Below are 132,692 nucleotides of genomic sequence, written 5' to 3' on the forward strand. Positions count from 1 at the left end.
GTCCTGAGGTAATCCAATCAGACAGGCTCACAAAGGATGAAATTAGGTGGATGCTGCCTCTGCTGGCAATCAATGTAGGAGATGAAGCACTAGTCTGGGTGTTCCAGTGCCTGCTCACCAGCACCATAGGTGTCAGTTCTGGTGCCTGTAGCATTCTGATCCTAGCCATGTGTCCTTGTGCAATGGCCTCTGCACATTCCTCCCCCTCCAGTCCTTGAAACAATTATGTAAGCACTTAATACCTTATATTGAATCCCTTTCTGCTTAAAGTTCTCAGAGAACTTAGTTTCTTGCACTAGCCCTAGAGGTTCCCTGAATTCTCAATACATCAGCCTGTTCAGTGCCTGTTCAGTCCACAGTGGGTTCCTGCTGAGGACGTCAAATGCAGAAAAGTCAACTGGGCATGCTCAGTTCTCATCATAAAACTCCCTGAAGACCCTGTGACCCCAAGCTTTGTGAAAGCAGGGCCAACCCTCCTCTGCTCCCCTAAGGCCTCTGCAGGCCTACTCCACCCCTCTCTGTGCAGTAACTCCCTAACTTGTGCTCATTCTCCTATTCATCTGAAACTTGTCCTCTCTCTGCTTTGATACAATGCTTCATTTCCTCCATCCTTCCTTAACTTGGCTCCTGTGTAGACTCCCTAAACACACTGGGACAGTATATTACACAGAAGGGGAACTAGTGAGCCAGAGACTTATTTCCTCATCCTCAGTGCTCCAGCGAACGTTCAGCTCCAGCTGCTAGAGCTGACTCCATTACACTTGACTCCGATGTTACGGTTGCCATGGAAGCCAGAAATAACATTTCGGGAATCTCCCAAAGCCCTGGTGACTCTGGTTTCTAGGCTGTTCAACAAAAAGCCTTTCTTGCAGCTGATCATTCAATGAAGATTAGTTAATAAAACAGCAAGTTAATGAGCTAAAGTGGTATTTAAAATTCAGTAATTGTAAAGCTCTTAGGACTTGCAAGTTTTTTTGTACTAGAGATTGAACCCAGGGGCATTCTACCTCCAAGCTACACCCCCAGCCTTTTTTGTTTATTTGCAAACAGGGTCTCTCTCTAGGTTGCTGAGTCTCACTAAATTGCCAAGACTGTCCTCAAACCTGTGGTCCCCCTGTGTCAGCCTCCCAAGTCCTGGAATTACAAGCGCGTGCTACCATGTCCGGCTAATAAAAGTATTTTAAAAAGAGCAACTTACAGAAATATATATATATATATATATATATATATATATACATATATATATATACACACACACACATATATACACACACACTATATATATATATATATATATATATATATATATATATATATATATATAATTGTTCCCTAGCTATAACTATAGAGTACTCTACAGGCTGTATCCATAAATTTCTAGCAAGCTGGTACTGCACACGAAGGCTTTGGAGAATGTTCTCCATTACACTCCAGAGATTGCTGGACACCACAGTCAGCCTTTGCTTCCTAAGCAGGGTCTGCCTTTGCTCTCTGCAGACTGACCTCAACCAACAGCTAGGGTGATTTTTTAAAAAACCAAGTGAAATCATGTCTTTTCTTTGCTTAACCCCTCCCAGGGCCCTTGTCTCTCAGGAAACTCCAGCCTACAAGATCCCCTTGTCAATGCCCTTGCTGCATCTCCTACGGTGGCCTTTCCTGCACTCTGTGAGAGTCACACGGGCTCCCTGTGGGACTAAACACAGGAGGCCTGCTCCTGCCTGCATGGCCGCTGCCTGGAACCTTCTCCCAGTGACTTGATCCCTTGCTACCAACAGTTGTGCAGAGAGAGTTATCTTTTCAGTGAACCCCCCCAACACTCTTGATTAAAAGCCCCCAGCCCATAACATGCTAAGTGAAAGAAGCCCGCCCAGGAAGACCAGTGTGGATGAACTTACTTACATGTGGCTCTAAAACAGCCAGTGCAGAGAGCAGAGCTCAATGGCTCGTGTAATCAATTCTACAAAGAACTGATTCTAGCCAGGCGTGGTGTGCACACCTGTAATCCCAGGACGTGGGAGCCGACACAGGAGGATCACAGGTATGAGGACAGCCATAGCACTTTAGCAAGACTCTCAGCAGCCTAGCAAGACACTGATTCAAAACAAAAAAATTTAAAAATGGGTCGGAATGTAGCACAAAGGTAGAATGGCTCTGGATTCAATCTGTAGTAACACACACACGCACATGCGCGCGCACACACACACGCACACACACACACACAAAACCAAGAACTGACTCTAAGACTGATATTTTATTTAAGACTGGTAGAGAAAAACTGCTATTTTATATTTAGGTCAGCACATGCTCAAAAAGATATTTAAATATGAAAGATGTGCACCGTATTAATATATGCCATTCCTTTTTTCTTCCAATTATCGCACACACTGATAGACAGGTTACTATGCCAGATACTTTTTCTTTTTTTCTTTTTTTCTTTCTTTTTTTTTTGGTGGTACCAGGGGTGGAACCCAGGGGCTTTCTACCTCCGGGCTATACTCCCAGACCTATGTTTATATTTTATTTGGAAACAGGGTCTCACTAAGTTGCTGAGAGCCTCACTCAGTAGCCAAGGCTGGCTTCAAACCTACACCATCCTCCTGTTTCAGCCTCCCAAGTGCGGGGATTACAAGCGTGCGCCACCACGCCCAGCTATGCCAGATGCTTTGAACCAGTGATGAAATAGCCTACTTACTACTTTTGAAGACCTCACAAAAGAGCAAGATCGGTTAACTTTGCTTTGTAATTTACAAAGTGTTTTTAGTAGTACACTTACACACCAACGGTAATCGCCACAGCATTCAGTGAGCACCTCCTCACCACTGCAAGAGAGAGGAACCACCATCACCCCCACTTTTCAAATGAGATGAGGGGGGTTCAGAGCGATAAACTGCTCATTCACGGTCAAACGGTGGAGAGCCAGAATGCCTAGCTGTCTAAAGTGAGCCATGGTCTTTTGTTTTTTATACCTGGGATTGAACCCAGGGACATTCTATCCCTGAGCTACATCTCCAGGCCTATTTTTTATTCTTTATTTTGAAACAGGGTCTCACTAAGTTGCAGAGGGCCTCACTAAGTAGCTGAGGCTGTCCTCAAACTAAGTAGCCAAGGCTGTCCTCAAACTGTGATCCTCCTGTCTCAGCCTCCCAAGTACTGGGTTTATGTATTTATTTATTTATTGTGGTACTGGGGGTAGAACCCAGGGGCTTTTCTACCACTGGGCTATACTCCCAGACCTATTTTATATTTTATTTGGACACAGGGTCTCACTAAGTTGCTGAGAACCTCACTAAGTAGCTGAGGCTGGCTTCAAATCTGTGCGATCCTCCTGTCTCAGCCTCCCAAGTGCGGGGATTACAAGCGTGCGCCACCACGCCTGGCAAGTACTGAGTTTACAGCATGCACCACCACACCCAGCTCAATGGTCATTTTTTAAACCAAGCTGACAAGTGTGGTAGCCAGGAATGGAAAGGTTCAAGAGCCACAGCCAACTGGAAGCTCCGTGAGAAAATAGGGAATGAGACTTTCAGAAAAGAGGAGGCCATCGGAGGCTGCCTTTGTGGAACAAAAGAACCCACAAAGATAACTCAGGACACCATTCTGTATTTAGAGGAAATGAACATGGAGTATGTCTTCCTCCTAAACTGTGTGTGTGTGTGTGTGACTGCGGATTGAACCTGGGGGCATTTTACCTCTGAGTTATACCTCCAGCCCGATTTTATTTTGAAACAGGGTCTTGCAAAGTTGATGAAAGTCTCACTACTTGCTGAGGCTGTCCTCAAATCTGTGTTCCTTCTGTCTCAGCCTCTCAAGTGCTGGGATTACAGGCATGGGCCACCATGCCTGGCTCCTCTTAAACTTTTTTTTTTTTGGTGATACTGGAGGTGAAACCCAGAGACTTTCTACCTCCGGGCTATCCTCCCAGACCCATTTTATATTTTTTTGGAAACAGGGTCTCACTAAGTTGCTGAGAGCCTCACTAAGCAGCTGAGGCTGGCTTCGAACCAGCGCGATCCTCCTGTCTCAGCCTCCCAAGCGCAGGGATTACAAGCGTGCGCCACCATGCCTGGCTCCTCTTAAACTTTAAACCTGCAAACAAAATTGCCAGTCGAGCATGTCTCTATGCCTGCCCCCAAGTGCTGCAGCTGAACTCGGAGTCTGATCTGCATACAAGGCACTCTGTGAAAGCTAGTTGAACGAATCAAGACATAGCTACTGTGGTTGTGTGTGGTGTTCTATGTTGATAAGATGCAAATGTGGCTGAGGTCTGTCTCATCCACGGTCTGATGCCGGCCTCGGCCCTGTTCCAGGCATGTGTGGGGTCTGACACTACCTGGGATGTGGGATGGACCCTGTGGTAAGAGGGAAAGGGCTCCTCTGTGATCAAGGAGACTGCGTTCAAAGCCCTGGGCTGCTGCTAGGCCATCACTTCATCTTGGATAGGTAACAACACTTCTGAGCTCTGGCTCCTTCAACCAAACTTCCTAACCTATCTGGGTACCAGGGACCCCCGTGGCAGGTGGCAGGGCCCACAATCCCTTATCAGAATAAAGTTTTGAAATACTTAAAATAATACACACCATTATTAGGATGGCCAATATTTAAAAAAAAAAAAAAGAATGCAAAATAACAAGTGTTGGCGAGGATGTGGAGAAATCACAGCCTTGGTTCATTGCTGACAAGAATGTAAATGGTAAAGCCACTAAGAAAAACAGCTTGGTAGTTCCTCAAAAAGTTAAATAAAATTACCGTATTTCCCAGCTACTCCCCTGCTGGGTACGTATTCAAAGCAATTGAAATCAGGGCTTCAAACAGATACTTGTATGTCAGCGTTCACAGCAGCATTATTCCCAAGAGCTGAGAGGTGGGAGCAACCCATGTGTCCCTGGATAAATGAACTGATAAACAAAATGTGGTTGTACGTGCAATGCAGTATTATTAAGCCATAAAAAACAAAGTTGTGGTATGTATTACAGCATGGGTGAACCCTGAAAACATTACGCTAAATGAAAAAAGCTAGACACCATGAGGTATTTAGAATAGGCAAATTCAGAGACAGAAAGTAGAATAGAAGTTACTAGGGGAAGGGGATGGGGAAATGGGGAGTTATTGCTTAATAAGTATAGAATTCCTGCTGGGACAATGAAAAAGTTCTGAAAATAGACAGTGCTGTTAGTTGCACAAGACTATGTATGTATTTAATGTTACTGAATATACACTTAGAAATGGTTAAAATGATCAATTTTATTATATATATTATCACAGTAACCAAGCAAATAAGTAAACAAATGCAAAAGATTAGAAAGAAGGTCAATTACTTAAGCTACAGTAACCAAGCTATTGGGGGAAAAAAATTCAGTGGAGTGGCTCATGCCTGTAATCCTAGTACTTGGGAGGCTAAGATAGAAGGATCAGATTTGCAGCCAGCTTCAACAACTTAAGCCCTCTGCAACTTAGTAGGACCCTGTTTAAAAATAAAGAATAAAAAAAATAGGGCTACAGGTATAGCTTGGAGGTAAAAGTCCCCTGGGTTCAATCCCTGGTACTGCAAAATATATTTTATACATTATTTTATACATATAATTATATATATATATATATATATATATATATATATATATATATATTAGGGATAGAGGCTCAAAGATAGAACACCCTTGGGTTAAATTCTCAATACCACACACACACATACACAAAAAAAAAGGATATTGAAAAAAATTGAAGGGATATAGTAATATATGTACTTTTAAAATACTTTTAGGAGAAAAGCAGGGCTTAAGAGCCCCGTTAACAACCAATCTCCATTACCACAAAATCAGCGCCTTTCATAGCCAGAAAACACCATCACCAGAGAAACAAAAAAATCACCAGGCTCCAGAGAGAAAGCGGACTAAGAACAGAGCTCATAGCCACAGAGGAGATACACCGGCCTCACGCCCGAGGACGCGGCAGCAGCGCCATACTACTGGCGGCAGCGGCGAGTTCACTGGATGGCTACAGCAAGCCGAGGTGAGCCGCTGCGAAACAGACAGGTGGGATTTTTCAGCGCAGGGAGCATCTAAAGTTCCCAGTGGCTGAGCTCAGCACACGCTGCAGGGACTCAGAGTGAAACTCAAAACCAAGAAGAAATAAGCCAGCCTCAAGGCCGAGGGCGTGGCAGCGGCGCCATATTGCCACCGGCGGCAGCAGCAGTGAATTCACCGAGTCCAGTACAGCTACATCTGCGTACTCAAGAACAGTGAGTCAAATTGCGGGCCCCAGAGGAGAAATCCCAGTACTGTACTCCCTGGGACTTGACCCAGTGGGGGAGTGGCGGTGGCAGAGATATCACACCATAGGAGAACGTGCAACCTGGCACCCCCCACAGTCTAAAGCAGCCTCTATCGACTCCCTGGGTCGGAGACTCTGTGATACAACCCAGTAAAGGAGTAGTGGGGTCTGAGATACTACAGACTCGAGATCCAGAGCACCTTAAGTGAAGTCATAGTGACCCAAGGGAAGAACCCAGAGAAGGCACAAACTTCCGAAATCATGGGAAAGAGGAATAACAATGGAAAAATGAATGCCCACAACCTCACAACATCAGAACCCGATAAAACAGAAAATCAGAGATTTCTAGAAGATCAAATCAGGAAAAAAACTGTAGAAATAATAGAGGTGCTTCGAAAAGAAATCAGAGAGAGCCAAAAAGAGATAAAGGATGCAATTAATGAAGTAAAGGCCTCAATTCAAAGCACAAACAACTGATTAGACCACATGGAGAACAGAATCTCGCTCTTAGAAGATGATCATTCCAAAAATGAACGCATAGTTTCTAATCTAGAAAAAAATATCCGACAGCAGGAATCTGATATTGAAGAAATATGGGCCCATTTTAAGAGAGCTAACCTAAGAATAATTGGAATAGAGGAGGGAAAAGAAAGTGAAACCAAAGGGATCAACAATCTCTTCAAGGAAGTAATAGCAGAAAATTTTCCAAACATAGAGCAAGAGGTTGATACACAGGTCCAGGAAACTTATAGAACTCCCTTTAGACAGGATCGGAGAAGAGGATCCCCACGCCACATAATTGTCAAAATGACCAATGTGGAAGCCAAGCAGAGAATCTTAAAGGCAACAAAAACAAAGGGCCAAGTGACATTCAGAGGCAAACCAATTAGAATCACTCCAGACTTCCCAAACCAAGTCATGAGAGCCAGAAGGGCATGAAGTAACATATTCCAAACTCTGAAAGAAAACAACTTCCAGCCAAAAATTTTCTACCCAGCAAAACTTTCTATCAAATTAGATGGAAAAATAAGAAGCATCCATGACAAACAGAAACTGAAGGAATTTATGTCTTCAAAACCAGCGCTAGAGAAAATACTCAAAGAGATTAACTACAAAGAAATAGGTAACACACACCAGAACCAGAGAAACAATATTTTCCATCCAACAGACAACTAAGATTGGTTATCTGTGGAGATTCATTATTTATGTTAGTCTTTTACCTATCTCCAAATTGTATTGTTTGCCTTTATTGTTGTTAATTTTTAGAATTTCTAGTTGGAATATTAATATACCTTCAGATATAGCATTTGGAAATTTTTTATCCAATTCTATTAGTAACTTTTAACTCTGTTTACACTGTCTTTGGATATACAATATATATATATTTTTTTTAGGGAGTTTGTATACTCTTCTGTTGCCTGTGCTATTGAAATCATATCCAAGAAATCACTGCCAATTTCAATGTTGTGAGGTTTTATGACCCAGATTTTCTTCTAAAAGTTTATAGTCTTAAGATTTATATTTAGGTCTTTTATCTATTTTGAGTTAATACTTGTATGTGGGATTAGGTAAGGGTCCAATTTTATTCTTTTCCATGTAATTATTATTTTTCAACAATATTTAGTTAAAAGATTATTATTTCTACCACCAAATGTTCGTGGAAACCTTGTCAAAAATAACTTGACAATATAGGGAAGAATTTAGCTCTAGGCTTGTATTTAACTCCAATGGTCTATATAGCTGCCTTTAGAACAGTACTACACTGTTTCAATTATTGTAGCTTTATATGGTTTGAAATCAGAAAATATATATCTGCTAGCTTTGTTCTTTTTCAAGATCGTTTTAGTATCTAGAATTCATATTCCATATTAGGATAGATTTTTTGTCTGAAAAATAAATAAATAAATATATGATAGTTTCACCTAAAAAAAAACAAAAAAATATGCTCTGGTAAGAAAGAAAGCAAAAAGAAATATTGAAATGTTATCTTTAAATCATCAAACGCTTGGTATCAGACAAATGAAACTGTTATGTGAGATTATCATTTTTAATTTTGGATAAATTGCTATAATACTAGATGTCAACCACTAAGCCAAGCATGGGAAGGAGGGATGGGGAGGGAATGGGCTGGGGATCGGGTGGGGGCTGACTGGGCGATGTGTGCATGTATGTCTACAAAAGTTTGTATCCCACTATGATGTATGAATACAGTGCACCAATAAAAATAAATAAATAAATAATTAAAATTTAAAAAAATACTTTTATTGGTGCATTTTAGTCTCCCATCATAATGTAGTTCACAATAATAGCAACATACATGCACACTACTTTTAAATATCATAATGCCATGCCGGGCACAGTGGCCCACGCTTGTAATCCCAGCATTTGGGAGGCTGAGACAGGAGTATCTTGGTTCACAGACAGCCCCAGCTACTTAGTGAGGCCCTTTGTGACTTAGTGAGACCCTGTTTTAAAATAAAGAATAAAAACTAGGGCTGGGCGGGTGTAGCTTGGAGGTAGAATGCCCCTGGGTTCCATCCCCAGTACCGTAAAAAAAAAATTAAAAATTAAAAAACTAAAATAATAATAAATAGCATAATGTAGCTGGTGTAGTTGTGCATGCTGGCTGCAGACTGCATTGGGAGGCTGAGACAGGAGGATCGCAGGTTAGAGGATATCCTCAGCAAGTAATGAAACTCTCATCAAACCAGAAAAACCCTGTTTCAAAATAAAGGTAAAATAGGGCTGTGGGAGTAGCTTGGAGGTAGAATGCCCTGGGTTCAATCCCCCCCCCCAGTATAAATCATAGATAGACAGGCCTACTATAGTACGAGTGTGATCTTGATGGAGGGATGAACGAATGCACTGTTCGAGTTGTCTCTGGTGTCTGTAATGTGTCATGAAAATGCGTGGTCTCTACCGGTGACTCAGCACTGCTACTGGCCCTGCGGTCTGTTGTTTACGACCTCATAGAACAAAATGCTGAACTGCAGTTAGAGGTTAGAGGAAATTATGTAACTTTTTTCCATCCAAGTTATGGGCCCGGGGAAGTCTATCCAAAGGCTCTCCGGGGATCTGTGGGTCTCAGGTTAAGATCCTCCAATATACTTCTTCCTCAGGACTCAGTCTACAGTTTTGTGACCCATGGGAGAAAAACACTGGGCACCTTTTGTTGAAGAACACCATACCATCTATTAAAATACAGGTTAGTGCTGCAATCTATGCTGCTAACATTGAGGCTGTAGACAAAGACAAATGAGACGATTTTTAATGATCAAAACAGACTTAGCCGGGCGTGGTGGCGCACACTTGTAATCCCCGCGCTTGGGAGGCGGAGACAGGAGGATCACGCAGGTTTGAAGCCAGGCACACTGGCTTAGGAGACCCTGTTTCCAAATAAAAAAGTATAAAATTAGGTGTCTGGGAGTGTAGCCAGGAGGTAGAAGGGTTCCCAGGAACCCCAGTAACACACACACACACACACACACACACACACACTAACAGACTAAAAAAGAAATAGAAAGGTCACATAGGTCACATAGATTATTTTTTTAACGATACTGGGGATGGAACCCAGGGGCGGTCTACCTCTGAGCGACACCCCCAGCCCTATTTTTATATTCTTTATTTTGGAACAGGGTCTCAATGAGTTACAAAGGGCCTACGTAGTAACGGAGGCTGTCCGCAAACCCGAACCTGGATCCTCCTATCTCAGCCTCCCAAATGCTAGGATTACAAACATGCACCACCACCCCTGGCTTATAAAGTAATAAATTGGTTGTCAGTGGGCACAATTGCACATGCCTAGAATCTCAGTACTTAGGAGGCAGAGACAGAAGGATTTCAGGTTTGAGGCCAGCCTCAGCAATTTAGCAAGACTCTCAGCAATTTAGCAAGACCCTTTTTCAAGACAAAACAAATAAATAAAAAGAGCTGGGGGGTTATCTCAGAGGTAGAATGCCCCTAGGTTCAATCTCCAGAAAGAAAACTAAAATTAGTTGTCAAACATACACCCTTAAGAAGACATCAACCCCGGGTGGTCTTATGAGTGAGTTTACCAGCTCTTTAAAGACTTCTCTTACTGATACTAAGTAATTTTCCCCCAATAGATTTCCTCAACTCATTGTGCCTGATGCTTTGAAATTTATACCAAACCCTAAAGTATGTCAGACAGTAAGTGGATGTTGCCCTGGAATGAACCTGCAGTATCCTCAGCCCCAAAACAATGACTTGCACACAACAGATACTCAAGGCATATTTTCTCCCATCCAAGTACTAGCCAGGCCCGACCCTGCTTAGCTTCCGAGATCAGACGAGATCGGGTGCGTTCAGGGTGGTATGGCCGTAGACTCGAGGCATATTTTCTGATTGGATGGATGGATAGATGAGAAAACTAGGCAAATTATGAAACAAAAAATGTATTAGAACTAAACCATGTTGGTATAAAAAATAAGCCAGCCGGGCATGGTGGCACACACTTGTAATCCCAGCATTTGGGAGGCTGAGACAGGAGGATCGTGTTTTACGGATAGCCTCAGCTATTTAGTGAGGCTCTTTGCAACTCAGTGAGACCCTGTTTCAAGATAAAGAATTAAAAAATAGAGCTAGGGGTATAGCTTGGAGATAGAATGCCCTGGATTCCATCCCCAGTACTGCAAAATAATAATAATAGTAATAATAGTAATATTAATAGAAGGAGAAGAAGGAGAAGGAGAAGAAGAAGAAGAAGAAGAAGAAGAAGAAGAAGAAGAAGGAGGAGGAGGAGGAGGAGGAGGAGGAGGAGGAGGAGGAGGAGGAGGAGGAGGAGGAGGAGGAGAAAGAAGAAGAAGCAGCAGCTATGTAAAGCTGACAGTTTGCTATACCTCCTTGTTTTGGAGATAAACCCAAGTTTGACTGGAAGAGGAAAGTGGAGAGAGGCTTCAGTAGTGAGTGGGACAGTTACATCGGCCAGCTGTAGCAACACCAGCATCAGGGTGCATACAGGTGAACAGTTACCCCAAGTCCCAAAGATTTGGGGGTTCTTCATCTTTCACTGGGCCTAGTTCAGCCCTTGGAATAAAGGGCCCCTCGAGTACATATTTGTTCAGTGAGTGGGTAGAGTGGGCTGGCACGGGCTCTGGGGTCAGGGCTGCAGGTGGACAGCAGCATCTTGCAGCCTGTGGCAGGTCTGAGCTCCTTGGGTACCATTCCCTGCAGTTTACTTTGTGGTCCAGCCTGACTTCAAGAGCCTCGGGGCTCATCCTCTGTGGCTTCTCATGGCCCAGTGCCCCTCTCGGTCCGTGATCCATCATGTGGTTCTTAAGGCCCCTCCTGGCTCTGGGCCCAGGTCCTCTGACTCCTTGTTTCCTGCAGCCCCTTCTCATGCCTCAGCTCTTGGCACATCTGGCTGTCCAGATGTGAGAACTTCCTCCTCCCTCCCCAGCCCCATCATCCTCTGAGCAGCCAAGATATACACATTGCACTCCTTTCATCTCTCCTTGCAAGTCAGCCTCCCCTAGATGCATTGCAAGACTTTCCTGAGCTAGTGGTTCTCATTCCTGGTTTTTTGGTTTTTTTGTTGTTTTTGTTTTGTCTATGTTTTTTTTTTTTTTTTTGGTGGTGGTACTGGGGTGGGACCCAGAGGCTTTCTACCTCTGGGCTACACTCCCAGACCTATTTTATACTTTATTTGGAAACAGGGTCTCACTAAATTGCTGAGAGCCTCACTAAGTAGCTGAGGCTGGCTTCAAACCTTGTGTGATCCTCCTGTCTCAGCCTCCCAAGCGTGGGGATTACAAGCATATGCACCACCACGCCCGGCTATTCCTGGTTTTTTGAAACACCTTCCTCGGGTTACTTTCACACCCGGCTAGATTGCACCCATTTCCCATCTGCAGCCATAGGATGCTGATTGCAAGATTCGCCACGCTTGTTGGACCTGCTTTAATGGCTCAAACATGTGGCAGCAAATTAATAAGTCACAGGCTACTGAAGACTGTGAACGTGCTTTCCTGTCTTATAGGTCAGTAACCATTATATCACCGTGTAATGGGAATACAAAGGGAATCAGAAAAGGGAAAGCAGACAATTTAGAAGGATGTCAGAAGATGACATATTGTCCCACAAGCTGGGAAATGGGGAGCAAAGCATCTTGCTGGGCTGAACTGTGCCCCCTATAGTCCTAAGTTGAAATCCTAACTCCCAGTACTTTACAACATAACCACACTTGGAGATAGGATTTTTAAGAGGTGATTACACTGAAATGACATCATTACAATGAGTCCTAATTTAAGGTAACTAGGGTCTTTATGGAAAAAGAATTTTGGAGCCAGACAGGTACAGAGGGAAGAGACCATGCGAAGACAGAGGGAAGAGGGGACGTCTACAAACCAAGGCCAGAGGTCTCAGAAGAAGCCAATCCTGCCAATGGCTTTATCTGAGATATCTAGCCTCCAGAATTATGAGATGAGAAATGTCTACTGCCTAAGCCACCCAGTGTGTGGTGTGTTGTATAGCAGTCCTAACTAATACACAACTCAAATCTACATATTTCCTATTGATTATAGATTGTTCAGGCAAGTTTTTGAACTACCTCTTCCTGCATTTTTAATATTTAATAATCATTAAATATTTAGACATGAAGATTTTAAAGATGATTAATTTTTATAACCATTTTAAAGACTATAAAATTATTTTAATATTTTCAGTGGTAGTCAGGAGCAGTGGTGCATGCCTGTAATCCCAGTACTTGGGAGGCTAAGACAGGAGGATCACAGATTCAAGGCCACACCTAGTAATTTAGCAAGATCCTGTTTTAAAATTAAAAAATAAAAAGGGCTGGGGGTGTAGCTCAGTGGTAGAATACCCCTGGATTCAATGCCTAGTCCACAAACATTTTTTTTCCAATGGTACCTTGAAGAAAGATATAGAAAACACTTTATCATATTGACAAATGACCTTAACTTGCTAAGATAAGTGGGGGAGAGGGAGTAAAAGAATGATGACCTTGAATGAAGAACATAAAATTTTATACAAAGAAATTTAATATCATGCACAAGGCCTGGGCTTGATCCCCAGTGCCTGGAAAAAAATAAAAGAAAATAAATGAATAAATTTAAAAATTTCCATCTATGCTAAGAAATAAGCCGCTATATGACATCGTTTAAGCCATGTGTAATGAAACTCTAGGGTGTGCACTAACTACAGGGTCTACATGAATTAACCAAAGTCTAATGCAACATACCTGTAATCAATCATTCGTCCACTTAACATTTTCTAAAGTATAACGTTGCCAGAAGTCCAATATGTATAGCCAGTTACAGTCATGAGCTACATGATGATGTCTTGGTCTTTGATGAAACACATATGCAACATGGTTATGCCACATGGCATAGGTATGCTGCAAACTCTACCATCCAGGCCTGTGCAAACACGCTCCATGCTAGGGGATTGAGAAAATCACCTAATGACACACTTCTCAGCAAATGTCCTCGTTGTTATATAACTCTTGACTATATATGTTACCAACCACTAATAATTTCTAAGTTTCTCCCTTGCTTAAAAATGTTATCTCGAAAACTGGGTGTGATGGCACACACTTGTAATCCCAGCACTTGGGAGGCTGAGCTGGAGGATCCAGGTTCAGCCAGCCTCAGCTACTTAGTGAAGCCCTCCGCAACTTAGTGAGACCATGTTTCAAAATAAAGAATAAAAACTGGGCTGAGGGTGTAGCTCAGAGGTAGAATGCCCCTGGGTTCCATCCCCAGCACCACATACACACACACAAAAAAAAAATGTTAGCTCAAGTGTTCCCAAGGAAGATCCATCTTAGAATGCAAGTATTTAGCTTTTTAAAAAATGGAGAAGAAAGTCCTTATCTTCCAGTTTCTTTCCTAATTCTGCAGGAATCTCTATAGAATTCTAAAATGTGAAGGTTTACAGATTAGAGGTTTAATTAACTCTCTACCTACAAGGTATTCAATATCTCTGAGGCAGGGAGAGGCGATTTGTTTCCTTTGTGGGCTGACCCAGTGGCTACACAGTTTCATACAGAAGAAAAATCTGTTTCTCTGAAAGTACAGGTGTTTGATTCTGTCATTTGTCTTTAAGGTGTGTGTGAGTGGGGGGGGGGGGTGTTACTGGGGATTGAACCCAGGGATCTTCTACCTCTGAGCTATATCCCTAGCCCTGTGTGTGTGTGTGTTGGGGGGGGGGGTTTACTAGGGATGGAACCCAGGTGCCTTCTACCTCCAGGCTACACTCCCAGGCTATTTTATTTTTTATTTGGAAACAGGCTCACTACGTTGCTGAGGATGGCTTCAAACCTGCAACTCTCCTATCTCAGCCTTCCAAGTACTTGGATTACAACGGTGCACCACCACGCCTGACTCACCAGCACTTATTTTATTTTTTAAATTTTGAAACAGATTCTTGCTACTTTGCTGAGAGCCTCAGTAAGTTGCCGAGGCTGGGCTTGAACCTGTAATCATCCTGTCTCAGCCTCTCAAGTACTAGAATAATGGCCATATGCCACTATGCCTGGCTTTTGAGGTGTTAATAATAGTTCTCAACTCTCACAGTGCACAGCCCCCAGAGAGCCCTTATGTCTTCGATTTTTCAGCTAAACATCCTTAGTTCTTTCAACTGTTTTCCACAGCTCTGGCTTTGGAAACCTTCACCAGCCTGGCGTCTCCTCTCTAGCTATGTTCCTCTTAGCTCATCTGTTGGTTCATTTACTCCTATAGGCATTCACTGTACGCCTGCTGTGTACCAGGCTCATTGCTAAGCACTGCCAATACAACAGGAGCCACATGGGCAGTTAAGCAGGCCTTCACTGTACACACTAGATGGGTCATAAGCATGCTGTGGATATGCATAGGGGGTATTGAATTGAACCAAAAAGATTAGGAATGCTTCCACTGAGATGCGAAAGATCAGTCCAATCCAATTGGATGAAACAGAGGGGTTATGGTTGTAGAAAAGGGTTTGAGCAGAGAACACAGCAAGCTGGTGTCATGATTTCTACCTCCAGCTGCTCAGTAGTTGAATGACCTCAAGTGAGACAGTGAATTTCTCTAAGCCTTGGTTCCTTCTGTAAAGTGGAGATAGCAGTACTGCACAGAGGTGTGAACTGCACAGCACAGAGCCAGGCAGGTAACAGAGGCAAAGAAAAGAAAGCAGCCCGGCATGGTGGTGCTCTCCTGTAATCCCAGTCCTGGGGAGACGGAGACAAAAGAATTGAAAGCTCACAGGTTTGAGGCCAGCCTCAGCAACTGAGATCCTTAGTAAGACTATTCAAAACAAAAAATAAAAAGAGCTGGGGGTAGAATGCCCCTGGGCTCAATTCCCAATACCTAATAATAATAAAAGGGCTTCTGGGCAGGGTGGTGTACAGCGGTAATTCCAGTACTTGGGAGGCTGAGACAGGAGGAGCACACGTTCAAGGAAACCCTTGGCAAGTAGTGAGACTCCCAGCACGCTAGCAAGACCCTGTTTCAAAAACCAAACAAATAATATAAGGCTGGGGGTGTAGTTGGAGGTAGAATGTGCCTGGGTTGCGGTCCCAGTACCACAAAAATAAATAAATAAATAAATAAATAAATAAACAAACAAATAAATAATAAAAAGAAAAGAAAAGGTTATAAGAGAGCTGGTGTATAGCTGGAAGATAGAATGCCCCTAGATTCAATCCCAGTACCCCATAAAAGGCAGCCATCATTACCATTACTGTCATCAGAGGCCAAGGATACAATTGGCTCCTAAGAGGTAAGGTTATATGTATGCCTTGTCCCCCAAGAGCACCAGCCATTAAAAAATAGAAAAGAATGGTAGCTCTGCCGCCACTGAGGAGATAACACTCCACCTACACACACACACTCACACACACACACACACACACACACACACACACACACTGTGGGTACAAAACACTTGGGCAAGCTGGGGACAGAACACCTTGGAACCAAGGAAGAAAATGAGGGAGAAAGGAACCTGAGAGGGGGCGATGATGGTTATAAAAAAAGGAAGGAGATACGGAAGAGTTTAACAGAGAAGAGAAATGGGATATGAAAGGGAGAGAGAATCTGCAGGAGAAAAAAAATCAAGTTATTTATTCATTATCTAGGAAAGCTTTTAACTTTGTGGCTTATTGGAAGTCTGAGACTGTGCTTTTTGGATTCTCCCAGCATTAATCACAAGATAGGAATGAGAAATTTCATTTCATACAGTGTATAAAAAATGAACGATAACAGAGAAGTTGGTTTATACATTAAACAGAGCACAGACCCGAGAAATACATTTAATGTGGACGGCACCATGCCGCGCCGAGCCGCCGCAGTCCCTCCAGCCGGCCACGCGTCCTGCTGCGATTCTGCTGCGAGGGTACACTGTGGCTGGGCATTCATGAAGGGGGGATTTTACTGTTCAAATCTTTGCTATATCTAACACAATATTAGAAACTCATGCATCAACCTTCATTTCTATAATCTTTCTGATGATAAAGACACACACCAGCCATCGATTCGATAGGTGTCCCTGGTGAACCTCTGTGCCGTGAAAGGCTGGCTCCCACGCAGGCTTGGGCTCCACCTCTTGCCAACTCCCCCTGGATAGGAAAATGCTAGCTGCTTATTTTCAGAGTTTCAGAAGGGTGGACCCAGTCTGCAGTTAGTTCATTCTCCAGCTGCAAATTTCCCTGCAGATGTTACTCATCTTGAATTGTCTTTCTGGCTCTCTCCCCACAGCATCCCTTCTAAGATTTTTTCCTCCTGCCCGTTCCCACCCACCACATAGATTTCTCTTCCGCAATTATTCTCAAACTGAGGTCCCCAGTCATGCAACTTCTCAAGCCCCAAGCTAGACCCACTGAGCGAGCCTCTCTGAGCGATCTGTGTTCCAACAAGCCTTCCAGAAACTTCAGATGCACGATGAAGTTTGGGAGCCACAGCTCCACTGCCTGGTCCTTCTGCCCCACCTCTTCGGTGTCAACATTTCTCCCTCCTTTGCTTCCAGAATATGGCACCACCTTGGCTCTCCTACGAGGAGAGAGTGAAGGAAGGCTGAGGATTGCCCTAGGTCTCCCACCTGGAAGGGGTGTAAGGAAGGCAGGAGAATTAGTGACATCTCCATCTCACTACCCAGATCAAACCTGAGGGGTCTCTGACTGCAACCTCTTCCCTCTATAGATAAATAGAGTCCTGAAGAAAAAGCAGTTTGCCTGAGTCTCTTGATAAGAAGTCAAATCAAGACTTGAATCACCCACCCAGGTATGGTGCTTGCTTCTAATCTTAGTAATTGGGAGGCCAAGACAGGAAGATCACAGGATTGACACTAGCCTCAGCAACTTAGTGAGGTCCCTCAGTAACTTAGTGAGATTTTGTTTCAAAATAAGAAATAAAATAGGGATGGGGCTGTGAGTTCAAACACTAGTACTTCCAGTACCAAAAAAAATAAATATATATAGACTTGAATCATCCAAATGAGAATAAAATCAGCCATCTGTATGCGGTCTCCACTCAGATATTCAATGCACACTGATCTGTGGACAAGTCCAGAACCAGGTCTGGAGGTCAATAGAACCAGGTGTGACCTGCAGCAGCACTTCCAAATATAGTCATTTCATGATCTGCACAAAAACCCCTGGTCAAGGAGTCAGTGGGGACGGGAGTCAGCATGTTCAGGATCACCAGGTGTCTCTTTCCTGGCCTGGAGGCACATCTGTCCCTCAGCCCAGCATTCTTTCCATAAAGGCTGAGTACCTTTTCCATCTAGGTATGCAGATACCTTGACAGTTTGAGTAACTGCTCATTCTCTCATCTGAATGTGGAATAGAACAATATCTACCTTGCAGCGGATTAAATGAGATACTACCTGGATTAAAGGAGGTAAAGTCTTTTCTCAGAGCTGGGGCTCACTAGATGAGAGTTGTCCTTCATCTGTGCTATAAGAAATAAGAAATAGTCCCTATCGCTGGCCGAGGTGGTGCACGCTTGTAATCCCAGTACTTGGGAGACTGAGACAGGAGGATTGTGCAGGTCTGAAGCCAGCATTAGCTACTTAGTGAGGCTCTCAGCAACTTAGTGAGACCCTGTTTCCAAATAAAATATAAAATAGGTCTGGGATTGTAGCCTGGAGGTAGAAAAGCCCCTGGGTTCAATCCCCAGTACGAAAGAAGAAAGAAAGAAAAGAAAAGAAAAGAAAAGAAAAGAAGAGAAAAGAAAAGAAAAGAAAAGAAAGGGGGAAGGAAAGAAAGAGGGAAGGAAGGAAGGAAGGAGAGAGAGAGAGAGAGAGAGAGAGAGAGAGAGAGAGAGAGAAAGGAGTTCCTATCCCCCTATCTTGAGAGGCTTGGAGTCACATGGTAAAAATGAGCATGCACAAAAATCACTAGTAGGAATCTCTCTGGGAGAGGTACCGCTCTTCCCTCCTGGAACATTCGCAGATGAGCAGTTGGTGAGGTAGAGGACCCACAGTGCAGGGCCTGTGAAGGTCAGTCTTGCCTGGCTGGGAGATGGAGGAGGCAGCGTTTGATTTGGCTTTGGCCGTCCATGGGCCTTGGCTGAGGAAGGACATTCCAGGCAGAAGAGGGTGAACGAAGCCCAATCTCAGGGCCCTGCTCTAAGAGATACTACCTCTTTTAATGCACTGCAAGGTAGGTAATGCTCTATTCCACATTCAGAAAGAAGTGGAGGCTCAGAGAGAAAAAGCAATTCCTCAAACTATGAGGGCAGGAAAGCTCACAGAAGGATAAAGACATCCTAACCATGACCAAGTGGCTTTAGGGTAGAGAAAACTAGTGGCTTTGTGTGTTACTAGGGGTTGAGCCCAGGGGCATTGTGACTCTGAGCTACACCCTCAGCCCTGTTTTATTTTTTTATTTTGAAACAGGGTCTCACTAAGTTGCAGAGGGCCTCACTAAGTAGTTGAGGCTGGCCACAAACCTGTGATCCTGCTGTCTCAGCCTCCCAAGTGCTGGGATGACAAGCGCGGTGACTTTAAAGGGCCAGTCTGCAGAAGCCAGAGACTCTGATGCTCCTAACTTCTAATTGCCCTTCCTCACTGAGGGTGCCAGCAAAGCTTAGTTGGCGGTATTGTTTTAGGATGAAGAAAGCTGGAAATTCCTTTCCTGGCAGCCAGTGCTTGAAAATGTTAATAATTATTAGGCTAGGTGACAACCTCTTGTTGGCAACAGAGCAGGGCAGTCTTAATTCTCCAGTGGGCCGATGCCTTCCTTCACGTTGCTGATTTAGGAGGTCTCAGCTCCTCAAATGACAAGCATTGTAATTTTACTAATATTTTGGTGTCAGGTTTAACTATGGATATATGCAGAAATGGAAATATGTGTTTCATAATGTACTGTGATTTATGAAGAGCAGAATTGGGGGCTGTATGAGATGATGTCTTAGAGTTTCTTTATTAGCTTCATTTTTAAGGATTATATTAATTATGAAAAGGTTTCACTAAATTCTGTTGTCTTCATTCTCATTCTTCTTCTGGGACTCTTGCTAGCTAGCTAGGAGAAAGGGCCAGCTCCCACCAGGCCCCGACCACACCATGGAGCCAGCCTCCTTTTGAATGTTTACACCCGTTTCCCGAACCTACTGCCATATTGCCGCAAAGGGCCCTCATAAAACACAAAACATAAATTCCAAGTGGGTGGTATTGATCCAATGGAGACTTTATGATAGGAAAATAAAGAGGTCTCAAAGTGAAGAGAAATAAAATGAGCGAGGCTGGTAAGTTTAGACAAGAACGTATACATCAGTGAGCTCCTAAGAGAGACAAAACCAGGCAGCGCCAGCAGGAGGGGGATGGTTTGTGTGCTCTTACTCTCAGGAATGAGGGGAGTTGAGAATACAGAGGGTGTTTGGGAAAAGGAGGAATGAGGCTTCCAAAAAGGTTGATATGCCCCGCTGGTTGCCCTGGCAATAGGCATGCCCCCAAATACAGTGATGTACCAAGGAGAATAAAAGGTGCCCCGTTAAGACAGGCAGTAATGAAGTGGGGTGAAAAATGAGAGAAAGGGTTACCACATGGTTTCCAGTTAGCCTCCCCTAGAGAGGGCCTAGGGAGGGAATCGGAAGAGGCTGCGTACCACTGCTAAAGGTGGGTCAAGAGGGGGAGAATCCCGAGGTTCCGGGGAGAGCGCAGCCTGCTGCTGACTCAGCCGGTAGGTGTTATCACCTAAAAGGGCCTTGGGGCTGAAGAACCTGCTCTTTCTTCCACTGGCCTGAGAGCATTGCTCAGGGTGGCACCTGCTTGTTACATGGCTAGTTAGATCCCACCCATTGCCACAGCCTAGAAAAGTTGAGTCTACCCAGAGGGCACCACGGGTATATAACCAAAATGACTACCATTATCTGCTGAAACTACCATCCAGCTTCCATTGCAAAATGAGTCTCAGATGTTCAGGGTTCATCTCTAGCTCAGGCACCCTGTCCTAGCGACAGCCCGGCATCTCCAGGGCCGTGTCTGCCTCCCTCCTCCATGCTCCAACCTGGGAAATACATACTGGTGGAGATGCCATGCACACTGTCAAAATGATTTGCCACAGAAAAGCGAACTGTGTGGCCTGGGCAACATCTGAACACAGGAAACAAAAGCCAAGAAAAGCAAAGACACATGAGATAGGAGACACCACATTCTAGGAATGCAGAGGTCACGTGACCAGGGCAAGGCATCCTGAAGGTCTTATTCCCTTCAGAATGACACCCAGAAGCAGACTTGAGAACCGGGCCACCGCTGAGTGTTTGCCTGTCTGGGAGCGCCCATGTGCACGGCTCAGGAGTAGAAAGGTCACAGCTCACAGCCTGCCACCCCCAGCCTAGGGTGGGAGGGGACACATGTGCTTCTGAGGCATCCCCAGCCATTGAGAGAAAAAGAGGCAATGCTTGGCGGTGTTGACGTCTTCAGCAAAATAGACTTCTACCTCCTCTCAGCAGTCAGGATGTTATCATTTTGACTGACTGACGTGTGTGTGTGTGTGTGTGTGTGTGTGTGTGTGTGTGTGTGTGTGTGTGTGCCCATACATGTGTGTGAGAAAGACAGAGAAAGAGCAAAGGAAGGAGAGACGGATGGAGGGAAGGAAGGGAAGAAACTCCAAGGCAAAAGATGGAGTATGCTTTTCCAGGTAAGTGTACAGCGGTTGCCCCTGAGAGCAGTCTCAGAAACTTAACTGTACAATGTCTGCTGGGGAACAGCCAGCATCACCAGTTTTATTGAAACTGGCTTTTAGGAGACCCTGTAATCAGCCAGGTTTGGTGGTGCACACCTGGATAGATGGTCTAAATACACACACCTGGTATGTAATAGAGACAAGACTTGAATGGTAAGTGCGGCAAAGGCTGGGCTTGAACCCAGGTCAATGCTAAACCAGTCCCTTGCATCGGGCAACCTGCTTGGCACCTCCGCATTCGGGGAGTGCCAGCGCCCACGTCGAGGCTGGCCGGCTCACCTATGTTCTGTGTGTTTCATGACATTTCCTTTCCCCTGAAGAGGGCACGTTCAGGAGTTGGGGGTAACCGGGCCCTGATATTTTCCATTCCTAATGGCTGCATTCAGCCCATAAGGTCCCCGCCTCTCTTCTGTGCCTGCTTTTTCCTAAGCTATCATGAAGGGAAGCATTATTCATGATTTATCTGAACAAGTCTAATAAAAAATTTCTCATAACACCGTTGTCCAGATAAGTCCAACAAGGACCTTTTCAGATGAAAAATCTCACCCTGCATATTGGAGAAAAGTCAGGAGCCTCAGATTAAAATGAAGGCTTTAAAATAGAAAGGATTTTAATTTGAAAACCCAGCTACACCGCATCCTCAAGGTCAGATGCACCCATCACCCACCAAATCCCCCTTCGTAGCACTGCCAAGGCAGGGCCCGGGTATGGAGAGCTGGCCCGGCCCTCTCTCCACCCTGCCCCGGGCTTCTGCGGTGGTCCCGTGTGTCACTCACCCAGGAGGGCTGTCTGGGGGTGGGTCCGGGCATGTCTGCCTCTGGAGAGGGGCCGCTCTCTGGCCGCAGTGGGGAGGAGGAGGACCTGTCCCAGGAACAGCAGCAAGCAGCCCGCGAGCATCGTCTCCATTTTCAACAGGAGGGCGAAGGACGAAGCTGTGGCACCCAACAGGAGAGAGGCCGGGTGAGATTTCTGGGTGTCCCTGAACTCTGGGTGCTACAGACCCACCGACCCCCCACTCCTTATCAGGTCTCAAATACACCACTCGTACCCCAAACGCCATTTGTGTTTGGTCTTTTAGAATTTCCGTAATGCTTGTGGGTAAGGTCTTCTTGAGTACTCTGGGCAGAGCATGCGCGGTGGGAATTTTTCACCAACTTTGATTACCAGAAGACTGAATGGAAAACCATTCAGTGGGGGGGAATCTATCTTGAAGTTTGTTTTTTTTAATCAATTATATTTATTATCAATTAACTACAGGCAAATTCTTTTTTTTTTTTTCTTTTTCTTTTGGTGGTACTGGGGTTCCTGGAAGCCCTTCTACCTCCGGGCTACACTCCCAGACCTATTTTTATATATTTTTTTTTTATTTTTGGAAACAGGGTCTCTTAAGCCAGCGCGCCGGGCTTCGAACCTGCGCCATCCTCCTGTCTCTGCCTCCCAAGCGTGGGGATTACAAGTGTGTGCCACCATGCCCGGCTAACTACAGGCATATTCTATGTCTTGAATTTGAAAAAGAAAAAGTTAGCCAGGCGTGGTGGCACATACCTGTAATCCCAATACTTGGGAGGCTAAGATGGGAGGATCGAGGGTTCAAAACCAGCCTCAGTGACTGAGGCCTCTGCAACTTAGCAAGACCCTATTTCTAAATAAAAATTAAACTGGGGCTGGGGATGTAGCTTAGAGGTAGAGTGCCCTGGGTTCAATCCCCATTATGAAGAAAGGAAGGAAGGAAGGAAGGAAGCAAGGGTATCTATAAAAATCTAAGTAACAATATCCATTTAGTCTATCAATAGCAGATGGCACCAATTAATATACATCAACTTCTCAAGCATTGCACAGCCTATCCCAGCCTCCCTGTGTTCCAGCCTCCGTCTCCTACACCATGTATTAAGAGGGGGCATGCTAGAGTGGCGGAGGGCTTGGACTGCACTAGACTGAGTCTCTGTGCCAGGCACTGTTCAAAATACTTTACATGTATTAACTCATTCAATTAACTAATATTCTTCCCACATTCCCAGAAGGCTCAGGGGGCCGAGTAGCTTGCTCAAGGTCACACACAGTTAGCAAGTGTCAGAGCCAACATTGAAACTCAGGGTGAGCAGGCCAGTTTGCCAGCACAGTGATTAGCAGGAAACTCAATTAGCTAAAAGTCAAGGCCCCAGAGGCCGATTCCTAAAAGGTCATCGCTGTTTCGCTGTCAGAGGCAGGGACAGGGCAGGGCGGGGCAAAGACCAGTTCTCAAAACTTAAAAAAAAAAAAAAAAGAATTGAATAATTCAGCAAACTGTTTGTTCAGCAAATCGCTTTCAGGAATTGACCTGGTGATGAGCCTCGGCCCGTCCACTCTGGAAGCCCACTGTTTTTCACACTTGCTGGATGGAGCGAGCTAACTTTTTACTATGCATTAAAAGTATGCTAAAATAGTGAATGTTTATTCTGCACTTACTACGTGCCAGGCACTGGGCCAAAGTCCTAAGTGACTTCATTCTTACAGTAAGTCAGAGAAGTAATTTGCCCGAGATCGTGCGTCTCATAAGGGGTGAAACTCCAAACCCACCAGCTCATTCCAGATGTCTACTGCCCCCCCTTAAATAAGTTACGTCTACTAATTGCACCTTTCACAATTTTAGCCCTGAAACTCTTTTCTAAGAAAAGAAGAAGAAAAAAAAAAAAAAACATAGACTAGCTTGCCTCTTTCTCTGATCTGAAGTCTATTATTTACTTTCAAGCTTCCTTGGAATTCATGACCTGATTTTATATGATACTATAAGAGTGTGATATCGTTTATATGTGACTTATTACTTTAATGCTATTCCCCTCTCTCCAATCTGAGCAAATACAAAGTCCGAGTTTACTTATTTCGAAATGTATGGAGCGTACTCTCGAGGCCCCCTTCTTTCCTGACACATCTGCTTTTATATCACACACTTAGAATAGGATGTGGTGGATAATTACTGCTTCCAAAAGACAAGCAGCCTGACATGTGACTGTGTTTACTGTGGATTTCAAGAAGTGTTTCAATTTCCAAGACACCATTGCTTAGCGAAAGGTACCAAGGATGAGTGAAAGGAAGGGAGCTAAAAATAAGCAAAACAAAATACTGTCTAACCTGAGCAAGTTTTGTTTTGTTTTTTGGTACAGGGGATTGAACCCAGGGGCATTCTACCTCTGAGCTCTACCTCCATTCTTATTTTTAATTAATTTATTAATTTATTAATTTATTTTGCAGTACTGGGGATTGAACCCAAGCGCATTGTACTTCCAAGCTACACCTCCAGCCCCATTTTGTATTCTTTATTTTGAAACAGGGTCTCACTAAGTGGTGGAGGGCCTCGTTAACTAGCTGAGGCTGGCTGTGAGCCTGTGATCCTCCTGTTTTGTTCATTTATTTACTTGTTTGTTTGTTTGTTTGTTTAGTGGTACTGGGGATGGAACCCAGGGATGTTTTACCTCTGAGCTACAACCCCAGCCCTATTTTTTATTCTTTATTTTGAAACAGGGTTTCACTGAGTTGCAAAGAGCCTCACTAAATAGCTGAGGCTGTCCACGAACTGCCATCCTCCTGTCTCAGCCTCCTGAATGCTGGGATTACAAGCACCACTCCAGGCTGATCCTCCTGTTTTAGCTCTAAAATACTGAGATCACAAGCGTGCACCACCATGCCTGGCATTATTTTAATTTTGCAAGAGGGCCTCACTAGGTTGATGAGAATCTCATTACTTTCTAAGGCTGTCCTCAAACTTATAATCCTCCTATCTCAGCCTCCCAAGTACTAGGATTATAAACCTGTGCCACCACACCCAGCTTGGGCAAGTTATTTCCCTCTCTCTCTCTCCCTCTTTCTCTCTTTCTCTCTCTCTCTCTTCTCTCTCTCTCTCTCTCTCTCTCTCTCTCTCTCTCTCTCTCTCTCTTTCTCTCTCTCTCTCTCTCTCTCTCTCTCACACACACACACACACACACACACACACACACACACACACTCTTTTAACCTAGGGGCATTCTACTTCCAACCTACACCCGCAGCCCTTTTTATTTTGAAACAGGCTCTCCTCATTTAGTTGCTGAGGGCTCATGAGGTGCTGAACCTGGCCTTGAACCTGAGATCCTTCTGTTTCAGCCTCCCAAGTACTGGGATTACAAGCGTGGGCCACCATATCCAGCAACTGAAAATATTTAAAACTTTCATTTTCACATTAATGCCATGGCAAGAGCCACAAAATGGTAGAAAATATTTGCAAAGCAAATACAAATGAATTATATCCAGATTGTATAAACCCTTATAACCCAGTAGAAAAAGACTTGAAAAGATGAAAAGTTTTTGCATCTTTTCACTTGAAAAGATGCAAGATATTTGAAGACTCCCATGATCAGAGAAGATCTTGAATGAGAAACACAAAAATGTGTTCAACACCCTTAGTCATTAGAAAACTACAAATTAAAACCACCGTGAGATGTCACAACAAACCCACCAGAATAGCAAAAATGTCAAATACTGATATAATCAAGTGTTGTCAAGAATGTAAAGAAACTTGAACCTTCATACATTGGTAAGAAGGCAAAGCGAGTCTACTTTGGAAAAAAATGTGGCAGCCTTTAAGGTAAACAGACCCTTGACAAATGACACGGTGTAGAGTGACCCGCTGTCCCAGGGCCACTCATGCTTTAATGCTGAAGTCCCACCCCTGGAAATACTTCAGTCCTCCGCAAACCAGACGTTTAGTCCCCTGTCCAGTGACCACCAGGCAGCGACCAGCAACCTTCATCCTAGGTATTTACCCAAAAGCTAAGAAAACACATGCACACAAAGACTTACACTCAGAAGTTTTTCAGCTAAAAACAGAAAACAACCCAAATGTCTATCATTGGATAAATAAATTATGGTATAGCCATACAATGGAATCCTACTCACCAATTATCTATTGGAAGAATCTCAAAAAGATTTTGAACCAGGCACAAAAAGACTAAGTACTGAACTAGTCTATTTATATGACATTTGAGAAAGGGCAAACTAGCCAGGTGTGGTGGTGCACACCTATAATTCCAGTACTTGGGAGGCTGAGGCAGGAAGATTGCAGGTTCGCTGCCAGCCTCAGAAATTTAGTGAAGTCTTCTGAAACTTAGTGCAACCTTGTTTCCAAACAAGAAATAAAATAGGACTGGGAAAGCCAGGCATGGTGGTGCACGCTTGTAATCCCAGCACTTGGGAGGCTGAGACAAGAGGATCCTGCAGGTTCGAAGCCAGCCTCAGCTACTTAGTGAGGCTCTCAGCAACTTAGTGAGACTCTCTTTCCAAATAAAATATAAAATAGATCTAGGAGTGTAGCCTGGAGGTAGAAAGCCCCTGGGTTCCATCCGTAGTACCACACACAAAAAAAAAAAGGACTGGGAATGTAGCTCGGAAGTAGAATGTCCCTGTGTTTAATCTCTAGCACCACAAAATACATAAATAAATAGGCAAAACTATAAAGCAGATCAATGGTTCCAGGGATAGGGGTATAAAGGTACAAAAAGGAAATCAAATGTGAGGGATGTTTAGGAGGTGATGGAAATGTTTACATTATGAAAATGGTGGAGCTATCCATTTGTCAAAACTCATGCAATTGTACACTTAAATTGATAAATTTTAGTTAGGTGTGGTAGCCCACACCTATAACCCCAGTACTTGGGAGGCTGAGACAGGAGGATCAGCCTCTGTGGTTCAAAGGCAACCACAGAAATAATGAGATCGACTCTTAGCAACCTAGTGATAACCTGTTTCAAAACAAAAAGTAAAATTGGGCTGGGGGTGTAACTCAGAGGTAGAATGCTCCTGGCTTCAATCCCTAGTACCACCAAAGAGAGAGAGAGAGAGAGAGAGAGAGAGAGAGAGAGAGAGAGAGAGAGAGAGAGAGAGAGAGAGAGAACATGGTGGCGCATGGTGGCACACGCTTGTAATCTCAGCATTTGGGAGGCTGACACAGGAAGATCGTGGTTCGTGGACAGCCTCAGCCTCTACTTAGTGAGGACCTTTTCAACTCAGTGAGACCCTGTTTTCAAATAAAGAATAAAAAAATAGGTCAGGGGTGTAGCTCGGAGATAGAATGCCCCTGGGTTCCAGCCCCAGTACCACAAACAAAAAAAAGAAAGATTCATTTTATGGTTTGTGAGTTAAACTTCCAAAAAGCTGTTAATAGATAAGGGAAGGGGGAAAGAATACTATCTAGATACCAACATAAAACCACTGGGGCAATATTAATGTCAGAGAAGATAGGTTTTCTTTAAAACTACAAGGGCAGGGAAACAAGAGAAAAGTAAGTCTGTGCATGCACCCATCTCGAGGTCATTTCTCAGTTGGACATTTACAGCTTTCAACAGCTGAAGAACAGGCGCCATCTCTAACCAGAGCGTGGAATGACATCTGGGACCAGTGCATCCGGCATACCAGCATAGGAGAACTGTGCTGAGAGAGGGAGGTTAGCTCAATCTGAACAGATCCCATGAAGCGTTCGGAACATGGAAAGAATATTTTAAAATAATACAAAGGCTTTGACTTTTGTCTTAACAATTTTTCTCCTCTCAGAGGGACAATGAGTCTTTTCATTGAACTTTACCAAGGGGCTGGTGGAAAAGAGAGGAGACTGTTCTGACTTTCTTAGCCCCGGGTTCTTCTAAGCATCACTGTTGTGGATCGACGAGGGAGTCCAGTCCCCACAGAGCCCACAGTATGTGCTCGGGCCTTGTGAGCAGAGGCCTGGCTCTTGACACCTGTGACCTCACAGCGGTGACACAACTCCCTGGGCTTTCGTTAGTCAGCTGTAAAGTAAGAGGCATGGCCTGAAAGCAGTTGTTTCTCAACCTAAATCAGACCACAGGCCAGGAAGACTCTGCCATCCTTCTGCAGAAGGTGAGCCGACCCCCTCCCAGTGTGCAGAGAAAGGGGGCAGGTATGAATGTTAATTAAATGTCTCTGGTGGGCCAGGCTATATTCCCATAAAAGAAGAGTCATGCTCCCCCAGAGGGCAGGTTTGCTTATTCATTCTCTCTCTCTCTCTCTCTCTCTATCTCTATCTCTATCTCTATCTCTCATCTCTCTCTCTCTCTTTCTCTCTCTCTCTTATCTCTATCTCTATCTCCATCTCTCTCTCTAAGAGGAGAAGTCCCCACTCTTTCTGAATGTATATTTCTGTTTTCCCTTAAATAAACATATCTATAGCACTACTCTGTCTTGGAAATTCTTTTCCAACTTGCATCCGTGCCAATATGTGCAAATCTACTTGTGCCACCACACACACCTACTCAAGGCTCCCATCCAAGTTGGAAGAACTCAGATTCTATAAAGCTGGGTGCCATTGTTCACGGTGCCTGGCTTGCAGTGCCTTCTCTGTGTCCTCCATGTACTGAATGCCCAATTTTGTAAATTGTGTGTGTGTGTGTGTGTGTGTGTGTGTGCGCGCGCGCGCACACATATGGCTCTGGTGATTGAACCCAGGGGCATTCTACCTCTGAGCTATACCTTTAGTCCTATTTTATTTTTATTTTTGAAACAGCATTTCACTAAGTTTCAGAGGGCCTTGCAAAGTTGCTGAAGTGGCCACAAACTGGTGATCCTCCTGTATGCCTCTCAAGTACTAGGATTACAAGTGTGTGCCACCATGCCTGGCTGTAAAATATTTTTTAAACCTCTGTAATCCCAGTACTTCAGAGGCAGAAACAGAAGGATCGAAGGTTCATTCCCAATTTAGCAATTTAACAAGACTCTCAGCAATTTAAGAAGACCTAATTTTTTCCCCCTGTGGTGCATTCTACCACCAAGATAAACCCTAGCCCTATTTTTTTTATCCTTAATTTTGAAACATGGTCTCATTGACTTGCAAAGGGCCTCACTAAATAGTTGAGGCTGGTCACGAACCTTGAACCTCCTGTCTCAGCCTCCCAAATGCTGGGATTACAAGGGTGCAGCACCATGCCTAGCTAGGAAGACCCAATTTTAAAATAAAAATAAAATGCCGGGCGTGGTGACACACGCTTGTAATCCCAGCATTTGGGAGGCTGAGACCAGAGGATTACAGTTCATGGACAGCCTCAGCTACTTAGTGAGGCCCTCTGCAACTCATTGAGACCCGGTTTCAAAATAAAGAATAAAAATTAGGGCAGAGGGTGTAGCTTGGAGGTCGAATGCCCCTGGGTTCCATCCCCAGACCCATAAATAAATAAATAAATAAATAAATAAATAAATAAATAAATAAAAATAAAGCTGGTGGTATAGCTCAGAGGTACAGTGCTCTGGGTTCAATCCCTAGTAACAACACCAAAAAAAGATGAAAGAAAGAAAGAAAGAAAGAAAGAAAGAAAGAAAGAAAGAAAGAAAGAAAGAGAAAGAGGGAGGGAGGGAGGAAGGAAGGAAGGAAGGAAGATGCTCTATTTATTTAGGAGAAATGCTCTATTTATTAAAAATTGTTTAGGTGGGAGTGGTGGCACATGCTTGTAAACCCAGTGCTTGGGAGGCTGGGATAGGAGGATTGTGCAGGTTCGAAGCCAGCCTCAGCTACTTAGTGAGGTTCTCAGCAACTTAGTAAGACCCTCTTTCTGGATAAAATATAAAATAGGTCTGGGAGTATAGCCCAAAGGTAGAAAGCTTCTGGGTTCCATCCCCAGCACCACACACACAAGAAAGTTGTTTATATAAACAGTTTTCTCCAGGCGTTGTGGTGCATGCTCGTAATCCCAGCACTTGGGAGGCTGAGACAGGAGGCTTGCAGTTTGCAGGCAGCTTCAGCTACTTAGTGAAGCCCTTTGCAACTCAATGAGACCCTGTTTCAAAATAAAGAATAAACATAGGGCTGGGGGTGTAGCTTGGAGGTAGAATGTGCCTAGGTTCATTCCCAGTACCACAAAAAGAAAAAAAAATTTTCTGTTTTATTCAAACAATGTTTTCAAATGCCTTATTTGCCTTTCTGACATTGATATCTTAGCAGCACTAAAGACGCCTTTGAGTCTTAGTATCTTTGCTTCTTAATTATTTAAGATTTGTACTTTTTGAATTTAAAAAAGTGAATATAATGCTATTGCTAGAAATTTCATCCCGGGCCACCAGTCCTCATTTATGTTAATAATGATAGCTGTGATTTTTTTTATATGTCCTGAAAGCACAAATTCTTAATCTCTAGAAGTTAACCACTCATGCTTTTCCTTAACATGACCTTTAAGGATGTGATGTTCCATGCCATCCAGTCCTTGCGATCATGAAGTTGTACCCTCAGGACTAATTACTAAATCTGAGCCAAAGTTTCTGCCAGTTTTGGTCAATTGCTTTCTTTAAGTGTCCCAAACTACCATGATTGAGGTCATTTTTGGCTAATGTGTCTTCCCCAAACAGTACTTGGTTCGAAATAGTTGACAGAGCTCCCTGTACTCCAAGAAACTTTGCAAGGACTCAGCTATAAGGCAATTTCCTCTCTTCCAATGAACAATGTCTTGGCAAAACCCCTCATTTCATACGATCTTTTTCCCTCTCCTCCGATCCCACAGGGTCCTGCCTGATTTTTGCCCATGATGTTTCTCCTGTGCCCTTCCCTTTCCACAGCCATGGCCCTAGACCTGGCTCTTACAACAGAGAGACTACGAAATCCTTGGCAGAGATTTCTGATCGTCCCCTGGTCTTCCTGGCCCCTCTTCTTTAGTGGTGGAGTCTCCACTTTCAAAATGGACACGTGACGCACTAGATAAGGACCCTGAGTCTCAGCGCCCCCCTCCCTTGCTGACCAGAGGGAGGAAGGGAGTGGAGCATGCGGCTTCTGTAAAGTGGCTTCCTAGCTTGTTCTCTCCTAATGCCTGGGGCAAGGGCATCCTAGCTGGAGACCCAGCAGTTATCTTGAACCAGAGGCACCACAGGAAGGGAAGCCATACCCAACAAGGCACAGAAGTGTAGGTCCCTGGCCCTGCACACGCTTGGGACCCCGTGCCTTCAGCGGTCTTTTTTTTTTAATAATAATAATTTTTTTTATTGTGGTACTGGGGATGGGACCCAGGGGATTCTACCTCTGACCTAAACCCCCAGCCCCATTTTTAATTTTTATTTATTTATTTATTTATTTTGGTGGTACTAGGGGTGAACCCAAGGGTTTTCTACTCCCGGGCTATACGCCCAGACCTATCTTATATTTTATTTGGAAACAGGGTCTCATCAAGTTGCCAAGAGCCTCACTAAGTAGGTGAGGCTGGCTTTGAACCTATGCTATCCTCCTGTCTCAGCCTCCCAAGCGTGGGGATTACAAACATGCGCCACCATGCCCAGCTTTTTTTTTTTTTTTTTTAGTTTAGTTTTAGGGGTTTTGTGTGTGTGTGTGTGTGTGTGTGTGTGTGTGTGTGTGTGTGGTATTGGGGACAGGGGATGGGACCCAGTTTAGTTTTAGTTGTTTGTGTGTGTGTGTGTGTGTGTGTATGGTATTGGGGACAGGAGATGGGACCCAGGGGATTCTACCTCTGAGCTAAACCCGCAGCCCCATTTTAAAATTTATTTTATTTTTTATTTATTTATTTTGGTGGTACTAGGGGTGAGCCCATGGGCTTTCTACCTCCGAGCTATACTCCCAGACCTATTTTATAGTTTATTTGGAAACAGGGTCTCATCAAGTTTCTGAGAGCCTAAGTAGGTGAGGCTGGCTTCGAACCTGTGCAATCCTCCTATCTCAGCCTCACAAGCATGGGGATTACAAATGTGCGCCACCACACCCGGTTTTTTTTGTTTTTTTAGTTTAGTTTTAGTTTTAGTTTTTGTGGTACTGGGGACAGGGGATGGAACCCAGGGGCATTCTAGCTTCGAGCCACACACCAAGCCCTATTTTTTTTTTTTTTAATTCTTCATTTTGAAATAGGGCCTCACTACAAAGGGCCTCACTAAGTGGGAGCTAAGGCTGTCCATGAACTGTGATCCTCCTGTCTCAGCCTCCCAAATGCTGGGATTACAAGTATGCACCACCATGCCCAGCTTCTCAGTTTGTTTGTTTCTTTTTTTTTGGGGGGGTGGTCTGGGGATGGAACCCAGGGGCATTTGACCTCCGATCTACACCCTCTGTCCTATTTGGTATTTTTATTTGGAAACAGGGTCTCACTAAGTTGCTGAGGCTGGCTTTGAAGCTGTGCGATCCTCCTGGCTCAGCCTCCCAAGCACTGGGATTTCAATCGTGCGCCACCACGCCCGGCTCTTCAGGGATCCTGAATCCAAGATCGAAATAAACTCGCTTCTGTGATCCACTGTTATTTTGATCTTTTCCACAGTTATTCTGGTCTTGCAGCTAAACCTAATCATGATAAACTGTTTTCAGTTTTCTCTACTGAACCCATCTGGTACCTATGGCTAAATCCCATCTTGCCAACATAATACCATGCTTATTATGCTTCTGCTCAAATGCCGTCAGTGACTTCTGCATACCAATAGGATCAAATTGCGACTGCTTAGCTCGGCATTCAAAGCCTCACAATCTGGTCCTATGCTACAATGTCGACCTTAACAACTCCTCCATTAAATACCACTCAGACACACACACACACACACACACATACACACACACACACACACATCATTAACCCTCTATTACAGAACTGTTGATCCACATAATGTCTCTTAATTTCTGCTGAATAACCGAGCTTATGACAACTAAGGTATGGGTAAGTAGTCACTCCCTTTTAAAATGAATTGGTGCCGGGCATGGTGGCACACACTAGTAATCCCAGTACTTGGGAGGCTGAGATAAGGAGGACTGCACAGGTTCGAAGCCAGCCTCAGATACTTACTGAGGCTTTCAGCAACTCAGTGAGACCCTGTTTCCAAATAAAGAATGAAAAACAGGGCTGGGAGTGAGCTTGGAGGTAGAAGGCCTCTGGGTTCCATCCCCAGTACAAAAAAGGGGGGTGGGGGTGGCAATAAGATAGACATCGTGGTGGCACAGGCCTACAGAGCCCAGTACTTGAGAGGCCGAGACAGGAGGATTCCAGATTTGACACAAGTGCTCAGTAATTTAGCAAGACCCTGTCTCAAAATTAAAAAAAAAAAAAAAAACCTAGGCCGGGCGTGGTGGCGCACGCTTGTAATCCCAGCATTTGGGAGGCTGAAACTGGAGGATCGCGGTTCGTGGACAGCCTCAGCTACTTAGTGAGGTCCTCTGCAGCTAAGTGAGACACGGTTTCAAAATAAAGAATAAAAAATAGGGCAGGGGGTGTAGCTCGGAGGTCGAATGCCCCTGAGTTCCATCCCCAAACCCGCAAAAAAAAAAAAAAAAAAAAAAAAAGAAAAACTTAAAAAGGGTTGGGGGTATAGTTGAGTGGTAAGAGCATGACTGGGTTCAATCCCCAATATCACAAAAAAGAAGAGGAAGTAAAGTAGTGTAATGGGATTTTACACCGCAATGCCAAAGAACGGGTTGTTGCTTCATACATTAACTTTTTTGGCGGAACTAGAGATAGAACCCAGGGGCATTTTAATTCCGAGCTACAACCCAAACCCTTTAAAAAAAAATTTTTTTTTAAGTAGGGTCTCACTAAGTTGCCGAGGCTGGCCTCAAACCTGCAATCCTTCTGTTTTCACCTCCTGAGTACTGGGATTCCAGGTGTGCACCATTATGTCCAGCTGGGATTAAAGATCTTGAGATGGGGAAATCAGCCTGGGTTTTTCCTGGTGGGCCCAATGTAATCACAAGTCTTTGTAAGGGGAGGAGGGTAAAGAGAAGAGGGAGACAGGGAAGCTGGGAGTAGGGAGTGAGAGAGATAAGGAAAGACAGAGACAGAAGGGGAAAGAAACCTCCAGGACCGCAAGATAATAAGTTTTTGCCTACTACATTTGTGGCAATTTGTTATAGTAACCATAGGAAATTAACCCAATAACCTAAAATAGTAAAAGATTTCCAATGGGCAATAAGCCATGTTTCCACAGGTAGATGAAGTTTGCTTTGAAAATACTCTCAGAAGAACTTTCAAAAAATATTAGCTGGAGCCAGGTGTGGTGGCGCACGTTTATAATCCCAGCATTTGGGAGGCCAAGACAGGATTGCGGTTCACAGCCAGCCTCAGCTACTTAGTGAGGCCCTTTGCAACTCAGTGAAACCCTGTTTCAAAACAAGAGTGCAAAATAGGGCTGGGTGTGTCACTTGGAACCCCCTGGATTCCATCCCCAGTACCGCAAAAAAAAAAAAAAAAATAGCTGGGCCAGGTGTAGTGATGTACACCTGTAATCCTGGTATTTGGGAGCCTGAGATAGCCTCAACACCTTAGCAAAACCCTGTCTCAAAATAAAAAATAAAATGGACTGGGGATGTAGCTCAGAGGTAGAATGTCCCTGGGTTCAATCCCCAATACATACATAAACTATATATATTTATAAACTGGTTCACCTGCTCAGGTACTGATTTTTATATGAGGTTTTTAATGAAAATTTCAGATTCAGTCAACTCTCTGAATACTTATAACATCCTACACACTGCGTTGGACAATTTTACCTTGATTACTTCATTTGGCCCTTAAAACAACCTTAGGACACAGTATTACACCCACTTCATGGATGCTGTAACTAAGGCCAAGGTAATACATATAACCAATAAACACTGATCATCTTATCCTGAGCCAGGCACTGGGCTAAGCATTTCACATGCCCCTAACTAGTTCAATTTTCTCAACAACCCTATTTCTTGTTCACAGATGAGGAATCAGAAGCACAGCGTCTAAGTAAGTTTTCAAAGTCCTTCCAGGTACGAGAGGCCAGAGCAGGAGCCCAGGTCCTGTGGGTGCTGAGAGAGCGTGCTGTGAGCTGGCTTTCTCACGTCAAAGTCACTGTCATCGTCCTGACCACCAATTACTCATCCCCGCCGAGGCCTCTGGAGTGCCGCCCAGCCCGACCTCGGAGCCCCTTCAGGCGGTGGTGGCTGTCTGCTGAGCCACATGGCAGGGTTCGAGGATGACCTCACGGGCTGAAGCTCCAAGTGGCAACTGGTCCCTTGGAAGGGCCTCCCTGGCGCCGTTTCCTAGCAACCGTAACACAGGCTCCCCTCCTCCCTCTTCCCCTGGCCCACCTGAGTCACCCCCACATGCACGTTAATCAGAGGTGGGCCCTTACCGCCCCTGAAAGATGGGGCATCCCAGGAGAGGATGGCATACTGCAGAGCAGAGGGCGGGGGGCCCAGCAGCCTTTCCTCGCCCCCACCCACTCAGGTACCAGTGAGAACCCCTTCTAGGCAAACAGCTGATTTTCTCCCAGGCCCCCTGAAAGCTCTTTTTCCTCCCCTGCTTTCAGAGGGCCTCTCTCTTCTTTCCCTCAAATCCCAGGCCTCGTCTCCACCACGTTTGCTGACAGAGACCTATGGTGTTGGCTGCTAGGAGCTTAGGGCTGAAGACTGTCTCGGGGTGTTTCAGATGGGACTCTGCTAGTGGCTCTGGTTTGCCTGGGTCTGGACTCTGGGAGCCAGGACCCGAGACCCCTGATTTGTAGAAAAGAGAGTCCTGGCAACTTGGGCGTCTAAGACAGGATTCTATTGGCCAGAATAGAAGGGCGAAAGGATAGTGAGCTGAAGAGCCACAGGTATCTATCTGCCTTCTCAGCTGAGGAACTAAGGGACCAAGCTGCAGGGGACAGAGAAAACAAACGCTCCAGGACAAAAACTGTCAAGGGACCTTGACAGGGCTCTGTGGAGCTGTCTCCTGTAAGGAGGCACGGTGGGGGACTTCTGAGTGGAAAATCCCAGCTACACACGTATGAGAACTACCTGCTACCCTCACCCATCCACCCAGACAGAGGCTTGCTTTCTCCCTTAGGGAGGGGGCGAAACCCTTGCTCACACCAACGCCTTGCTTTTTCTAGAAAGAGCTCACCATTTAACCTTAGGATGTTCCAGGAACTGTTCTAACTTGTCCTATCTCACTTAATCCTCAGCCCTGAAGTATCATCATTCTCATTAGACGGGGAAGCGGAGGCGCGGAGCCGCTGGGCCCCGCCAGGTCTCCCAGCCGGTGAGCTGCACGGCCAGGGCTGGCCTGGGCCGGCTGACCCGAGCTGCTGCCCACCCCCCCCTCCCCCGCGCCCGGCCGGTGCCTCGGAGGCCGGGGGCCCGCGCTTGGACGCAGATGCAGTGCGGCTTCTTGGTTTACCGCCATCTGGAACTTGGGCTTGTTCAGGGTAGGAGCGTGTCCCTGAGAAGGGACCTTCCTGGGTGCCCCGTCTTGGGGGACGCCCACCAGGGATGCCCCCCAATTTTCTGTCCCCTCTCCAATCTGCCCTGCAGGTTTCTAGCAACTACAAAACGCCCTCCCTGTCCCCTCCCTCTCCTTCTCCCACGGCGCAGGGAAGCGCTGGGCTGCCGGCGAGACGGGGAGGAAGCCCGGACGATCCAGCGTGGAGCTCCCAGCCCACGCGGGCGGGCGGGCGGGCGGGGGGCTCGGAATCATCTTCTGCCAGTGGAATAGGAAGCTCCCCGACACCCGCTCCACAAGTCCCGACTCCCCGGGTGGGTGCCGCCGGGTCCTCCCCGGGCCCGGGGCAGCCGCGCCGCCCCCTCCCCGGTGCCCGAGGGTCGGAGGCTGCAGACCCCGGGGGCTCGGGGTGCGGACCGCGGGCAGCGCGCCGCCTCACCTGCAGCTGGCGGCCGGGGCCGAGGCGGGGGCGCAGCCCCGGGTCTCCCTCGCCGGCGACCTGGCCCCGCTCGGGGCCGCGCGTGGGAGCCGAGGAAGAAGCCCGAGCCGCGGCCGCCGCTCCCTGCAGCCGCCGCCGCCGCCTGCGAGTCCCATCCCAGAGCCTCCCTCGCTCGCGGGCGGCCTGGGAGGCTCGGCGGGGCGGGCGGGAGGCGGCGCCGCGCGCGGGTGGGTGGGGAGGGCGGCGGGAGGAGGGTGCGCTCGCTGGGGACCGGGGAGGCGTGGGGGAGCGGCCCCCCGAGCTGGGCAGCCTGGCCGGATCCCGGGATCGGACTCCAGGGGTCCCGAGTCCCGAGCCTTAGGGGCTCGTCCCGGTGGGGGTGGGGAGGTACCTCCTGGGGAGTCCTATATCCTGAACGTGGGGGTCATCTTATACAGGAGGCATTCATCGACGACGATGAAGAAAGAGAGAGAAAAAAGTGGCGAAATTGGAATTACGGTGACAAGCGCCAGAAGCTGTTTTGGCAGTGCTCAGACCACGCCACCGGCGCCAATTCGTATCACCAGAGCTTCCGCTGGCCCGAGAACCAGGCCCTGCGGTGGGGAGGGGGTAAGGACTCCAGGACGGAGAAGCCTAGATTCCTACCCTGAAGGAACGGTGAAAGTCTAGTTCAGACAAGACTTTAGATACATTATGGGCAAGACATTTGCAACTTTGTCAAACCTTACCTTGGAGGTTCCCACAGAGCCTTGGAGGGATGTGGGCCCCAAAAGTGATCGTGGTGGTTGGGTGAATGGAGCTGGTTTCCCCCACTGTACCCAGCCTGTGCGAGAGGGCTCCGCAACAGGCCAGGACATCTCCTAATAAAGCTCCAAAATGCGATCTCCAAACCACTAACCCAAAGCACACAGTTCAGGTTTGAACAAGCTACTGGGAGAGGCAGCAGAATGCAAATCCTTTGCAGAGTGCCAGAGTCCAATCATTTTAGGTGCTTGGCTGCCCTAATTCTGTAACTAACCATCACTTCTATCTGATGATAGACTTGGTTTCTGGAATATGAATACATGCTGCGCACGAAACCATTTCTTCAGAAAAGCTCCAGTCATAAAGAAAGGGGTAAACATGCTCTGGCCATCAGGCAAGGTAAGGGTACCACACCTCCAAGAAAGAATCTTGGATTCAAAGTGCCTTGATCCCTTCCTCCACCGCTTAGGCCTGCAGGGTGCTGCTCTTGGCTGGCTGCACTGATCAGAAATATTCTCTGTATGTCTTTGGGAGGAGGAAGGTGGAGGTCAAAAAGCAGAGGAAAGTCTTCAGGAAATGTTTGGTCTCGAAAGCCTTGGATCCCACAGCAGAAAATTCTTCCTGAGTCCGGGCCAGTGAAAATCCCCTAGGAGCTGGGGAAGTTGAGTTACAGTTTATGGAAACTTATATTTAAAATGTGTAGCCCCAGTCCAAGACACCAGCATGATCCGGTAATTTACCGGGGAAAACAATAGCAATTTGGAAATCTTTCCAAATTTTAAGGAAATTGTGATTTAGTAACTGATTCCAGAGACTCTGCTCTATGCCAACTAAAATGGGTGTTTTTCCCCTGGAGAGTTCCATTGGAATTCTCCAGAATAGGAAATCTCTGTATGGAGCGTGCCTGGGGCCAAGTCAAATAGGTCAGATGGGTTGTCCTACCTTGAAAGATGGTCTTCGGGTCTGCCAAAAAAATAAGAAAGCAAAAGCAAGTTCAGTGTCCTGAAAAATGAAATCAGAGCAATTACTTAACTTAACTTCTTGGTTACCTTGGGAAAGGGGGAAATACAAGTTGATAATAAAGGCTACTGGGGAAAGGCCAAATTTGCTTTGTGTGCCGGGGGCCCTGCTATGTGCTAGATGTACAAAGGACCTTATTCAGAAGGAGCATGGAGTTAAGATTTTCAGCTCTCATGTGGGCGCTCATGCAAGCCTGCAAGAACTAGATCGAGTGGTATCTGAGAGCTCACAAGTTGGACAGAACTGATTACTGTTCGGTCACACCTTGGTAGCCCTGCAGCAGGTCAACTCTCGGCTCTCTGTCTCCACTTAGGGTCTACCGTGGAGTGCGGATTTGGCTCCGGTGGGGTGAGGAGGTGTCATTTGACCCAGACTCCACATTCATGAGGAGTCTGAAATGAGGACTTGTGACTTACACACCCATTTGTTCCTGGTAAACTTTAGAACTTTGGGGTTTGCACTCGAATTTTTCTTGTTCAAGACCTAGTTTATCTGGCCTAGAGGAGAGAATGAACTCAGACTAGAAACATGAAGGGGACTAGAGTCTGAGGAAAGTAAAGAACAGACAGGTTGGCGCTGACAGATGGCCGAAAATAAGTCTGGCACTGACCGTGTGAGCAGAAACGTAAAACTGCGATGACCTTCACCTGTGTGTGTCTGGATGAAAGATGACACCCATTCCATGTGAATGACCGATGTTTCCACCCCCTTCCTCAGGTAGAAGAGCAGGATGCCCCCTCTGTCAGGCCAGCAGCTCACCTGCAGGAGCTGGAGATGAGGAGTTGCAGGTGGAGCACTGCAAGTTGGTGACTGGATTTCCACTGCCGGTTCAGGATAGGAAAGTTTTCTGGAAGGGCAATGCTCCTGTTCTGGCTTGTATTTTAAATCACCCAAACCTCATGCGTTAGACTAAGCAGCCATGTTTAGAGGTTGGGGACTTGGTAGTAAAAGGTGTCTGGAAGTGTGGCTGGGGACAGTACACCTCCTCTCCTCCCTACAGCTTCCTTTTCCTCTCTCCCCTGCCACCATGAGTAGATACAGGTGCTCTCCCTCCCCTCTCCTCCCCACCATTATGTCCTGAGGACCTGCAGTCCCAGCTCCTGCTCAGAAGCTGGTATAACATGGACTGGAAACTCCAGAACTGTGAGCAAATAAAATCCTTCCCCCTCCAAGTTTTTCATGTCAGGTGTTTGGATCATAGCAGGGAGAACAACGACTCAAACAACTCCTTTCTGGATGCTCCATCAACGTGGACAGCCGGCCCTGTGTCTAGAGGATGCCCTGGAGGACAGGCTGACTGATGGTAGCATTGTCCCAAGAGAAATGGGTTCTAAATAAATATATCAAGCCAACTTTGGACATACAAATCTGTAGCAAAGTCAAAAATTTATTCAGAGAAACAAAACATATTTCAAAGAGGCTACAAATGTTTTTTATGTGATCTTAAACTTAACCATGAAGTCCTGTGGGAAAGCACTAGGCCTTTTGCTTGTTTGCAAATCTTGTCCAGTACAATGTTGTTGTTTGTTTGTTTGTTTGTTTGTTTTATTTTGAAGGGACTGGGCTGCTGAGGCTTTTACCAGCATTTAGGGTCTTGTAGTTTTTGTGGAATCAGGTTGATGAGGCTACCAATCAATAGTGAGATGGCCGGGCGTGGTGGCGCACGCTTGTAATCCCAGCATTCGGGAGGCTGGGACACGAGGATTGTGGTTCGTGGACAGCCTCAGCTACTTAGTGAGGCCGTCTGCAACTCAGTGAGACCTGGTTTCAAAATAAAGAATAAAGAATAGGGCAGGGGGTGTAGCTCGGAGGTCAAATGCCCCTGGGTTCCATCCCCAGTCCCGAAAAAAAAAAAAAAAAAAAAAAAGAGAGTGCAGTGGAGAGCCTTTAAGCACAGGCAAGAGTGAGTGGGAAGCCAGGTGTGATGGCGCACACTTGTAATCCCCGCACTTGGGAGGCTGAGACAGGAGGATCGCACAGGTTCAAAGCCAGCCTCAGCTACTGAGTGAGGCTCTCAGCAACTTAGTGAGACCCTGTTTCCAAATAAAATAGAAAATAAGTCTGGGAGTTTAGTCTGAAGGTAGAAAGCCCTGGGGTTCCACTTCCAGTATTAAAAAAAAAAAAATTCAGTGGGAAAGTTTTGCCTCTTTGAATACTGACATCGCAGGCTGAGCGGAGCTGGCTTGTGAAGTGCACCACTCAGCAGCACTGACTGCTGCTGCTTTCACCCTGACCCTGGGAACTGGCAGAGTGGTCTAGGATTGGAAGCCAATAGCCTCGTCTCTGTGACACTCCATTTACTACCTTCTCTCAAGAACATCAATGAGTCTACGTCTGCATTGGCTGCCTGGTGTTAAATCAGGTTGCAAGATACTTGGACAATGACTACGCGCATGTGTCCTCTAAGATCCCCCGGCATGCTGGCAGAGCTCAACGCGTGGAGACTCAAGAATAACAAAAACATCAACAGTTAGGACTTTTACACATCCCCTCTTGCCAAAGAAAGGAACTGGCACATGGTTATTACCGGAGTCCAACAGGAAGAGACACCAGAAATGCTTAGGGAACAATGTGACGGAGTCACACTCAGATCACGAGATGGAGCAGTAGGATGCAGTGCAATCAGGTGGGTAATATCACTGGTAGAGAAGCCTCTGCGAAGAGGCAAGAGGGATGTCTTGACACATCTAAGAAAGGGATTGGCAAAGGAATTCCCAAGTATGGAAAGTGCCAGGAAGTTGGCTATCTCCACACTCTCTGTCAACACGTGTGTATGTGTGTGTGTGTGTATCTTAATATCTTAATATATATTAAGAAGTTGAGAAGAGGATGCAATAACCAAAGTGTTGTTGTTGTTGTTTTGTGGGGGGGGGGGTGGTACTTGGACTGAACCCAGGAGCATTCTACCTCTGAGCTATACCCCCAGACCTATTTTATTTATTTACTTATTAATTAATTAATTAATTTATTTATTTATGGTGCTGGGAATTGAACACAGGGACATTCTACCTCCGAGCTATACCTCCAGCCCTGTTTTATTCTTTATCTTGCAACAGGATCTCAGTAAGTTGCAGAGGGCCTCACTGAGCAGCTGAGGCTGGCCTTGAACCTGCCATTCTCCTGTCTCAGCCTCCCAAGTATTGAGATAACAAGCATGTCCCACCGCACTTGCCTCAATAACCAAAGTTTTAAAGGGTTGAAAGTTTCTTCCTCTTATAGCAAAGTTTCTACAGATAGCTTAGCATTCCTGGCCAGGCCTAATAAGAGGGCACCAAGCAACACTACTTTACTTTGATAGCCAGCTTACACATGGGACAGAACAGTGTGTCAGGACAATATTTAAAAATCAACTAATCATATCACTAAAGGACAAAACCCACATGGTCTTTATGATGGATGCAAAAAATATATTTGACAAAATTCAAGACTCCTTCAAACTAGAAATAGAAATTTTCTCAACCTAATAAAGGTTATCTACAAAAAACCCACAGTCAACATTATTATTATTTGGCACTGGAGATTGAACCCAGGGGCATGCTACCTCTGAGCTACACCTCTAGCCAGCCTGCCCTTCCCTCTTTCATTTCTTTCTTCTTTCCTTCCTTCCTTGTATGCAGTACTGAGGATTGATCCCAGAAGCATTCTACCTCTGAGCTATAGCCACAGACCTACTTTTATTTTGAAACAGAGTCTCACTAAGTTGTGAGGCTTGCCTTAAACCTGCGATCCTTCTGTGTCAGCCTCCCAAGTACTGGGATTATAAGCATGCACCACCACACCCAGATCCAGTATTATATTTATTTTATTTTATTTTATTTTTGGTGGTACTGGAGGTGGAACCCAGAGGATTTCTACATCCAGGCTATACTCCCAGACCTATTTTATACTTTGTTTAGAAACAGGGTCTCACTAAGTTGCTGAGAGCCTCACTAAGTACCTGAGGCTGGCTTCGAACCTGTGTGATCCTCCTGTCTCAGCCTCCCAAGTGCAGGGATTACAAGCGTGCGCCACCACGCCCGGCTCAGCATTATATTTAATGGTGGACAGGTGAAACCTCTTCCTCTAAGATCAGGGGCAAGGTACTTTCTCACTACTTCTGTTCATCATTGTACTGGAAATTATAATCAAAGTATTAAAGAGAGAGAAAGAGAGGAGGAAGAAAAAAAATGAAAACATCCAGATTAGAAAGAAAAAAAAGTAAAAGTCATTATTTGAAGATGGTATAATTTGATATAGAAATTCTAAGATGAAAAACAAAAACTATCAGAATATACAAGTTTAACAAGCTTTCAGAATATAAAATCTTTGTGTTTGTATGTGTGTGTTTGTGTATGTATGTGTGTGCACACATGTGTGCGTGCCTGCATTACTGGGGATTGAACCTAGGGGCACTCTACCACTGAGCTATACCTCCAGCCCTTTTCCTTTTTTTTTTTTTTTTTGTTGTTGTTGTTGTTTTGAAACAGGGTCTTACTGAATTGCTGGAAATCTCACTACACTGATGAAGCTAGTCTCGAACCTTTGATCCTTCTGTCTCAGCCTCCCAAGTACTGGGATCTCAGGCTGGCCAAAAAATATATATATATATATATTTTTTACCATACTGGGAATTGAACTCAGGGGCATTCTGCCTCTGAGCTAAACCCCCAAGCTTACTTTATTTTATTTTTTTAATTTTGAAACAAAGTCTCACCAAGTTGCAGAGGGCCTCACTAAATTGCCGAGGCTGGCCTCAAATTTGCAATCCTCCTGTCTAAGCTTCCCAAGTATTGGGATTACAAGTGTGTACCACCACACCCAGCTAATTTTTAATGGTTCTAATAATACTCAGAGTTGTACAACCATCACTTCAATCAAAATTCTAGAAATTTTTCTTGCCCCCCAAAGAAACACACCTATAAACAGCATTGCCATTCTTTATTTTTTCCAATCTTCCCAATTTTAGCAAACAACCAGTTGACTCTTGGCCCCAGTGAATTTGCCTAGTTTAGACATGAAATCAGACAACATATAACCTTTTATGATTGGTCTTTTCACTTAGCTTGTTTTCAAGATTAATCCATTTTGTAGCATTTATCAGTATTCCATTCCTTTTTATTGCAGAACAATATTCCACTGTATGGACCTATTATATTTTACTTATTCAGCAGCTGATGGACACTTGTGTGGCTTCACATGTGTGAGTCCACCAACTTTGTTATTTTGCAAGATTATCTGGCTACTCTGGATCCTATGGATTGCCATACGAGCTTCAGCATCAGCTTGTCCATTTCTGCAAGGAGGCTAGCTGGGATTTTGCTAAGGATTATGTTGAATCTACATCAATTTAGGAAGTCTCATCATCTTAGCTATTAAATCTTCCAATCCATGAATATGTGATGGCTTTCCATTTGGGTAGCTCTCTTGAAATTTCTTTCCACAGTGTTTTGTGGTTTTCAGAATACAGTTATCCCTTCATATCTGTGGGTTTTACATCCATGGATTCGACTAACTGTGGATGAAAAATATCTGAAAAAAATTTATGTATACTAAACATGTACAGGTTTTTTATTGTTATTCCCTAAATAATAGAGTTTAATAACGATTTGCATAATATTTATGTTGTATTAGGTGTTAAAAGTAATATAGAGATTAAAGTACAAGGAAGATATATGTAGATTATATACAAATATTATATAATTTCATATAAGGCACTTGAGTATCTCAGGATTTGAGTATTCTCAGGGGGTCCCAAAATCAGTTCCCCCACGGATACCAAGAGACAGCTATAGGGTTTAATCCCTAGTGCCATACATATGTACATGCACACACACACACACACACACACACACACACACACACACGTATATTTTAAATTAATGGTATGTGAATTTAATTTCAATAAAATTTTGTGTGCGTGTCGGGTGGGTCTCAGGATTGAAGAAGAGCTACATCCCTTTTGATTTTTTATGTTGAATAAAATAAACCTTTTAAAAATATTTTTATGTTGAAACAGGGTCTCACAAAGTTAGTGCTGGCTTCCAACCTGTAACCCTCCTCTCAGCCTCCCAAGTACTAGGATTTCAGGTGTGTACCAGCACTCCTGGCTTCAATACATTTTTATTATGGGCAGGAACAGATTTAACTCTGAGCCCTTTTGCAAACATTTCAGTCTTTTTGAATTAGATGTCTATTCCTCCTTTGAATCCCTCCTGGAAGCAAGTCTCCTACATGCAGGCAGGGCTGGCTCCCGGCTCCATTTCTCAGCATCTGCTCTCTTTTCAGTTACTGGGGATGGAACCCAGGGACATTCTACCTCCAAGCTACACTCCCAGCCCTATTTTTATTCTTTATTTTGAAACAGGGTCTCACTGAGTTGCAGAGGGCCTCACTAAGTAATAGCTGAGGCTGTCCGCGAACCACGATCCTCCTGTCTCAGCCTCCCAAACACTGGGCTCACAAGCGTGCGCCACCACGCCCGGCTGGTACTTCCCTCTCTTGCGAGCACTGCCCACTGCAGGAATTGCCTGCCGGCGGGAATTTATTTCCTAGTGTCCACGGTCCCGGACACAGAGGAATTCACATTACTTAACTATTGTAGTCCTGTGATCATCTTGCAAAGGACGAAGGACAAACATGCTTTCTCTCGTGCATAGTCTCACAGGGATATTAAATCCGAAGTGCCCAGGAAGTGCGTGAACGCGTATTTGACTTGCATGAAGCCGTTGCGAATGTCCCCCTCTACATCTAAGGTCTCAGAGTCCAAAGGCTTTGGATTTGGTCATTTATTGCTTTCATGATAGAATGATTTAGTAGGAAAGGGGAAAGAGGGCAGCTGCTCAGAGAAGGCACGCGCAGCAGTTCTTCATTGAGAACAGTCCTGAACGGAGCTCACATAAAAGAAACTCGATCACAAGAATCACGGGAGCCAAGAATCCTTTTGATTTCAAATTTAAGCAGGATCTGAGCTAGCCTCACATCTTAGTGGTCCTTTAATCTTTCCTCAGAGATCAATCCTTTTATTACCATGTTGCTGTCCTTGCCGATCACACACACACACGCGCGCGCACACACACACACACACACACACACACACACACACACACTCTCCGGCTGTGGCTTTGGTAGGGTCTGCTGCAGGAGCGGCTGCCCCTCTGCAGGCTTACCGGCCTGGGCTTGTTTTCCCCGTGGGAAATGGTCTCCGTGGGGCTCAAGCTCCACTGAGCTCTTCTTAGGAATTTGTTGTGTTCACTGAGGGTGGGATTACAGCTGGCTTTAATTGTTCTCATGTACTTACTTCATTTTTATTGTAGTAAATATTTTCTGTGTGCCTTCTACTTGCCAGATGTGTGCGCGAGGCACTGATAGAACAAATAAGTAACACAGAGACTATGAATTTCTAACCAACGTGGGAATACAAACAAGAAAAGTAACAGTACAAGTGCAGTGGTGCACAGCTGTAATCCCAGTACATGGGAGGCTGAGACAGGAGGACTGCAGCTTTGAGGCCAGTGTGCAATAACTTAGTGAGACCTTGTTTCAAAACAAAAGCGTAAAAAGGGTTGGGGGAAGCCAGTCGTGGTGGCACACACCTGAAATCTCAGTATTTGGGAGGCTGAGACAGAAGGATCACAGGTTTAGGCCAGCCTCAGCAACTTGGCAAGACTCAGCAACCTATCGAGACCCTGTTTCAAAACAAAAGTGAAAAAAGAGATGGGGATGTAGCCCAGAGGTAGAATGTCCCTGGGTTCAACCTCAGTTCCAAAAAGGCTGCGGGTGTCGCTCAGAAGTAGAGCCACCCCTGGGTTCAATTCCCAGTACAAAGAAAAAAAAAGAAATTAGAGAACTAGAGTGTTAAGATATGCACTGAAGCCGGGCGTGGTGGCGCACACACGCTTGTAAACCCAGCATTCGGGAGGCTGAGACCGGAGGATCGCAGTTAGCAGATGGCCGCAGCTACTTAGTGAGGCCTCTGCAACTCAGTGAGACCCTGTTTAAAATATATATATATATAGCCGGGCGTGGTGGCGCACGCTTGTAATCCCCGCGCTTGGGAGGCAGAGACAGGAGGATCGCGCAGGTTCGAAGCCAGCCGCGCGCGCTGCTTAGGAGACCCTGTTTCCAAATAAAAATGTAAAAATAGGTCTGGGAGTGTAGCCCAGAAGTAGAAGGGCTTCCAGGAACCCCAGTACCACCAAAAAAAAAAAAAAAAAAAAAAGAATTAAAAAAAATATATATATATATGGCTGGGGGTGTAGCTCAGAGGTAGAATGCCCCTGAGTTCCATCCCCAGTACTGAAAAAAAAAAAAAAAACAAAAGATACGCACTGTTTGAAGACATGAGGGGTACCACTGGAGAACATAAATGCCTGCCAGGTAAATGGCTCATTTAGCCTAGAGGGAAGTCATTCTGAAGGTGAGTCCCAAAGGATGTTACTGGCTTCCTTTTTCCTTTCTTTCTTCTTTCTTTTCTTTTCCTTTCCTTTTTTTCTTTTTCTTTTTTTTCTGTGAGTGTGTGTATATGTGTGTGTGGTACTGGGGCTTGAGCATAGGGATGTTCTACCTTTTTTATTTTTTTAATTTTTGAAACAGGATTTCACTAAATTGTAGAGGGCCTCGCTAAATTCCTGAGTCTGGCTGCAAACCTCCTGTCTCAGCCTCCCAAGTACAGGGATTACAGGCATGCACCATCACACCTAGATTTTTTTTTTAACTTTTTCCTTTCTTTCTGTGTTAGGGATCATATCTAGGGCCTTTCAAGCTACCTCCAAGCTACACTCCGCAGCACTGCCCTTTTTCTAAGTTTTAAATAAGGTCTCACAGCAGGCGTGGTGGCGCACGCTTGTAATCCCCGCACTTGGGAGGCTGAGACAGGAGGATTGTGCAGGTTCAAAGCCAGTCTCAGCTACTTAGTGAGGCTCTCTGCAACTTAGTGAGACCCTGTTTCCAAATAAAGTATAAAATAGGTCTGGAAGTATAGCCTGGAGGTAGAAAAGCCCCTGGGTTCCATCCCCAGTACCACACACACACAAAAAAAATAGGGTCTCACTGTTGCTGACACTGACCTGGAACCTGTGATCCTTTTGCCTCAGCCTCTCTAGGACGGGGATTACAGATGTGTGCCACCGCTCCCAGTTCTATTGGCTTTATTTTCCTTTTTTTTTTTTTTTTTTGGTGCGATCCTCCTGTCTCAGCCTCGTTAAGTGTGGGGATTACAAGTGTGGGGCACCACATCCAGCTCTTTATTTTTCATTTAATTTTATTAAAATCCACATGTTGAGCTGGGCGTGGTGGTGCACACTTGTAATCCCAGCATTCGGGAGGCTGAGACAGGAGGATCACGGTTCATCGACAGCCTTGGCTACTTACTGAGGCCCTCCGCAACATAGTGAGACCCTGTTTCAAAATAAAGAATAAAAACATAGGGCAGGGAGTGTAGCTCGGAGGTCGAATGCCCCTGGGTTCCTTCTCCAGACCCGCAAAAAAAAAAAAAATCCACATGTTTATGATGTCACATGATGCCTAAGTCACACCTGATTTTCTGTGAAGGCATTCAGGGAAGTTAAGTTTCGGCAACAATGATACAGTGCATTAAGTTTGACAGAGTAGAAGGGAGCCTACATCCCCAGGGAAGCCACAACAGGCTGTTCTGTCTCTATGTGGTAGGTGTGAAAATAGACAGTGGCACGGGCTTTCTGGGGCAGACAAGGAAGTTGGGTCTTGAGGTGTCCAACTAGTCCTCCAAACAAATGATACCACCGTCTTTACTGGTAATGATGTTCGGAATCTTAATGTGCAGATTCTCCTCAGCAAAGACAAATCAGTGCCATTTAAAAGGGTGCCTAACTGCCTCACAAGAAAATTAATTGCTTGCATAAAACAATTAACTACTTACTCTAAAACGCCCGTCTTATTTGATATTGTTCCTGCATGAATAGGGGTGTGTGTGTGTGTGTGTGTGTGTGTGTGTGTGTGTGTTTCTGAGGATTGAATCCAGGGGATTTGACCCTGAGTCACACCCCTATCCCTATTTTATTTTTCTTAATTTTGAAACAGGGTCTCACTAAACTGCTGAGTCTTGCTAAATTGTTGAGGCTGGCCTTGAACCTGCAATCCTCCTGTCTCAGCTTCCTAAGCACTGGAATTACAGGCATGTGTCACTGCACCCTGCAATAGATTCTTTTAATAAGAGTGAAAATCTGGAATATGAAGAGCACTTTCTAGTCTAGGTTAAATAGGAAATTGACAGGGTTACTTGCGTAACAAACTTCAACCTAAAGACCTATACTCCCAAGTTTACAGACTTTACATGACTTTGCATAACTTGCTCCCTTGGGATGTATACAATTCCAATTAGAGCCAGGTGTGATGGTGTACACCCGGAATCCCAGTACTCAAGAAGATCACAGGTTCGAGGGCAGCCTCAGCAATTTAGCGAGGCTTTCAGTAACCTAGCAAGATCCTGTTCAAAACAAAAAAATAAAGGACCGAGGGTGTATTCTGAAGGTAGAATGCCCCTGGGTTCAATCTGCAATACAAAAAATAAAATTCCAATTAGTAGATAGCAACTACTGTTGGGAAATAAATCATATGTACAGAATTCAATTCTCGGATCTCAAATTCACACACTTGAATATACTGAATTCACACTCAGGCTCTGGCTCTGCTGCTTACTGTATGACTTTAGACGAGTTATTTTCCTCTAAAAGCCTCTTTCTTCACCCATAAAATGGGGGCTGAGGAGTTAACATGTGTCCCACGCCCAGCAGCATGGATGGCGCAATGGGAGGGCTCAGGAAAGGGCCAGTGTCATTCCACCTCATGAAAGAGAAGCCACAGGCCTGGGTACCAGTGGAATATGGGCAAGAGCGCGAGAGAGAGACAGGGCAAAGAAGACCCAGATTCTAAGTCAGGAAGCCTGAAGTAGGCCGACTTGGAAGAAGGAAGGACAATTTTCCATTTAGGACACAACATATAAGAAATCTCAATAGGTCATCAAGAAAGACGGGAAAGATTTGATAAAAAAAAAAAAAGAGGGGTGTCATGACTACATATCAAAGGGAACTATAGGTAGGAGATAAATTTAAAAGATGTAGAGTTACTCGGCCTGGTGGTGCACACCGGCAATCCCAGGACTTGGGAGGCTGAGACAAGAGGGTTACAGGTTTGAGACCAAACTCAACAACTGAGACTCTCAGCGACCTAGAGAGACCCTCTTTCAAAACCAGACATAAAAGGGGCTGAGGATGTACCGCAGAGGCAGAATGAATCTGGGTTCGATCCCCGGTATCACGGAAAAAAAAAGACCGGGCATCGCACACCTGTTATCCCAGTACTCGGAGGCAGAGATATGAGGATCGCAGGTCTGAAGCCAGCCTCAGCAACTCAGTGAGGTGTGTATCAACTTAGCAAGATTATTTATTTATTAACACATAAAAAATAAAATAGGACTGGGGGTGTAGCCCAGAGGTAAAATGCCCCTGGCTTTGATCTCTAATACCCTCTCCCAAAAAAGACGTAGAATGAAAATCAACTAAAAGAGCAGCCTTTGAAAGTAAAAGAGCAAAATAGAATTAAAAATACATCCCCTTAGCTAAAATGAATAGTGGGTAACATCATCACGTGAAGGTCACAGTCCTGGGTCTGAGGAGCACCACTGCACAGCGGGCTCCTGCTGTTGCTGGTCAGCAGCGGACCCCGCACTCCTTGTGTTCAGAGATCACGGGGAGATCCATCTGCCCTTCCCAAGACTGAAGTCCCAAATCTAGGATCCCAGGAATGGGATGTGCCCTTGGATATGGCACAGTGGGGACTGAGCTGCCACAGCCCCAGAGGCAGAACTGTAAATAGCCGCCAAAGCAACGACGCACTCCATCCCAGCCTTATCCCGAAGTGTGGCCCGACCTCAGTCCCGGGAATTATGCCCAACCCAGGCTGGGTCACACAGTTCCTTTCCAAGTTACCTTTCTTTGCTCCTCCACTGCAGTAATATACCCTGTACAGCTTGACCAAGGAATATGTAATTTTAGTTGCTGGACACTAAACTCTTGGGTCTTAAGTATCCCCCAAAGGCCAGGTGTGGTGGTGCACGCTTGTAATTCCTGTGCTTGGGAGGCTGAGACAGGAGGATCGCACAGGTTTGAAGCCAGCCTCAGCTACTGAGTGAGGCTCTCAGCAACTTAGTGAAACCCTGTTTCCATATAAAATATAAAATAGGTCTGGGAGTATAGCCCGGAGGTAGAAAAGTCCCTGGGTTCCACCCCCAGTACCACACACACACACACACACACACACACACACACATCCCCCAAAGGCCCATGTGTTAAAGGGTTGGTCTAAAGCTTGGTGCTACTTGGGAGGCAATAAAAATTAAGAGGTGGGGCCTACGGAAGGTCCGGGTCCCTGGAGGTGTGCCCTCGAAGGCGGCAGTGCAACCCAGCCCCATCCTCACCCCTTTTGCTTCCTGGCCTCGGGGTGAGTGGTCCTGCTCTGCCAGGAGCTCCTGCCTCCCCACAGACCCAGAGCCACAGCGATTATGGATTGGAACCACCAAAGCTGTGAGCCAGAATAAACCTTTTCTAACCTGGTTATCTCAGATATGTGTTATGGCAACGGGAAAGCTAACATACCGAGCTCAAAAGCTCCCCATCTTAATAAGATAGAAACTGCCTATGCTGTTAATCACTTTTTGTAAAACATGTGCAAGTGCTAGATAGGATAAAATAAACATAGCTCCATCCTGCTGCCGGTTTAAGCCAAACTCTTCATCCGAAGCAGCAGCTGTTCTTGCTAATTGGGATCCCACTGGCGGGTCTGGAGGGCTCAGCCTCCTGCTTTGATCTAAGTTTTTCTGGATTGGCCCCTCGACAGTTTCTGTCTGCTGTCTTGGTACTCCAGTCAGCAGAGGGTATGCGTGGGCTCTGGGCAGCAGGTTGCAGATCTGGCAGGCTTCCATACTCCATGACCCATTTAGCAGAAAACTTGGCCAGTGTGCAGAAACACTTGAAGCGAATTCCATGGGTGTGGAGATATCCCTGCAGTGCCTCCTTTTTCCTTCCCTTTCAGAACTTGTATCTGAGCTGCCAAAAGCCCATTTTGCACAGCTGCAGGCGCTATTTTTGGTGCATGTTGGGTCTGAAGGTAGGGAGCCCTGACATGGCTTCACCTGTGCTTTATGCCAGCAGTTCTGCGTGAGCTGTTCTTTCAACACCTTGGCACAGACACCTGCTCTCTCTCTTGTAGAACCCGGGATGGCTTACACCATCACAGCATTACATTGCAATCAACATAATGATGTTAAAGTCAGTTTCCAGACTGGCTGCAAAAACTAAGGTGCCCCTAACAAAAAAAAAAAAAAAAAAAAGGCAATAAATGTAGAGTTTCATCAGTTTTCTTTGATCACAAAGGCTCAGTTTGTACAGCAGGATTTTTTCACAAACGATGAATATATCCCTCTGTGGAGAAACAACTTTAATGGCTACAGTCTCAAAGATGGCCCAGGGAGATCATTACTAAGAAGTGCTGTTGAGCCGGGTGTGGTGCTACATGCTTATAATCTCAACATTTGGGAGGCTGAGACAGGAGGATCACAGCCTCAGCCACTACTTAGTGAGGATTCAAAATAAAGAATAAAAAATAGGGCTGGGGGTGTAGCTCAGAGGTAGAATGCCCCTGGGTTCCAAAAAAAAAAGTACTGTTCATTAATGAACAGAGGGCAGCAAGGAGATGAAATGAGATGTAGTCTGGTTAAGTAGTCAGTCAACTAAATAAATATTTAAGACCAGAACAAAGTGAAAAGGAAAAGAAACGGGGGGGGGGGTCTTTTTTTTTTTTTCAAGTACTAGAGATTGAACTTTGGGTGCTCCACCTCTGAAACAGACCCCAGACCTATTTGTTTATTTTTGCAGTACTGGGGATTGAACCCATGGACATTCTACCTCTGAGCGATATCCCCAGCTCCGATTAGGTATAAACTCACTAGCCGTTAAAATTTAGAAAGCCTGCCGGGCAGACGGGCATGGTGGCGCACGCTAGTAATCTCCGCACTTGGGAGGTGGAGACAGGAGGATCGAGCAGGTTCGTAGTCAGCCTTGCTGGCTTAAGAGACCCTGTTTCCAAATAAATTTAAAAAAAAGGTCTGGGACTGTAGCCTGGAAGGAGAAGGGCTTCCAGGAACCCCAGTACCACCAAAAAAAAAAAAAGAAAGAAAGAAAGAAAGCCTGCCAGGCATAGTAGTGGCGCACACTTGTAATTCCAGCACTTTGGGAGGCTACTTAGTGAGACCCTTTTTCCAAATAAAGTACAAAACAGGTCTGGGAGTATAGCCTGGAGGTAGATAGCTCCTGGGTTCCACCCCCAGTACAACACACACACACACATTTTATTATATTATCATATAATGCTCAGATACGATTGTTATATTAATAATTATAAATAATAATTGACCAAACATATTTTAATACTAAAATATAAAATAGTGCTAAAGGTATAGCTCAGAGATTGCTACTGGGTTTAATCCCCAAGAACCCTTTCCACCCCACCAAAAAATAAAAAAAACTCCCACGGGACCTCAGAATGCAGTGATGGGGGAGGGGGGCCATGATGCCACTTGAGAGCAGCATGAACAAGATGAGCAGCCCGTTTCCCTCCAAGGACACTGCACACTCAAGACCACAACTCTTCTCCACTGCCCATGCATAATTTGCAAAATTAGGCAGAGCTGGAAAGCCGTGGGGAACGCCATGCATATAGTTGGGATTTCCCATGTGCCTTCCACCGGGATCAGGAAACCACCTGACAGGCCTTTCCCATTTCGAATAAGCCTTCCGGAGCCTAACTTGATGTGAATTTTATGTGCAGAAGCGTCTTTCTGCATTGCTGGGAATTGAACCAAGGGTCTCTTGTGCAGACCAGACAAGCATTCTACCATTGGACTGTACCCCAAGCCAGGAACAAAATGTCTTAGGTTGAGTTTATAAAGAATATTCAATACAATTAAAAAAACAAAACAAACAAAAAAAAAACTATGGCTCAATCTCAGGGATAAACCCAGGGACATTTTACCTGTGAATTACACCCCCAGCCCTTTTCATTTGAAACAGTATCTTGTTAAGTTGCTGAGGCTGACCTCAACCTGTAATCCTCTTGTCTCAGCCTCCTCAGTACTAGGATTTATAGGAATGTCCCCAAACCCAGCCTCCCACCTTGTATTTTATTAGTACTGAAGACTGAGCCCAGAAACATTCTAACTCCAAGCTACACCCCCAGCCCTTTTTACCTTGAAACAGGGTCTCACAAAGTTGCTGAGGTTGGCCTCAAACCTGCAATCTTTCTGCCTCAGCCTCCCAAGTAGGAGGCTGAGATTACAGGTATGCATACCACTCCCCCCTACTCAGCTCTTTTGGTTTTATTTTGAAACGCGGTCTTGCTAGGTTGCTGAGAGTCTTGCTACATTGCTGAGACTCCTCTCAAACTTGCAATTCTCCCATCTCAGCCTCCTCGGTGCTCCTACCTCTTAACCTCTTGAAACAGACTAATATATTAATTGCTTATGAAAGTACACTCTGGACATAAAGCAGTACTATGCACAAGAGCTGAGCACCTGGGCCTTTGCAAAGGCAGGGCTAGGAATGCTGGGACTTGGGGTCTGTTCCCTCTCCTGTTCTTCTTACCCTAAAGTCTGACTTTATCACCACTGAAATATGTAAAAACACTTAAGCGTGAAGCGAGCTCTAAAGCCCACTCCTGGGACTGAAAGCGCGTCTGTGTGGGCAGGAAGGATCCCTGGACACAATCACCACAGAGTCAAAAGGTTATTTCCTTGGATGTGGGCAAATCTTTAATTGCAAAAACCTTCATTTACAGCACATTCAACAATGAACAAGCAGGAGAGCTGCAGGCTTTTGAACACATGAACATACAAAAAAAAAAAGTCCTTTGCTACTCAGGTGGGAGAGACGGGAGGGTTCAGCCCTCCTCGGAAACAGCCCTCCACAATCCTCCTGAGGACTGCTTAACACTTCAAAGGATGACTAGGCATACTTGGAATTCAAAGTAACAGGATGTACTTTACAAGGAAAGGAGACAATCTTTCTTTGTATTTTCAGGTAAACACAAGACAGAAATTATAATTGATAAAGCCAGCCGTCATCCTCCAGGGGTTCAGCTAGGGAAGGACACTTAGTAAAAGAGGGTCCTGGTTGGGATGGAAACCACGAGAACAGGAGCGCCAGGTCCCTGCCACACGGAGGAGACACAGCCAGGCCCAGGACACAGGGCAGAGCAGTTTCTGCTCTCACTGCCTGGCATGGCCTAAGTGTCCTTTTAGCCCAGCGAGAAAATCCTTGACTAGCAAACTCCAACTGTCTCTGAATTTAAGTCGTAAAGGATGGTAAGAAAAGTTCTGTAATGTATACATAAGGACTCCTATTTATCTAATGAGAGTAGCTGATTACATTCCTGTTTTTATAGAGTTTGTTCTATATACTGGAATGGCTTAAGAAAAGCATTCTCTAATTTTGATTTTAATTTATGCTTTAAAGAGACAGAGAAACAGGAGGAAAAATGTGACTGACTGCCCAGTTTGGGGCCTGAGCAGGTACAGAACCAGCCTTCAGGGACTCAAGGCCCACCTATATTTTGGGAAAGACTAATGGAGCTGCCCCAACCCTCACTAAAAGAACCCCACAGCTACCCTACCAGAGCACTAGCTAAAGTGTGTGCCCCAAACTACAGAGGGTTTCAACCTAATATCTAAACTGTAAAATAGGGCAGAGCAAACAAGCAGAGAGCTCATCTCAGCAACGAAAGCACACAAGTATTGCTTGGGTGTCTGCGCAGACAGCTGCTGCGCTCAGCTCTGCCCGCCCTCGGACTCAGGCCGACACGTAGGGCGGCGGTGGCCCCTTGGCAGCGCCATTCACGGTGGCATCATCATACGGAGGTAACAGCACCTGGGAACAAAAGAGGAAGGCAAGGGTTAGTGTTTAAAAATGGAGTCACCTGTTCCCGCTTGAGGCTTAACTTTAATTAAGCATCTAAGCCAGGAAGCATTTTCCATACCCAGTACAAGTTCAACTTTTCACCAAGTGGATACATTTTTTATGAGATTTTTTTTAATCCTTAAAGAAGCAGTTGGAGCCAGGTGTGATGGTGCATGCCTGTAATCGCTGTAGTTGGGACGTTAAAACAAAGAATCGCAGGTTCAAGGACAGCCTCAGCAAGATGGCATGACTCTTAGTAACCTAGCAAGACGCTGTTTAAACCAAAAACTTAACGCTGGGTGTGGTGGCGTACGCTTGTAATCCCCGCGTACGCTTGTAATCCCCGCGCTTGGGAGGCTGAGACAGAAGGATCTCACAGGTTCGAAACCAGTTTCAGCTCCAATAAATATAAAATAGGTCTAGGAGTATAGCCTGGAGGTAGAAAGCCTCTGGGTTCCACCCCCAGTACCACACACAAAAATAAATAAACAGACAAACAAGCAAACCAAAAGATTAAAAAGGGCTGGGGAGTGGCCGGGTATGGTGCCGCACACTTGTAATCCCTGCGCTTGGGAGGCTTGAAACAGGAGGATCGCACAGGTTCGAAGCCAGCCTCAGCTGGTTTAAAAGACCCTGTTTCCAAATAACATATAAAATAGGTCTGGGAGTGTAGCCTGGAGGTAGAAGGCCCCTGGGTTCCATCCCCAGTACCACCAAAAAATATAAAAGGGCTGGTGTGTAGCTCAGAGGCAGAATGTCCCTAGTGCCACACACAGAGACATCCACAAAAAGCAGCGCAACTGGGGAGAAACTTTCCGCCTGTGAGTTTCCAGAGCCCTTTATACATGTGGCCTGCATGGCTGGGGGGATGTATTTCTAGGAAACAAAAAGGTCACAGTGGTTTTGTTTGTTTCTTTGGCGGGTCTGGAGATGGAACCAAGGGGCATTCGACCTCCCAGCTACACCTCCTGTCCTATTTTTTTGTTCTTTATTTTGAAACCGGGTCTCACTGAGTTAGTTGCACAGGGCATCACTAAGTAGCTATGGCTGTCCACGAACCATGATCCTCCGGTCTCAGCTTCCCGAATGCTGGGATTACAAGCGTGCTCACCACGCCCGGCTGACAATGGCTCTTTAACACAAAAAAGGAGCCTTCCATCAAGTGTGGACACAAGGCAGGCCTGGGATGGGCTACCACAAGCACTCATGGTGAGACCCCACACAGTAAGGAACCGCGAGGGTGTGGGTATTGACATGGACTCAAAGCCTGGCTAAGTACTGAAGCTCTGTTTCTATGTCTGAAATTTGGGATGATCTGAAAATACCTAACATTCTTCTGGCTGCACACTTGAAATAAATAAGAACAAGCACTACACTGATGGATAACCTCCTTGTTTACATTTCAAGTATGGGAAAAATGGCTCGTGGTTATTTAGTGTCACAATAGGAAACACTGGCTGAAGTCGGCTTCTTTGGAGTAGAAAACACAGCATTATCAACTCACCAAGTTTAAACCTTATCAAGTCAACCAACATTTATTATGAATCTATCACATGGCAGGCATTGTGGGTACAAGAGATAAGAGAGCCTGGGCTCACTTGGAGTTGAAAGACAAGAAGACAAAATTAAACTTCATCTACCTCAAGTGCTCTGTAGGAAGAGAATAGTAACAGACAAAACCACTTCGTTATGTTTTCCCTTATGGACATGGCTTAGGCTTACAGTGGTAAATAGTCATCAATTTCAGGAACTCTCGTTTATTCTGTCACCCCCACTCTCCTAACTCCACACATACAAGACTTTCCCTGACCCTCTTTGACTCAACACACCTAGACCAAGAGTTTTCTCTTCTAGTCTTGGAGCTCCGTATCACTCCAACCCTTACTTCACCCCAGGACAGAGCCTGGTACTGTGATGACGGGAACTCAGAGGGTGTCCCCTGAGTTTAGGAACCATTTAGGCTGGTCCCCTCGATGGGGAAGCAGCGTGGCCATGAGAAGTGGACAGCACCTGTGCCGGCTAGCACCCTAGGAGAAGGCAGAAGCCAGGCTGTAATTTGCACAAAGGAAGTTTAACAAATTATTAACAGAGGGATGGGAGGAATGGGGAGTTGATTAAGAGGGTGTGGCTAGAACCCACTGGACGGCATACAAGTTTTCCAGGTAGAACGAGGCCAGGGCGGGTCGGTGTGCCTGGAAACTGCCCGAGAAGCAGGTGTGTGTGGCGGGAAGGAAGCAGGCCACTGATGGCGCCCCACTCTGTACTGCCCGCAAGATCCAGGGCCTCCTCTGATGCCCTCTACCCACTACCACGGCTTGGCGGGGTCGCAGCTAAGGGAGGAAGCAGACAAGGCCAGTGCAATAGGGCTGGGGAGGAGCAGGGGCTGGCATGCGATGGCGACAGGCCAGAGCTATTCCTCTCAGCCCCATGGCCTTTGCTCCAGGAGGCAGTGGTCACACTGTGTTTGTGTCCTAAGTAATTGACACTTTGGGCATTACCCAAGGTGCACTCTGGGGCAGTCCTTCAGCTGCAGCCCACGCGGGCAGGGAAAGCCGGGCCCAAGATACACTCAGTGCAGGAGGCCACTCCCCCTCAGCAACTGTGGCCACAATACGCTCAACAGCAACACAGAGAACGCCCCGCTGTCTGCCAAGGGACTTACAGTCTGGAGGGAAGCAGAGTCGGGCAATGTAGTGCAGCCTACGTGTGGGTGCGACAGATGTTAATGAACAGACAGGACAGGGCAGGGTGGCAAGCCTCTGTAATCCCAGTGCTTGCAAATCAGGCTTGGAAGGCCTCCCCGTAGGCTAGGCAGGAGGTGACTAGTACGAAGAGGAAATGGGGGAGCTGGAACACTGGGCACGTTCTAGGGACTGCGCAGGACCTGCTGTGGTGCCCGCCCAGGAGAGAGTGTGGGGAGATGAGGCTGGGGAAGCAGGCAAGGGCCAAGCATGGAGAACGGGGGCAGCACCTCAAAGGGGTTGGGCCTGCCAGCCAGTAGTGGCATCCCCACTAGAACTACTGAAGGTCTTAGCTTGAGCCAATGGGGGCAACTCTCCTCTCAGCCTCTGCATGATGGCCTTAGGATTGAGCCAGCACAGATGTGTGTGTATGTTAGATATGGTAACTTATGATAAGTGGAAACAACTGGGATGGGCACTAGACACACTCAGCTTAGCATGACTGAGCTTCAGCACTGCCTCACAGTGCACTAAGCAATCAGCAGAGGGAATACACCAAGTGGTGCAAGTGTGCATTTACGTGTCACTCGGAACTGCACCAATTAGAATGCACCAATTAGAATATAAGAAACAATGAACAGAGTTATGATGATACAGTGGAACAACTTAAAGGAAATTGGCCATCATGCAATGCAGCACTCAATCCAAATTACTCAAAACATTCATAGATTAAACACAATTAACCCCCCCAAAAAAACCTCTCACGTTTGCTTTCTGTGTGTCAAAGTAAAGCCTTTGCATTGGGTTTGGCAGTCTCTCCCGATTCCTTGCCACTAATCTCCATACTTAGAGTTCCACTGCAAATTAGTGTTTTAGCATCCCGATGGCCTTTTCTGTTAAATATTCTGTTACCTTCAAATGTTGACCCAAAGCCAAGATTTCTGGTGAAGAATTTCTTTCCACTGAAGTTGCTGATACCTGTTTTTGTTGTTCTTATTTTGCTACCACCTTTCCCATCACATACTAAATGCTGATTGTAAGAAACACTTCACACAACACCTCTGGCTGTCAGACTACTTTGGATGTCTGGGTGGGACTGATTTCACATTTTTGAAGGAACAGCATCCTCTCCCTATCTCTGTGATGTTGATACTAGTTCTGGTTTAAAAGGGCTGGTGAGGTCAGAGTTGACATTCTGATCCTGCTCCATCTATTAACAAAACACTGACTCAAAACACTCGCTATGTTCCTCTTTTCGACACAGGTCAAGGCAATGCCTGGAAATCTGAGAAAATAATTCTAAGGTCAATTAATATAAAATATGCTAATTAAGATGCCCCACAACAAAACAACAAAAATCTTTAGGAGCTGGCATTTAGTTAAATGACTAATGACCAAAAAATATTTGAGGACTAAGACCATGTGCTACTTTAATCTAAAGTTCCCGCGGGCGGCAGCAGCAGAGAGCAGATATATGCAAATTCAGGCATCATAACGGTGACTGTGGGCCGCAGGCAGCAACTGAATTCCAGTCTGGGTATGGCGACTCTGACCTCACGAGCCCTTTAAACACAAGATCTGAAATATTCCAGCATGTGTTTCTCTCCTCTTAATTACACTGTGTAACTATATAGTACAGTCAATTGTTTCTGGAAATAAAAAACATTACAATGAAACATTTTTATATTCTCTATAGATAGTTGAGTCATATCACTAGAAATGGCAGTGCTCTCTGAGAGCACGGTTCTCCCAAGCCAACACTCTCCTGCTCTCCTGCAACACACGTATCACGTAACATTGAGATTCAAGATCTTGGGCTACAGACTGACCCTCTCTTCACCAGAAGGTTTCTGAAAGGCAAGTCTTCTTTCTACTCCTGTGCCCCTTTCTCAGTGCTGGTCCTCAGAAGTGCATTCAAAGTTTGAGTTCTACCATTAAGTAGCCTAAAAGCTGTGGTCACATCACAGAGGCCAGATGGTAGTAGGCAGTCGACATGAACTTGGAAATCAGACTGGTGTGCAACCTCCAGCTTCACAATTTATGAGTCCTGGAGTCTTGCAGGATTACTTAACCTACTTGAAATTTAGTTTCCATTTTTATAAAATGGGGCCTTTGATAGCTTACCCCTTAATAGGCTTTTGTAGGATTTATTTTGTTGTGGTATTCTACTTCCAAACGACACCCCCAGCCCTATTTTATTTTATTGGTGCACTGTAGTCATACTTTATTTTGAAACAGGGTCTTGCTAAGTTAATGAGAGTCTCACTATTGCTGAGTCTGTCTTCAAACCTGAGATCCTCCTATCTCAGCCTCCCAAGTACTGGGATTGCAGGCATGTACCACCAGAGCCGGCCTCTTTGTAGGCTTGGAATGAGATAATGCACTGGGTATGGGCAGTCAGCATTGGGTATCAATAAATGGCAACAATCTCCAACCCTAGCAAAATACTGCACATACTATTTTGTCCAACTATATAACTTCCTTAAGCAAAGTGATGACAGTAAGCTCTCTATTCACTTTGGTTAGAAAAGATGCTTTTTGTCCTTTTTCAGCTCTAATGGCTCTTGAAAATTGAAGGGTATACTTCAAGCCACTCTGAGGCATACATGTTGGAGCAAGCAGGTGGCTGGCTAAATATCTAGGATTCCTGGGCCATGAATCCTGGCAAAGGGACAAACAGCACAGGCACTGGATGCTGACTCCACCCTGCAAAGCCATCACTGTCCCAGCCAGCCAGCTGCTTCAGCATGGTGGGGGTCATTGTTAGACCAATGGATCCATGAACAAAGGCCCAATGCCCCACTTTGTCTGCTGTGAAATGAGCTTTTTTTCAAGGATAAGATGTGTGTGTGTGTGTGTGTGTGTGTGTGTTTGTGTGTGTGTATGTGTGTGTGTTTATTGGTGCATTATGGTCTCACCTCATAATGTAAATCATATTGACAATGACATACATGCCACACGGTCTTGGTGCCCCCTCCCCATTTCTCTCCTTCCCAATATGGAGTAACCAGATTGATGTTGGTGTATATCCACATGTATACACAGAGTCTATGGTATATTTCTATGAATGAACCTCAGTCTTCCTCCACCCCTACCCTTATATCTCCTCCCTGGCTCACCTGAGGTTTACGTCCTACCCTGCACAGATTAAAGAAAACATATGACCCTTCACGCTCTGTGATCGGCTAATCTCACTTAACACAATGTACTCAAGAGTCCTTCCATTTTCTTTCACAAGATGTAATTTTATTTTTTCTTTATTTCTGAGTAGAATTCCACTGTGTGTAGAAGTGTGCTTTGCTCAGAAACAACACTGAAATGCCAAGGTGGGGGCGAGGCACTGGGTCCACGGGAGGTGCTGCTGCAAAAGCACTGCGCGCACCACTCTGAAAACTAAAATGTTTTTGTGCATTGACAACTTACATAAATACTAGACATTTACATGCTGAGAAAACAGAAGGAATGCACAGTGTTAGAGTCATCTCCACGGTAACCCCGTCAGAGGTATTGACTAGTTCCTGTCCACGTCCCCAAGCCTGAATGTGCTACGCCCCCTGCTGCACGCATCTCCAGAGGTTATGTGGGCCCGAGCAGGGGGAGGGCTGCAAAGAACCTCAGCTCCCCCTTTTCCCGTTTCTCCCTCCCCACATGCCTCCCTGCTTCTCTCCCTTGCATTTTGGGAAAGAAAAATATCTCCTCCTCCCAGCACTGAACAAGTCAGTTGTTTAATTTTCTTTTACACTGGAAGCTGTGTCTACAAACTTTGTTTCTTCTTATTTGTGACCATAATACAAACTTCTATATTCTGTTTTTTTAAAGAATCTTTGTTTCTTCTTATTTGTGACCATAATACAAACTTCTATATTCTTTTTTTTTAAGAATCATAAGCTTTTCCTGTAAAATTATACTGCCTCTAGTAATTTTAATAACAATAAAAATATTTCAGCCAGGCGTGGTGGCGCACGCTGGTAATCCCAGCATTTGGGAGGCTGGGACCAGAGGATCGTGGTTCGCGGACAGCCTCAGCTACTTAGTGAGGCCCTCTGCAACTCAATGAGACCCGGTTTCAAAATAAAGAATAAAAAATAGGACTGGGGGTGTAGGACAGAGGTAGAATGCTCCTGGATTCCATCCCCAGTACTGCAGAAAAAAAAAAAAAATTACCAAATGGATATACGAGGCTGAGACACAAGGATCGTGGTTCTAGGACAGCCTCAGCTACTACTTAGTGAGGCCCTTTGCAACTCAGTGAGGCCTTGTTTCAAAATAAAGAATAAAAAATAGGACTGGGGGTGTAGGACAGAGGTAGAATGCCCCTGGATTCCATCCCCAGTACATAAAAAAAAAAAAAAACCAAATGGATATACATAGCCTTATTTAACCAACTCCTTCCCCAATTATTCGACAATTAGACTTGATAATTTTGCCATTAAAAGCAATGCTGCATGAACATCTTATACATAGGTTGAACTGTCTTTTTAGGATGTTTTTCTTTCATTTTTATTCTTTTGTAAGTTTTTTTATGAAACTATTTTAAATTGTCAGCATTACTTTTTTATAATTTGCTATGCTACTACTAATTATTTCTCTTTTTTATAATTTCTTTTTTTGTGGTACTGGGGACAGAACCCAGGGCCTTCTACTTCTGGGCTACACTTCCAGACCTGTTTTATATTTTATTTGGAAACAGGGTCTCACTAAGTTGCCAAGAGCCTCACTAAGTAGCTGAGGCTGGCTTTGAACCTGCAGGATTCACCTGTCTCAGCCTCCCAAGTACTGGGATTACAAGTGTGCGCCACCCACCCAGCTAAGCCCTATTTTTAATTATTCTGAAACAGGGCCTCACTAAAGTAGCTGAGTCTGTCTGCGAACCGCAATCCTCCTGTCTCAGTCTCCCAAATGGCTGGAATGACAAGTGTGAGCCACCATGCCTGGCTTGTTTTTATCATTTCTGATACTAGTTCTATTCATTTTATGTTTTTTTCCTTCAAATCTGACTCCACAAAAGTACAGTCTCACAATGCTGACTTTGTAAGGTGTGTGTGTGTGTGTGTGTGTGTGTGTGTGTGTGTGTGTGTGTATAAGTGTAAAAATATTGAAACCATCAGACCTGATGGTGCATGCCTAAAATCCTAGCATTTGGCTGAGACAGGAGGAACACAGATCTGAGGCTGGTGTGTAGTAACTTAGATCCTGTTAAAAAAAAAAAAAAAAAGCACTGCAGGGAGGGTGGTAGTTTAGTGGTAGAGGGTCCCTTGGTTAAATTCCCAGTACAACCAAACAAAAAAAGCTGAAACTCCCTCAGCAAGTGAGATGTCCTATTTGTCCATTTGCATTTGGAGATGGCACCACTTCTCAGGCTTTCAGCACTTCGAGCTATGGTCTGCCTGTCTCAATCTCCGAAACACTGGGATGACAGGCATGTGCCGCCACACCTGGATCCAAATAGGAATTTTCCTGCAGCGGCCAAAACTATAATTCTTTTCTCTGGAATCAGAATTGTAGACACTATTTTGAGTACATCTTAATCTCACTGCTTTTAAAGTGCTATAATTCCATAGAAGCAAATTTCCTAAGTTGAGATTTAACAAATTACTGGTACTCTGTGAGCCAAGTCCTAGTATTAGCAACACCAAGTTTACATAGAACAAAATAAATTTTAAACCCTTGATTTGCATAAAGTTTACTGTGAAAGAATTCTGGTTCTCTAACCTACATGTGAAAGCTACAGATAAATAAAAGGATAGATACAGATAAAAACTACAGACAGATAAAAGCAATAGATAAAAGAATGTGGTATGACAGAAGATATGAGCCATAAACCCTGTTCTTGGTTTTGGAGCTATGGATTGAACCCAGGGGCATTCTACCTCCAAGTTATACCTCCAGCCCTGTTTTATTTTTTATTTGGAAACAGAATCCCACTAAATTGCGAAGGGCCTAAGCTGGTGAGGACTGTCTCAAACCTGGGATCCTGCTGTGTTTCAGCCTCCCAAGCACCGGGATGGTGGGCATGCGCTGTCACACTCAGCTTATAACTTCATTTTAAAGAGGAGGGTGCAGCCGGGCGTGGTGGCGCAGGCTTGTAATCCCCGCGCTTGGGAGGCAGAGACAGGAGGATCGCGCAGGTTCGAAGCCAGCCCCGCCCGCTGGCTTAGGAGACCCTGTTTCCAAATAAAAAAAAGTATAAAAAATAGGTCTGGGAGTGTAGCCCGGAGGTAGAAGGGCTTCCAGGAACCCCAGTACCACCAAAAAAAAAAAAAAAAAAGAGGAGGGTGCATCTCCCTGAGACAGTACTAGGGCCCCAAGGGCTGCAATGATTTAAAGGCGTGCCTTCCGATATTTTAATTCCCCAGGGAAATACAGCAACACCTATTGGATACCATTACTATTATTAAGTCACTGGACATGACTACTTAATAAAATGAACAGGCCAAGTGTGGTGGTGCACACTTGTAATCACAGTATTTGGGAGGCAGAGACAGGAGGATCCCAGGTTCCAGGCTAGCCTCAGCTTAAACTTAGTGAGGCCTTCTGCAAGACGCTGTTTAGTATGACCCTATTTCAAAATAAAGAATAAAAAATAGGGTGGGAGTGTAGCTCAGAGGTAGAATGCCCCTGGGTTCAATCCTCAGTATGGCATAATAAATGAATGAATGAATAAATAAATAAAAAAGAAAGAAAGATAAAAAATAACAGGTAGGAATCTATTTTGTGGCCATAGGGTGCTGTGCGGGGGGAGGGGAAATCACTCAGACACTTAAGACTCTAGTGGTGTTATAAAGTGAGAGCTTGTGACCCCTAAGCAGTCCCTTCAACGTGTTTGCTTTGGCTTGAAAGTTGTAGAAGATATTAACATTGGGAATAATATAATTAATAACTTTTTGTGTGTGATGCTGGGAACTGAACCAAGGGGCAGTCTACCTATTATCTACACCACCAGCCCTATTTTATTTTACTTTTTTTGTTTTAAAACAAGGCCTTACCTGGTTGCTGTTGAGTCTTGCTAAGTGGTTGGGGCTGGTCTTGAACCTGCGATCCTCCTGTCTCAGCTTCACAAGTACTAGGATTATAGGCCTGCATCACCACACCTGGCCCTAATAACTTTCATCTATCCTCCCTCTGAGCAGAATTTGGTAAAAGAACATATCTGGATAATAACATAGATACTGTTTTAAGTAAGGGAAAATATAAAGCACATTTATTTCCTATAGACATGAGTTCAGTATCTTTCCAGAGCAGTCAACATAAATCTATTTAGCCTGGGAGAAGAGCCATCTGGCCTAATATTTGGTAGAACGGGAAAGCCAGGCGTGATATGTTCTTGGATCCACGTGGATTTCCAATAAAGACATGAACAAAAGAGAAACATAGGTTATGTGCCGTGACAAAACTAGACAAAACTAGACTCTCCAGGGGAGCATCCAGTACATATGGTTTTCTTAAGTTAATATGCTAAGATTAACCCCTTTAGAGCTAGTCAACACAATTTTTAAACATGCAAAGCCCTGCTTTTAAAAAAAAGGTGTGCTCTAGGGATCTGGGGTTGTAGCTTAGTGCTAACACACATAAAGCCCCCAGAATGAATTTCCCAGTACCACACATACACACACACAAAAGTATCTTCAAGCCAGGCGTGGTGGTACATGCTTATAATTCCAGTACTTGGGAGGCTGAGACAGAAGTGCTTACATAGTGATATCCTCTGCGAGTCAGTGAGATCCTGTTTCAAAATAAAGAATAAAAATAGGGCTGGGGAAGCTGGGTGTGGTGTGCACGCTGTAATGTCAGCATTTGGGAGGCTGAGACAGGAGGATCCCAAGTTCATGGCCAGGCACAGCTCCTTTAGTGAGGCTCTCTGTGACTTAGTGAGACCCTGTTTCAAAATAAAGAATAAAAAATGGAGCTGAGGGTATAGCTCAGAGATAGGATGCCCCTGGGTTCCATCCCCAGTTCTGAAAACAAATAGGGCTGAGGGTAAACCTGGAAGCACAATGTACCTGGGTTCAATTCCCAGTTGAAACTAAAAGTAACTTCCAACCATAAAAATCCAGATATGGTCTCCAGGTATCATTTCCCACAAAAAGAAAGTAGGGTTCCTTAGAGAAACGGCCAGATTCCAGATTGGAGAGGTTAGAAAGGGGGATGTACACATCCAACTAAAACATCTTGCCATACTAGAGAGCAAGAAGCCATAAAAAAGCTGGGTGTAGCGGCACACACGTGGAATCCGAGTACTTGGGAGACTGAGACAGGAGGATCACAAATTTGCAGCTGGCCTCTGCTATTCAGTGAGCCACTCTGCAACTCAGTGAGACCCTGTTTCAAAATAAAGAATAAAAAATAGGGCTAGGGGTATAGCTTGGAGGTAAAATGCCCTGGGGTTCCATCTCCAGCACCGAAAAAAAAAAAATTAAAAATCATAAAGATAGCTGGGTGTGGTAGCGCACGCTTGTAATCCCAGCACTTGGGAGGCTGAGACAGAAGGATCACACAGGTTTGAAGCTAGCCTCAGCTACTTAATGAGGCTCTCAGCAGCTTAGTGAGACCCTGTTTCTTTCTTTCTTTTTCTTTTTTATTTTTTGTGTTATACTGAGAATGGAACCCAGGGCTTTTCTACCTCCAGGCTATACCCCAGCCCCAGCCTATTTTATACTTTATAAGTTGCAGAGAGCTTCACTGAGTAGCTGAGGCTGGCTCTGAACCTGAGTGATCCTCCTGTCTCAGCCTCCCAAGCACCAGGATTACAAGCATGCGCCACCATACCTGGGAAACCCTGTTTCTAAATAATGTATAAAATAGGTCTCGGAATATAACCCATAAGTAGAAAAGCCCCTGGGTTCCACCCCCAGTACCACCAAAAAAACAAAAAACAAAACATAAAGATGACCAAGATCACGTCAAAAGACTCGGAAGGCATCTAGATAAGGCTGCGACTGGTGCAATTTTATCATAGTTCATTTAACTGAAATGTATTAGCTATTTAAAGAAAGTCTTCATTTTTCCCCTTTGAAGGATACAAAAAAAGGAAGCCGGGAAGATGGGCGTGGTGGCACACACCTGTAATCCTAGTACTTGAGAGGCTGAGACAGGAGGATCGCAGGTTCAAAACCCAACAACTTTTTGTGAGACCCTGTTTCCAAATAAAAAATAAAATAAGGCGAGGCATGTAGCTCAGAGGTAGAATGCCTCTGGATTCAATCTCAAGTACCAAAATAGTAATAATGATTTATTTGAAACAGTTAATTCTCTCTCTTTTTTTTTTAATTTGGTGGTGCTGGGGGTAGAACCCAGGGGCTTTTCTACCTCCGGGCTATACTCCCAGACCTATTTTTTATACTTTATTTGGAAACAGGGTCTCACTAAGTTGCTGAGAGCCTCATTAAGTAGTTGAGGCTGGCTTCAAACCTGTGTGATCCTCCTGTTTCAGTCTCCCAAGTGCTGGGATTACAAGCGTGCGCCACCATGCCCAGCTAACAGTTATTTTTTATTTTGTTTGTTTGTTTATTTATTTTTGTGGTGCCAGGGAAGGAACTCAAGAGTCTTTCTACCTTTGGGCTATGCTCCCAGACCTATTTTGCATTTTATTTGGAAACAGGGTCTCACTAAATTGCTGAGAGCCTCACTAAGTAGCTGAAGCTGGCTTCGAACCTGTGCGATCCTCCTGTCTCAGCCTCCCAAGCGCAGGGATTACAAGCGTGTGCCACCACGCCCACCTTTAAAAAAAAAAAAAAAAAAGACTTATTGATCAAACAGGAAGTCTTCTGACAGAACATAAAGATTACTGTAACCAGAACATAGGATTCTACAAATGTGGTTTCCCTGCACCCCCACCCCCCAAAAAAGCCTCCTCAGCTTATGGGTCTCAAGCATCTGATCATGGCAGAGTCTAACTTTTTTTTTTTTTTTTCTTCAGTACTAGGGATGAAACCCAGGGGCATTCTACCTCCAAGACACACCTCCAGCCATATTTTTTATTCTTTATTTTGAAACAGGATCTCACTGAGTTGCAAAAGGCGTCACTAAGTAGCTGAGGCTGTCCGAAAACCACAATCCTCCTTTCACAGCCTCCCGAATGCTGGGATTACAAGTGTGTGCCACCACGCCGGGCTTAGAGTCTACCTTTTCTTATGTGGGCAGGGCACCGGGGATTGAGTGAGCCTGGGGGCATTCTACCTTGGAGCTACACCCCATCCCTATTTTATTTTTTTATTTCGAAACAGGTGTCACTAAATTGCTGAGGCTGGCCTTGAACCTGAGATCATCCTGCTTCGGCCTCCCAAATACTGTCATGCCCCACCATGCCAGGCCCAGAGTCTAGTCCTAAACCACTGCTCATATCTATTTGATTCAACCCAAGAAATATTTGCTGGCCATGCAGTTAAGCTATTCATGCATAACATACTCTTATTTATTTGTTCATTTTTGTGGTAGAAAAGATGGAACTCAGTAATAACTTTCATAATGACATATTTTAGTGAATAGAATTTTTTATGTTTTGTGTAGTTTTGTTGTTTTGTTTTGGGTGCTGGGGAATGAATACAGAGACATTCTACCTCCAAGCTACATTCCCAGCCCTTCTTTTTTTTTGAAACAGGGTCTTGCTGGGTTGGTGAGAGTCCTACTACTTCACTACTTGTTGAGGCGGTCCTCACACCTGCAATCTTCCTGTCTCAACTTCCCAAATACTGGGATTACACCACACCTAGCCCACTATCCCCTTTTATGTTTTATTTTCTGAAACAAGATCTAAGTTGCTGGCTGTAACAGTTTGAGCTGTCGTCCTGAGTTCCTGAACTACACTGCTGCAAGCTTAAGCCAAGTTTTATTACAAAGAATAGACAAAACAATCAAAGCGTCATGTCAGAGGACACAGCGGAATGCCTTGAAAGGAAGACACCGAGATAGCGGAACACGTAACAGTTTTTAGCCAGTAGTCCTGTTTTCCCAGCAAAAGCAGGTGTGGGCCCACCAGTTATCTCTGCTACGCAAGCCTCTTCTGTTATCCCCCTTTGCCCACCCTCATAGGAACAGAGAGGTCTGACATCACTGATCAAAATGTGTTACTTGGTTAGCAAGATCAGGGGCTACATGGTAGAGGCCGGCTTTGTCTTTGGTTTTATGTGTGTGTGTGGTACTGGAGGTTGAACCCAGAGGCATTCTACCTTTGGGTTACACCCCCAGCCCAATTTTATTTCTTATTTGGAAACAGGGTCTTGCTAGGTTGACGAGAGTCTCGGTACTTGCTGAGGCCGTCTTTGAACCTGTGATCCTCCCGTCTCAGCCACCCAAGTCCAGGGATTACAGGTGTGCGACACCATGCCCGGCTTATTTTTATTCTTAAAGTAAAGCATGCATTGTCCATCTGTGTCCTTGAGTTCTCAGCTATTCCTTACCTCTGTCTGGCTAGAAGTTACTATGTTAAAAACTTGTTTTATAATAAAAAAGAAAGACATAGGAATATAGTCTTTAAAAATATGGAGGTTTGAGGAGCTATAACTGTTCTATGTTATTAGTAATTAATATCGAGTTAACATGGCTTGCTTTTTATCTTTTAACTTTAGTCTAAACTGTTGTGAGAGTCTATATAATTTTTTTTCTAAATGTAGGTGTCTTGTATTTTAACATTCGGTATTCAGCTGAGCCAACATCCAACTTTTTGCTGACAGCTTAGAGACAGAGAAAAGGATTTTGTTGTTTTGGCTGAGTATGAAAAATTGTTCTTATTAGTTAGCAACTAATACTGCCCTTATTAGCAATCAATACAGGCTCACGTTCCATCAGTCCCCATCACTGGGAATCCTGCACGTTGATCTCAAACCTACAACCCTCCTGTCTCAGCCTCCCACATGCTAGGATTATAGGCATATGCCACAGCATTCAGCCATAAAACCAGCTCACGTCCATATATTTACGTGTAATATTGACTTATTTCCAGTTTATATGCAAGAAAGTAAAGAAAGGGACAGGTTAAACTACTCCTAGGATCACAGAGAGGACAAGCCACCAGAACTTAAAGAAAACCTCCTTCTCTAGTTTCACCGTGGTCAACATTTCTATGTATCTTTCACCTGTCCTGTCCACCCGCCCACCACCCCACCTGCCCCGCCCCTCAAGTCATCACCTCGCCTCTCAACTGAACACGCTCGAGCCTTGCCTGTACACAGCACTGCACCAAATACAGAAGATGGGGTGCGGGCCTGGCCAACCGAGGGTCTACGCTTCACCTTGCTGAGCCAAGCATTTCAAGACAATTCAGAAGTTACAAAACAGTTTCAAGGACATGTCTAGTAAAATAATATTTTCCCAAAGTCCTATCCTGATAGGTTTAGAATTTTGAAGTATGAGCCACCAGTAGAACAGAAGTCATGTAAATTCTTTCAGGAAGGTTTTCATATACTGGGCAAGTTCTAAAGACATAACCTCTACATTTCTACCTACAAAATAATATTTATTGGTTTAATTTCAAATGTAAATTGAAATACTATAGACATGCTATGCAGAATAACATCTAGAATTATATACCATGGCTTAAATCAGGTTCAAGATTCCTAAGTATGCGTAAGGTACATATATTACATATCTATTTTTTAAAAATAAACTATAAGCTGAATCATGTAAATTTTGATAAACTATAAGAAAAATAAAATAAAGCCGGGCGTGGGGGCACACGCTTGTAATCCCAGCATTCGGGAGGCTGAGACCTGGAGGATCCCGGTTCGCAGACAGCCTCAGCTACTTAGTGAGGCCCTCTGCAACTCAGTGAAACCCGGTTTCAAAATAAAGAATAAAAATGGGGCAGGGTGTGCAGCTCGGAGGTTGAATAACCCTGGGTTCCATCCCCAGACCCGCAAAAAAAAAAAAAAAAAAAAGAAAGAAAGAAAGAAAGAAAGAAAGAAAGAAAGAAAGAAAAAAAAAAAGAAAAATAAAATATACTTAACTATGAATCCCTTAATGACTACTGAACACCTGATGATTGTATTTCAACAACAATAAAAAGCAGCTAACACCAGACACACCAGGAGCCATGGGAGGGCACCTCGAGTAACATTACGCCTACCGTGGTGTCATTGCTGGTAACATAAACCAGGACATCAGAAGCGTTTCTGCCGTTGATGTATCGGTAGCAGTTCCAAACACAGCTGATCAAATAGCCCTGAAAGTGAGTAATGGTTATTAGGTTTTTAATTCTCAAATAATTAAAATTATGAGGAGATAATAACATACAACATAAAGTCATACTATAAAACTTTTGCTTACATAAACTAAAATGTACATTACCTCTACTAAACCAAAAGCCTTTAAAATTACAAATGTTAAGTTGGACCTGGTGGTGCTGATGATGAGAGTTAGGGAGGCAGGTGCTACAGCAGTTAGGAGAGGCAATTACCACTAACATTTACTGCCCCCAAACTCACAGCAGAATCAAACTTATTAGCCCACTTATCACCTTTTTTGTGTGTGTGAGTCTGGGGATGGAACCCAGGGGTGGTCTACCTCTGAGCTACATCCCCTGTCCTGTTTTTTATCCTTTATTTTGAAACAGGGTCTCACTAAGTTTCAAAGGGCCCCACTAAGTAGCTGAGGCTGTCCATGAACCGCAATCCTCTGGTCTCAGCCACCCAAATTCTGGGATTACAAGCGTGCGCCACTACGCCAAGCTATCACTATTTTTTAACCTCTGTTTCTTTGGAAATTTCTATTATTCTACACAACTGCCTGAATTTTAATTATGGAAGTCATTTTATTAAAAAATGGTTCATAGCATATACATTTATATTACAGTCCAAAAATTCATTAAAACATTTCCATTTTCATAATGAAAAATCCAAAGATATTTAAAATTAATGTGTAGAATAAAGACATACTAGAAATAAAAATGAGTTCATGGGAGATTATTATACTATGAACCTGTAGCACTTTTCTTTCAATTATCTATAATTAGATTAAAACTAAATTATTTCAAAATTCCTTTCTAAGCCAGGTGTGGTGATGCAAGTTTGTAATACCAGCACTTAGGTTCAAGGACAGCCTCAGTTAAGTAGTGAGACATTCAGCAACCTAGTGAGACCCTGTTTCATAACAAAAAATAAAAAGGGCACAGGGTGTAGCTTGGAGGTAGAATATCCCTGGGTTCAGTTCCCAGCACCACAAAATTATATATAATTTTATAATTATATAATTACCACAAATTTATAATATACACAAAGAGTATATACATGTGTGCATATATATGCATATATATATATATATATCCTTTATATCCTTTTTAGCTCTAAAATTCTTTTGACTAAACATTTAGACATTTAGAAATTAGAAACCTCATATACTACAGAGAACGCAAAACGGTGCAGTTACTTTGCAAAAGTATGACACAAGCCGGGCGTGGTGGGCACGCTTGTAATCCCTGCGCTTGGGAGGCAGAGACAGGAGGATCGCGCAGGTTCGAAGCCAGCCGCGCGCTGGCTTAGGAGACCCTGTTTCCAAATAAAAAAGTTTAAGATAGGTCTGGGAGTGTAGCCCGGAGGTAGAAGGGCTTCTAGAAACCCCAGTACCAACAACAACAACAAAAAAAAAAAGTATGACACAAGCTCAAAAAGTAAAACTGAGTTACCATACGACCCAACAACTCTACTGCCAGGCACATAACCAAGGGAAATGAAAACATTATAGACATATAAAACTTGTACAGAAATACGCACTGCAGCATTATTCATAATAACCCCACAGTGCAAACGAGCTAAATGTCTACTGACTGATGAATGGATATACAAAATGTGGTATGTACCCACACAAGGAATATTATTCCTCAACCAAGAGAAAATTCTGACACGTAGGAAGTACAACACAGAGGATCCTGGAAAATATGATGCTAAGTGCAAGCAATTAGCCACAACCACATATTAAATCACTGTATTTATGGGACGTGCCCAGAATAGGCAAATCTGTAGAATTTGAAAGTAGTTGAGGGAGCAGGTTTGAGAGCGAATGGCAAGCTGGGGTGGAGGTACACCCGCAATCCCAGTATTTGGAGAGCTGAGACTGGAGGATTACAGGTTTGAGACCGGCCTCGCAATCTAAACAAGACCCGCACCAACTTAGCAAGACCTTGCTCAAAATAAAAAATTAAAAGCCGGGCGTGGTGGCGCACGCTTGTAATCCCAGCATTCGGGAGGCTGAGACTGGAGGATCGTGGTTCGCAGACAGCCTCAGCTACTTAGTGAGGCCCTCCGCAACTCAGTGAGACCCGGTTTCAAAATAAAGAATAAAAAATTAGGCAGGGGTTGTAGCTCAGAGGTAAATGCCCAGAGGTAAATTCCAGCCCCAGACCTGCAAAATTAATTAATTAATTAATTAATAGGGCTGAAGGTGTAGCTCAGAGACAGAATGCCCCTGGGTTCAATTTCTAATACCAAAAAAGGTGAATGCAGAGCGATCAAAATGTTCTAAAAATCACATTGTACAACCACAAAACTATGATTTCAAAATTCTGTAAATATACATATAAAAGAGAAAAACTGCTTGTACTTTTGTGTGTGTTGGTGGGGGTGGTACTGGCAATTAAACCCAGACATTCTACTTTGGGCTCTACCCCCAGCCCTACTTATACTTACTTTATTTACTTGGAAACAGGGTCTCACTAAGTTGTCGAGAGCCTCACTAAGTTGCTGAGGCTGGCCTCAAACCTGAGATCCTCCTGTCTCAGCCTTCTAAGCACTAGGGTTACAGGCTTGCACCACCACACCCAGATGCTTATATTCTTTAAATGGGTAAATTTTATCTATTTCAATGTGCTTTTGTAGTACTGGAGACCCAGGGGCAGTCTTCTCTCTAAACTATTTTTTTGTTGTTGGTTTTGGTACTGGGGATTGAACCTAAAGGCATCCTACCTTCACACTGTGCCCCTACCCGATTTTACTGATTTGGAAAGAGGGTCTCATTAGGTTTCTGAGAGCTTGCCTACATTGCTGAGGCTGGCTTTGAACCTGCAATCCAATTGTCTCAGCCTCCCCAAGTACTGGGATTACAAGCATGTGCCAAGATGGCCAATGCCCTTTTTATCTTACTTAATTGTATGTGTGGTACCAGGTTTGACCCAGGGGTATGATCATACCTCTGAGCTACACCCCAAGCCCTATTTTATTTTTTGTGGTACCGTATTTTATTCTTTATTTGGAAACAGGTCTCAGAGGACCGCACTAAGTTGCTGAGGCTGCCCGTGAACCTGCGATCCTCCCATCTCAGCCTCCAAAGTACTGAAATTACAAGTGTTTGCCGCCACTCCTGGCTCCCTCAGCCTTATTTTGAAACAGGGTCTTTCCAAGTTGCTAAGAGCCTCAGTAAATTGCTGAGGCTGATTTCAAACCTGTGATCCTCCTGTCTCAGCCTCCCAAGTACTGGTATTACAGGTATGTGCCACCATACCTGGTTCTGAATTATATCTCAATAAATTTGTTTTATAACAACATATTTACCCAAGCACAGTGGCGCATACCTGTAATCCCAATTCTTGGGATTCTGAGACAAGAAGATCACAAGTTTGAAGCCAGCCTTAGTGAGAATCTCTCTCAAAATAAAAAAATAAATAAATAAAAAGGGATGGGGGTGTAGCTCAGAGTAAGAGCATCCCTGGGTCCAATCCTCAATACTTCAACAAACAAAACATATAAGCATTAAAAAGGGTGAAATATTCTGTAAAATACTCCAAAAGTTGTCTGGTGCTGCATTCATATTTGACTGATTATTTTTTGCATTCAGGTTTTATGATGATGCTAAGATGAAAATGTATACTACTCTTTATAAACTGTCTCTTGAATGTCATCAAGGACCTGAAGCTACAGATCCACAATAAGAAAAAGATGGAAAGGGCGCATTAACAATGTACTCATAAAGCCGGGCGTGGTGGCACGCTTGTAATCCCAGCATTCGGAGGCCGAGACAGGAGAATTGCGCAAGTTCAAAGCCAGCCTCAGCTACTTAGTGAGGCCCTTTGCAAATCACTGAGACCCTGTTTCAAAATAAGGAATAAAGCCAGGCGTGGTGGCGCATGCTTGTAATCCCCGCGCTTGGGAGGCAGAGACAGGAGGATCGCGCAGGTTCGAAGCCAGCCGCGCGCGCTGGCTTAGGAGACCCTGTTTCCAAATAAAAATGTAAAAATAGGTCTGGGAGTGTAGCCCAGAGGTAGAAGGGCTTCCAGGAACCCCAGTACCACCAAAAATAAAAAAATTTTAAAAAAAGGAATAAAAAATAGGGCTGGGGGTGTCACTCGGAGGTAGACTGTCCCTGGGTTCCACCCCCAGTACTGCAAAAAAAAAAAAAAATATATATATATATATATATATATATTGAATTCATTTAAACTCTCAGTTTAATCAACAATACTACCACTTCTTTATGGGGGGAGGATAGACTTTCTCCACCCACACATTTTGGTACTAGGGATGGAACCCTGGGGCATTCTACCTCCAAACTATAGCCCTAGCCCTATCTATCTATCTATCTATCTATCTATCTATCTATCTATCTATCTATCTATCTATTTTGTGATACTAGGGATGGAACCCAGGGCATTCAACCTCTGAGCTACACCCTCAGCCCTAATTTTTATTCTTTATTTTGAAACAGGGTCTCACTGAGTTGCAAAGGGCTTACTAAGCTGAGACGGTTGGTGAACCACGATCCTCTTGTCTCGGACTCCCAAATGCTGGGATTACAAGCATGCGCCACCACACCTGGCTTCCTTTTTACTTTTTATTGAAACAGAGGCCTCAAACCTGCATTCCTCCTGTCTCAGTCATCAAGTACTAGGATTGCAGGCATGCGGACCACCATGCCCAATTTGAGCCCTGTGTTTTCTAAGAATCTTAATACAAATGAAAAAGCAGTACTTATGTGTATAGTTTATGTATTATAAAAGAAGACTATTCATCCAGTCTGTTAGCAGTGAACACAGGACTCCATGATGGAAGAACTCTCAGATGTGAAGACAACACATCTGTAACTGAGGCCCAACAGCAGATGAACGGACTGTGATGTTCCCAGCGCTCCAGTCTGTACTCCCAAGCCCCTGTAATGCCGCTCTTTTCACTCCAGTCAGAGAAAAACCTAACTCATTTCAGTGACTATTTCTCATTTGACATTTCTTTGATCTTGAATTAATTAGAGAATTAAATATTTAGTGTATTTCCCAAACAAACTCACACTGACACGTCCCTCCCTGCCCTGCATGCAGAGCTGGGTGGTAAACATTGCTTGCTTTTCTGTCTTGGGACAGAGTGAAACTGACAAATGTGTTGTTCTGGGCTCTCGGAGTACTGGTGTGGTAGTGAATTATTAGAAGAGCCAGTTTAGGTGGTGAGAGCCACTGATCCAGGAAACTGTTATGTGAAGTCACAGCACCATATCCATTAATTTAATTAAAATTTAAACAAATAATTACTGAGTCTCAAGATGAAAGGCATCAGCTTAGTTCTAAGAGGGAAATAAAAATGAAGGAATGGACCATGTTCTCAAAGTAATGCAACCTAGACAGGGCAGAAGATAAAAAATATAAATAAACACAAGTCAGGAGAAACGGCTTGTTACTGATAATCCCAGCACTGCATGGGTGGCCGAGACAGGAGGATCTCAGATTGGAGGGAGTGCTGGTAATTTAGTGAGACACTGAAATAGGGCTAATGATGTAGCTCAGAAGTAGAACCTGCTCTGGTTTCAATTCCCAGTACCAGATACAATAGTGGTGTAGTTTGGAGGTAAAATGCCCCTGGGTTCCATCTCCAGTACCGCAAAAAAAAAAAAAAAAAAAATATATATATATATATATATATACACACACACACACACACACACACACACACACACACACATATATATATAACAATAATAATCTGTATGATGCCTTTTATGAGATAATTATGACAGTGCTTGTGTTTTGCAATTACAAAAGCCACAAGGCAGAGAATTTTCTTATTTGTTACCAAACCCTACTGCTTAGAACACAGGAGGCCCTTAATAAACATAGTACCCCATTGTGTTTAGGGTACACACTCCAAGACCCACAGTGGTTATATAAAACCATGGACAGTATTGAAACCTATACTTACCCTATGTTAATTCCTACACATACACACTTCTGAAAAATTTATAAATTAGGCACAATAAAAGATTAACAACTAAAATTACAAATTCCACTACTTGAAAAGCTAAGACAGGAGGATCACAGGTTCAAGACCAGCTTCAACAACTTAGTGAGACCCTGCTTCAAATTTTTTTAAAAAAGGCCAGGCATGGTGACGTATGCTTGTAATCCCAGCATCTGGGAGGCAGGAGGATGACGGTTCAAGGACAGCCTTAGCTACTTAATGAGGCCCTTTGCAACTCAGCGAGACCTTGTTTCAAAATAAAGAATTAAAAAATAGGGCTGGGGGTGTAGCTTGGAGGTAGAACACCCCTGGGTTCCAATACCAATACCACAAAAAAAAAAAAAAAAAAGGAATACTCAGTACAAATTTTAAAAAGAGAAATATAGCTGGCCCTGGTGGTGCACGCTTGTAATCTCAGTGCTTGGGAGGCTGATACAGGAGGAGCGCACAGGTTTAAAGCCAGCCTCAGCTACTTGGTGAGGCTCTTAGCAACTTAGTGACACCTGTTTCCAAATAAAATATAAAAAATAGGTGTGGGAATATAGCCCGGAGGCAAAAAAAAAAAAAAGAGGGAGGGAGGGAGGGAGGGAGGGAGAGGGGGAGGGGGGGAGGGGGGAGGGAAAGAGAGGGAGAGGGAGAGAGAGAGAGAGAGAACACTGCAGTAAGCTGTGAGAGCTGCTCGCAGGGACACTGCCAACGCTCAGGGGCTTGGAGGCCAGGGGCAACACAGGGTGGCGACTGGATGGACAGGAAGCTAAGGGGTGTGGGACCAGCCAACCACTAAGTCCCAGAACCCAAATCTGTGCCTACTAAACTAATTCAGAGTGGTATCAAATGGCAAAAACCCAACTTAACTTTCTTCCTTCCTTTTTCTTTTTTTTTTTTTTGGGGGGGTGCAGGGTACCAGAGATTGAACCCAGGGTCCTGAGCATACTAAGCACGTGCTCTACCACTGAGCTGCACCCCAGCCCCTCAGTTGATTTCCAATGAATCGTTTTCTTCCTACTTCTCTTTATCACACTGCCTACTAAGTGACTTTTCTCCCTAAGTGTAACTTCCTTAAACTTACTGAAGCTTGACTTTTGAAGAACATGGTAATTTCATTACCAAAATAAAAGCAATGGAAGGTATTAAGATATAAAAGTTCAAAGCCTATGGACCATTTGAAAATTTCCTGCTAGCACATAAACACAGATGATAAAACAAAATTTGATTACAGTTATAATCAGATCGGCAAAGATGAAAAAGAACAAGTAGTGCCCAACTGAAGAAGGTAAGGGCGCAGTGTTTCAGTCTGACCATCTACCAACGCCTTCACTCTATGCATGCCCTGTTTTTTTTAAATTTTTTTTATTCATTTTGACACTAAAGATTGAACCCAGGGACATTCTACCTCCAAGTTACACTCCCACAGTCCTATTTTTAAATTTATTTTGTTTATTTATTTATTTATTTTGTGGTGGTGCTGGGCATGAACCCAGGGGCATTCTACCTCAAGTCACACCCCCAGCCATATTTTATTTTTATTTTGAAACAGGGTAGAAAGGCATGATGGCACACACTTGTAATCCCAGTAATTGGGAGGCGGAGACAAGAGGATCCCACAGGTACGAAGCCAGCCTCAGCTACTCAGTGAGGCTCACAGCAACTTGGTGAGACCCTGTTTCCAAAAAAATACAAAATTGGTCTGGGAGTGTAGCCCAGAGATAGAAAGCTCCTGGGTTCCATGTCTAGTACCATTAAAAAAGAAAAAAAAAGAAAGAAAAAAAGAAAAGAGAAAAGAAAAGAAAGAAAAGGTCTTGCTAAGTTGAGTCTTAATACTTGCTGAGGATGTCCTCAAATGTGTAATCCTCCTGTTTCAGCCTCCCAAGTACTGGGATCACAGGCACACACCGTAACACTCAACTTATTTTAAGAAAATATATCTTAGCCAGGCATGGTGGTGCTGAAACTGGAGGACCACAGTTTGCGAACAGTCTCAGCTACTTAATGAGACCCTCTACAATTTAGTGAGACCCTGTTTCAAAAGTAGAGAATAAGCCAGGCGTGGTGGCGCACGCTTGTAATCCCCGCACTTGGGAGGCGGAGACAGGAGGATTGCACAAGTTTGAAGCCAGCCTCGCTGGCTTAAGAGACCCTGTTTCCAAATATTAAAAATTATAAAATAGGTCTGGGAGTGTAGCCCAGAGGTAGAAGGGCTTCCAGGAAACCCAGTACCACCAAAAAAAAAAAAAAAAAGTAGAGAATAAGAAATAGGGCAGGGAGTGTAGCTCAGAGGTCAAATGCCCCTGGGTTCCATCTCCAGACCAGAGGAAAAAAGAAAGAAAAAGAAAATATATCTTAAGGAAATAAATACATAAGCATCATGGTAGCACTATTAATAAGTGAAAAAGAATACCACCACACCATCTAAAAGCTGGTTATTTATTAAATGACACTCATTTAATAAGATTGATAGATACAAATTGTGCTCTGTGTGTGCGTGTGCGCGTGTGTTTCCAGTACTGTGAATTGAACCCAGGGGCATTCTACCTTTAAGCTACACCCCCAGTCCTATTTTTTATTCTTTGTTTTTTTTTGAGGTATTGGGAATGGAACCCTAGGGTATTCTACCTCCAAACTATACCCCCAGCCCCATTTTTATATTCTTTATTTTGAAACAGGGCCTAAGTTGCAGAGGGCCTCACTAAGTAGCTGAGGCTGGCAGCAAATGTGTAATTCTTCTGTCTCAGCCTCCCAAGTACTAGGATTATAAGCATGCACCACCATGCCCAGCTAGAACACGTTATATTTTAAAATAATCCAAAAGCCGGGCATGGTGGCACACGCTTGTAATCCCCGCACTTGGGAGACTAAGAAAGGAGGATCGCACAAGTTTGAAGCCAGCCTCAGCTACTTAGTGAGGCTCTCAGTGCTTAGTGAGACCCTGTTTCCAAATAAATAGATGTGGGAGTATAGCTCGGAGGTAGAAAGCCTCTGGGTTCCACCCCCAGTACCACCAAAAAATAAAATAAAATGATCCCAAAAGCCTATTATGTGAACATTATAATGCATATTGCAGTATCATTATGTAAACTATGTATGTGGCCCAGTGTGGTGGCGCACTTATAATTCCAGTACTTGGGAGGCTAAGATAAGAGGATCGTAGGTTCAAAGCTAGCCTCAACAACTTAGCAAGACTCTCAGCAACCTAGTGAGACCCCCTTTCCAAATAAGAAATGGAACTGGGCAGGGGGTATAGCTTGGAGGGTAGAATGCCTCTGGGTTCAATCCCTAGTGCCCCTAAATATATGATATTATATAAGTATATTCTCGTCTGAACACTTGGAATAATTCTTGATTGGTAACATTAACACCATAAATAAAATCTTTATGCTCACCTTAAATGTCAAGATAATGCTGATAAACAGAAGAATAATAAGGACCAAACAGGTAGGATTCACCGACATGATGTCATCTTTGTAGGGAAAATTAGGAGGCTGCAAAAGAAAGGGTCCCATTAGTACATCCCATTAATCATTCAAAGTACATTCCTTAGACAGGAATTCAGATGTGCTCATCAGAAACCAACAAGCAAACCAGGCATGGTGGCGTGTGCTTGTAATCCCAGCATCCAAGGCTGAGACAGGAGGGTTGTGGTTCACAGCCAGCCTCAGCTACTTTTGTGAGGTCCTTTGCAACTCAGTGAGACCTCGTTTCAAAATAAAGAATAAAAAGCAGGGATGGGGGTGTAGCTCGAAGGTAGAATGCCCCTGGGTTCCATCCCCAGTACTGCTTAAAAAAAAAAAAAAAAAAGAAAAGAAATCAACAGGCTAAAATAGACAATTATTATTTAGGACCAATACAAATGTCTCATCTACCTCTACTCGTGGTGGCGCGTGCTTGTAACCCCAGTATTTGGGAAGCTGAGACAGGAGGATCACAAGTTTGAGAACAGCTTCAGGAGGCACTCAGACTTCTGCCAACCTAGCAAGACCTTGTTTCAAAATAAAAATAGGATATATTTTTATTTTTAAAATAAAAATGAGGTGTAGCTCAGAGGTAGAATGTTCCTGGGTTCAATCCTCAGTACCACATGCACACAAAAGGCTACAGACAGTATTAGGACAGGCCAGTCTGTTCATGATTCAGACAAAAATTCCAGAAAAGGAAAATTAAAGAAGAGTCAGGAGTGAAACCTAACATTACTTTGCTGCCCTCCTCCTATAAAATGTAGAGGTCAGGGTCTATACCCAGGGATCATTTATACACCTCTTGTATTTGGATTTTCTGCAAGTTCTGGACATTTTAAAGGACATGCGCACAGCACAGCAAAAAGAAACCTATTAAAATGGGGTCTTCAAGCCTGGCGTGGTGGTCTTCAAGCCTGGCGTAGTGGCACACGCTTGTAATTCTAGCATTTGGGAGCCCGAGACAGGAGGATGGCGGTTTGCAGACAGCCTCAACTACTTAGTGGTGTCCTTTGCAACTCAGTGAGACCCTGTTTCAAAATAAAGAATAAAAAATATGGCTGGGGGTGTAGCTCAGAGGTAGAATGCCCCTGGGTTCCATCCCCAGTGCCACAAAAATAAAATTAATAGGGTCTTCTCAAAAATAAAATAAGACCCTGGGCAGGTGGGCAGGCGCCCCCCCCTCCACCCGGAAGGACCCCGGGCCCCCGACCCTGGGCAGGTGGGCAGGCGCTGGCAGGGCTCCCCTAGGCGACCCCCCTCTCCACCCAGAAGGACCCTGTAAAAAAGGAAAAGAAAAAGAAAAAAGAAAAATATCGGAGGGGGGTCAAGGAGGTGGTGGATGCCAGGATACTGGAGATGTAGACAAAACTTATCCAAAATGAACTGGAATTATTGGAAAAATTCCCCGCTAAGGAGGACTGCTTCTTCTCTACATTGTTAAGAATCTTGGACATCACCTGTAAGGAGAAAGACTTTAGTGGAGACCAAGGAGAAAGGCAGTGCTGAAAGCGGTCTCCGTGTTGGCAGTGGAGAATTGTATTCAGGAGAAGCAGAAATCGGAGCCTACCAACCTTATTTATTTATTTATTTTTTTTTTGTGGAGAAATTACACCAAAGGTTGAATGCTACCGTCGCACATGCTTAGGAAGATTGGACAACATTCAGAGTGAAAAGAGAGCTTGGGAAAGATTTGAAATGGTGGAGGCAGTGGCAATGGCAGTGGCTAGTACTCAGGGGAGGCAGAGATCTGATACATTACACCTGGAACTTTTGAAGTAATGACCCCAGAGGCAGAATGCTACCTACCACCACGCACCCTCGAGAATGTGGGACAAATAGTTGGGCGAAGAAGGTGCTCAGATTAGAGCCTGCCGAGAGGTGAGGCTGGTGACGGACACAGCAAAGCTGGGATCGGAGCCTGCCGTGAGGCAAGGCCGGTGCTGGGGCCTCCGAGACTGGGATCGGAGCCTGCCGAGGTGTTAGGCAAGTGCTGGGGCCAACAGCCGGCATCAGAGCCTTCCGTGAGGCAAAGCCGTTATTGAGGCCTCCGAGGCCGGGATTGGAGCCTGCTGAGGGGTTAGGCTGGTGCTGGAGCCAGCAAGGCTGGGATCGGAGCCTGCCGCAAGGCAAGGCCGATGCTGGGGCCAGCGAGGCCAGGATCGGAGCCTGCTGAGGGGTTAGGCCAGTGCCGGGGCCACTGGCCGGCGTCGGAGTCTTCCGTGAGGCAAAGCCGCTATTGAGGCCTCTGAGGCCGGGATCAGAGCCTTCCGTGAGGCAAAGCTGCTATTGAGGCCTCTGAGGCCGGGATCAGAGCCTGCCGAGGGTTAGGCCAGTGCTGGGGCCAGTGAGGCTGGGATCGGAGTCTGCCGTGAGGCAAGGCCGGTGCTGGGGCCTCCGAGGCCAGGATCGGAGCCTGCCGAGAGGTTAGGCCGGTGCTGGGGCCAATGGCTGGCATCGGAGCCTTCCGTGAGGCAAGGCCGTTATTGAGGCCTCTGAGGCCGGGATCGGAGCCTGCCGAGGGGTTAGGCCAGTACCGGGGCCACTGGCTGGCATCGGAGCCTTCCGTGAGGCAAAGCCACTATTGAGGCCTCTAAGGCCGGGATCAGAGCCTGCCGAGGGGTTAGGCCGGTGCTGGGGCCAGCGAGGCCGGGATCGGAGCCTGCTGAGGGGTCAGGCCAGTGCTGGGGCCAGCGAGGCCGGGATCGGAGCCTGCTGTGAGGCAAGCCATTACTGAGGCCACCGAGGCTGGGATCGGAGCCTGCCGAGGGGTTAGGCCAGTGCCGGGGCCAGCGTGGCCGGGATCGGAGCCTGCCGTGAGGCAAGGACGGTGCTGGGGCCTCCGAGGCCGGGATCGGAGCCTGCCGAGGGGTTAGGTCGGTGCTGGGGCCAACAGCCAGCATCGGAGCCTTCCATGAGGCAAGGCCACTATTGAGGCCTTTGAGGCTGGGATCGGAGCCTGCCGAGGGGTTAGGCTGGTGCTGGGGCCAGCGAGGCTGGGATCGGAGCCTGCCGCAAGGCAAGGCCGATGCTGGGGCCTCCGAGGCCGGGACCAGAGCCTGCTGAGGGGTTAGGCCGGTGCCGGGGCCACTGGCCGGCATCGGAGCCTTCCGTGAGGCAAAGCCGCTATTGAGGCCTCTGAGGCCGGGATCGGAGCCTGCCGAGGGGTTAGGTCAGTGTTGGGGCCAGCGAGGCCAGAACCGGGGCCTCCCATGAGGCAAGGCTGCTGCTTGAGCCAGCGAGGTCTGATCAGTCCACCGGGTAGCCAGGCCACAACTGGGGCTGTCAAGAGTGGGATCGGTATTTGCAATGCGGCATGCACAGAGAAATATCACAGAAAATTAAAACCAGATGCTTCCCCTAATCAGCAATAACTAGAAGGAAACGGGCAACAGGAAGTGATCGAGCTATAGAAAGGGCCCTATAGTGAAGCAATTAAGGTGACCAATCAGAGGGTATGGAATAGGGGAGGATGGAGCCTCTTTAAAAAGCAGGAGGTACGAGTCGGGCGTGGTGGCGCACGCTTGTAATCCCCGCACTTGGGAGGCAGAGACAGGAGGATCGTGCAGGTTCGAAGTCAGCCGCGCTGGCTTAAAAGACCCTGTTTCTAAAAATAAAAAAGTATAAAATAGGTCTGGGAGTGTAGCCCCGAGGTAGATGGGCTTCTAGGAACCCCAGTACCACCAAAAAAAAAAAAAAAAAAAAAAAAAAAAGCAGGAGGTACATAAACATATGTATCAAAGTTAATCACCAAACAAGCATGGGATCGAGGGAGGGGGAGGGAATGGGATGGGAGCTGGATGAGGGCTAATTGGATGATGTGTGCTTGTATATTCTCTTAAGTCTTATATTCCAATGTGATGTATGATTACAATGCACCAATAAAAATAAATTTAAAAAAATAAAATAAAATAAAATGGTGTCTTCTTTATATGTAATGTTTTTGTTGTTACTTATTCCCAGAAAGCAGATTATCTTCTAATAATGGGAATTTCCAGCATTAAAAAAAGAAAATAAAAAAAGAAAACCTGTGCCTGGGGGTGCAGTTCAGTGGTAGAGCTCTTACACAGCTTTCATGTGACCTTGGGTTTGATTCCCAGTACCACATAGGGGGTAAAAAAAGGAAAGAAAAGCTCTACCATCTGACCACACTGTTGCACCACCGGGTCAAAGGAAACCTTGCCAGAGGATCAAAGTCCGCCTGGTTGGTGGGAGCAACAGGGCATCTGCTCAGCGCCTCAGTGATGGCCAGGGCAGGTGTGTGTGGCCACATCACCTTTCACCTCTTCTCAATACCAAGTGTTTAGATTTTGCATGAGCAGTACTGAGTTTCAAATGTTAGAGAAAAAGATGAAGAAAACCAGTGCCTGTCCCTGTTCCTTGGGATGAATAGCAGGTAATGGTTTTCAGATCTTTCATCCTGGGCCAAATACCTAAGAAATAAAATCAAAGTCTGTGTGTGTGTGTGTGTGTGTGTGTGTGTGTGTGTGTGTGTGTGTGTGTGATCAACTCATAAAACTAGTGTTTTTCCTTGGAGACTGTAAGGATTTTTTTTTTTTTTAAGTAGTAAACTTGGGTGGTAGGAGTAACTGGATGTTACTCCCAAGACCAACAAGAAATCATACAGTTTCTGTGGCTTATTAAAGGAAGGGATTAGAGTGGAAGTACGTGACCCCTTTCCCTAATGATCATGAACTCTTCCCCAAGAAAAGTGGACGTAGTTTCTATGCCGAGTTGAGATCTATAAAAGGCAGACATCACTTATTCCAACTGTTTGAAATTCTCCACATATACAGATAAACAGAACAGGCATTAGAATTAAGTGAAGGCTCAGATAACAGCCTCTCCCAAACCACTCTATCTCAATCTGCCAACAAGAGTCTCTAACAAGAGAACTACAACATGCCCATCCCTGCCGCCTCTTACGCACTGGTGATGATGTGTGTGTGGATCCCGCTGATCTCTCAGTAGGACACATAGAAGATATTCACTTGTGTAATTTGGTTTGTAATTATAAATAAAAGTAGACACTGAGTTTTTTTTAACTCACAATATAATTACAGTCAACATTTCCAGTATTATCATTATGCTACTGGTGGCTCTAAAGTAAACGAGGGAGACATGGAATGCCGTGGAGCACAGTGGGAAGTCTAAGAGACGTTCAGCCCTCTCTACACTGTGGGAAGTCTAGGAGACGCTCAGCCCTCTCTACACTGGTCTGCACACTAGGCTTTATGTTCCTCATCAATCCCAGAGTGCATGGGATATAGCACCCAGTCCTTAATCACCACCACCTGTCCCTCGATCCCATTTCCTCCTCACTCTAGGATGATTTTAGGAGCCCAGCACCAGATCATCATCATGAAGTAAAAATAATCCTTCGGCAGAGTGAGTCCTGTAACCTGCTTATCGTATATAACCCCTCACTCAGGAACACTCAGCTGTACACCAGAGGTAATAGATGAAATTAGCACATGGCAACTTTTCTTGCCACTAATGCTCAACCACCACCCAGACCAGTTTTCTAAAATGAAAGGGAGCAATTAGTAATGAGAATGGTAACCTCAACAATGACAACACATTTTGTGGTATGGGGATTGAACCCAGGGACATTCTGCCTCTGAGCTACATCCCTAGCTCTTTTCACTTATTAAAGAGTCTTGCTAATTTACTGTGCTCTGGCTTTGAACCTGAGATCCTCCTGCCTCAGCCTCCCAAGTACTAGAATTACAGGTGTGAGCCACTAGCTTAATACCTGCTCATCACAAAAGACATTTAATAGAAAACTAGTTCCCAAATTATACTTGGGGAAGAAAAGTGTTTGTGGTCAAACAAGTTTGGGGGCTGGTACATAGTAGAGTTCCATTTCTCCCATGTTACAGCAGAGCTATCTTCTGCTGACACTTGGCTCAGAAAAGATTATTAGCAGAGCCGGTCATGGTGGAGCACTGAGTTTCAAAATAAAAATAAAAAGATCTGGGGGTGTAGTTCAATGGTATAAGCATCCCTGTATTCAAGCCCCAGCCCGTCCCCCCAAAAAGTAAGATTATTAGCAACTAGATTATAATTTAGGTAGGCATATCAATTGCCACCATCATTGCCACCAACTTATCTGTCTCAGGCTCAGGGAGGTTATGATTAAAAAAAAAAAAAAACAATCCTAAGAAACCAAAAGAGCTTTCTCTTTAAGAGAAAAATTTTAAATCCCTGATCAAGTTGGGCATGGTGGCCCACACCTGTAATTCTGGTGTTACGGTTTTGAAACATAAGGTGGGTTCTTTTCCTGGATTCAAACAGATCAGAAAAACTGAACTAACAGCTGGGTTGTAGCCTAAACAAGTCTTATAAAGCAAGAAGGAAGAGGAGACAGAAAAGCAGTATGTGTTGGACAGACACACTTGAGAGTCCAAACATGGAGCGCTCCCTCCTTCCAGACCCCTGCCCTTAAATATAGTCTCTGGCTGTATTCTCTTATTGGCATTACCACGTCAACCGAGATAGCAACTCATTTTCTCAGGCAGGTGGTGTAAGCTTGCCTCCAGACAGTCCACTTACAGAGTGCAGGTGTCGATGATCTCTCCCTATTTCTGCTGTATCAGTTGCCCACCAATTATGGGTGCTTTGAAGGAACATATGGATTTTACATTCTGCATCCCAAAGAAAAGAGAGACAGGGACACTGACTGCAGCCAGTGCAGCTGAGTGTAGTCTTCAAAGGCAAGGCATAAGGCTGGTGCTGTCCTTACAGTTTAACAAGTGCCAGGCAGAGCTATGTGCTACTTCAGGGCTTCTAATTATTTCTACATTCTTAAGGCTCTAATTGCCTTTACATTCCTCCTACTATGGGTTAACACAGGAAGAAGTTCTGAAGTGTACCAGGCAAAGCTGCAGTTTTTTCCTGCCTGTTTGTACAGCGCCTATCTCTGGCTGCCTGTAACATTTTTATTGGGAATCAATACCAGGGCAATTTCCCAATACCGGAATATTAGTACCTGAATGCATAAATTACACAGGAGACAGGAGGATCACAGGTTCAAGGCCAACATCAACAATTTAGCCAGAGATTCTCAGCAACCTAGTGAGACCATTTCAAAATAAAAATTTTTTTGCCGGTGTGGTAGCGCACACTTGTAATCCCAGCATTTGGGAGGCTGAGACCAGAGGATCACGGTTCGCAGACAGCCTCAGCTACTTAGTGAGGCCCTCTTTAACTCAATGAGATGGTGTTTCAAAATAAAGAATAAAAAATAGGGCAGGGGGTGTAGCTCGGAGGTCAAATGGGTTCCATCCCCAGATCAGCAAAAACAAACAAACAAACAAATAAATAAAAAGGGGGTTAGGGGCATAAGCTAAGAGGTAGAAATCCTTAGGTTCAATCACCAGTACCACAAAGAAAAGAAATCTGTAATCAGCAATCCTAGAACTTGAGGGGCTGAGACAGGAAGATTGTAGGTTTGCAGCCAGCTTCAGCAACTTAGCAAGACTCTGTCTCAAAAATAAATAATAAAATAGGGCTCAAGGTGTAGCTCAGAGGCAGAATGCCTCTGAGTTCAATCTCTAATACCACACACACACACACACACACACACACACACACACACACACACTACTCTATATCTGTATTTGTGTCCCTCACTTAACCAGTGTTCCCCCAGGACAAGCACTGTCACGGGGAGGCCACATACCAGCTGGTGTATGTACTCCTGAATAGAGTTTGGGTAAACCAGCACAGTCACCGCAACCAAGGTGTTGAGGGCGAAATCGAAGATCTGGTAACAGAAGAACGGGATGATCCAGGCAGCGTGTTGCTAAACATAAGAGAAAAGAGCATGATAGTGTGTCCAGGATGACAAAACATTCTGCTGAGCTCAAAAACATCTTTTATTAATCTGAAGGGAAATGGAGGAATTGAAATGCATACAGTCAGGTCATGAGGGCAACGTGCATGCCAAATAACAGCGGCCAACAGACACAGCTCAGCAGAATGCCTGGGATTTGATATGGGTTTTATTGATGTTCTTAGTACCATGTGATATTAACACAAGATTTAAACTTCCATAGATTCTTCACAGAACTGGGAATACTGGCTTCATACTTATGGGTACACATACAAATCACATGTATAGGGGAAAGGTCCAGTATCTTATTATGGCAGCTTACCTTGTATGCTCCATAAGTAGCCATTGCACATATCAGGATCATGAGAAGAGAAATCGCAATCGCAATGCACATGTCTGCCAAGGGTTAAAAGAAAGACATCAGTAGTCGATCTACCTTTCAAACATTTTTTGAGTCTCTCCTTAACAGCATTTTGTTTGTAGACCAAATATAAGTGGATACTTTATGCAACCCAAACTGTCCATGTTCTCATGGAATCTGAGTAGATGCTGGCTAATGAAAGTAAGGTACCCCTTAGCTGGCTGCGGTGGCGCACGCTTGTAATAACAACATTGGGAGGCTGAGACTGGAGATCACGGTTTGCAGCCAGCCTCAGCTAGTGAGGCCCTTTGCAATCAGTGAGACCATGTTTCAGAATAAAGAAAAAAAGGGGGGTGTGGCTTGGAGGTAGAATGCCCCTTGGTTCCATCCCCAGCTGAGGTTGGCTACAAACCTGCTATCCTCCTGTCTCAGCCTCCCAAGTACTGGGATTGCAAGCACGCACCACCTCACCTAGCAAGACTCTTAGGAAGAAATCAGTTGATGATGGTCGTGAGAACATCAGAAGATGAGGCCTTGCAAAAGAAGTCACACTTACCACTTGCACATCTTCTAGTTTATTTTTTTTCTGTCATGTTTACTTTTCCCTCTTGTAAGGGAAGAAGTACTACAAAGAAACTTCAGGTATGCCTCACAGTAATCTTGTGGAGTCAAGGAGGAGAATAAACTTAAATGCATTTTACATGTAAAATCATTTTTTTATTTTTTGGTGATACTGGGGATGGAATCCTTCTATCTCCAGGCTATATTCCCAGACCTATTTTTATATTTTTTTTATTTGGAAACAGGGTCTCTTAAGCCAGCGAGGCTGGCTTTGAACCTGCATGATTCTCTTGTCTCTACCTCCCAAGCGTGGGGATTACAAGTGTGCACCACCATGCCCAGCTAAAATCGTTTTTTAAAAGAATATAAAACTCAAGAGAAATTAAAAAGTTAAAATAAAAGGAAAGCCTTAAGGTATGTTACTACCACTCACAATGTGTCATGGTTAGATATAAAAAGGCCCAAAGAGCTCCCATATTAAGCTCAGGGTTGATAAAGTCATGAGACTTGCAACCTCATGAGTGGATAATTCCACTGTAATGAATTTATCTGGGTGGAAACCTAGTATGGTAGGGCGTGGCTAGAGAAGATGGGTCTCTGAGGGGTGTGGCCCAGGGTCTGTGCTTGTATCTTGGATTCCCCTGGTTTGTGCGTGCGCTTTCTCCCCCCACCTAGCACACGCTCCCTCTCCCTCCCTCTCTCTTTTGTGTTCTCCCTCTCCCTGCTTCCTGCCACCATGCCCCTAGATCTATGGTCCTTGACCTTAGATGGACTGAACCCCTAAATAACTCAGGGAAATCCTGAGCAATTAAGTTACATGGTCAGCCTTTGGACTATAGCAGTGAGAACTCTAAGATACAATGAGATATCATAAAAATGTTAATTTGTAATGAGAAAATTTATTCTATAAATAATTCTACCAACCACATTGAACAGACTGAATACATTCCAAGCACATATAATAGCTTAGGAAGACCCAAAGTATAAATCAAATAAAAACACAAAGCAGATACATAAAATGGGCTAATATACCTTCTATCTCTAGCAACCTAGGCACCTGTCCATTTTTTTTTTTTTCCCCTTTGGTGGTACTGGGGGTGGAACCCAGGGGTGTTTTACCTCCAGGCTATGATCCCAGACCGATTTTCTATTTTATTTGGAAATAGGGTCTCACTAAGTTGCTATGAGCCTTACTAAGTAGTTGAGGCTGGCTTCGAACCTGTGGGATCCTCCTGTCTCAGCCTCCCAAGCGCTGGGATTATAAACATGCGCCACCATGCCCAGCCTGTCCATCCCTTTGAAGTAATGTAGACATGGTAACTTGAAGAGTAACCATGAAAAGATAAAACTCATTCTCTGTAATCATGCCAAAGACAAATGAGCAAGTGTTCCTAAAAGCAAATCTTCGCAATCTTCTAACAGTTCTGGCCAGTGACAGGACCATACTCTGCACAGTAGCTCCTCCACCCAACATCAGAACACAATGACCTCACAGTGTTTCCTAAATTAAATTCCTATCTTAATAATGAAATTCTAATTTGAAAAAGATCCTAAGAACGCTATACCACTAGCCACAAAAGGCGTAATTAGAAAATGTTTCCTGATACTCAATTAGTCTTTAAAAAGAAATAAGTGTATAAAAGCTACCTCAATGCCTTTGTTCAAATAGTCTACTTCTAATTCTACTTTCTCTTCTTACTTGGATTTGTTAACTTCTCATAAAACTTTTAGCTACATTTCAATGAGCTAATTAATGTTCCACATCTTAAACATTCTTACATCTAGATTTTCCCTAATTTCTGCCACATTTTAGGCACTGCAGTGCATGGGGTCCACTGTCCCATAAAGTACAGAGAGCCGAGTTCACAACAGTCAAAGCCCAGGGGGGAAACAAGAAACCCAGGTTCAAGTCCCTGAAGTAAGGCCCTACATTTGGAGGCTGAATGTATAAAGAATGAGTAACAAACACTGATTCGGTTTCCCTCAAACATAAGAATCTCATGGACCTTTCTTTTGTGTTTGTCTAACTTTCTCTACTGAAATATAAAGTTTATACAGAATTTTCTTTTGTGACTTGATAATTTATAACTTTATGTTTAAACTCAAAATTTATTTCATGAATACACAATAGGCATAGCCTAAGATAAACACAAGTGTGGCTGCAAAACTAAGAGTACATAGTCTGTTTTCAAGAAGCTTCGCCTGGACAAGAAGAGAGAAAGTTCAGAAGATAAATGAAGGGAGGAGAGCTCGGAGGAGACATAATTTTCCGCTGAGGCTGGCCTTAAACCTGCGATCCTCCTGCCTCAACCTCTAAGAAATTTTTTATAACATAAACCAATTACTTATAAATTTGAAATTTACCTGTAAATTTTGTGTTACCATGTATTAATATATCTTATTGCTAATATTTCTAGAACAGAAATGTTAAAGGCCTAGATTTAAAGGAGAACGGGAGACTAGAGTCACATTCTGGCACAGCACGTGTCCCAGGGCGCCAGAGACATTGGAGAGAATGTGCTGGTTTTACTCATGGGTGGGGGCCATCAGTACCCCCATCGGTGCCCAGGTAAGAATTATGCCCTAACTCGGGCTCCAGAAAGCTTGGGCTGGCCATACCTGCCATAGTATATTGTAAATCCTTTTTATAGAATAAAATGTTAAAAAATATATGTCAAAAGAATTCCCTTTACTGCCTTTATCCCAGTAGATTCTCCTATATGTCCCTTTTTTTGTTTTGTTTTGTTGTATTGAGGGTAGAACCCAGGGGCTTTTCTACCTCCAGGCTATACTCCCAGACCTATTTTATACTTTATTTGGAAACAGGATCTCACTAAGTTGCTGAGAGGCTCACTAAGTAACTGAGGCTGGCTTTGAACCTGTGTGATCCTGTCTCAGCCTCCAAGCGCTGGGATTGCAAGCGTGCTCCACCATGCCCGGCCTATATGTCCTATTTTAATGAAGTAGGAATTTGACTTCTTCCAACAAATCACATAGAAAGTGGGATAAATTCCTTGTCTTTCTGGATATAATCTTCAGGTAGCAAAGCTGGGCATGGTGGTGCACACTTATAATCCCCCTGCTTGCACAGGTTCGAAGCCAGCCTCAGCTACTTAGTGAGGCTCTCAGCAACTTAAGTGAGACCCTGTTTCCAAATAAAAATACAAAATAGGGCTGGGAGTATAGCCCAGAGGTAGAAAGCTCCTGGGTTCCACCCCCAGTACCACCAAAAAAAAAAAAAAAAAAAAAAAAAAAAATCTTCAGCTGTTGGTATTCAAAAAGGCAGCAACATAAAATTGTTATATTAAGTTGCATAATTCTCAAGCATATTTTAAAACAATGATACCAATCTCACAGACTATTTAATTCTATCCAAATGAGTAAAATATTTAAAATTTTGTCCAATATGATAACCTTTGACGTACAAGCTTATTAAAGGAGATGAAAACATATAGAAAGGAAAGAAGTTTAAAAAAATTAATTGAAGTGTATATCTACTCTTCCGTATCTTCTCAACCATGTGAATTATTATTATTATTATTTTTTTCCTGGTGGTACTGGGGTTCCTGGAAGCCCTTCTATATCCGGGGTACACTCCCAGATCTATTTTTTTAAGTTTTGGAAACAGGGTCTCTTGAGCCAGCATGGCTGGCTTCGAACCTGCGCGATCCTCCTGTCTCCGCCTCCCAAGCGCAGGGATTACAAGTGTGCGCCACCACGCCCGGCATTCAACCATGTGAATTAAATGAGAGACTGTCTTAAAAGTAATTATAAACTATTTAATCTTTTCAAATATATGAAATATGAGATAAACCTCAAATGCACTGGATTAATATCCAGGACATTACAAAATAATTACTATTTTAAAATCTTAAGCACCAGCAAGACTCTGAAGGGAACTAAATTAAGCCTATCCCGTCAGAGAGTCAATCCCCAGTTTACTCTCTGGCAGCCAGAGCAAGGAATGTAGTGTTAATCATTCGACACAGTGGTATCATTTAAAATTTCTTCCTCTAACTCAATTATCTTAGAAAAAAAAAATCCTCCTCCTGGAAACAGTGCAAGAGAATATATTTTTAAATATCAAACGTTCTTTTTGTGGCTCCGATAGTCTTTAAACACGGGAAGAAAAGCAGAGAGGTTATTTTAATATTAATGGAGCTTATTATCCATGTCTGAATGAATTCATAAGGGTAATGGAGTTATTCAGAATAGAGAGTGTAAGAAATATTACAGCAAACGCCGTATCTTTGGGTGGCAAGGTCCCAAGTCGCTGCCGCTGACTGCTTAATCCTTGCTTTCAGACAATGGCAGTAGAAGATATGATGGGGAGGCTGAGACAGAAGGTTTGAGGCCAGCCTCAGCAAATAAGAAAATAAAATAGGGCTGCGGGTGTAGTCAGAGGTAGAATGCCCCTGGTTCCATCCCATAAAGAAGGAAGGAAGGAAGGAAGGAAGGAAGGAAGGAAGGAAGGAAGGAAGGAAGGAAGGAAGGAAAAGAAATAGTGTTTCACAAAGCGACCAAGTACAGGCCTTGAAGCTGTGATCCTCCTGTCTCAGGCTTCCAAGTACTGGGATTTCAGGAGGGCACAGTTAAAGTGAGCACAACTAACACGTAACATGGCAGGGTCAGGAGACAAAGGCTTCTGGCTTCAGAGTCTCTCCTAACCAAGGATGCTTAGCTAAGTCATTAAGCCACACCTTGATCCCCCGGCGCCCAGGAATGTGTGCACCTCCTGACCCCAGACTTTCTCATTTCAGTGAAGGCTTAGCCACAAACAGAATCTTTTTTTCCTTTTATGTGTAGTCATTCCAACGTTCCCAACCCCTCTCTCAAAAATCTATCTTTGTACCTTAAACCACACTCTCTCCCTCCTATGCCTTCCAGCCCCTTATCCAAACCCAGATAAAGTTCCCTAGAACCAGTGAGAAGTAAATTTGCGGGATGTTCCGTGTGGGGTTCTGTACAGCACCACCCCTCAGCTAGTTAGGACCTAGCGTGAATGCGTATCCAGGGCTGTGAATGCGTGTCCAGGCTCAGGTTGTAGGCATCTTGAGCTGGAGGCCTCCTCCCCTTCCTACAACCCATCTGTGGCCCACTTACGGGAAAAAGGCCCCAAATTCAACAAATAAGCCAGCAAGTCTCTAGAATGAAGAGTGAGCACCTCCTGGAACAAAGGCAACTATTGAAACACTCAGAACACAGTGAGATACAAGCTCTCCTGTTAACCTTCCTTCTTGCCAGTGAAGACTCCTTCTCCCACAATAGACCAAGGGCAATTAATGTGTGTACGTGATACTGGGGGTGGAACAGCAGGGGCATCATTCTACCTCTGAGCGACACCCCCAGCTCTATGTTTTTATTCTTTATTTTGAAAGAGGGTCTCACTGATTTGCAAAGGGCCTCACTAAGTAGCTGAGGCTGGCTTTGAACCTGCACAACCCTCCTGTCTCAGCCTCCCAAATGCTGGGATTACAAGTGTGTGCCACCACCCCCGGTTCAGGGGTAAAAATTTGAAAATGGATTAAGCCATTGTAAGATGGAAATTTTTAGATCTTGTTTAGACTCTTACACTCAAAACAGAGACAGAATATGGGCAGCCCGTAAGTATTTGTTGATTTAATTTGCAATGATGGAAAGAAAAGCAAGTTAAAGGGTCAGCTCAAATGGACCTGTGAATCAATATTCAAGATCTAAGAGAGCTGGGCACAGTGACACACACCTATTATCTGGCGGCACACGCCTATAATCCAAGTACTTGGGAGGCTGAGAAAAGAGGACTACAGGTACAAAGCCAGCCTCAGCAACTTTATGTTGTTCGCAACAACTTAGCAAAACCCCCATTTCCAAATAAAAAATAAAATGGGGAGGGTAGCCTGGAGGTAAAGGCCCCTGGGTTCCATCCTCAGTACCATCATTAAAAAAAAAAAATAAAATCTGCCAGACATGGTGGTGCACGCTTATAATCCCGGCGCTTGGGAGGTTGAGACAGGAGGATCGTACAGGTTCAAAGCCAGCCTCAGCAACTTAGTGAGGCTCTCAGCAACTTAGTGAGACCCTGTTTCCAAATAAAGTATAAAATAGATCTGGGAGTATAGCCCGGAGGTAGAAAGCCTCTGGGTTCACCCCCAGTACCACCCAAAAAAAAAAAAAAAAAAAAAAAACTAAACTGGGCGTGGTGGCGCACACTTGTAATCCCAGCATTTGGGAGGCTGAGACCTGAGGATCGCGGTTCGTGGACAGCCTCAGCTACTTGGTGAGACCCTCCGCAACTCAGTGAGACCCTGTTTCAAAATAAAGAATAAAAAATTGGGCAGGGGGTGTAGCTCGGAGGTCAAATGCCTCTGGTTTTCATTCCCAGACCTGCCAAAAAAAAAAAAAATCTAATAGGAAGGATGAAGAACCAACTTCCCTGCTCTTAAAAATCCCAACATAGCCGGGCCTGGTGGCGCACGCTTGTAATCCCCGCACTTGGAAGGCAGAGACAGAAGGATCACGCAGGTTCGAAGCCAGCCTAGCTGGCTTAAGAGACCCTGTTTCCAAATAAATATATATGTATAAATAGGTTTGGGAGTGTAGCCTGGAGGTAGAAGGGCTTCCAGGAACCCCAGTACCACACACACACAAAAAAAAATCCCAACTATCTACAAGTGTTATCTGATGTACTTACTGGCATCATCCATGAACTCGAAGTCCCCTCCTATTTCAGAGCCTGAGAAATGGTACTGATCCGGATCAGCCAGGGCACTCAGCAAAATCATCAGTACCACGGCATTGATGATCTGCAAGTGGAAAGCAAAATGTTAGGAACCAGAGACACTGCTCGAGGTACAGCCTGCAGCAATTACAGGGAGTTCAACTTCAGCACGCTCCACGCTCAACATCCCGCTTCTCTAGCTGCAGAAGCAGCAGAAGAGGGCACAAGGCTCAGCGCAGAGGACAGCAGCGTTTCACCTGGCTCCCCTGGCCCCAGCAAGTGGTGTTGCTGGAGAGCACAAAACTCGCCAGCGAGCCAAGCACGCGCTAATGAGCTAACGGTAACCACACAAGTTTTACCAGGTGACCAAACAGCAGGATCAAACCATGGCTTTGACCCTCCAGGAATCATTTTCAAGGAAGGAACATGAAGCCTTTTTTTGTTTTGGAGGTCTGGGGATGGAACCAAGGAGCGTTCTACCTACAAGCTATACCCCCTGCCCTATTTTTTATTCTGTATTTTGAAACAGGTTTTCACTAAGTTGCACAGGGCCTAAGTAGCTGAGGCTGTCCACGAACCACGATCCTCTGGTCTCAGCCTCCCAAATGCTGGGATTACAAGCATGCGCCACCACGCCCAGCAATGGGAAGCTTTCTGCCAGAGCCCAGATCCCGACTCCTACAGCGGCAGCCGGAACTCCCACCTAGCCAAGACCCACACTTGTTTCCTGGCTCCTCCAAGCCCACTGTGCTGGGCTCATCCAAAGAAAGTCCACTTCCCCAACAGCTCCTACCTCTGCTCCTCCTTGTCTGTTCCCTAACCTTCAAAAAATACTATCATCATTAATAAATAAAAATGAACAACTCTCATGCACCATGCTAAGCATTTTATATGGATTCTCTCTTAAACTCTGCAGCAACCTAATAAACTAAGTGTTAAGCATGTGCAGTGGTGCATGCCTGTGGTCCCAGCTCCAGCAGGAGGATGTCAAATCCCAGGCCAGCCTGGGCAATTTAGTGATAGTCCCTGTCTCAAAACAAAATTAGAAAGAAAAAAAAAAAAAAAAAAGAACCAGTCGGGCGTGGTGGTACATGATTGTAATCCCAGCGCTTGGGAGGCTGAGACAGGAGAATTACACAGGTTCAAAGCCAGCCTCAGCTACTTAGTGAGACCCTATTTCCAAATAAAATAGAAAATGGGTCTGGGAGTACAGCCTGGAGGTAGAAAAGCCCCTGGGTGGGTTCCACCCCCAGTACCACACACACAACAAAAAGGTCCCATTCTTTCTTTCTTAGATATTTGATAGCTTTCCCTTGGTTTTCTGTTTCATTTTTGCAGTGCTGGAGAGTAAACTCGGGCATTCTAACTGAGCTACAACCCCAGCCCTATCTTTTTTATTTAGAAACAGGGCCTGACTAAGTTGCCGAGGATGGCTTCGTACCTGCCACCTCCAGCTGCTTTCCCAATTTTTATGATTTATATTTACTATATCTCTCTAAGACACTGGTTGAAACACTAATCATAAATAAAAGTATTTTTATGTCACTTGGGGGTGGGGGGAAATAACACTGCCCAAGCCAGGCCTGGTGGTGCACGCTTGTAATCCCAGTACTTGGGAGGCTGAGACAGAAGGATGGCGGGTTCACAGCCAGCCTCAGCTACTTATTGAGGCCTTCCACGACTTAGGAAGACCCTGATTCAAAATAAGGAATAAAAAATAGGGCTGAGGGTATAGCTTGGAGGTAAAAGTGCCCTGGGGTCCATCCCCAGCACTGGGAAAAAAAAAAAAAAAATCCAGAATTGACCTCAGAAGTCTCCTTTTCATCCATGCCACTGGATCATCTCTGGGCACACGTTTCACTCATCCCGCACCAACTGCAATGTCCTGACTACTGAGCCTCTCTATTCCTATCTCCTTTATTCTTCCTAAATGTGCTTGTTGAGGAATATCTGTGTACTAACTCTGATGGGGCCTAGGGAGCAAGCATTCTAAAGTTTAGGTGAGGAACAGACTGAAACAGGGTTATTTCTTTTTCCATAAATTCAGGAACTTATGATCGAGCTGTTTTCCTTTTCTCAGAAATGGAGAAAAGATGAGTAACCTTCACACATACAGAAAAGGCCTTTTACTAATAACATTAACTAAAGGCATAGCTTACTATAAAGTCATATTTAGAGATGCCTAAAGAATCCAGGTGTGATGGCACACACTTGTAATCCCAGCATTTGGGAAGCTGAGACAGGAGGACTGCAGGTTCGTGGCCAGTCTCAGCTACTTAGGTGAGTCTGTTTGCTACTCAGTGAGACCTTGTTTCAAAATAAAGAATAAAAAATAGGGTTGGGGTGTACCCTGGAGCTAGAATGCCCCTGGGTTGCATCCCAGTACTGCAAGGAGGAGGAGGAGGGGAAGGGGGAGGGAGAGGGGGAGGGGGAAGAAAGGAAGGAAGGAAGGAAGGCAGGCAGGCAGGCAGGCAGGCCGGCCTTAAAAAAAAGAGGTTCATGTTGAGTCAGGTTAGTTGGGAAAACATCCTCCCCCTAGCCAGTGGTGTACGCTTGTAATCCCAGCATTTGGGAGGCTGAGACTGGAGGATCACGGTTCACAGACAGCCTCAGCTACTTAGTGAGGCTCTCTGCAACTCAGTGAGACCTTGTTTCAAAATAAAGAATAAAAAACTGGGTAGGGGGTGTAGCTCAGAGGTCAAATGCTTCTGGGTTCTATCCCCAGACCAGCAAAAAAAAAAAAAAAAAAAAAAAAAAAAAAAAAAAAAATCCTCCCCAAACTTATTTTAAAATGGTAATTCCAAGGAGTTATTTTAGATTGTTGCAGGATTTGGAATTTTCCTTCTTTTATTTTCCAAATTGCCTAATACAATTTGATTGGGTTTTGGAAAAAAATCTATATATAGTAATGACAATAACAACAGAGTGCACACTTATTATGACTACTTTAAATAGATACTATAAGTATGTGGTTAAACTTTTGTGTGTGTGGTAATGGAGGTGGAACCCAGGGGCTTTCTACCTCCAGGCTATACTTCCAGGACCTATTTTATATTTTATTTGGAAACAGGACCAAACTAAGTTGCTGAAAGCCTCACTAAGTAGCTGCGGCTGGCTTCGAACCTGCCCAATCCTCTGTCTCCGCCTCCCAAATGCTGGGATTACAAGTGTGTGTCACCACGCCCAGCTCAAATCACTTTAAACTAGCAAGCTCCACTTGAAGAAAACCATTCAGAATTATTCGTGTAAGGCCTAAAGGTACAGGCTAGCCCCAAGCTGGAACCATGGTGCGTAGCAAAGACATTACCTGAAGAACTGTCAAGTTTTCTTGGCATTTCATTCTCTCTGTACTCTTATCTTTGAAAAAGAACTGAAATCACACGGAATTTCATAGAAATGTGCTTTGAGGAACACAAATTTGTTCCCATGGGTGAAGCACATGCTACAGGTAAAGCTCTGAAGGAGGAGAGTGGGAAGAGATGGACGGGAGGGAGTTCATGCTCTGTGAATCTGGCTAAGAAAATACGGCCAGGCTTAGGGACTCTGAAGAACTACTCACAGATTGGATTTTAAGAGTAGCAAAAATCTAACGGAAAATACTACAGAAGGGAAGAATGTTCCCTGACCAGAGTAAATGAGTAAATACTAGTATCACTCAGGCTGGGGACTGGTATATGTAGAGGCCACTCACCGTAGTTTCCTTGCCTACCTCTTCGTAAGAGCTCTTGGCAGGTCTTCCAAGCCAGCACCATGCAGCTGCTATCCCGCCCTCCTCTGGCTTACTCATCCTACCGGTTACCAATTGCCTACAATGTATCAGGCACTTTGCTAGGTGCTTAGGAAGGACTCCCCAGGACTCTGAAATAAGGGTAGCACCCAAGTAACACAAAGTGTAAAACAGTAAGAACGATGACCAGAGTTCAGAGAAAGAAAGTAACAGGAGAAAACATAATGGAAGCAAGGGCTGGAGCAGGTGACGGGGATAGTAAGGCCGGGAAGATAAGCAGGATTTGGAAAGACCTGGAAAGGCACAGATATGAGTACTGCTAGCTGGGCGTGGTGGTACAGGCCTGTAATCCCAGTACCTGAGTCTGAAGGGCAGCCTCAGCAAAGAGTGAGATCACATAAGGGGACACTGTTCCAAAATTTAAAAAAACAGTAAGATAGGGATAGGAGTATATCTCAGAGACAGAATGCCTCTGGGTTCAATCCCCAGCACCACACACACACACACAAAAAAAAAAACACAGAAAAGAGTGATTCCATGCATAAACTGAGCCACAAGAAGAGGCCTGGAAAATAGCAAGTAGATCTCCATCAAGAAAACAGTTAGGGTGGCTGGAGATGCAGGATGTGGCCAGGCAGTGAGGAGCCCTCAAACCAGGACAGGAGTCGGGCGTAGTGGTGCAAGCTTGTAATCTGGTACTTAGGAGGCTGAGATAGGAAAGGACTGCACAGGTTCGAAGCCAGCCTCACCTACTTAGTGAGGCTCTCAGCAACTTAGTGAGACCTTGTTTCAAAATAAAGAAGAAAGCCGGGTGTGGTAGTGCCAGCGCACGCTTGTAATCCCCTCGCTTGGGAGGCTGAGACAGAAGGATTGCACAGGTTCGAAGCCAGACTCAGCTACTTAGTGAGGCTCTGTCTGGGAGTATAGGTCAGAGGTAGATTGTTCCTGGGTTCCATCTCAGTATCAAAAAAAAAAAAAAAAAAAAAGGAAGAAGAAGAAGAAGAAGCCGGGTGTGGTGGCGCACACTTGTAATCCCCGCACTTGGGAGGCAGAGACTGGAGGATCGCGCAGGTTCGAAGCCAGCCGCGCGCGCTGGCTTAGGAGACCCTGTTTCCAAATAAAAATGTAAAAATAGGTCTGGGAGTGTAGCCCGGAGGTAGAAGGGCTTCCAGGAACCCCAGTACCACCAGAAAAAGAAACCACCAAGATATTGATTTGGAACTTTCTAGTTCAAAGGATGCCATAGAGGGTTTTGAGGCAGTCTGTGATGTGGTTGAACTCAAGTGCAGAGGAGGGGAGGCTGGGCAGGAGGAAGTGGCCAGCTCTAGGAGACTCCCATAGGCTGAGGGGATAGGGTTTATCCACCCTAACCCCGTGAGGAGTTCTTACTAACACTCTGAGACTCGCTAGAGAAGGGCCTGGATGTTGGGTCCCCTGCGCGGCACGGTCAAGGCTTGGACCCCATGGCCTTTCCACCTGGGGGTAGAATCCTTAGAGACAGCAGTAAGAGAGGTAACGATGAAGGGGACCAAGATGCTGCAACTTCAAGCCCACGTGTAGGAGGTTACCGCGACATCAGACACAGGACAGGTGGCTGGAATGTCGCCACGACTGATTTTAGATCAGGGTGTCCACAGAATCATGCTGCCAGCTGCTCCACCTGGCCCTGGCTTCCCAGGCCCCTCCTCTTATTCAGTCTGGTGCCCAGGCCTGCCTGAGTTCTGGCACATTTTTTTCTTCTTTTCTTTCATTTTCTTTCTTTCTTTCTTTCTTTCTTTCTTTCTTTCTTTCTCTTTCTTTGTGGGGTGTGTGTGTGTGTACAGTATTAGAAGTTGAACCCATTAGTATTCTACCTACAAGTTACAGCCCTTTTTGCTTGGAAACAGAGCCTTAGTAGGTGGCTGAGAGCCTCTCTAGTTGCTGAGGCTGTCCTCAAACCTGAGATCCTCCTATCTTAGCCTCCCAAGTACTGGGGATTAAATCCGGGAGGCGGGGGGCATTCTACCCCTGAGCTACACCCCCGGGCCCTATTTTAGATTCCTTTATTTTTGAAACTGGGTCTTGCTAGGTTGGTTGAGTCTCACTTTTTTTTTTTTTTTTTTTTTTTGCGGGTCTGGGGATGGAACCCAGAGGCATTTGACCTCCGAGCCATAACCCCTGCCCATTTTTTATTCTTTATTTTGAAACAGGGTCTCACTGAGTTGCAGAGGGCCTCACTAAGTAGCTGAGGCTGTCTGCGAACCACGATCCTCCAGTCTCGGCCTCCCAAATGCTGGGATTACAAGCGTGCGCCACCACGCCCGGCGAATCTCACTTCTTGAAGCTATTCTTAAACCCAAGATCTTCCTGCCTCAACCTCCCAAGTACTGGAATTAGAGATGTGCACCGCTACACCCAGCAGCTTAGCCTAGAACATTTCTGCACTTCCTGTGAGCGTGACAACAGTGTTTGACTACCGGTTCATTGCGTCCCTCTCTCTCCACAGTGCCCCTGTGTCCAGGCCTGACTGTGCCTTACTCTTAGAACAGTCCTATCTACCTCAATCTTCAGCCCTGTGGCCCTTTCTGTGCTCACAGACAGAGTTATGGGGCCAAGACCCTGCAACTGCCCCTGCTCTTAGTGAGGTATTCAGATTAAGGACACAGGGATAAAACTCCAAGATAAACGCCTTTCCCACCACAAATGACTCACCACCATGCTAACAGCAGGGGCAGTGTGAGAGGTTTCTAAGAGAAGGTCGGCTGCCCTTGAATCTTTCCTCTATCATTATATAAGACCTCAACAGTTGACGGGGCAAAAGTGGATCACACAGAGGGATGATCCAGGAGGATTGGGTCTGTGCAAAGGGATGGGGGTATGTACTAGTCGCAGCGGCTACTAAATGTGGCCAGAAAGAAAAGGTCAAATACAAGTTAAATCCCAGAGAACACTGGGCAAGAGGATTTCCCAAAAGACAGGAAACATAAAGCACCCTATCATCAATTCTGACTAAGAATAAACCCCCACAAATGAGCACCCGGGAGAGGGGAAGAGCTGGCGGGCCCAGGCTACATCAGGACCGCAGCTAATCTCAAGAGACAGGCTCGGGCACGTTCTGTCTGCCTGCAGCTACTGCTCACTTACATTTGGGTCCATCTGTTTGGGTCTGTCATGTACACACTGTTTCTGTGGTGTCACATATTTTTCCTTGTCCTTCACAAGGATTACTTCCAAATGTAAACAAATTCAACTCCTGTCCAATTACTTAAGTGGTATTATGACCTTGTGCGTTCTCCAGGGACCAAACGTGTTGGGTTTTTTTTTGCCCTTAAATCATGTATCAGTTCCCAACCGATGAGAGAGACTTTCAGCTTGAATCCAAATAATGGAAAAAGTAACTGTCAGCAGCTGTACTTTTTTTTTTTTTTTTTTTTGGCGAGTCTCGGGATGGAACCCAGGGGCATTTGACCTCCAAGCTACACCGCCTGCCCTATATTTTATTCTTTATTTTGAAACAGGGTCTCACTGAGTTGCAGAGGGCCTCACTAAGTAGCTGAGGCTGTCTGAGAACCGCGATCCTCTGGTCTCAGCCTCCCGAATGCTGGAATTACAAATGTGCGCCACCACGCCCGGCTAGCTGTACTTTCTTAAAGCCTCCATAAAAGAACCTTAAGAACACTTGAACCCATGGAGATAGTAATCAAACAGTAACCAGGACTAATGCACAAAGTGGAGTCCAAAAGCAATCCCTGCCGACTCATCTATACAGTGGAATCTTGGAACAAGCACTGAACAGCCAGATGATATTGAGGCCAAGTATCAGACTTGTGTGAAGCACTAAAACACACATACAGATACACACACACGCACACGCACACGCACACGCACACACACACACACCACAAGCACAGTACTGGGGATGGAACCCAGGGGCACTCTGCCTCCCCAGCCTGATTTTATTCTCTTATTTTGAAACAGGCTCTCACTAAGCTGCTAGAGCCAGCTGTGAACCTGCCATCCTTCTATTTCAGCCTCTCAAGTACTAGGATTACAAACGTGCCACCACACCCAGTTTACTTAATTCTTTCTTATTTTTGAAATGGTCTCACTAAATTGCTGAGGCTAGCTGTGAACCTGCCTGCAATCCTCCCGTCTCAGTTTCCCACATGGGATTACGGCTGTGCATCACCACGCCTAACTTATTTTTTAAATGTTAAAGCAGACATAGTAGCACACACCTGTAATCCCAGTACTTGGGAGGCTGAGACAGGACTCCAGGTTCAAGGCCAGCTTCAGGAATTTAGCAAGACCTATTTCAAAAACAATAAAAAAAGAGCCAGGTATGGTGGTGCATGCTTGTAATCCCAGCATTTGGGAGGCGAAGACAGGAAGACTGTGGTTCGTGGACAACCTCAGCTACTTAGTGAACCCCTCTGCTACTTAGTGAGACCCTGTTTCAAAATAAAGAGTAAAAATTAGGGCTGGCAGTGTCACTCAGAGGTAGAATGCCCCTAGGTTCCACACCCAGTACTGCAAAATAAAATAAACATAAAAATTAAAAATAAACATAAAAATAAATTAAAAGGGCTTGGGGAGCCATGCATGGTGGCTCATGCTTCTAATCCCAGTATTTGGGAAGCTGAGACGGGAGGATCCAGGTTTGCTGGCGGCCTCCGCTTCTTAGAGACCCTGTTTCAAAATAAAGAACAACAACAACAACAACAACAACAACAAAGAAATGGGGCTGGGGATACAGCTCAGCAGTAGAATGCCCCTGGGTTCAATCCCTAGTACCACAAAAAGGGGGTGAGGAGACTAGGGGTGTAGCTCAGAGGTGGAATGCCCCAGTACTACTGGAATGTCCTCCTGTGGGTAAACTAAGTTATGAAACAATACTCCAAATAATGCCCTTTTATTAGACCAGTAAAGCTACTCTACCTCCTTATTTATTTCCGCAGTACTAGGGATGGAACCCAGGGGGGGCGTTCTACCAGTGAGCTAACCCCAGCCCTATTTTTTTATCCTTTATTCTAAAACAAGGTCTCACTGAGTTGCAAAAGGCCTCACTAAGTAGCGGAGGCTGTCCGCGAACCGTAATCCTCCAACCTCAGTTTCCCAAATGCTGGGGTACAAGTGTGTGCCACCAAGCCCACCTCTACCTACTTAGTGTGATTAACTGTGTGTGTGTTACTGGGGACTGAACCCAGGGGCATTCTACCTCCAAGCTATACTTCCAGCTCTATTTTATTTGTGGTATGGGGATTGAACCCAGAGCTCTAAGTTACACCGCAGCCCTATTTTATTTTGAAACAGGATCTCTAGGTTTATGAGTCTCATTACTTGCTGAGGCTGTCCTCAAAACTGCAATCCTCCTGTGTCAGCCTCACTGAGATTACTACCTCACTGCACTACCACACCCGGCTGATTAGTGATTGCAGCATTCCACAGGTGAGCACTGAGTGCAGAAGAAACCAGCCAGGTGGCATTCACAGGCCAAATACAGTCTCCAGCCCTTTTTGGCCCTTTAATCACTTATGTGACTGGGTCTCTTTCCAGTGACCCAGGTTCCTCCCAAGAAGCCACTGCTCAGCTGGGCGTGGTGGCGCATGCTTGTAATCTCAGCATTCAGGAGGCTGAGACCAGAGTATCACGGTTGACGGACAGCCTCAGCTTCTTAGTGAGGCCCTCCTTCAAAAATAAAGAATAAAAAATAGAGCAGAGGTTGTAGCTTGGAGTTCGAATGCCCTGGGTTCTATCCCCAGAGGCCCTCCCCCCCCCAAAAAAAAAACCCATGCCACTGCACTCTGTTCACAAGTCCTGGCTCACTGTAACCCAGCTCAAAATTCTTTTTTTTTTTTTTGGGGGGGGGCAGGGGGTTACTAGGGATGGAACCCAGGGACATTTTATCTCCAAGTTACAGCCTCAGTCCTATTTCTTTTTATTTTGAAACAGAGTCTCAAAGCCTGGCATGGTGTTGCATGCTTGTAATTCCAGTACTTAGGAGACTGAGATAGGACTATAGGTTCGTGGCCAACCTCAGCTACTTAAGTGAGGACCTCCACAACTTAGTAAGACCCTGTTTCAAAATAAAGAAAATAAACAGGGCTAGAGATGTAGCTTGGAGGTAGAATGCTCCAGGTTCAATCCCCAGTACTGGGGGGGGGGGGGGACAGGGTCTCACTAAGTTGCTAAGTCTTGCTAAGTTGCTGAGGCTGCCCTTGAACCTGCAAAGCTGGGGTCTCAGCCTCCCAAGTACTAGGATTGCAGGCTTGTGTCCTTTGCAAGGGCGTGTTCCAGACAACTACTCTCAATTCTCAGGAAGCTAATGTGAAATGAAACAAAACAAAACAAAACCCACCAGTCTGCAGCTGCTGAAGCAATCCTAATTCCTCTGAAAGGACTTCTTCATTCACAGGCTTATATCACCTGTATAAACTCTCAAAACACAGGCCCATGTAATTAAAGAGAAAGATGTTTTTACAGTGGACAGCCACAAAGGAGTCTCCTGGCAGAGGCAAGAGAAGGTCAGAGGTGGAAGAGGACCTGGGGTGTGAGACGGACCAGAAGAACGGGAGACGTACCCTTAATGACTGGGAGAGCATTTTCAGTATCTGAATATGAAGAGGCAGACCCAGACCAGAGCCTAGTTGGAGAAAGACAATGGAGATCAACTCTGTAAAAACACGTTATCAGTACTAGGGGATTGGGAGGCCAGGATGTGGGGAATAAGTACAACGTAGCAGAATTAATCTTTTAGTGCTGCTAACAAGGTGTTCTTTGTGTGCTAACTTGCTATACTCATTTGGTCCATGAGTTCCTATCTGTATCATCCTACTACAACAAGTTATCATAAAATATGATTTCAAAGACTGAGGTCATTATATTTTTGCTCCCAACTAAATGTATAAAGAATGCTTTCTTCCTGTAGCTATTTACCAAAGACAAATGGGAAACTCATAAAACAGAATGTCTTTGCTAATTAAAGAGTAACAGGCTTAATTAACCAACTGGATACAGTTTTCATTTCATTCAAGTAAAGTGTCATAGGGTGGGCCAAGCCAGCAAACCCAGAAAAACTTGAGAGGCTGAGACAGGAGGATCACAGGTTTTCAGCCAGCCTCAGCTACTTAGTGAGGCCCTCCAGAACTTAGTGAGATCCTGTTTCCAAATAAAAAAATAAAAAATAGGACTGGGGAGCGGGGGCGTGGTGGTGCATATTGTAATCCCCGTGCTTGGGCATCGGAGACAGAAGGATCGTGCAGGTTTGCAGCCAGCCTCGCTGGCTTAAGAGACCCTGTTTCCAAATAAAAATATAAAATAGGTCTGGGAGTGTAGCCCAGAGGTAGAAGGACTTCCAAGAACCCCAGTACCACAAAACGGGGTGGGGGGCTGGGGGTGTAGCTCAGAGGTAGAATGCCCCTGGATTCAATCCCCAGTTATGCCAAAAGAAAAAAAGAAAAGGAAAGGAAAAAGTGCTGGAGTATAGCTCAAAGGTAGAATAGAATGACCTTGGATTCAGTACCAAAAATAAAAAAAGGCCTGGCAGAGCTGGGCATAGTGGTGCACACTTGTAATCCCAGTAGTTGGGAGTATGAGACAGGAGAATCACAGGTTCCAGAACAGCCTTGACAATGTAGCAAAACTCTCAGCAACCTAGTGAGACCATTTCAAACTAAAAAATAAAACAGCGCTCAGGATATTGCTGTAAAAGAACAGAATACAGAGGCCTAAGGACAAGAGCTGAATCTCAGTGACAATTATACTTCCCCCGTATATAACAAATAAATTGGCATCTATTTACCAATCTAGCATGAATTTAGTCCAGTACAGTCAGACACTCAACTACAGGGCACTAAAAACCGTATCTCAGCCAGGCATGATGTTATATGCCTGGAATCCCAGTACTTGGGAGGCTGAGACAGGAGGACCACAGATTTGAAGCTAGCCTCAGAAATTTAGTGAGAGCCTGTTTCAAAATAAAAATTAGGTAGAATAACTCTGGGTTCAATCCCCAGTACCATTAAAAAATAAAGAGAGCCAGGCATGGTGGCCCACACGCTTGTAATCCCAGCATTTGGGAGGCTGAGCCAGGAGGATCACTGTTGGAGGACAGCCTCAGCTACTCAGTGAGGCCCTTTGCAACTAAGTGAGACACGGTTTCAAAATATCTTCTCCAGAAAGGCAGAGGGTTCAACCAACCAGAGACAGGCTGGGATATATCCCATCTGGCCTTGCCTAATCGTTCTCTTTCCAAACCATCAGGCCTCCATTTTTGCCAGCTCCAAGGTCTCCACTATGAGTCAACAGAGATAACAGTGCTCTGTGTCAAGGGTCAGTTTCAGCACCTCAGCACCAGGGAATCAACTAGTCATGTAACTTTTATAGCTCAAAGTTAGTTAAGGAAAATAAAAAAAGAAAGGAAAGAAGGCTGGCCAGGGAGGGTGGCACACACTCGTAATCCCAGTACTTGGGAGGCTGACAGGAGGATGGTGGGTTCGAAGCCTTGCCCTGCACCTTAGCAAGGCCCTCCACAACTCAGAACTTGTTTCCAAATAAGAAATAAAAATCAAGCTGGACGTGGTGGTGCACTGTTTATAATCCCAGCATTTGAGAGGCTGAGACAGGAGGATCCGGGTTCTCGGAGAGCCTCAGCTACTTATGAGGCCCTTTGCAACTCAGTGAGACCCTGTTTCAAAATAAAGAATAAAATAATAGGGCTGGGGGTGTAGCTCGGAGGTAGAATGCCCCTGGGTTCCATCCCTAGTGCAATGGATGAATTAATTAATAGAGTTGGGAGTGGTGGCTCCCAGTACTTGGAAGGCTAAGACAGGAGGAGCATAGGTTCAACAACTTAGCCAGACTCTACACAACATACTGTTTCAAAATAAAAAAGAGAGCTGGGTGTGGTGGCACACACCTATGATTCCAGTACTTGGGAGGCTGAGATGTGAGGACCACAGGTTCAAGGACAACCTTGGCAACTTAGTGAGGTTACAACATAAAAAATAAAAAGGGCTGGGGGTATATCTCAGACAGAATGCTCCTGGGTTTAATTTTCAGTAACACAAATAAATATGATAAAATATAATTTAATAAAATAGGGTGGGGTATAGTTCAGAAGTAGAATGCCCTTGAATTCAGTCTCCAGTACTAATAATTTGAATAATTTGAAATTTTATTTCCACTGCTATATCAAAATTCCAGGAGGCCGCCGGGCGTGGTGGCGCACGCTTGTAATCCCCGTGCTTGGGAGGCTGAGACAGGAGGATCACACGGGTTCAAAGCCAGCCTCAGCTACTTAGTGAGGCTCTCAGCAACTTAGTGAGACCCTGTTTCCAAATAAAAATATTTTAAAAAGGTCTGGGAGTATAGCCCGGAGGTAGAAAGCCTCTGGGTTCCACCCCCAGTACCACACACACACAAAAAAATTCCAGAAGGCCGTTATTTGCACTAGGCCCCCCAAAATAAGATGGAGTCACTCAGTCTCAAGTTCCTGTCAAGAAGCTGAATCTAAGGTCTCAGGATAAGATAGGCAACAGCTGAATTTCTGGAACTGGCCAGTTTTAACTGGTATAATGAAGCCAGGCGTGATGGGTCACACTTGTAATCCCCGCGCTTGGAGGCTGAGACAGGAGGATCACACAGGTTCGAAGCCAGCCTCAGCTACTTAGTGAGGCTCTCAGCAACTTAGTGAGACCCTGTTTCCAAAAAAGTATAAAAAGGTCTGGAGTATACCCCTAAGGTAGAAAGCACCAAGGTTTTACCCTCAGTACCACACACACACACACAAAAAAAAATATTAACTGACATAATGAAGGTGGCACTGGCCCCTTAATTCTTACACAAAGTAACTAGAAGTAACCTGATCTGACCCCTTATTTTCCCTGGGTTCTCCAGGTCCACCCTTTTCTTCTTCCAAGGAGAAAACCAATTTTTGTCTGGAGGAATTGCGTTCAGGAATGTCCTACCTCTGAGCTACACGCCCAGCCTGATTTATTTATTTATTTATTTATTTATTTATTTATTTATTTATTTATTTATTTATTTTGCGGTACTGGCGATGGAACCCAGGGCCATCTACCTCTGAGCTACACTTCCAGATCTATTTTTTATTCTTTATTTTGAAGCAGGGTCTCACCGAGTTGCAAAGGGCCTCACTAAGTAGCTAAGTCTGTCCTCGCACCAAGAATCCTCTTGTCTCAGCCTCCCAAATGCTGGGATTCTAAGCATGTGCCACCATGCCCAGCTCTGATTTTATTTTTTATTTTGAAACAGGGTCTCACTAAGTTGCTGAGGCTGGCCATGAACCCTCGATCCTCCTGTCTCAGCCTCCCAAGTGCTGGAATTACAAGCAAGCCTGGGAGGACCAACAGGCCAGGACAATTAATACCTTTAAACTAAATTGTTATTAATTATGCATTTTAACACTGCAAACATTTTTCTGGTTCCCACATATTTCCCTAAGAAACAAACTTTCCTTAGAAACTATTAACTGAAAAGAGAGACTTTTTTTTGGTGGTAGTGCTGGGAATCCAGGGGCATTCTACCTTTGACCTACATGTCCAGCCCTTTTTTATTTTATTTTTTGGTGATGGTACTAGGGGTGGAACCCAGGGGCTTTTCTACCTCCGGGCTATACTCCCAGACCTACTTGGAAACAGGGTCTCACTAAGTTGCTGAGAGCCTCACTAGGTAGCTGAGGCTGGCTTTGAACCTGTGCGATTCTCCTGTCTCAGCCTCCCAAGCACTGGGATTACATGCGTGCGTCATCATGCCCGGCTATTTTTTTATTTTGAAATAGTCTCTCACTAAGGAAAAAGCCTTGCTAAATTGCAGAGGCCATGAAGGTGCCAACCTCCTTGCTATTCTTTTTTTTTTTTTTTTCTTTGTGGGTCTGAGGATGGAACCCAGGGGCATTCGACCTCGGAGCTACACCCCCTGCCCTATTGTTTTTATTCTTTATTTTGAAACAGGGTCTCACTAAGTTGCGGAGGGCCTCACTAAGTAGCTGAGGCTGTCTGCGAACCGCGATCTTCTGGTCTCAGTCTCCTAAATGCTGGGATTACAAGTGTGCGCCACCATGCCCGGCCTATTTTTATGTTTAAACAGGGTCTCACTAGGTTGATGAGAATCTCACTGCCGGGTGTGGTGGCCCTTGACTGTAATCCCCGCGCTTGGGAGGCGGAGACAGGAGGATCACGCTGGTTCCAAGCCAGCCGTGCTGGCTTAAGAGACCCTGTTTCCAAATAAAAAATATAAAATAGGTCTGGGAGTGTAGCCCGTAGGTAGAAGGGCTTCCAGGAACCCCGGTACCACACACAAAAAAAAAAAAACTCACTATTTTTAGAAGTGTCCTGAAACCTGTGATCCTCCTGTCTCTGCCTCCCAAGTACTGGGATTATAGATGTGCGCCACCATGCTCGACGCAAAAGAAACTTTTAAACCCTTAAAAGTTGTTAAAGCAACTGAAGATGTATAATCTTTGCTTAATTTTTATTTTGCTTCAAATACAATGGGCTAATCAGTTTAGAGCCCATTTTATATCTTATTTGGAAACAGGCTCTCTTGCTAGGCTGCTGCTGAGAGCCTCACTAAGGTGCCAAGGCTGGCTTTGAGCCTGTGATCTTGTCTATCTCCCAAGTACTGATTACAACAAGTGTGAGCCACCACGCCCAGCTCTCATACCTTATTTGTACCAGCATCACTTTATTTATGTATTTATTTATTGATTGCAGCACTGGGGATGTAACCCAGGGGCATTTACCTTTGAGCTACACCCCCAGCCCTATTCTTTATTTTTTATTTTGGAAAGGGTATCACTGAGTTGCAAAGGGCCTAAGTAGCTGAGGCTGTCTGCGAACTGTGATCCTCCTATCTCAGCCTCCCAAATGCTGGAATTACAAGCATGCACCACCATGCCTGGCCCCAGAAAGGATGAGTGGGAAGGCAGAATTATGGCCTGTTCCTTTCGTAGCTGAGATTTAAAATAGAGTTGACAAAATAAAGACACTGTGCATTAAGTAAATATAATATAGTCTGTAGTGCAAAAGTATCAAACACGTTTAATACCTGATGCTTTGTTAGCTAAGTTAAATATACTTTCACAGTGGGTCCCTGGGAGACTGATATTAACAAACAGCCTTGCCGGTAATCTTTTTCTTGGCCAGCTTATCTTTAAAATGTTCTGCTGAACATCTAGCATAATGGTGCAATAAAAGCTTAAAAAGATATTAAATACTGTTATCAACTTGGGGTGGGGGGGCTACTGAGGGTTAAACCCAGGAGAATTCTATCTCTGAGCTACACCACCAACCCAGTTGCTGAGGCTGGCCTAGAAACTGCGATCCTTCTGTCTCAGCCTCCCAAGTACTGGGATTACAAGTGTGCATCACCACACCCAGCTTACATTTCTATTTATTTTATTTTATTGATTGATTGATTGCAGTACTGGGGATGGGACACAGGGGCATTTACTTCCGAGCTACACCTCCAGCCCTATTTTTTATTCTTTATTTTCGAAACAGTTGCAAAGGGCCTACCTAAGTAGCTGAGGCTGTCCATGAATCTGTATCCTCCTACCTCAGCCTCCAGAATGCTGGGATTACATGCATGAAATATCACACCCCTGGCTTACATTTTATTTTTATTATTTTTTGGTGGTACTGGGGGTGGAACTCTGGGGCTTTTCTACCCACCCCCTCCGAGTTATACTCCCAGACCTAGTTTATACTTTATTTGGAAACAGGGTCTCACTAAATTGCTGAGGCTGACTTTGAACCTGGGTGATCCTCCTCTGGGACCAGCTACATTTTATTTTTGAAACAATATCTCACTAAGTTGCTAAGATCCTCCTTTGACAGCCTCCCAAATACTGGGATTACTTGGAATTGTGGAACTAGTAACAAGACCAAACACCAGTTGAGCAGTAGAGACTTTTACTCTGGCCAAGAACAGAACTCAGAGATAAACTTACAAATCAATTTCCTAATCCGTTGGCCATCGGGCAGTAAGAGACAGAGGGTAAAAGAAGTGAGGGGGAGACAGGCATGCAGACCTAATGCCAAAGGCCTTGGTGTCACCAACCAGCCAACTCAAACCCAACCAGCCCAACTATAAAGAGAATCACCCGGCCTTCCAGCATCCTGTCTGCAAAGTCAAGCACAATTAGGCAGGCTGCATGCTGGCCTTGTACTTGGGAGGCTGAGACTGGGGATTTCAGGATCAAGGCCAAACTCGGCAATTTAGAGAGAACCTATTCCAAAAATAAAAAGGGATAGGGTGTGGTTCGAAGGTAAAATGCCCCCAGTTCAGATCTCAGTACCAAAAAGTAATAATCTGTCGGCTGGAAATTAACTATTGATCTTAAATTAGCATACTGCCACATGTCAGGCATGGCGCAGGGTTGCCTGGAGGTCTAAAGAACAAATATTAAAGCCCACTAAAAGCTATCAATCACTCTACAAACACAGGATGTCAGTTTTACAGGATTTTTTTTAAAACCTGTACCCAGAAAAAAAATCAATAGTTGTAACACCAGAACTTCTTGGGATACAAAGAGAACCCATCAGGCTCAGTTACACAAGCCAGCCATGGCTTGAAGCAGCCATTCAAAGTAAACTGCAGAGTTGATCTGAAAGATCAGGTCACAAAGCCAAAGAGACCAGCCTTTCTGACCTTTCATCCTTTGTAATCCAATATAAGACCAACTACTCTAAGAATAGTGTTTGGTACAAAGAGGCATTCAGCCTGTATTTGCTGAATGACTAAACTCCTAAGATACAATTATCAAAAAGGATGATATGAACAGGGCATGGTAGCTCTTCGCCTGTAATCCCAGGACTTGGGAGGCTGAGACAAGAACATCTCAGGTTCAAAGTCAGCCAGAGCAACTCAGTGAGGCTCTCAGCAACTTGGAGAGACCCTGTTTCCAAATGAAAGAAAAAAAAAATAGATCTGGGGACATTTCCCAGAGGTAGAACACCCCTGGATTCCACCTGAGTACCAAAAAAAAAAAAAGGCAAGATCTAGCCCAGGTGTCATGGGCAAATGGTTCCAACTACTATTACCACAGGATGAAACAATGAAGTTACAAAGGAAAAAATATGTTTACATGCACAGTGAAAAATCCAGGTCCTGATGGTAAGAAATATTCCATAAGAAATGTGGACTTTAGAGCTGGGCGAGGTGATACACCAGGAAGGAGCTTCTATTCACTCAAAAATATGCCACTCATTATGAGCTGAGGTGGTGGCATACACATATAATCCCAGTACTTGGAGGCTGAGAGCATCTTTAGCAAGTACTGAGACTCCTCAACATAGACCTTGTTTCCAAATGAGAAATAAAATCGGGCTGGGGGAGCTGGGCATGGTAGCTCATGCTTGTAATCCTAGCATTTGGGAGGCTAAGGCAGGGGGACTGCGGTTCAAGGACCCAGCTACTACTTAGTACGGCCCTTTGCAACTTAGTGAGACCCTGTTTCAAAATAAACAATAAAAAATAGGGCTGGGTGTGTAGCTCGGAGGTAGAATACCCCTGGATTCCATCCCCAGTATAGGAAAAAAAAAATTGAGCTGGAGGGGTATAGCCAGTAGATAGAAGGCCCAATACCACAGGAAAAAAAAAAGTCATTATAAAAATAAAAATAAGTACACAAGTCACTTTTTTTTTTTTTTTTTTTGGTGGTACTGGGGTTCCTGGAAGCCTTTCTACCTCCGGGCTAAACTCCCAGACCTATTTTTTTTTTTATAGTTTTGAAACAGGGTCTCTAATGCCAGCGCGGCTGGCTTCGAACCTACGTGATCCTCCTGTCTCTGCCTCCCAAGCATGGGGATTACAAGCATGCACCACCACGCCCAGCCACAAGTCACATATTAAAAAAATATATATTCACAAAATATATATTTAACAAAGGACTGGTATCCAAAATAGATGAAAAGAACCAGGCATAGTGATGCATGCTTACAGTCCGAGTACTTGTGAGACAAGAGGATCACAGGTTAGAGGATAGCCTCAGCAATGTAGCAAGGCTCTCAGCTATAGGTGCACATTGGAAGTAGAATGCCATACAACAAAACAAAAATTATATGAAGAGTTTCTACAAATTAATATGAAAAAGAGACAAAACCCAATTTTAAAAATGAGAACTAGCACTTCATAAAAGGAGATATGGCTGACCAATAAGCAAAGATAAAACCAGTTCACATCACTATTTATGAGGGAAATGCAAGCTAAAGCCACTATGAACTACCATTACACACCTGCTAGAATGGCTAAAATTTTTTTTGGGGGGGGTGAGTCTGGGGATGGAACCCAGGGACATTCAACCTCCGAGCTACACCCCAGCCCATATTTTTATTCTTTATTTTGAAACCGGGTCTCACTGAGTTGCAGAGGCCTCACTAAATAGCTGAGGCTGTCCGTGAACCCCGTTCTCTGGTCTCAGCCTCTGGAATGTGTGCGCCACCATGCCCGGCTAGAATGGCTAAAATTTAAAAGACTGACAGCATCAAATACTGGCAGGAACGTGGCACAACTAGAACATCACACTTTGCTAGTAGGAGTGCCAAATGGGAGAATCACTGTGGAAAACTAGCTGTTTCTTACAAAGTTAAACATTTTTGCTGGGTGTACGCTAGTACTAGGGAGGCTGAGACAGGAGGATTGCAGGTTCCAAGACAGCCTCAGCAATGTAACCTCCACAAAATAGCAAGACTCTCAGCAACCTAGAGAGACCCTGTTTCAAAACAAAAAATAAAATGGTAAAATGGGCTGGGGGTCTAGAGCTTGGAGGAAGGATGCCCCTAGGTTTAATTCCCAGTACCAAAAAAAAAAAAAAAAAAAAAAAGATAAACACTTTACTCACCAGGTGTGGTGGCATACGCTTGTAATCCCAGCATTTGAGAGGCTGAGATTGGAGGACCGGGGTTCACAGTCTCAGCTACTTAGTGAGGCCCTCTGCAACTCAGTGAGACCCTGTCTCAAAATAAAGAATAAAAAATAGGACAGGGGGTATAGCTCAGAGGTCGAATGTCCCTGGGTTCCATTCCCAGACCCGTAAAAAAACAAAACAACAACAACAACAACAAAAAAAAAACAACTTTACTAACAATTCCCAGATATTAACCCAAGGAAAATTAAAAACAACAACAAAAAAGTATGTCCACAGAAAGTATTGTGCAATAAAAAATGTTCTCAACAGCCATGTAATAGCCCCCAACTGGAAACCACCTAAAGTCCAACCTCTGGCAAATGAACAAAAGGATTATAGTGTATTGATAGAGTTAAATACACAAAAAGAATAAACTAGCCGGGCGTGGTGGTGCACGCTTGTAATCCCCACAGTTCGAAGCCAGCTGTGCTGGCTTAAGAGACCCTGTTTCCAAATAAAAATATTAAAAAATAGGTCTAGGAGTGTAGCCCAGAGGTAGAAGGGTTTCCAGGAACCCCAGTACCACAAAAATAAATAAATAAATAAGAGAGAGAGAGAGAGAGAGAGAGAGAAAGAAAGAAAGAAAGAAAGAAAGGAGGAAAAAAAGAAAGAAAAGGGCAGGGGGTGTAGCTTGGAGGTCGAATGCCGCTGGGTTCCATCCCCAGCCCCGCAAAAAAAAAAAAAAAAAAAAAAAAGACAGAAAAAGGAATAAACTACTGATAACACTCAACTTGAGGGACTCCAAAAGAAGTGTGCCGAGAGGAGCTGGATACAAGTATGCATGGTACAAGCCATTCATATGAACAGGCGAACGCACCACAGTGACAGATGGGATGGGGGCAATGAGGAAGAGGCACGCGGAACTTTGGGTGCTTGGGAAACACTCCCTGGGGGTTATACAGGCATAGGTATTCTTCACCTCAACACACTGTACACAGAGTGACAGCAAATTTCACTGTATATAAATTATAGCTCAATAAAAGAAAGGAAAAATAAAAAACAAAAAATGATCTCTTACTGGCTTGGTAGCACCTGTAATCCTTATAAAGAGATCATCAGGAACTTAAGACTGTGTGTGTGTGTGTGTGTGTGTGTGTGTGTGTGTGTGTGTGTGTCTGGGGAGGGAACCCAGGGGCATTCGACCTCCGAGCTACACCCCTGCCCTATTTTTTTATTCTTTATTTTGAAACAGGGTCTCACTGAGTTGCGGAGGGCCTCACTAAGTAGCTGAGGCTGTCCACGAACCACGATCTTCCCATCTCAGCCTCCCAAATGCTGGGATTACAAGAGTGCGCCACCACGCCTGGCTCACCTTAGACTTCTTTTGGTTTTGTTTTTATGGCTCTAGGCTTTGTTTTTTGTGTGTTGTATTGGGGATTGAACCCAGGGGTACTATACCTTTGAGCTACACCCCCAACACTATTTTTTAAATTTTGAAACAGGGTTTCACTAAATTGTAGAGGACTTCTCTAAGTAGCTGAGGCTGGCTGCAAAACTGCAATCCTGTCTCAGCCTCCCAAATAGTAGGATTACAAACCTGTGCCACCATGCCTGGCTTATTTGTTTTATTGTTGTTATTGTGGGGGGGGGGGTGCTGGGGATTGAACCAGGTGTATTCTACCTGAGCTACACCCCCAGCCCTATTTTTATTCTTTATTTATTTATTTATTTATTTGCGGGTCTGCTACACCCCCTGCCCTATCTTTTATTCTTTATTTTGAATCAGGGTCTCATTGAGTTGCAGAGGGCCTCACTAAGTAGCTGAGGCTGTCTGCGAACCAGGATCCTCTGGTCTCAACCTCCCGAATGCTGGGATTACAAGCGTGCGCCACCACGCCTGGCCAGCCTGATTTTTTGTTCTTTATTTGGAAACAGGGTCTTATTAAGTTGCACAGTGCCTCATAAAGTAGCAGAAGCTGGCTTCGAACCTGTGTGATCCTCCTGTCACAACCTCCCAAGTACTGGAATTACAAGTATGCGCCACTATGCCAGGCATACTTATTTTTTGTTTTCTGGGGGGTTGTTTTTTGTTTTTTTTGTGTGTGTGTGTGTGTGGGTCTGGAACCACGGGGCTTTCAACCTCCAAGCTAAATCCCCTGCCCTATTTTTTACTTTTTTTTTTTTTTTTTTTTTTTTGGTGGTACTGGTTCCTGGAAGCCCTTCTACCTCCAGGCTACACTCCCAGATCTATTTCTTATACTTTTTTATTTTTGGAAACAGGGTCTCTTAAACTAGCGCAGCTGGCTTCGAACCTGCGAGATCCTCCTGTCTTCGGCCCCCAAGTGCGGGGATTACAAGCGCGTGCCACCACGCCTGGCGAGCAAGACCCTGTTTTGAAATTAAAAAATAAAATAGGGCTGGGGTGATAGCCCAGAGGTAGAAGGCCCCTGGGTCCATCCTCAGGACCAAAAAAAGAAAAAGAAGAAAAGTCTAAGCAAGGCATGGTGATGCACACTTGTAATCTCAGTAATTGGGAGGCTGACAGGGACACTGGCAGATTTGTAGCTAGTCTTAGCAACTTAGGCCCTCAGCAACTCAGTGAGACCCTGTTCCAAAATAAAAAATAAAATAGGAGCTGGGCGTGGTGGCGCACATTTATAATCCCAGCATTTGGGAGGCTAAGACTGGAGGATCGTGGACAGCCTCAGCTACTTAGTATGGCCCTCCGCAACTCAGACTCTCATTCAAAATAAAGAATAAAAAATTGGGCAGGGGGTGTAACTAGGTCAAATGCCCCGTGGTTCCATCCCCAGAACCGCAAAATAAATAAATAAAATAAAATAGTGCTAGGGGTGCAGCTCAAAGGTAGAATGCCCCTGGGTTCAGTTCCTAGTACAACACACACACACACACACACACACACACACACACACACACACACACAGACTATATACTGTTTTGTGAAATGCAAAAGACTTCTTATACAGATTATCAATATTTAACCAAATTTCCAGTATGCTGGCTTGATTTACCTTCAGCATCATTCTTATTCACAGTCTGCTGGAAAGCTTTCTAATTACCTTTCAAGAGGGCCATGTGTTTCCAAATACTAAGTAAGACACGCACACATACCAACTCCGTCCCACACAGAGCAAGCTCCAACAGTAGACAAAGCATGCTGAGTACTCCCCTTTTATCACACCAATGCTGTCTGGTTGGATTACAGCCAACAGCTGGGCTCAAGTAGATTTATCTTTCCTGTAGATCGTGTAGTACATTTGCCTAATGCAGTGCCCTAGATTTTACAAATTACATTCACGGATGTACTTGCAAGTCTGCAGATTTGAACATTTCCAAAGAGCACACAAGACATTTATATACAGCAGTCTGCCTCAATCATCAATAAAAGAACTATTTGGAGGCTACTTGCATGCAACCCTATCACTATGATTTTAAATGTCTGCAGATAATTCCTTGGTTTTCAGAAAACCAATAAACTGATGTTCAATCTACACTCGCACTTACTGTAAGAACCCACACATACCAAAGATCTGCTTGAAAGCTTTTAAGGCCAAAATATTCCTATTGCTTGGCCCTGATAGGCACTGACTAAAGTCAACTTGAAGCTATAAATAGCACCGTGAACACCATATGGGGGAAGGGGTGTTTTGCTTAAAATGGGAAAACATTATATAAAAAGCTACCAAATATTAAACACCAGCCAGTAAAAAATCTGACTCACGCTCACTGAAAAGTTCTGCATGCCATTTGACTACCTTTGTTTTGCATTTCCTTGCAGATCGACTCCCTGCAAAGTAGCTTGGGACTAACTCTCCATCATGATGTCACAGAACTCAAAATGCAGAGGAATACGACTCAGGGTTGGTGCAGTCTAGGGTTGCCAACAATCACCCAAGGGCGACATGGAGGAGGAGGGCTCCATCAGGTTTCCTCGCCGCCTATAATCATTACTCCATTTACAATTAAGATCTTACTAATCATCAACAAAAAAAGAACAAAAACAAAACTTAAGAGTTGCCTGCTACAACTGTTAGAAGGAGGTTCAGGGATCACCTGTCCCTGGGCAGGATAGAAGTGGGTGTAAAATGGCTTCCCCGCAGATTGAAACGCGGTAAATCATACGCAAATGCCTTCCTAAAGTAAGGCTTCAAAACCAACTCTGTGGGGGTCCCGCTCCAGGAGTGAGAGACAAAAACCCCCAACTGTCTGAACTCAGATCTGAACATGGCAAGGAGCGAACGACACTCACACCCGAGGAGATGCGGGCTTGAAGAACATGCACCGGGCCTCAGATGCAAAAAAACATCCCCCCGACCTAGGTGGCCGGTCTCATGGTGGCCTTCTGCACCCGGGAGTATGCAAACCCAAGCCGGGTGTGGTGGCGCACGCCTGTAATCCCAGTACTTGGAAGGCTGAGAAAGAAAAGACTGCAGGTTCGAGTTCAGCCTCAGCAATGGAGCGAGACCTTGTTTAAAAATAAAATAATTTAAAAGGGCTGGGAGCTGGAGGTGGCGGACGCCTGTAATTCCAGTACTTGGGAGCCTGAGCCAGAAGAATATCCGATTCCAGGCCAGTCTCATCAATTTACTTAGAGACCCCGTTTCAGAATAAAATTAAAATTAAAAATTTAATGATGGGGGCTAATGGTAGTCCACGCCTGTAATCCCAGTGCTTGGCTGAGCCAAGAGGATCGCAAGTTCGAGGACAGCCTCAGCAACGTAGAGACTCTTAGCAACCTAGCTAGACCCTGTTTCCAAATAAACAAAAAGGAAAAAAAAAGGAGGAGCCTGGGATCTGGCTCGAAGGGAAAACGCCAGGGCAATCCCCAGTACCAAAACAAAACAAAACCAAAAAAAAAAAAAAAAACCGCAAACCCCACGAGCACTATGACCAAAGAAAGGGAAGGACGCCGGTGCGGCGGGTCAGTAGGATCGCCGACCTACGCCCCCCAGGTCCCCAGGCACATTCGCCCGCCCCACGAAGCGCCGGCGCCCCGCACCACCTCCCCGCGCCCCGGCCCGCTCGGCCGCCCCCGCCACAGGTTGGCGGAGCCCGGGGGCACTGCAGCCAGGCTCGCCCGGGGAATTAAGTTTCTAATAATACAACTTTAGGCGGATGAGCGCCGGCGAGCCCCAGCCCGAGGCCATCCCGGCCGCCAACTTGCGGGCGTTGAGAGCGCGGCGTGGCCGGAGCGCCGAGACCCGGCTGGGCCCCCGCGAACCCCAGGCCGTGCTCACCAGGTACCAGACTCCGAGCAGGATGGTGCCGGTGCGGACATGGCAGCACAGGCAGCAGCTGTTGGAGTAGAACCGCGTCCAGGGCGCGACCATCTTCATCGCTCGGGCCGCGGGCGCAGCGGCCGCGAACGCACGCCCAAGTTTGCGAAAGCGCCTGCCGCCGCCCGGTGCCGCCGCCCGGTGCCGCTGCGCCGGTGCCCGCCCGCCCGCACCGCTCCGCGCCGCCTCGAGAGCTCGGAGCGACTGCGCCGTGGGGTCCTGCGCAGGGAGACCAGACCCCGGCGCCGGCCGAGTGGGCGTGGTTGTTGGTCACGTGGTCCGGTATCCGTGACGTCACCGCGGGCCTCAGCCAACCGCGGGCGCCCGCAGCCCAGAGTAAATAAATACCTCATCGCCGCACCCGGGGTCCCAGAGCCCGCCCGCCGCCGAGGGGCGCCTGGCCTCGCGGCTTTCAGCTGGAGGCTGAGTATCTCTATTAGGGATTCCAGATTCCTGAGCAGTCCAGTTCGCTGCGTTTCCCCACTTTTATCTAGCAGCTAATCCATCCGTGCAATGCTCCCTCTGTGGGTTTATTGCGAACTGAAAGACGGAAAAGTGCAGTGGCACGTGATTCCAGTCAACTGCAGTACTTTGAACCGCTGCCGAACCCGCTGAGGGTAATTTGTCTCCACTTCCCAGCTCAATGACTCTGGTAGCAATCTTTTCCCAGAAAATAGGATGTGTGTCAAGGGCGTCCTCGCTGCGCGTGTAGCATTTTTAATCGTGACTGCAGCTGTAGAGAAACAATCAGCATACCAATTACTGGCACCAGGTCCCGGCAAGACATTGAAAAATAAGGCTAAGAGAACCGAGCAGGTACTTGGTTTTAAGAGAACAGAGAGTACTTGGGAGGCTGAGCGAGCAGGTACTTGGTTTTAAGAGAACAGAGAGTACTTGGGAGGCTGAGCGAGGAAGATCGCAGGTTCTAGAACATGTGAAAAACAAGAATCTCACATAGGTGAGATTATTCGCACATGTGAAAGTTTTATTTCAAACTTGGAGGGGGGGAAATAAAGGTGTTCTTTTTTGTGTGTGGTACTGGGCATTGAACACATGGGCGTTCTACTTCCTAGCTACATCCTCACCCCTATTTTATATTTTATTTTGAAACAAGGTTTCGCTGAATTACTTTGGCTACCTTCAAATATCTTCCTGTCTCAGCCTCCCAAGTAGTGGAATTGCAGACTTGCACCACAACTGGCTCAGTGGCAGGTTATGTACAGGAAGAAAGATGATCTTCGATAGGACTAAGCTCAGTACCGGTGAGTTTCACAAAGCTATAAAGCTGCCGGTTTTTGCTTGTTTTTTTTCCAATACTGGAGATTGAACCCAGGGGCATTCTACCTCCGTGCTTCACCGCCAGCCTTATTTTTTATTCTTTATTTTGAAACAAGGTCTCAGTAAGTCTCAAAGTGCCTCACTGAGTTGCTGAGGCTGGCTTTGAACCTGCTATCCTCCTGTCTCAGCCTCCCAAGCACTGGGATTACAAATGTATGCCACCATGCACAGCTGCCACATTCTTACTCTACAGTTTAAACCCGGATCCCAAGAAAACCAGGAGACATCCCCAGAGATGCCAAGAGTAAGTATTACGCCTTTCAACAGAAATAAGTAATTTTATTGTTGAGTTCATCAGAAAAACTGAACATGAAAAGGTGTTTCTCCCTACAGAACTCTGTTTTCTTTAACATTAGAAATTATTTATATGTAATATATAATGTATATATATGTGTGTGTGTGTGTGTGTGTGTGTGTGTGTGTGTGTGTGTGTGTTTATGGTGCTGGGGATGGAACTCAAAAGCATTCTACTCTTGAGCTACACCTTCAGCCCTATTTTACTCCTTTTTTTTTTTTTTCCCAATACTGGGGGTGGAACCAGTGGCATTCTACCTCTGAGCTCCACCCCAACCCTATTTTTTTTTTTTTTTTTTTAGAGGTACTGGGAGTGGAACCCAGGGGCTTTCTACCCCCAGGCTATACTCCTAGACCTATTTTCTATTTTATTTGGAAACAGGGTCTCACTACGTTGCTGAGAGCCTCACTCAGTAGCTTAGATTACTCACTCAGACCTCTGTGGTCCTCCTGTCTCAACCTCCCAAGTGCGAGGATTACAAATGTACACCACCACGACCAGCTTCTATTTTTTTATTCTTTATTTCGAAACAGGGTCTCACTGGGTTGTAAATGTTACAGTTAAAGATGTTGCAGTGAAAGAAGAATGTTACCGTTTGGGGGTGACCATTACTGTTTAGGGGAACTGTCCCTGGGGACCTTTGTTAGACCCCTGGAAAAAATTCCCCTCAAAAAAAATCGCAGGTTCTTGTTCTGAGCTAAGGATAAATATGAAATAGCCCAGACTCTTGCTGAAGTTTTAAAGGAGTTTATTAAAAAGATAAAAATACAGAAGACAGTTGCAGCCCCATGCCATTCTGGAGTGGCATGGGGGGGGGGTTTCAAATGAATTCACTGAAATATAAAACCCAGAACAGCCTTTTATACACACAACATCCTCCATCTTGCTTTACATAATTCTGACTTAGGTAAAGTCCATCCTCTTGATTTTGCCCGAACTTTGGTCTATGCCCAGGTTTCTCCTTTCCCATGATCCCCTACTCCCATCCTAACTAGATTATCCCATTATCTGGAAACCTGTCTTTAGAATGAGGAAGTCCGAGGCGGGCATGGTGGCGTACACTTGTAATCCCAGCATTCGGGAGGCTGAGACTTGGAAGATCACGATTCGCAGACAGCCTCAGCTACTTAGTGAGGCCCTCTGCAACTCAGTGAGACCCGGTTTCAAAATAAAGAATAAAAAATAAGGCAGGGGGTGTAGCTCAGAGGTCCAATGCCCCTGGGTTCCATCCCCAGACCTGCAAAAAAAAAAAAAAAAAAAAAAAAAGAATGAGGAAGTCCTAGCTCCCCTCCTCTTCCTACTTGTTAATTACCTTTAGCTAGGCTAATTTACATTACAATAGCTGACTGCTTCTTGGCAGAAACCAAGTCCTTCCACAGATCTGCCCCTCACCCAATTTTTGAAATATATTTATTAATAATCAGAGCTTTCTCAAATCTTCCTAGGCCATTCCCAATACTGGTACAGTAAATGGCCTCACTAAATTGTAGCTGAGGTTGTCCAAGAACCAAGATCCTCCTGTGTCAGCCTCCCAAATGCTGGGATTACAAATTGCCCCCCCACCCCCTCCGGTTATTTTGAAACAGTGTCTCACTAAGTTGCTGAGGTTGGCTGTAAACCTGTGAATCCTCCTGTGATCCTCCTGTCTCAGCTTCTCAAGTACTGGGATTATAAACATTTGCTACCATGCATTTCTAAAAGCTTACTACTAAACCAGATGTGATGGCCCACACTTGTAACTTGAGGCTTCGAAGATAATAGTCTCAGCAAGTTTTGAGATTCTCACTCACCCAGTGAGACCTGTTTCAAAATAAAATAGGGCTAGGGGTGTAGCTTTGAAGTAGAATGCCCCTGGGTTCACTCCCCAGCACCACAAAATAAGTAAATAAACAAATAAGTAAATAAATAGAACTGGGGTATAGCTCAGAGGCAAAATACCCCTGAGTTTAATCCTCAGTACAAAAGGAAAAAAAATGCAAATGACCCAATAATTTTTTTTTTTTTGCATACTTATTCCATGTAAGAAATAAGACACAAGGCCATAAAGATGAGTTGGCATTCTCTCCCTGCTGTCAAGGTCCATCATGTCAGCATGGCACAAGTCACTGCATGCTAGTCAAGATGCATGCCGGGCAACATCATTACTGGTAAAACCAAATTGCAAGCCAGGAGTGGTGGCGCACGCTTATAATCCCAGCATTTGGGAGGCTGAGACAGGAGGATCGCACAGATTCAAAGCCAGCCTCAGCTATTTAGTGAGGCTCTCAGGAACTTAGTGAGACTCTGTTTCCAAATAAAATATAAAATAGGTCTGGAGTATATCCTGGAGGTAGAAAAGCCCCTGGGTTCCACCCCCAGTGCCACAAAAAAAAAAAAAAAAGAAAGAAAAGAAAATTAAAATTGCACTGAGAAAGCTTAGAGGGATTGGTGATAAAGTGAGGCGTTAGTGAGCGTGAACAGGCCAGAAAAGGTGAAGTAGGGCACAGTGGCTCCAGGATGCTGGTAGGGCCTATGGGGTGAGTCTTTGACCCAGGAACTTGGGATCAGCACGCATCTATCAGACATGGACAGAGGCTTATCTGGGACAAAGGGAAGAAATACAAATTCAAAAGAGAATGCCAGAGCTGGGTGTGGTGGTGCAGGTTTATAATCCCAATATTTGGGAGGCTGAGACAGGAGGGTCACAGTTCCAGTTCCAGCCTCAGCTACTTAGTGAGGCCCTTTGCAACTCAGTGAGACCCTATTTCAAAATAAAGAATTAAAAAAAAAGTCTGGGGATGTTGCTCAGACGTAGAATGCCCCTGGGTTCTATCCTCAGTACCGCTAAGTAAATAAATAAGTAAATAAAATAAAATAGGGTGGAGGTGCAGCTCAGAGGTAGAGTGCCCCTGGATTCAACCCCGAGTATAAAACAATTCCAGGCACCTCAAGGTGAGAGAGGCGTTTGGAGAGTGCAGGGCTCTCTTCTCATGGGGAACCTTGTGGGGGGTGAGCTAGAGCAGGTGTGTGAGGATGATCTCCATGTGATACTCCCTGAGGTGGTTCTGGGGGTCTTTATTATTTGGTTGACCAATAAACTACAGAGAATCCTAAATTATAGGTTTCCCAAAATATCACAAAGCTCCTGTTATCAACGCACAGGGCAATTATAGTTTCAGTTAACTCTAGGATCTACAGAAGCCCCAGGAATTTGGAATTTGGGAAAGAGAACTGGTTTGTGGAGTAGAGACTTCACTTCAGCTCAGGGTACTTTTGTGTGTGTGTGTGTGTGTGTGTGTGTGTGGTACTGGGGTTCCTGGAAACCCTTTGACCTCCAGGCTACACTCCCAGACCTATTTTATATTTTTATTTGGAAACAGGGTTTCTCAAGCCTGTGCGATCCTCCTGTCTCCACCTCCCACGTGCTTGGGATTAAAAGCCTGCGCCACCACGCTCCGCAGGTACTTTTTTTTTTTTTTTTTTTTTTTTGCAGATCTGGGGATGGAACCCAGGGGCATTCGATCTCCAAGCTACACCCCCTGCCCTGTTTTTTATTCTTTATTTTGAAACAGAGTCTCACTAAGATGCTGAGGGACTCACTGAATAGCTGAGGCTATCCTCCAACTGAGATCCTCCAGTCTCAGCCTCCCAAATGCTGGGATTACAAGCGTGCAACACCACACCAGCTCCTATTTTTTATTCTTTATTTTATTTATTTATTTTTGTGGTACTGAGGTTAGGACCCCTGGGCATTCTACCTCCGAGTGACACTAAGAGCCATATTTTTGATTCTTCATTTTGAGGCAGGGTCTCACTAAGTTGCAGAGGTTTTACTAAGTAGCTGAGGCTGTCCTTGAACCACGATCCTCCTTGCAAATGCTGAGATTACAATCGTGTGCCACCGTGCCAGGTTTATTCTTTATTTTAAATAAAGGTCTCACTAATTTGTGGAGGGCCTCACTAAGTTGCTGAGGCTGGCTATGAACCTGTTATCCTCCTGTCTCAGCCTCCCAAGTACTGAGATTACAAACTTGGGCCACCACACCAGCTTTATAATGGCCTTTTTTTTTTTCAGTACTGGGATGGAACCCAGGGACATTCTACTTCTGAGCTACACCCCAGCTCTATTTTTATTCTTTATTTTGTTTTTTGTTTTTATTTTTTTGGTTTTTTTGGTGGTACTTGGGGTGGAACCCAGAGGCTTTCTACCTCCAGGCTATACTCCCAGAGCTTTTTAATATTTTATTTGGAAACAGGATCTCACTAAGTTGCTGAGAGCCTCACTAAGTAGCTGAGGCTGGCTTTGAACCTGTGTGATCCTCCTGTCACAGCCTCCCAAGGCGGGGATTATAAGTGTGCACCACCACACCTGGCTCTTTATTTTTATTTTGAAACAGGGTCTCCCTAAGTTGCTGAGGGCCTCACTAAATAGTAGAAGAGGCTGTCCTCGAACCATGTTTTTCCTGTCTCAGCCTCCCAAATGCGGGGATTACAAGCATGTACCACCATGCCCATTTTATAATGGCCTATTTTCACACATGAAATTCCTAGGATGTTTGGCAAACAAAGAATTCCCCCCCCCAAAAAAAACATAGTCTCACTGTTGGTCAAGCCCAGGCATCACCCAGCACCCACCAATAAAGTGGCAGGAACCTGAGGTTTAATTAATTACTTTTTTATTTTTTATTTTGTGGTACTGAGGTTGGAACCTAGGGGCTTTTCTACCTCTGGGCTATACCCCCAGACCTATTTTATACTTTATTTGGAAACAGGGTCTCACTAAGTTGCTAAGAGTCTCCCTAAGTAGCTGAGGCTGGCATTTTTTAAAATTATTTATTTATTTTTTTTTGTGGGTCTGGGGATGGAGCCCAGGGGCATTCGACCTCCGAGCTACACCCCCTGCCCTATATTCTTATTCTTTATTTTGCAACCGGGTCTCACTGAGTTGCAGAGGGCCTCACTAAGTAGCCGAGGCTGTCCGTGAACCGCGATCCTCCAGGTCTCAGCCTCCCGAATGCTGGGATTACAAGCGTGCGCCACCACGCCCGGCTGAGGCTGGCTTTGAACCTCGGTGATCCTCCTGTGTCAGCTTCCCAAGTGCTGGGATTACAAGTGTGTGCAACCATGCCCAGCTTATTTTTTTTGTTTTGAAATAGGGTTGCTGAGAGTCACACTAGGTTGCTGAGGCTGTCCTCAAACCTGTGATGCACCTGTCATAGCATCCCAAGTGCTGAGATTATAGGTGTGCACCACCACGCCTGACTTTGTCTGCTTTTTGAGAGGTCTTGAAGTCTCTCTTGAGGTAGGCTCTTGAGCAGGTGATGGAGGTAACTTAATTGAAATCTTCCCTACCCCAAAGTCCTGTCTGGCCCTAATGTAGAAGAAATAAGTGGGTAGAAAGGAGACAGACAGGAAATAAAAGTAAAATATAACTTAGTATAATAATAAATAAATAAAAATAAAAAATAAAAAAACAGGGGCTGGGGATGTAGCTCTTAGGTAGACTGTTCCTAGTTTCTATTCCTAGTAAAAATAAATAAATAAAATAAATAAATAAATAAATAATACAAATAGGCCATTATGATTTAAAGTGTGGCCTATTAAGGACTTTTGCCTAAGGAAAGGCAGACCCTGTAAGGCAATTCAAAGAGTTATGAAGTTTCTAGATTTTCAGCCAGGCGTGGTGGCACACACTTGTAATCCCAGTACTTGGAAGGCTGAGACAGGAGGATTGAAGGTATGTGGCCAGCTCCAGCTACTTAGGCTCTTTTCCAGTTCATCTCCTTTCTACCTAATATTTTATTTCTCTTATCCTACCTCAGGAGAATCACAGGTTTGAGGACAGCCTCCAGAAGTAGTGAGACCCTAATAACCTAGCAAGAACGTGTTTCCAAATAAAAATAAAATAGGGCAGGAGATGTAGCTCAGAGGTAGACTGCCCCTTGGTTCAATCTCCAGTACCAATAAATAAACAAACAATAAATAAGTAAATAAATATATAGTGCTAGGGATGTAGCTAGGAGGAAGAATGCCCCTGAGTTCAGTCTCCAGTGAAACACACACACACACACACACACACACACACACACACACACCACGAGCGCGCACGTGCGCTGATTAGCTGCCATCTAGTTTTTTTGGAAAGAAAAGAGGGAGGTATGAAATGGGGGTTTCTTCTGAGCCCCCAAGATGAAACGGGGGGCTTCTTGAGAAGAAACTCAGCATCTCCATACAGGGTTCTTGTCTATGGTGAGCGAAGAATGACACCTGCAGACCTCAGGAAGGAGAGTAAAAGGCTTATTGGAAGCAGCAGGGAATGGGGAAAGGTGGCTGAACACTCCCAAAGGGGCTGGAACTCTAGGGTCCAGCAGCTGCCTTCAGTACAATACTTGAGAGTAGACCAAGCCGAACTGCCTTCAGTTGCAGGCTGCTTTCTTCCAGAGTCCACACAATCTGCTAGAAGGGAATAGGAAAAGAGGCAGAACACCACTTGGGCTGTCGGGTCTCTGATGTCCAGTAGTTGCCTTTAGGTCACTACCCAAGTGTCACCCAAGCCAAGTGCCATCAGTTGCAAACTACTTTCTCCCAGAGTCCACGAGATCTGCCAGAAAAGAGGAACAGTCACCCCTAGGGGCCCTGGTCAGTCTTGATGTCCAGCAGAGGCCTTCAGGTCACTACTCAAGAGTAGCCTGAGCCACGTGCCCTAAGTTGCACTCTGCCTTCTCTCAGGACCAACACAACCTGTGAAAGAAAGAACAGCTCCCCAAAAGGGGAGGGGGTCCTAAGAGGGAAAAACCCAATTTGCTGACTGACTAGGGCCCTTGCCAGACCGCTTGCGAGTCCTCTTTTGGTTAGGGTGACTTTGGGAATTCTGGGAAGCAGCTCTCAGGATTTGCATAGGGTATTTGCAAGTCCTTTGAAGAATCTCCAATCAGACTTCCTGGGTGAGGGGCTCCTGGGCTTGTTGATTAGTAAACAGATGGCTTTGTGAAGCTCTGGTCCTTATCTCTGAGCCTTTGGAATTTCAGATATTCAGGAAACTCAGGAAATTTGCTTTTTCTACCCAGGCCTTTTCCCTATCTGCCTATTTCCTTTCTATCTCCTCAGTAATACCTCCCTCAGATGTGTGGGAAAAGAAATCCAGGTACCTATGCCAGGAGTGCTATTGAGTGTCTTCTGTAATATTAAAAGTACTGCTCTCAGCTGGGCGTGGTGGCACAGACCTGTAATCCCAGTCCTTGAGAGGCTAAGACAGGAGGAAAGTGGCTTTGAACTAGCCTCAGCAACACAGTGAGGCTCTCAGCAAGTTAGGGAGACCCTGTTTTCAAAAAGAATAATAATAGGTGTGGGGATATGGCCTGGAGGTAAAAGACCCCTGTGTTCCATCCCCAGTATCACAAAAATAAATTAAATAAATAAATAAATAAATAAATAAATAATGTAACTCAGAGGTAGAGTGCTTCTGGGTTTTCTGGGGTTGTAGCTTGAAGGTAAAATGTCCCTGAGTTCAATCCCTAATATGGAAAAAAAGTGAAGGCTCAGAGATTTGGGAGCCACCTGAACAGAGGACGAAGTTTAGTGTCCCTGAGTTTGAGTTCCAATACCGAAAACCAAAACTAACACAAACAAACAAAACTTAAAAATAATTTAGCAGCCGGGCGTGGTGGCGCACACTTGTAATCCCAGAGCTTGGGAGGCTGAGACAGGAGGATCGCACAGGTTCGAAGCCAGCCTCAGATACTTAGTGAGGCTCTCAGCAACTTAGTGAGACCCTGTTTCCAAATAAATTATAAAATAGGTCTGGGAGTATAGCCCGGAGGTAGAAAGCCTCTGGGTTCCACCCCTAGTACCACCAAAAATAAATAAATAAATAAAAATAATTTAGCTAGGTGTGGTGGCATATACCTCTAATTCCAGTATTTTGAAGGGTGAGATAGGAGGATCACTGGTCTGCGAACAGCCTAAACAATTTAGCAAGGCCTTCCACAATTTATTTATTTATTTATTTTTATTTATTTATTTATTTTGGTGGTACTGGGTGTGGAACCCAGAGGCTTTCTACCTCCGGGCTATACTCCCAGACCTTTTTAAATATATTTTATTTGGAAACAGGGTCTCACTAAGTTGCTGAGAGCCTCACCAAGTAGCTGAGGCTGGCTTCAAACCCATGCGATCCTCCTGTCTCAGCCTCCCAAGTGCGGGGATTACAAGCGTGTGCCACCATGCCCAGCTCAGCCTTATTTTAATTTTGAAACAGGGTCTAAATTGTAGAAGGCCGCTGGGCGTGGTGGCGCACGCTTGTAATCCCAGTGCTTGGGAGGCTGAGACAGGAGGATCGCACGGGTTCGAAGCCAGCCTCAGCTACTTGGTGAGGCTCTCAGCAACTTAGTGAGATCCTGTTCCCAAATAAAATATAAAATAGGTCTGGGAGTATATCCCGGAGGTAGAAAGCCCATGGGTTCCACCCCAGTACCACCAAAAAAAAAAAAAAAAAAAAAAAAAAGCACCCATAGTTGATGGGCAACCAATACAGCCTGATACAACAGAGGTAAAAGCAAGGTGGATTTTCGACCCCTGCGCTTAGTAAGTAAGTACACTATCTGGAGACAAAAAGGCACCTCCTGGCTGAAAAAATAATTTACTAGACTATTATCTTGAAAACACCAATAAGAGCATACCAATAAGAAAACTAAGTGTCAGGGTTGGAAGGGGGAGGCAGAGTTCCATTTTCGTGCTCTCCAGCATGTTCTTCAGGCATGCTACGCTTCTCCTCTTTCCATGCTCTTTCCCACTGATTTTGTAATCAAGACTTGTTAAAGCTGCAACAGAGCTGTCTATTAGTTTTAATTTCCCAATTCAACATATCTGTTTGTTTGTTTGTTTGTTTGTTTGGGTCTGAGGATGGAGAGGCATTTGATCTCTGAGCTACACCCCCTGCCCTATTTTTATTCTTTATTTTGTTCTTTATTTTATTTTTGTTTTTATTCTTTAATTTTTTATTCTTTAGTCTCACTAAGTTGCGGAGGGCCTAATTAGCTGAGGCTGTCCGAGAACTTCGATCCTCTGGTCTCAGCCTACCAAATGTTGGAATTACAAGCATGTCCCACCGTGCCTGGCTCCAACATATCTATTTGAATTAAGGAAAAGAACCCTCAACACCATTACAACCATAACACTATTACCAAAAAAAAGGAAAGAAAAATAGTCAGGCCTGGTGGCGCATGTCTGTAATCTCAGTACTTGGGAGGATGAGACAGAAGGATTGCAGGTTCACGGCCAGTCTCAGAAACTTGGTGAAGTCCTCTACAACTTAGTGAGACCCTGTTTTAAAGTAAAGAATAAAATAGGGCTGGGGTATAGCTCAGAGGTAGAGTGCCAGGCTGGGTGTGCTGATGCATGCTTGTAATCCCAGTACTTAGGAGACTGAGACAAGAGTTACTTGTCAGTTACTTAGTGAGACTAAGTTACTTAGTGACTAAGTTACTCAGTTACTTAGTGAGACCCGCTGCAACTTAATGAGACCCTGTTTCAAATTGAAGAATAAAAACTAGGGCTGGGGTTGTGACTCCCAGGTAGAATGCCTCTGGATTCAATCCTCAGTACTACAAAAATAAATAACTGAGCATGGTGGCTCATGGTTGTAATTCCAGCATTTGGGAGGCTGAGACAGGAGGATCGTGGTTCGATGACAACCTCAGCTACTACTTAGTGAGACCCTTTACAACTCAGTGAGACCCTGTTTTCAAA

At 44.8% G+C, this 132,692-nt stretch overlaps 2 protein-coding genes across 5 annotated transcripts in view; both read right to left on the bottom strand.

Annotated features, from left to right (window-relative positions):
- MATN2 (matrilin 2) overlaps positions 1-22,321 on the bottom strand; it is a gene marked incomplete at both ends in the record, with an annotated part of 152,786 nt that extends 130,465 nt beyond the window's left edge. For all 4 annotated transcript variants that reach the window (XM_080694029.1, XM_080694028.1, XM_080694026.1 and 1 more), the window contains one exon: positions 22,192-22,321. In XM_080694029.1, the coding sequence (XP_080550155.1) occupies positions 22,192-22,321 (130 nt within the window). The remainder of the gene's footprint in view (positions 1-22,191) is intronic.
- Positions 22,322-55,623: 33,302 nt separating this feature from the next.
- On the bottom strand, positions 55,624-121,393 carry LAPTM4B (lysosomal protein transmembrane 4 beta; the record flags this gene model as incomplete). The annotated part of the gene is made up of 7 exons (XM_080693962.1): positions 55,624-55,701; positions 71,473-71,568; positions 80,935-81,033; positions 88,688-88,810; positions 89,163-89,236; positions 96,433-96,544; positions 121,295-121,393. The coding sequence occupies 7 exons, from the start codon at positions 121,391-121,393 to the stop codon at positions 55,624-55,626; spliced, it is 681 nt and encodes a 226-aa protein (XP_080550088.1).
- Between the last annotated feature and the right edge of the window lie 11,299 nt (positions 121,394-132,692).

The sequence above is a fragment of the Muscardinus avellanarius genome, assembly GCF_963383645.1.
Source record: "Muscardinus avellanarius genome assembly, chromosome: 4".
NCBI lineage: Eukaryota > Metazoa > Chordata > Mammalia > Rodentia > Gliridae > Muscardinus > Muscardinus avellanarius.